Source organism: Sorex fumeus, unplaced genomic scaffold (assembly GCF_029834395.1).
Source record: "Sorex fumeus unplaced genomic scaffold, SorFum_2.1 ptg000061l, whole genome shotgun sequence".
NCBI lineage: Eukaryota > Metazoa > Chordata > Mammalia > Eulipotyphla > Soricidae > Sorex > Sorex fumeus.
This window is the reverse complement of record NW_026606118.1, coordinates 19,649,882-19,794,060: the sequence shown is the minus strand read 5'-3', so window position 1 is coordinate 19,794,060 and position 144,179 is coordinate 19,649,882. Positions and strand designations below refer to the sequence as shown.

Genomic DNA, 144,179 nt, shown 5'->3' with positions numbered 1-144,179 from the left:
TGCATCTCCCTGATGATTAATGATGTAGAGCATTTTCTCATGTGCTTTTTTGCCATTCGGATTTCTTCTTTGAGAAAGTTTCTGTTCATTTCATTGCCCCATTTTTGGATGGGGTTGGATGTTTTCTTCTTGTGGAGTTCAACCAGTACTTTGTATATCCTGGATATCAACCCCTTGTCAGATGTGTATTCGGTGAATATCCTTTCCCATTCTGTAGACTGTCTTTGTATTTTGGTCACTGTTTCTTTGGAGGTGCAGAAACTTCTTAGTTTAAGATAGTCCCATTTATCTATCTCTGTTTTCACTTGCTCGGCCAGTGGAGTGGCATCTTTGAAGATACCATTAGCTTCAATGTCATGGAGGGTTTTGCCAACTTTATCTTCACTGTACCTTATGGTTTCTGGTCTGATGTTGAGGTCTTTAATCCATTTTGATCTTACTTTTGTACATGGTGTTAGGAAGAGTTCTGAGCCTATTTTTTTGCATGTAGCCGTCCAGTGATGCCAACACAATTTATTAAAGAGGCTTTCCTTACTCCACTTCACATTACTTGCACCTTTATCAAAGATTAGATGATCATATTATTGAGGGGAGATGTCAGTGTATTCAACCCTGTTCCATTGGTCTGCAGTTCTGCCTTTGTTCCAGTACCATGCTGTTTTAATTATTACTGCTTTGTAGTACAGTTTGAAGTTTGGGAGGTTGATTCCTCCCATTTTCTTTTTCCCAAGAATTGCTTTAGCTATTCGTGGGGGTTTATTGTTCCATATAAATTTCAGGAGTGTTTGCTCCATTTCTTTGAAGAATGTCATGGGTAACCTTATAGGGATTGCATTGAATTTATACAATGCTTTCGGTAGTATTGCCATTTTGACGATGTTAAGTCTCCCGACCCATGAGCAGGGGATATCTCTCCATTTCCTCATGTCCTCTTTTATTTCCTGAAGTAGCGTTTTGTAGTTTTCTTTGTACAGGTCCTTTACTTCCTTAGTTAAGCTGATTCCTAGATACTTGATTTTTCTGGGGCACAATTGTGAACGGGATTGTTTTTCATGTTGCTTTCTTCTCTCTCACTGTTTGCGTATAGGAAAGCCATGGACTTTTGGGTATTGATTTTATAACCTGCAACTTTACTATACGAGTCCATTGTTTCTAGGAGTTTTTTGGTGGAGATTATTGGGTTCTCTAAGTAGAGTATCATATCATCTGCGAATAGTGAGAGCTTGATTTCTTCCTTTCCTACCTGAATGCCCTTAATATCTTTTTCTTGCCTAATCGCTATTGCAAGTACTTCCAGTACTATATTGAACAGCAGTGGAGATAGTGGGCATCCCTGTCTCGTCCCTGATCTTAGAGGGAAGGCTCTCAGATTTTCCCCATTGAGGATGATGCTTGCTGTAGGCTTGTGATAGATGGCTTTAATTATGTTGAGGAAGGTCCCCTCTATACCCATTTTGGCTAGGGTTTTCATCATAAAGGGGTGCTGGATCTTGTCAAATGCTTTCTCTGCATCTATTGATATAATCATATGCTTTTTATCTTTTCTTTTGTTGATATGATGGATTATGTTGATTGATTTTCGAATGTTAAACCATCCTTGCATCTCTGGGATGAATCCTACTTGGTCATGGTGTATGATCTTTTTGATGAGTAGTTGGATTCTATTTGCTAGTAGTTTGTTGAGGATCTTTGCATCTCTGTTCATCAGGGATATCGGTCTGTATTTCTCTTTCTTTGTGGTATCTCTGTCTGCTTTTGGTATCAGTGTGATATTTGCTTCGTAGAAACTGTCCGGGAGTGTTTTTGATATTTCAATTTCGTGGAAAAGCTTAAAGAGCATTGGGAGTAAGTCCTCTTTAAAGATTTGGTAGAATTCACTAGTGAATCCATCCGGGCCAGGACTTTTGTGCTTGGGGAGACTTTTTATTACCATTTCAATTTCCTTGATGGTGATAGGTCTGTTCAGGTATTCCAGGTCTTCTTGGTTCAGCCTTGGGAGTCTGTAGGAGTCTAGGAATTTATCCATTTCCTCGAGGTTTTGATGTTCCGTGGCATAAAGCTTCTCAAAGTACTCCCTGAGGATCCTCTGAGTTTCTGTAATTTCTGTTGTAATGACCCCCTTTTCATTTCTGATTCGGTTTATTAGGGTTTTCTCTCTCCCTTTCTTTGTGAGTTTTGCTAGAGGCTTATTGATCTTGTTAATTTTCTCAAAGAACCAGCTCTTGGTTTCATTAATCTTTCGGATTGTTTTTTGGGTTTCCATCTCGTTAATCTCTGCTCTGAGTTTTATTATTTCCTTTCTCCTGTTCGGGTTGTGTTCCTTTTTTTGGTCCTTCTCCAAGCTCTTAAGCTGTGAGGTTAGGTTACTTATGTGTGCTCGCTCCTCTTTCCTGAGGAATGCTTGTAGAGCTATAAACTTTCCTCTTAACACAGCTTTTGCTGTGTCCCATAAGTTTTGGTAACTCGTGTTCTCATTTTCATTCGTTTCTAGGAATCTTTTGATTTCCTCTTTGATTTCCTGTCTTCTTCATCAAGGTTTTCTTCCTGTACCTCTGGGACTCCAATAATTCTTATGTTACCCCTCTTGGCTTCATCACGATCTTCTCTTGCCATCTGTTCCCGAATTGTGAGTCTCTTTTCCATTTTCTGCTCCTTTTGACATCCCATGGAATCCAGTCGGTAACAGCTGTAGTCCAGCGGTCGTCTTTAAATCTCATTACGTGACCAGCCCATCTGATTTTTGACACCTTGGCAAACGAGACAGCGTCCCTGATTCTTGATCGTCAACGGATGTCAGAACTCCAGATTCTTTCTCTCATTTGAGTGAAACGTGATATTCCAAGCATAGCTCTTTCAATTCCTCTTTGGGAGACCCGAATAGCATTCTCATCCTGTTTACGTAGGGCCCAGGTCTCTGAGGCATATGTTAATGCAGGAAGAACAGTGGAATCAAAGAGATGTGCCCGGAGCTGGAGGTTCTTCGTCCTCTTAGCTATTTCTTCGACGTTCTTGAAGGCGTTCCAAGCCGCTCTCTTCTGTGGTTTCTGTTGTGATGTTCCCTCTTTCATTTCTCGTTCAGTTTCCTGAATGAGGTTATTTTTCTCACCCTTTGTGGATCTTGCTAGTGGTTTGTCAATCTTGTTTGCTTTTTCAAAGAACAAGCTCATAAATAATTTGGGTTGATTTTGGGGATTTGTACTCTAAATTTTATTATTTCCATCTTGGGCTCCTTTTATTGGTTATTTTCTAAGATCTTAAGTTGTGAACTCAAGTTATTTATGTGGGCCCTTTCTTCCTTCCTGGTGTATCTTGCAAAGCTATAAACTTTTCTCTTAACACTGAGTTTGCTGTATCCCACAAGTTTTTGTAGCTCGGGTCCTCACTCTTGTTTCTTTCCAGGAACCTTTGGGTTTCCTCTAACCCATGGTTGTTCAGTAGGGAGCTGTTCAATTTCCAGGTGTTTGATTAGATTCTCTGTTTATGTATGTAGTTAGCTTCCATTTTCAGTGCCTCATGGTCTGAAAAGATAGTTGATACAATTTCTATTCTCTTAGTTTTATGGAGATATTTTTTGTGGTCCAGAATGTGACCTATTTTGCAGGATATCTCATGTATCCTGGAGAATGCATGTCCACCTTTTTGGAGATGAAAAGCCCTGTATATATCTTCTAGTCCCCTCTCTTCCATTTCAGTATTTATTTGCCAAGTTTTAGTCTCATTGACCTATCAAGAGGTGAAAAACAGTGTTGAAGTTTCCAATTACTATTGTGTTGCTACTAATGTCTTCCTTAGCAGTTGTTTAAAGTATTTTACTGGTCTCTCATTGGGTACATACACATTCAGAAGTGCAATTTCCTCCTGATGCACATATCCCTTGACTATTAAGAAATGACCTTCTCTGTCTCTTTTAACCTTTTTCAGCCTAAAATCTATGTTACTGGACGCTAGTATGACCACTCTGGCAATTTTTGAGAGAGTTGTTTGCTTGAAGAACTATTTTCCAGACTTTCACTTTAAGTCTGTGCTCCAACTATTCAAACATGTTTCTTATAGGCAAAAAAATCTTAGATTGAATTTTTTAACCCATTTAATCCATTTTGCCACCCTGTGTTGAGACCATTGACACTGAGAGAGATTATTGTCATGGAGTTTTGTGCCAGCTTTCTTTTTAGAGGACTATTGTGTTTTTTGGGTTTGTCTTATTTTCTAGTAGACCCTTGAGTTTTTCTTTCAAAATTGGCTTTGAGTCTGTGAAGTTCCTGAGCTGTTGTTTATCTATGAATTTGTGTATTATTCTTTCAAATCTAAGAAAAACCATGCCCACCTATGGGAGTAGTCAAGCATTGGGGCCATGCGCCACCATTATGTTACATTCTGTGTTCTAAACTGCCTCTAGCTTGCCAGACCTCCACCTTTCCCTTTTTATGTCTTTTATTTTTTCTTTTGAAAATTAAGGAAATACATATTTTTCTCACAGTCACAAAGTTGTTCATGATTGGGTTTCAGTCACTTAATGTTCTGATACCTGTGCCTTCACTAGTTTATATTTCCCACAACAAATATCCCCAGTTTTCCTCCCACTCCCCACTTCTACCTCTGCTTCAATGGCAGACACTTTTCTCTCTCTCTTGCTCTCTCTCTCTCTCACTCTTTCTCTCTCCTCTTAGGTCTTATGGTTTGAAATACAGAAAGTAAAGTCATATAGATGACAACCTTTCAGTAACTGTTTTTAAATCTTTTTAACAAAGTGTGTGTGAAGGGTATGGTGGAAGAGCACTTTATTGTCTTCCAAGAGTATGTGCAATTGAGGCAAAGTAAGATTATCTTCTAATTGCTCTGTCATCCAGGGTATCAATACAGTCCAGGCCATCTAGGTTATCAGGTGCCACTTAGCCACTCCTTGTGACATTCTATGCTTGGAATTCTCTTTCTTGGGACATACTTTTATGACTAATCTTTCCTCTCAGTTTTAGAAGCAGGTTAAGAGAATAAAAGATAGCCATTTTGGTGTTGGAGAAGGACAGGGAAGTCAATAAATATGACCTGACAATTTTTTAAAAAACCAGAGATTGTAAAACACCTTTTTTTTGCTTTTATTTTTTCAGCGATGCACAGGGGTTCCTCCTGGCTCTGCACTCAGGAGTTACTCCTGGCGGTGCTCAGGGGACCATATGGGATGCTGGGAATCGAACCGGTTGGCCGCATGCAAGGCAAACACCCTACCCACTGTGCTATCATTCCAGCCCCAAAACACTTTCTTATTTCTAGAATATTTTTGTAGTTTGTTTGATCCATGAAAAAGTCCCTGAAAATGTAAAAGGTAGGAAACTGGCTTTCACCCTTTCTCTTTTCTCCTTCCCCAATCTTTTAGAGGAAAAGGAATGGGATATTTAGACGCATTAATTTTTTCCACTGGTTTCTCTTGGCAAGAAATCAAACTAGCATTGGCAGTAAGTGAAATAAAAATTTAATAAAATACATATAGAAAACTGATATGGTAGTAAATGCTAAGGAAATAAATAAGACATACCTGAGATATCTGTACTATGTTATGGGACCTGGAACATCAAGACAAGAGGAGGGAGAGATTTCTCATAACCAAGAAGAGATAATTTCATCTTTACTAGTAGAATAAAATGATGAGTTTTCCAGAGAGACAAGATTTTTTTAGTGACAAACTTTCTCCTGGCTGATGTCCCCACGTACAGGGCCTCACCCATGTAAGGTAATTTCTTTATGACTGAGGCACATCACCAGGTAGTGATTGGTTCTTAGAAGAGAAGGGCAAAGGACCAAGACAAGGATAAAAACTTCCCAGTATTTAGAATGTTCACTTCTCTTAATTTAAAACATTCTGCATTCCAAAATCATAATAGCTTATTATCCACAGTCCTTCACAGCCTCTATTGTCTTAAATTCTCCAGACTAAAATGACACTTATGGGAAAAGATCCAGGTTGGGGACAATAAGCAAAGCCTAAAGGTCCTCTTGTGGGAGACTGATTCTACAAAGTCATCAGTGAAGGCAAAGCAGTTCATTGATGGCCCCTTCAGGTTTGGATTTAATCTTCTCATTTGGGGGTCAGTGTTTCACCTAGTTATAAAGACAACACTATCCAAGGACCTGTAGCACTGTAGCACTGTCCTCCTGTTGTTCATCGATTTGCTCGAGCGGGCACCAGTAACGTCTCCATTGTAAACTTGTTACTGTTTTTGGCATATCGAATATACCACAGGGAGCTTGCCATGCTCTGCCGTGTGGGCGGGATACTCTCAGTAGCTTGCCCGGCTCTCCAAGAGGGATGGAAGAATCGAACCCAGGTCAGCTGTGTGCAAGGCAGACGCCCTACCCATTGTGCTATTGCTCCAGCCCCAACTACCTGCATGTTTTCTAAATTAAACTGCTGGTCATCGCCTGGATTTTCATCTGAAATTTACCAGACTGTGCAATTGATTTCTTCGACAGTGGAACAAAATGCACTCCAAAACAACAAGCAAAGAAAAAGATACCAAACTACACGATGAAAAATGCAAATGGCCACAGAAAAAATATCATAGGGGATGATTATAAAAATGCTTTTGGGCAAAATCCTCAGGATATATATGAAAAAAATGTTCTGTAAAACAGACCAGAAACACAAACCCACATCATCCTAGTGCAAAACCCTGGATGGTCATTCATTCACTGCTCTGTAATATGTGTAGATGATCTTCCTCACAGAGGAGATCAAGGCTTCTCTCTCTCTCTCTCTCTCTCTCTCTCTCTCTCTCTCTCTCTCTCTCTCTCTCTCTCTCTCTCTCTGCCCCTCTCCTTGAGGCACTTTCTGATCTCACAGTTGTGACAGACAGTGTTTCTTTCTTTATTCACTCACACATCACTTCCTCCCTCTCACATTTCTTGATTTCAATAAATTCTTAATAAGTACCTACTATGTCCAAGGTCCAGGATAAATAGGATGGAGTTTTATAAGCTTTTAGTCTCAGTGAAACTGGATATTGTGATTATGGTGAATACTGCATTCAATGTAGCAATACAAATTGCCAAAATAGAATATTTGTGGGATAGAGAATAGACAGGCTAAGTTAATTGCATTGTATATAGCTGACCCTAGTCCACCCCTAGCACCACTAGCCCTGAGCACAAGTCAGTAGTAAGCCTTGAGTACCACCAGATATGATCCCCAAATAAGAAATAAAATATTTTTCATAAACTTGAGTTTCAAACAAATTATGGATTAAACAATTTTTTTTTGTCATTATTCAACCCTACTCTGAGGTCTTACTTGCTCCTCTTTGCAGTATTTTTTTTTGAAGGGTAGTTCTCATTTCCTTTCTAATTATGAGACCAATTTGCTCCTGGAGATATTTTATCAAATCTAAATAGACTCTTTTCTATATACTCTTTCACTGGCTGCAAACAGAGGCTATCATTCAGGTAGACAAAGTTTCTGACATATATTTTACACTTTCCAGTGTTTTTTTTTTATTACAATTATTCTTTAGTATTCATTTTAGAAAAACAAATAATGACTTCACTTATATCTTTTCTCTGGTTTCCCAAGGCATTCAGACTAATTTTCTGATCTCATTGCTTGTGCTTATAAGTAAAAAATAGTATCTACTATTTGGAAATTCTTTAGGAAAAACAGCAGGAGGGGTGGGTAAAGTAAGAAGTGTTTTGATCTTAGACATTATGGTTAAAGAAGTAGGAGAGAAGATTTAAATAATGATATTCTACTGTTCTCCTCTAATTAGTGCCCACAACCTCACTTACTGAGTACTCTTTTATTTTAAAAGAATAGTGTTCTACTAGTCTGACATCTATGTTGGCTTTTAAGAAGCCATATAATTTTTTTTGCTTATTTGAATTAGCTCTGATCTATCCCCAGAAACACAACACAGGGTTTTATTCTTCCCACGTTTAGCTGGCAAATGAATAGGTATATGAGAGATTTTTTATTATTCTCTCTACCTAGATACATACAACCAGCACTTGGATGTTATCTAGATAATTTCAGAAAACAAAAAAATTCTCAAACTTCATATTTTAATAACTTTTCAAGGAAATGTTCTCCTCTTCCTTTTAAATTTATTTTTGATACAAAAATAAATTACCTTGAAATGGTCTCAGTTTTAACACAAACAAATACACAGTGCTGATGACTTCACCAAAATATTTAGCACTTATCATTAGGATAAAAATAAGCTATTTCACGTTTATAGCATGAACAGAAGCCGTGAAGTCAACTTAATTTTCTTTAATATTAGGGTATTTAATGAAAATATACTATTTAGTAAAAGTTTAATGTTGACTCAGTGGTCCCATTTTCCCATATTGCAACTGTACCAGGGACATGGCAGAATTCCATTTTCTGATATAGTTACTGACTGGGTCATGTGTTAGCTACCTATCCATTTAGCTTAATTAGATATGCACCGAATATTTAATAAGCCCTCATTTTCCCTTCTAATCCCTTCTACCATTGTTCTTTTCCTTTTCCCCAATAACCATATAATTGTTGCATTATAGGTCCACTTCAGTGGCTTAGTAGAAGTGTCCACTAAAAACCCTGGAGATTAAAATAAAAGAAACTGTGAACTAGGGTAGAGAAAGATTGGTTCTTCAAGGCAGCAAACTAAAATGCTTTCTATGTAGAAAAGCTAATTAGAACTTGAATTAAAAATAGGACTTAAATAGAGTGGCATCTAAATTTTGTTTTGTTTCTTCCTGTACCCAGAAAACAATAATTTAAAGATGTGTGTGTTTCAATTATTAGTGCAATAGTTAGGATATGGAAACAACCCAAATATTCAATGACAGATGAATAAATAAAGAAAGTTTGATATGTACACACAACAGAATACTGTGCAACCACAATAAAAGTCATGTAATTTGAAATTACATGGACAAACTTGCAGGCTATCGAATGTAGCCTGCCCACAGGGCAGAGTCTGGCAAACTCCCCGTGGCGTACCAAATATGCCAAATACCAGTAACAATGATGGGTCTCATTCTCCTAAAAGAGCCTTGAATATAATCTCAGGGCTAGGATGAAAGAGACGTTACTGGGGCCTGCTCGAGGCAATCGACGAATAACAGGATGATGAATGAATGAAAATGAATTTGAAATCATGTAGTTTACTACAACTTGGGTGGAACTTGAGAGTATCATATTAAGTGAGATAAGTCAGGAAGAAATACCAGATGATCTCACCCATCTGTGTTATATAAACAAAACAAGGGAATAGACAGCATCAAATGATAACAAACCTTTGTCCCTGGGTTCAAAAGCTGAAAATACCAAGAGGGGAGAGGTAGGAGAAGAATGAAGAGGAACTGAAAACAACACAACGACAGTGGTGGAGTCTTTGGGGATGGTGAGGCGCAGGAACTGTGTACATCAGAACATGCATGTTGACACCACACATATGACCTAAACTCTAATGTTAAAAGTTTTTAATTGCTTAACAGTGAAAATCTCAAGAAAAAATGGATAAGGTTTGAGTCACCGGGGCTGTCCCTCCAACAGTGTGATTTGCATCCAAGAGGCTAAATGCATTTCCCTTTTGCAAGTAGACACAAACATATGGAGGTTACTTTGAAGGATTTCAGGAAAACTGCCTTTCTTCCCTTTAGAACTGTATTCTTCAATATCCATAGTGAAAATCACAATATCTAAAACCCGAGTGGAATATCTGTCAACAGTCAGCAACTTATATTATGGTAACAGATGCAGCTCTATTTCCCTTGGTCTTTCTCTACTGTCATCGGTGAATGTGTCAGGTGTACAACATCCCATAGCACCAGATTTCTGAAAAGCAATAAGGGACGTGGTTGGAAACTCTGGATCTGGTTTTGTTTATCTTCTATGTTGTGTTGTATATGACACAAATTCCTCAAGAGATCATTTAAAACAGCTTCAATTATAATAAATGTTTATTTGAGAGATCTGGTTTTAATGTGTGCTTTGGGTAGACGCATGGGTAGTGTTTATATATTATTTATAAGGAGTATATAATTATTATGTATTATGCATGAATATGCACAAATATTTATATAATTTATAAATATTAATTATCAGTATCAAATATTAATTTGTAAATAATATTTGTTAATGTAAATATTTAATATAACATTTATTCTGTGTAGGAAATAACTGAAAAGTTTAGAGATGCAATTAGACCTGAGATAAAACTTGGTTAAAGTAGAATAAAATGTAATTGTAAGTGAATATCTATAAAAATTAGCCTATCAGATATTTATAACTTCTCAGTAAGAAAAGGTGGAGTTTTCTTTGTATTTTTTCTCCACCCCTTACTCAAATAATAGATGTTAAAATAAAAGCCTTAAATATCTATTTTTAAATAATTTTGCTCTGACAGTCTCATTTTGTAAAATGTCAAACCTACAGAAAATTTGCAAGAATAGCACAATCAACACCATATGTCATTACTTAGATTCTCCAATTGTTAACATCTTGGCAGATTTACTTTCTCTCTCTTGCTCTGATTATTTGATGATCTGTTTTACTGTTGGTTGAAGATAATCATGAACTTTCTGTCTGTGTATTCAGCAAGTATCTTCTAAGAACAAGTACTTAGTTCTACAAAACTAAGATGCAAATAACAACTCTATGAATATTACCATTTGTTTTACATGTCACCTAAGTTACCGTCCTTATGAACGTTTCCACGTTAATATGAGTAGTGTACTTTCAAATCTTTATTTAAATCTAGGATCCAATTACAGCTCATACATAGCACTTAGCCGTCATATTCAACACTGTATTTAAGGCATCAGAAGCAGGTCTGTCTCATAGTTCTTTTTCTATTCATAAGGTGACTACTATACTTTCAAATAAAAAAAGAACAATTGTGTTGCTTGCTCTCCATATAAGATTGCCTTCGCTTTGCTGTTTTGCTCTGTCTAGAGTTTTCTGGTTGCTCTCCATCTCAATGTAATTGATTCTGAAGTTTAAAATTAAAGTACCTTTTGGGCCACAGAGAAAGTATAGTTGACAGGGAGCTTGCCTTGAGTATGGCTGATCCAGGTTCCATACATGGCACAATTTATGGTCCTGGAATCTCCAGGAGTGATTCCTGAGGATAGAGCCAGGGGTATACTGGAACACAACTGGTGTGGCACAAAAACCAAAATAAATAAACAAATAAATAAATAAATAAATAAAATTTAAAGTACTCCTGATTGAGTGCTTGTTCCTCCAGCCATAATCCAAATTTCATAGTTTATATCTTAAATCTCATAGGATCAGTCTTTCTCCAGAGCTCACACATTTATATCTAGATCTTACATAGATCTGGATTATGGTTGGCAAATATGTTTCATATAGGATTGAATTTTAAATATTTTCGGCTCTGTGGGCTTAAAATGGTCTCTGTCTCAACTATTCAACTCTACCATTCTAGCTTTTCAGAACCACAGACAATAAGTAACAGATGATTATTTTCCAACAAAACTTTATTTATGAAAACAGATATTGGTCGGAATTTGGTGCTTAGACAGAATTTGCTGACCCCCCCCACCCTCCCACCCCTTCATCTAGGTTAACTTGAAAATGGAAATATTTAGAAAAAATGGAAATATAGAAAAATATTTAGAAAATGAAAATATTTAGAAAAAAAAGCCTTCTTAGGTATCTTGATTTTACATTTACCACAACACTTCTGAGACAATTCTTTTATCTGTATAAAAGATTACTTCTGGTCCTTGGGGATATGTAGCCTGATAAACACCATTTTAGGAAGCTATTAAGTTTAGTCTCAGAAAGTATTTTTCAATGGTGGATTATCAATGCAAAAGAGAAACTGGGCTTTGTAATGAGAGAGGATTAAAGATTTTCATGCAAACAAGAACAACCAGAACAAGAAAATTATTCTAGAAAATCAGAATTTTATTTATAACACAGTTTAGGGACCATAGCTGGTTATTGAGAGTTAGCTGCAGCAGTTGGGTGCAGGTTAGTAAAATCAATGACCCCCACCAAAATATTCCTCTGTCTACACTGGAGGCCCTTCTGGTTGGCCTGGCTAGCTGCTATGTTCCCGCTTGTTCAAATACACATTGACACAGACTGCAAAGATAGCCTGTGAGTGATAAAATCAGCCCCAGGCAACTTTCCATAATAAATAAATCTGTTGAGGGTTTTAGGCGCTTAATGCCAGTTTTGTTTCCTTACCTGAAACTTTGAGTTATTCTGTCATGTATGCTTTATGTGTGAACAATAAATCCCTATGTACAGAGACCTTAATATATTGGAGCTGTTTCCATATTACAACTTCTCTATCTTGATCAATAACACCCACCTTGATCCTCCAGAATTTTCCACTAAGCATTCTTCCCTATGCAAATACTCTGCAAAGAGTATTCTGTTAACGTCTGTTTTAATGACTATCGCATTTTAAACTAGTGAATTCTATTTCCATCACCTGTGACTTATTTAATTTGTGTGTCCCCCAAACTGAGTGTAGTTTCTGAAATATACATGCTCAATAAATATTTATTGAGACCTAAGGTCTAGCCCAGGCTCTATTGAGCAATTTGTTTAATAACTACATACTTTCAGCTTCTTGTGAAAATGTAGACGAGAATAGCCTGTCTGCCTCCTCCAGGTCAATGTGTTAATAAGGGTGAAAACACTCTGAAGACTAGAAAAAAAAAACAATAAATTTACCATTGTATGAGCAAAGGCTAGAACTAGTTGGGGAAAGTAGAACAAGAGTTTGTAAAAAAGATAGGAAGAAGGCTTTTGTGAACCCATAACTTACATGTATTCTCTAAAATTGTTCTTCCTTTTCTTTTGCTTTTTGGGTCACACCTGGCGATGCACAGGGGTTACTCCTGGCTCTGCACTCTGGAGTTACTCCTGGCGGTGCTCAGGGGACCATATGGGATGCTGGGAATCGAATCCGGGTCGGCTGCGTGCAAGGCAAACGCCCTACCCGCTGTGCTATCTCTCCAGCCTCTGTTCTTCCTTTTTTAAAAGACTTTATTAAATCATTGGGGAAGATGAAGAACAAGGAGGTGAGCAATTTCCCAGCACCTGTAATGCTTTGTTTTTTTTCCCTTTCCTTCCTACTCATTTCTTTTTTTCTTTTTCTTTTTCTTTTTTATTGCATCACTGTGAGATACAGTTACAAAAATTTCATGTTTGAGTTTCACTCACACAATGATTGAACACCCATCCCTCCACCAGTGCACATTCTCCACCACAAATGACCCCAGTATCTGCCCCCCAACCCCCATACCAACCCTCCCCTGCCTCTATAGCAGACAATTTCCTCATTCTCTCTACTTTGGGGCATTTTTGTTTGCAATATAGATAATGAGAGGCTATCATGTTTGGTCCTTTATCTACTTTCAGCACACATCTCCCATCCAAAACGATCCCTCCAACCATCATTGACTTAGTTATCCCTTCTTTATTCCAGCTGCCTTCTCCCCCAGCTCATGAGGCAGGCTTCCAACTATGAGGCAATCTTCCTGGCCCTTGTGTCTACTAACCTTTGGCGTCAGTCTCATATTATGTTATTTTATATTCCACAAATGAGTGAAGTCTTTTTATGTCTGTCCCTCTTTTTCTGGCTCATTTCACTTTAGCATGATACTCTCCATGACCATCCACTGATAAGGAAATTTCATGACTTCATCTTATTAACAGCTTCATAGTATTCCATTGTGTAGATATACATACCAAAGTTTCCTTAACCAGTCGTCTGTTCTTGGGTACTCAGTTACCTGTAACCCTTTGATCAAATTCTCATCCTTAATTCCTTGTATTGTCCCATTATTGTTCTTTTATAACACAGAAGTTGAAACTACCATCATGCCAGAAATGCTACTGATACCAGACCCATTTCTCCCCAGAAGTACTTCCAAGTACATCCACAAATTGTATGTGATTCTATAGTGTTGCTATTGCATAATCATTGCACCCAATTTCATTGATTTATCCCAAGTAATACTGTCACAATTTTAAAAAGCTGCTGATAATTGTCTCAGCCCTCTTTTTTGCAAAATAATTTGGCACCAAATTTCTGATATTTCTGCTATGAAATATAATAATTCCCTGCTGAGTGCTTCCTATGACTGCAGGAACTGGCTCATTATATGTATTACTCGGATCCCAACTCCCTTCTGCCCTGGCTGCAGCACTCATCAGTGATAAGCAAGGCTGGTGAATAAATTCCCTAGTTCTCACCTTGTGAAAGGGAAAATTCTGAAACATGGTTTAGAGTTGACTGAGAGGCTTCCTGGGGATCTGAGTTCTGCATGTCCATAGCTCTCCTTGCTTACGATACTTTGGTGGTTCTGGGGATTCAACTAGGGCCTTACACTTACCACTGAGCCACTTCCCTGTCTTATCTGCCCCCACCCTCTCTTTCTCACTCTCTGACTCTCTCTCACTCATATGCATGTGCCCCCCCCCTTTGGTTTATTTGTTGTGTATGGGGATGTAGTGGGGGCACACCTAGTGTTGCTTAGGGCTTACTCCTGCTTCTGTGCTTAGGAATCACTTATGGAGGGGATCTGGAGACCACATGTGATGAATCTCCCTACCCACTGCACAATCTCTCCGGGCCCCTCATTACTTACATTTCTGGGCCTTCTTCCCACCTCTTTCCTCTCTCCATCCCTTTGTCAGTGTTTCCTAGCATCCTTCTACAAACTACATCAAATCCTCATCACTGATTCCTGGCTCTGGAGGATCCCATATAAGACAACCCCAGCCACCAGTGTATGTTATGTTTAAAAGGTAAAGGCCCTCCCGTTGTTCATCGATTTGCTTGAGCGGGCCCAGTAACGTCTCCATTGGAGACTTTGTTGTTACTGTGTCTGGCATATCGAATACATCACGGGTGGCTTGCCAGGCTCTGCCGTGGGGGTAAGATACTCTCGGTAGCTTGCCGGGCTCTCCGAGAGGGGCGGAGGAATCGAACTCGGGTCGGCCATGTTGGCTGCGTGCAAGGCAAACGCCCTACCGCTGTGCTATCACTCCAGCCCATGTTATGTTTAATTATAAAATATATGAATAAAAACACAGATATTATACTCATAGAAATTGTCAAGATTATTCTGTTTCAATTATAGTTGAATGAAAATAACATATAAAAATTAACATGAGTTACTACTGACCCTAGCATGTATTATACTGATTCTTTAACACAATGATTTTTTTTTTTATCAAAAGACTTACTGTGTAAATACTTTATTATTGCATGTGCTGCTAATACGAGAAATTGTTTCCAAAGCTTCCTTCATTGACTTTCTGAAGTTCTTTGGGTGTTAAGTCTACCTGTTTTTGCCCAAGAGAGTGAAGGATGGTGGCAATCCAGGCTCTGATCTTCAGGAAAATGACAGGCCTTCTGACTTAAAGCAGAAGATTTATCACAAACGACACCAGTCTCTTCACCCTCAGCTCGGGAGCCTCAATCTGTCTCTTTTTTTGGCATTTCCTTACAGTCAGTGGGGAAACCAAGTACATGATTGGTCACTTCTCTTTCTGCCTTTCCCAACTTTGAAAGAGCTGATTAAAATGAAGAGAGACTGTCTTTCATCAGCCTTTTGACAGCCGTGGCAGAATTGCTCTTCAAATCTTATTACATTTTGATTTCTAGCTTCTCTTTTCATATTGTTTTCTAGATTTCAAAGAATAAATTAGATCCACTTTTCTCTGTGGCTTGAATAGACACTGTGGATGTCAGAGTTAAAACTCATCTCCTTAACAGTAGGGCAGACCCCAGAGAAAGACAAGATAGACACAGGAATCATTTAATTCTGGAACCACAACACAAGGAAAGAAAGAATGCCATTCAGGGTTACAGACACTTGAAAAAAATTGTGCTCATTTAAGCAAATGCAGCTAGTTCTCTTACTCACAAGAAATCTCTCAGGTTTATGATAAGGGCTAATTAATAACAAAGAAGATTGAGGAGCAGGTTGAAAGGGAAATGCATGCAAACTTCAGCTGAACCTCCATGAGTGTTCTCACCATTTTGGCTACTTTTCTAGTTAATTCTTATGGCAGAGAATAATCAGCAATGACTGTTAAGCAGCTGAAGGGATGTATGACCTGCTGGGTGACAGTTCAGGAACTTGGGGCGAGGGGTATGTAAAATGAACAATTACTATCTTTGAGAAACTCTTAGTTAAGTTTGAAAATGGACTTCTAAAGGATACCCACTTGTACCAAACCAACCCATCATTGACTCTAGTTGAGGAATCCAGAAGGGAGAGTGGGACTGGGCAAAGAACACTTTGAAATTTGTGGATTGATGTCTCATGTCATTTTCATAATGTTTTCATTTTTTTTTATTTCTGGATTATTTGTTTTATTGTATGACTGTTCAATTATTATAGTCATAGTAAATGACACTAGGCTTGAAACATTATATGTATTTATTTAATCATTCTGTAAATATTTATTGATGAGTTATTTTGCTTTGGTACTATTATTTACCTAAAGGGAGAATAAAATTATTGAGGATATAAACTGTGTCCTATAGGTCATGGTAACCAATGGGTTAAGTGAATACACTAGATAGATCTGGTAATCTGCCACTGACAAATATGTCTAAAAAACTAAAAAAAAGGGGTTTTTTTTATGGGAAGTTTTCTGAAGTAAAACAGGAGATTGTCTTTGAATGCGACTTTGACATGAAACCGTCAAATTGAAGATAGTCTCCCAGGAAATATTTTATCAATGGAAAGAATAGAACTTAAGTTGTTTTTCTATTCCTTCCATGGTAAGCTTTCTAAGGCACTTTTCTTTCCTTCTTTCCAATGTCCTCTATTAGTTAAGTTCTTTAAAGATATAGAACTGCATGCTGCATACATGCCTTCAAACTCAGCACCAGGATATCTCAAACCAGAGGGTCAAACCAAAGCAAGGCGGGTGAGATCCCCTCCCCACCCCAGCAGAGCCCCAGCAGCTGAAAATCTCCAGAACTCAGTCTTGGCCATGCTCACACAGCCTCTCTCACAGGCTCGGGTGAGCCTCACCCATGAGTAAATCTGCTGTATAACTGTATTTTAAATTTTAGAATTCCTGGAGTGAACAGCCACAAATGAAGCGTGTGACATCTCATATTCCACACCACTGTTGTGCCAAGTGCAGCACACCACATTTGAATGAGTCAAAGGTAACCCATTTTAGGGGAAATATATATAAGCACACAATGGTTAGCCTTTAGTAACATGTTATTAATCTCTTATAGGAGGGCTTACCAGGGTGAAATACACTCTTCACACACTTTCCTCTAAGGAAACTTCTTGGGATCATTTTAGTGGGTTATTCTTAATAAGCAATACAAAATAAATTATTTCGACCTGCTTTGGGGGCAGGATTTGGGGTGCAGGGTGGAAACATTCTAAATAATGTAGTGGGAAGGTGTACTGGTGGTGGGCTTGGTGTACAAATATTAAATGTAACCAATTCTTGTGAACATCTTTATAAAAAATACAATTTTAAATATTATAAAAGTAAAGATCACATCGAACACCACATCGAAATAACTGAGTTTTGACGCAAATCTACATGTCAAGAGCTATGCTTTTGTTATTAAGTTGCTTTCCCTACATTTTCCTCTTGTAAATCTTCCTTTAGATTTAGATTTAGACAGAGTCTCCTACCCTATGCCTGACTGTCTCCACCAGGGCCCAACAGCTGAAGACCACCGAGGCCCAGCCAAGGCCATGCTGGGAGCACTCTCCACACACTTGGATGAGCCTCACGCATAAAAGAACTGACAGAGGAACCCAGGTGTGTGGGACCCGGGGCTGAGATCTCCAAGCCTGTACAGTTTGGGACTGGACCTGCCAGTAACTAGACAGTTACACCCACCAACTGCCGTGTAACTCCAACAACGGCCAGGATCCAGAGATTATCACACTCAGCTCCTGGAAGCGCGCGGCCGCATTCGCGGCCTCGCAACATCTTATCATCTCATTCCTAATTTGGTCAAACTGGCAGGCTACCAAATGTAACATGCCCACACAGCAGAGTCTGGCAAACTCCCCGTGGTATACCCAATATGCCAAATACCAGTAACAATGATGGGTCTCATTCTCCTAACCCTGAAAAAGCCTTGAATATGGCACTTTAAAATAAAAAAAAATCTCAGGGCTAGGACGAAGAAGATGTTACTGGCACCTGCTCGAGGCAATCGACGAACAACAGGGTGGTCGTGATCGTGATCGTGAAATCTTCCTTGCTTGTTTCATTATTTCTCTATCCTCTGACAACCCAAAGGCTTAAGAGGTGATATCTTTTGCACCCCAATTCTGTGCATTCACCACATATGCTCTTGTGTTCTCTTCTCTTACCCTAACAACTCTTGCTCACATACACATTTTCAGAAGCCTGAGCAGTCAGTGTCAATATTTAAGTAGTAAAACATTAACCCCACAAGGTAAAAATTAACCTCACAAGGTAAAATTTTTGTTAGTTTTACTACTATATCTTTGCTCCTGGAACTGGATCACTCAATAAATTTCCCTTGAATAATTGGATAAAATTATTTGGTTTTAAATGGTTTGAGTACAGGCTAGGTCTTCGACAAACTGGATCTACTGACAAACCTTGATCTATAGCATTCACTAAATTCAAACTGAATTACCTCCTTGATATTTAAATAAAAAATCTAATCAGAGAATGAGAAATCAAGTCATTTTGATGTTGAGGATTGGGGAATACAAGGCAAAGAATGAATAGAAGAGATTTACCCCAACATCTTGAACAGATTGATCCAAGTCTTGGGTTTAAAAAAAATGGAGAGGGATAGATTTGTGGGGATGGTGATAGTGATGGAAGAACAAGTACAGATTTATGTCAGTTTAAGCTGTTAGTCAGTGTACTGTGAAAAAACAAAACAAGAAGCACTGAATAAAAAAAAATCTAGTGACATATTTTCTGATAACTTTGAAGAGCTAGGGTGTTAAGTTCTCTGTGATTACATTGAATTTTTATATTTCTCTTTAATTCCAATACTGCATATAGTTCCTTGTCAATTGTTCCTTCAACCACCTCATTTCTTTACATATTTCTTGCAAGTCATTGTATTGACAGGACTAAAATGCTAGCACAAAGATGATGTTTAATGATTATTTGTAAGAAGAATATAAATTTTCCTAGATATATCTATTCATACATGCCACATTATTACCTCCATATGCAGCAATTTAAACTTTTTAATGTAATATTTGAAACTTTTCTTTGCAGTCAGAGTTACAAAAACTCCATAGCATGCTAGAATAACGATAGTATAGTGATAGTATAGTGCTTGCCTTGCAAGCAGTTGACCTAGGTTCAATCCTTGGCACACCATATGGGCCCCAAAAGTACTACCAGGAGTGATCTCTGATTACAAAGCCAAAAGTAAGCCCTGAGCACTGCCATGAGTGGACCAAAAATCCAAAAACATCAACAAAACCCCAAAATCTTCACTTCAACTTACTTTGCAAAAATAATAAGAAAGTATGTTTCCTTAGATTCTTTCTCTGAGACATTTCTCCATTTTTCCCTCTTTCATAGAAATGATTAATCGTTTTTCCTCTACCTTCCAACAACTGGTTCTTTAGGTACTGGCAAAGGGCACATTATGACATTTTGGAGACCCAATATAAACTTACAACAGAGGTAAATGAAACACCATTTCTTCTATTGTGATAATACTGTGTTTGTAATAAATGAAATCAGCAGAAGGAAAGAAAACATTGTCTTCATTACAGAGATTGAGTCTCACACAGTCAGGTGCTGTTTATTAAATTGACTCCTCTGGGATTTGTCATTTCACAAAACTTATTGTAGGCAGGAAAACAAATCTGCAAAGCAATGTGACAATTGGCCATTTGCCATTTATCACAATACTAGCTTTTTTCATAGACATTAGCTTCATTGTAAAACAAGTTTTATTTAAATAAATTTTAATATAAAAATGGAATATAAGAGGGAATCCTTTTCCCAACAAGAACAACTTGTTTGTTGATTTATTTTCTGGTAGCAATGTTGCCACTAAATAATTGGTTCCAAAGTTGCAAGAGTTTAATGAGTTCAAAGTTTGACATCCCAGTCAAGATTTCTACTTTTTCAAGATTTCTACTATTGTACCGGGAGAGAAGGCAGAGATTGGGTTTCCTTGCCTAACTGCCTGGTTTGGTCCCATTTCTTAGCAATCCTTTAACATAAATTTCTACCATATTCTCTTCACTAGCTCAATAGGAAGCTGCTAATCTCTTCCATCTCCACTCCTAGGCATTGCCAAGAGTAACTCAGTGGATAGATTCATGTGAATGGACAGAAAATCCATTGCAGAAAGGTCCTAGAGTTTTAGACTTGAGTAAAAAAGTAATAAGCATGTTTTCTCTTGGGATGATCATTAATTTTAAGTGGAACATTTTAAGTAAAACATTTCATGCCTGCAATTTCATGCTTATACTGTTTTTTATGTGAGTGGAATTCATTGGTGTGATTTAAAAAGCCAAGTATTCTAACTCTTAGATTTTCGTTTCTTTGGGGGCCAAACCTAGTGGTTCTCAGGGACTAGTCCTTGCTGTGTACTTAAGAGTGGATCCTTGTTGTCCATTGTTGAAAGTTTGCCTCAAGGACTGTGGAAGAGAGCAATTGGGATAGAAAAGGGACCATTATGTCAATGATGTTTGGAAGGGATCACTCTAGGTGGAAGATATGTACTGAAAGTGGGTAAAGGAACTAACATAATGGCCCCTCAGTATCTGTATTGCAAGCCATAATGCCCAAAAGCGGGGTGGGGGGGGGAGAGAGAGAGAGAGAGAGAGAGAGAGAGCCTACCATAGAGGCAGGCAGGCTAGGGGAGGGTGTGTGATAGGAGGGATAAGGGTGATATTGTTTGTGGGAAATGTACACTGGTGAAGGAATGGGTATTGAAATGGTTCCGTCATACGTTGTATGACTAAAACCTATCATTAAAGTTTTGTAGCAGTATCTCATGATAATTCACTTAAAAAAAAAGAGTGATCCTTGATGGTGCCCTCAGGACCATTTGTGGTGCTAGATATCCAGGATAGGTAGTACACAAGATAAATACCTTAAACCCTTTTCTAGCTCTCCAGCCCAAACTCTTAGATTTAAAAAAAATCTGATAAAAGGCAGAGGAGTTCCATATTTATTGCAACATTTTTATTTGTAAAATTAGCAAATAAATATTAATTAAAATGTTGTAAAAGAATTCTGTGCATTTAATACATTTGTATTAAAAGTCTATAATGGAGCTAGACTATGTGCTAGGGTTTTTTAATGCAAAGACTATCCTCTAAAAGGAATAATAATCTATTGAAAGAGGTGTAAGCCAAAAAAATTATTAGTATTATAACCACGATAGAAGAGTAAATGTGGGAGCACTGAGAAAGGATCTTAACTCAATTTCACCTGAATTTCTATGCAGTATAATGCCTTGCTGGATATTTTGCATATATTATCTCACTACTAAAAGACCCTAAAATAATCAAGGAATCCTTGGGAATAGTAATAGTTATTTTTAAAATAGTTATATGGAATATACGTAAGTAATTTATTAATGGATGACTGAAATAAGAACTTATATTTGCTCTTTATCCAAGTCACAAAGGTGCATAGGAAAATATGGGGAGCTAAAGACAAAGAATTCAAGAAAGAAATTGCTGAGAACAGATTATATAAAAACTAGCATGTATTGAGAATGAATGCTAGATGATAACATTCATTTTAAGGAAGACCAAGTCCAGAATAGGTTGTTTAGAAAGAAATTTGGCTGACTAAATAACTGTTTCCCCCTATAGTGCCACAATTTACCATTGATTGGGTGCTTATTGTTTGTCCCTCTACAATGTACAAATGCCACATGTGTTGAGACTATCATCTCAATTATACAGCACTTCTACCAAGCAAACATCATTAAATCTTGGGCTTCTGAGTCTTCAATGATCTTCTAGCCTGATTCTTTAGTGGCAGGAACAGAATATGAACAAGGGCTGTTGGACTCCACCACCTCTATTATCCCTCCTTAATATGGCTGTAGATAATGACTACAATGACTCTTGGCCATGCAACTTCTTATTCTCTAGTCCTCACTCTTAGAGAACCCGGCAGGCTACTTTTGCATATATTATCTCACTACTAAAAGACCCTAAAATAATCAAGGAATCCTTGGGAATAGTAATAGTTGCTATAGAGTAATAGAGTATCATACCACCAAATATGCCTGAATAGGAACACCTGTAAAGTTTATTTGTGTTTTCAGGCTACCGAGAATATCCCACCCACACGGCAGAGCCTGATAAGCTATCCGTGGTGTATTAGATATGCCAAATCCAGTAAATACAATGGGTCTCATTCCCTGACCCTGAATACGGCAGCATTGAGAAGGATGTGGAAGGAGAGGCTGATAAAATCTCAAGGTCGAACTAGGCTGCCAAAACGAAGAAAGACAAAAATGACTGTACTTTCAATGCACGTATGCTGGCATCAGATGCATCCATCGAGGACCTGATGGTACAAGCGTGAAAGATCAAGTATGACATCATTGGTCTGACCGAGATGAGAAGGCATCAATCACATCACGCCATTTTCTACACTGGAGAAGAAATGTTCTTGGAAACATGCGACAAGAGGTGTCGGTGATATCTGTGTCCTTGTCAACACGAATTTAGCCATGAGCATTGATTCATTCGAATATCTAAAAACCCGAATCGGACAATTACACTTGAATAGATCTTCGTTGTCTATGCACCAACATTCAATTATGATGAAGGAGAAATTAAGAAGTTCTACATGGAGCTGAAAAAGTTCTATAAAGAAGACCACACATTCTACAACATCATTGTCAGTGATTTTAATGCCAAGAAAGGACTGAGAAGATCAGCTGAAGAACTCCACATCAGGACCCATGGCCTAGAATGGAACATATGGGGTGACAGACTGTCTGAATTCATCATGTTGACCAAGACCATCCATGGTAACTCACAGTTCCAGAAGGCCAAATCTAAACGTTGGACATGGGAGTCTCCCAGTGGACGGTTCCACAAGAAAATAGACCAAATTATATTCCATCAATGGTTTTGCCTGACTGATGTCGCTGTTATCCCAAAATTTTAAATGGGATTGGACCACCATCTCCTTCATGCAAAATTCTACCTCACAGAGCGGGGAGAAAGGGCTGCAAAGTTTAAGAAGATAACTCCCAGAACGACCACCAACTGGGAGCTCTTTGGCTTTGTTGCGGCAACATGGGAAGATGCCAACATTGACAACATTGACGAAAACAATCGACTGGTTCAACACCTCCATGATTGTGTGAAGAACACCAAGAGAGAGATAACCACAAAAAAGCCTGTCTTTGAAAACTCTTGAGCTTATTCGCCAATGTGGCTTGGCACATGCCTCAGGCAACTGCAAGTGAACATCCGAGCTTGCAAAGCAGTGCAGAGAAGCCATCAAGCAAGACCTCAAAGAGAGAAGAGCAGCAGTGCCGGTAAATGCGGCAGAAGCCGAAAAGCATTCTTAACACCTGCCTGTCCTTCACCAACTACAAGACCAAGATGACTGCCCTCTGATGTTCTGATGGATCTGTCACATCTTCCAGGAGGGCAATGGAGAAGATTATTCATGACTTCTACTCAGATCTCTTCGATAGTCATGTCCACTTGCCCACATACCAAATTCCGCAGGATGGATATGTTGTTCCCAATGTTCTCCCTTCTGAAATCCGACACGCCATCTTGTCGGTAAAGAAACAAAGAGCACCTGGCCCAGACAAGGTCAGACATGAACACCTGAAGAACCTACCATCAGTACTCATCAATACACTGGCTTGGCTTTTCACATGCTACCCATCTGAATGCAAGATTCCGTCCCATTGGAAAACCAGCAGGACTGTACTGCAATACAAGAAAGGAGACATCCACGACATTGGCAACTATCGCCCGATTCTGCTTATTGTCTGTCATCTACAAGCTATTTACTCGAGTCATCCTGAATAGGATTGGCAGAACTCTAGATGGAATGACAATCATGCTAGCGAGCTAGGTTTCAAAAAGGATTCAGCACCATCAACCATATCCACATGAAAACCAAGCTCATTGAGGTTTCTCGAGAGTTCAAGATTCTGCTCTGTCTAACGTTCATTGATTTAAAGAAGGCCTTTGATTCTGTTGAGACGGAAATGGTCATTGAAGCCCTAGCCAATCATGGCATTCAAATTCAATACATCAGGATCCTCCATGAGCTGTATTACAGATTCACTACCAGGATCTCACCATTCTACAAAGAAGTGATCATGGATGTCAAGAGAGGGTTTCGGCAAGGTGATACTATTTCACCGAAACTCTTCAGTGTCACCCTCGAGAACGTCATGCAAAGACTGGAATGGGAAGGAATGGGAGTGAAGATAGATGGTCGGCAACTACACCACCTCCGCTTTGCTGACGACATCGTTTTAGTAACACCAAACACCAGCCAAGTGGCACAAATGCTGACCGACTACGAGATGGTCAGACTTCTTCATCAAGATACTGAATGATCGGTTTGAGACTCTGTGTTCCTAGAACAAGCAGATGCCACTGGGCTATGCTAGCATGCAACAGGGATGAATGGAGACGTTACTGGCACTCGTTCAATCAAATTGAGTGACGGGATATCAAATGATCAATAACTGCATAAGAATTTGTTAATGTCATGTCCTCAGAATAATAGGGAAACACCTAGAGATGCCCTGGCAAGCAGGGAAAGTGTAAATCACAACAAATCATAATCACTTGTATCAGAGGTGATGGATAATATATTCCAAGCTATCATTTTCTTCTTTTTTGTTCTTGCTTGATCATTTATGGGTATATATGTGGTATCATAAAAACAATTGATGCTGTAATAGAGAATAAATGATAGTGCCAGGACAAAGGCTATAATCAATTAAAGAGAGGCATGTCTCATTGAACACTAATACATGGGTATGTATAAGAAAGAAAACAAAGTGACAGTTTTTTGAAGTAAGCTTCTGAAGTATGCAAAAGCAACTTATTTTATGTTCTACTCATAGCAGGAAATACATCCATTATAAGTAATCATGTAAATTAAAAACATACCCCCTCTTCTTTTCTTTCCCTGGAGCAATAGCACAGCGGTAGGGCGTTTGCCTTGTACGCAGCCAACATGGCCGACCCGAGTTCGATTCCTCTGCCCCTCTCGGAGAGCCCGGCAAGCTACCGAGAGTATCTTTCCGGCAGAGCCTGGAAAGCTCCCCGTGACATATTCGATATGCCAGACACAGTAACAACAAAGTCTCCAATGGAGACGTTACTGGGCCCGCTCGAGCAAATCAATGATCAACGGGAGGGCCTTTACCTTTTACCTTTACCTATGATCTTTTTCTAAATGAAAGTTTTCCTTAATTGACTAGTGAAATTATTAGAAAATTCAGTAATGCAGTGAAATTCTTTAAAATTAGGAGCTTTCTCTTTGGCAAAAATTCTGTGTCAGTTCAGGATTCTGAAATTTATAAGTGTTTATATTGTATTATATGTGCTTTGTAACCTTGTAAATAAGAAACTTCTTTAATTTAAAACAAACAATCTTTGATATCCTTAAAGCATCTCCAAAGTCCAACTATTTGCTTTCTTAGTTCTTTCTAAAATCCTTGCATGATATACTTTTTTTAAGAAATTTTGTTGTATATTATTTTTATTTTATCCTTTGAAATGCAATTTCTTCACAGTCAAACGGATCTTCAAAGTAATAATATCTTGAAGCTATGGTTGGAATAAAAGTGATATCTTATTATCCAAAGAGAAAAAGAAGGAAATAGTTATTGCTTTCCTGTTTCCTAGACCAATTTTTCCCTGTATCAAGGAAATATTTTACTTTTTTGTCAATTAAGGGGGAAACTTACTTTTAAAAATATCTATCCCTGCAGATAACATAAATCTCAAAAGAGCTTGTAGGAAAGTTTTCCCTACCCTCTTTTCCTTATTTTATCTTAGCATGAGTGATTTTCAGCAACTTTTCTAGTATTAACTCTTAAGAAGACTTAGTATGGATCTGTTTAAATTATTTCTTGATGATCGCTTTTGGTTTTAGTTGAGAAAAGCTATTGAGGATCTCTGAAAGACAGGTAAACAAATATAAATGGTTTTTTAGTACCCGTTCTAGGGAGATTAGCGAAGGACAGATATCACATCAACCTCCAAAAGAAGACGGAAGTCTTTGGGAAAGTTGTGGACTTGACTACTTTGGGAGAAAGACCATAGCTCTATGGGTGCAGTATAGATGTAATTCTTTTTTTTCATGGCAAACTACTTCATTGGTTGAGAGAATTAAAAGTACACAAGAAATATCTCTTGATACTATAACATGAGAAGCCATAATCTCTAACAACTATGTATTGTGTGTGATCATATTGGGTAAATACACTTTTTAAAAAAAATATTATTGAATCACTGTGAGATAGTTACAAGCTTTCATGTTTGGATTCCAATGACACAATGATCAAACACCCATCCCTCCAACAGTGCAAATTCCCCACCACCAATCTCCCCAGTATACCCCCCTTTCCCCACCCTCACCCTGCCTCCATGGCAGACAGTATTCCCTATACTCTCTCTTTACTTTTGGGCATTATGGTTTGCAATACAGACACTGAAAAGCCATAATGTATGATCCATTATCTACTTTCTGCACACATCTCCCATCCCAACCGATTCCTCCAGCTATCATTTTCTTAGTGATCCCTTCTCTATTCCATCTGCCTTCTCCCCTCTGCTCATGAGGCAGGCTTCCAGCTATGATGCAATCCTCCTGGCTCTTGTATCTACTATCCTTGGGTGTCAGCCTCATTTTATGTTATTCTATACTCCACAAATAAGTACAGATGTAATGCTTGACTGAAGTCACCTACAAATCAGAAAAACCCTAAGGTTTCAAAGGGAATGTGCTGGGAAGGGTAGCTGGTAAAATCCTGGTGAACTTGAAGGTGCACAGAGGTGATGAATTACTGACAATTTGTCCATCTTCCTTTAACCAGTATCTTAGCACCAGAATTTCAAAAGCCATCTTATTTTTTAGGGAGGTACTTTTTCCTTCAAAGACTCTGAGCTGGAGAGATCAGTCAAAGTCCTGGAATATATATATATATATATATATATATATATATATATTTTGCATGTAGAACCCTGAATTTGATCACTGGCATTACATAGTTTCCTGAGCATTCTCCAGAGTGACCCTTGAGCAATGCTCTGGGAATAGCCTCTGAATACTACCTGGTATGGGCTCAAAAACCAAAATGGTGAACGAGGGAAAAGAATTCCTTTAAGGGAATTTCAGAAGACTGCACTGTGTGATCAATTTCCCATGACTTTGGTAGAGATCAAAGTGGCAGTGATCTCAGAGAATGAGGCAGCACTCTGGAAAATAGATCTTCCTTCCAGAATAATGAATCAGGACTAGATAATTCAAGAAGGATCATGTGATTGTTGAGGAAATTTAGACCCTGAGAATCAGAAATTTCTGGGGACATGATTCACCCTTGAGATGCTGGATCCTTAAAATGTTTGATCACAAGTGATAAATTATACATGAACAGAGAACCTCATCCAAGGTCACTGTCAAGAATAGCAGCTAGTGGAAAGAACTTAGCTTTAATTTGTACAGGAATTAGGGGAAAAACATTCAGTGTGTTAGAACCAAACAAATGTTACAGCTCACCAAACAGGCTTTATTGTTTTTTACTTATTACTAATTTATTTATAATTGAAAATTGTAGGCTTTATTTAGAGATGTTCAGGAGCTATTCTTGTCTCTGTGCTTAAGGGTAACTCCTGGCAATGTTTGGGCCCCATTTGTATTGCCAGGGATCCAAGAGGGATCATTGCATGCAAGTAAAGCAAACATCTTAAGGCTATATACTATTTCTCTGACCCTGGTGCTTTTAAAACAACTTATTTTCCAAGTATATTTAAATATATAAGAGCTGAAGAGTTTTGACTGTAGTAAATTATGAGAAATAAACTACTTTTTGAGATAGATCTCCATTTGGTGTGAACAGAAGAATTAAGAACTAAATTACTGTTTCCTGAGGAGATAGTTGAATGAGGCAGAGTGCATGCTAGGCATGGAAAAGCATATTTGATCCCCAGTACTGATTGATTCTCAGAACACAGATCCCCCAAGTATTGCCAGAATCAACCACCAAGCACTAAGCCAGAAGTAGTCTATGAGTTGTCAGGTATGGCCCAAACCAGAAAAATAAGTCAACTTATTGTAAAGTGGGTGGTAAATTATATGGTCTTTATTTGATTTTTTTCACTTGCAATTTTAATCATTCGGATACTATCAATATCAGTACAACAGCATAATAATAATATGGATTGAATTCTGATTGAATAATGTGCCAATTATAACATAGTTTTGATAATTCAGAGCTCATGATTTTTATTTAAATATTTGTCAATAAACCATCCATAATATCACTAACCAAATTTTATGTATTTTTATGCTAGGTGTGTGTGCAAATGTGTGTGTATTTATCTGGTATGAATTTTAAAAGTTATATAAATGAATTTTTAGGAAGCAGGAAAAATATATTTTAAAAGATGATTGAATGGAATGGCACTGCCCAGAAGTCTAACTTCTAATGACAGTAAATAAAATGTATTTGAAATATCTGGGAACTCTGCCAGATGAAGAATATTGAATATATTTCCAAAGATTTTTTTTATTTTAAAAGTTAGATTGGGGCTTATAGGAAAACATACAGCTAGAATGAGAATATCAATCCATCTTGTGGATGTCATGTGTCCAGAATGCTGGGTATCCATTCATAACTAAATGACCAATTTTTAAATCCTTCTCACTCCAAGCATTTTATTCAAAATCTGGAATCATGCACATAGATCTGAACTGGTAAATGTCATAAGACCAAAACATAATCAAATGAAGAAGCACTAATGTCTATGAAAACACTGTGCAAAATGCAGATAGTCTCATAGATATAAGGCATTATTTCAAATTAATGATCAAATTAATGAGCATGAATTATTTAAGGACTAGAAAATGGATGGTGAATTGGAGATATTTTTTTCTTTTTGGGTCACACCCAGTAGTGCACAGGAGTTATTCCTGGCTTTGAACTCAGGAATTACTCCTGGTGTTGCTTGGGGAACCATATGGTATGTTAGTAACCGAGTACTGGTCAGCCACGTGCAAGGCAAACGCTCTACCTGCTGTACTATCATCACTCATGGTGAGTTTTCAGGAAACTTTCTAACAGAGTTCGTTTCCTAGTTCTTGCTTACCTGGTGGCTCTGTGAAAAAGGGATAAGAAAGTATGCTGAAGACAAGACAGACTGTTGCAACCTTAAAGGACTCATACATTTACTTACCAGCAACTTTGGGGATGTATTTCCCTTGTGCTACACTGATGAACAGTTTTGAGCATGTGGTTCAAAGTCAAGATGTGGAACCAAGCAGACAGAATTTGTTACTTATCAGAAGTGATACGGGGAAAACAATTTAATCTCTCGTGGACTTATCTCCTCACCTGTAAAAAGTGTGGAAGATTAGAAATTTTTTGCTCTCTGTAGGATGCTGTGCCGTGCTTTTGTACACTGGTGCTTCCTTACCACCTGGTACCACCCACAATTTCTTTCCACGCACAGTAATAACTGTATTGTTCCCTAAAATTGAGTGCAATACATTTTCTATTCCTTAAACTATTGCTGTGTTACTGTGTTTGGCATATCGAATACATCACAGGTAGCTTGCCAGGTTCTGCCATGCGGGCGAGATACTCTCCTTAGCTTGCTGGGCTCTCGGAGAGGGGCGGAGGAATCGAACTCGGGTCAGCCATGTTGGCTGCGTGCAAGGCAAACGCCCTACCGCTGTGCTATCGCTCCAGCCAGCCCACAGTAACAATAAAGTCTCCAATGGAGACATTACTGGGCCCGCTCGAGCAAATCGATGAACAACGGGAGGACAGTGACAGTGACCAATCTATTGCTGCTCAAGCAACATATAACTGTTATTCATGGAAAATATTCTTGTTCTACCTTCTGGTCCTCTTCTCCAACCTACCAGAACAAATATGCATAGCGCAATGAAAGGAATAGGAAGTAAAGTGAGTCAACATACATTTAATTCCATACAAGGCCTCCATACAAGACAGAAAGAACTGTGCGTGGGGAAGTCCCCAGATCTGTCATTTTTGCCTTGTATCCCACTACTAGGTATCTTTTCTGTTCCCTGGACATAGGTTCTTAACCTGTCATGTCCTGCTGTTGTCATTCAAATGGTATTCTTGGGGGCTGGAACCGACCCATGTTCAATTCCCAGCATGCTCCCATATGGTCCCTGAGCACTGCTAGGAGTAATTCCTGAGTGCATGAGTCAGGAGTAATCCTTGTGCATCGCAGGATGTGACCAAAAAAAAAAAAAAAAAGCTCTGTTCAAATGGGATTCTCACCTCATGTAGACTAATTGCAGTAAAAAAATCCACACTTCCCTTAACCAGGATGACTATTTTAGGGGTACCCTTAATATGTTCTTAATCCCTGTGTCATTCCTGAATTATGAATGGAAAGACCACCTCTTTCTCTCTATTTTCTAGAGTTATTTCCTTTTCCTTATATGTCATGAGAAATAATGATATGGTCTGCGGTATCTGAATTTGGATTATTTCACCGATAACTCGGCTTTGTGAATATTAGTAAATGGGTATTCTTTCTATAATTATATGGTCATGGGTGATAACTGTATGGTTGGGTTCCTTTTAAGAAAAGAAAGTATACACCAAAGTAATTTACAGTTTCTGAGGTTTAAAACTGAGTCTGACCATCAATTTTATTACATATGTTTTAGGAAAGATAATTGGTAGGTAACTTGGTAAATAGAGAATATCGCTATATACCTAGTTCTGCCAGTTGAACCCCTCGCGCTCTCCCAAACCCGGCTCACCATCTCGCTCCGGATGACGCATATCAGCGCACAGGGTGTAGAGTTCCGAGTATGATCCCTGCTGGAGCTCTGCCCGTGGTTCCTGCTGGACATCAGAGGCTGCTTTGCGGGATTGGCACAGAGTGGCATCGGCAGGGTGAGGAAAGACCACAGCAGTGACCCAAGCATCACCGACCCCCCCCAGCTGGGCCGAGTCACAGCACCATAGAGCGTGGAGCAGCGACAGTGACCCATGTGGTGAATTGTCCACTGCAGGACACTGTCCCCTAACCACTGAATGACTTGGGACTTCGTGCAGGCGTTTGACCTGGCACAGACCCTATGCGATGAGATCTTGCTCTGCCAGCTATTCAACAACCTCCGGCTCACTCCATCCACCTCTAGAAGATCAACCTGGGGCTGCAGATACCCCAGGGACCGCCTTGAGATGCAGGCAGGTGCCTGTTTGTCAGTGTACATATTGTTACAGCGGGTTCATCACCAGGAGCTTACATTTGGTAGACTTGGAACACCTGCAGGGACGATTAGAGATCACCCCAAAAGCCTCCATCTCCCCCCGGAGAGCCTGGCAAGCCTCCAAGGATATCCAGCCCCCACAGCAGAGCCTGGCAAGCTACCCGGGATGTACCCAATATGCCAACAACAGTTGCTAAAATGGGTCTCATTTCCCTAACCCTAAAGGAGTCTCCAGCTGAGTTGGGAAGAATGAGAAGGCTCGTACTAAGCAGACAGTGCAAATCAATGGCTGGGAAGGTGCCCCAAAAGCAACTGGCCACCACAGCCACCCCCAAGAGTGTGCCAGCCATGAGTTGCGTGAAGAAGCCACACCCCTACCGGCACCACACCGTGGCACTATGGAGGATCCACCAGCTGCCATTCCAGCTGCTGGTGCGTGAGATCAGGTAGAACTTCAAGACCAACCTGCGCTCCCAGAGCTCGGCAGTCGTGGCACTGCAGGAGGCATGCGAGGCCTACCTGGTGGAGCTCTTCCAGGACACCAACCTCTGTGCGTTCCCTGCTAAGCTCGTCACTATGCCCAAGGACATTCAGCTGGCGTGCTGCATCCCTGGAGAGAGAGCATAAAGTTTACAATGTTTAAATCTCAGGGCTGAGATGGAGACACTACTGGTGCCTGCTTGAGTAATCAATAGATGATTAATGGGATGACAGTGACAGTGGCAGTGACCTAGTTCTAGAATTGCACAGATGTGAATTTTTATCTGTAGATTCTAATGTGAATTGATAGCTTCCTACCTGTTCCCACCCCTGGGGTCACACTCTGATGGCATGTGCAGACATGAATACTTATGGCTAATGAAAGATTTGTAGAATCTCTCTTGTCCCAGTGTTAGGTAAGTTCTCTAAATATAAGCACAGAACTTTTTTTGGTTAGTTCTCTAGACCCTACGGCAACTCTATTTACTATTCTGACTGCTAATATCTTGCTCTAAATATAGATAAGCACGAATGATGATTGATGGACTATATAGACAATGAAAGAGCATAAAAAGATGCATAGCCAGAAAACCACCAAAAGAAAAAAATTTTCATAAATATATTTACATCAACCGAATCAACTTTGTTTGATTACCTTTGTGTTCTAAATTTTTGTCTCAGGCTTATTTTACCCAAGATGAACTAACTTTGATGGGTCATATTAGTTCTAGGATATCATGTTGCTCAGAGTAAGTCTATGATTGGATATCAGAGCTTTATATTTGTAGAATAGCAGTATAACACTTGTTCTGCATGGGTGACGACCTGGGTTTTACCCTAGCACTGCAGAGGTAAATATTTTTCTCTCTTCATCTGGTTCTTATGTCAACTAGAATTGGCTCTTGACTCTATTTTGCTTCCATGTACTATTTCCAGCTTCATTTTTTTTGGTCAGTATCTATTCTTTTCCTCCTCCTTTTCTTTGAAGTTTCAAACACATAATCACAAATCATCCTGTTATTCGTCGATTGCCTCGAGCAGGCCCCAGTAACGACTCCTTCATCCTAGCCCTGAGATTACATTCAAGGCTCTTTAGGAGAATGAGACCCATCATTGTTACTGGTATTTGGCATATTGGGCACACCACAGGGAGTTTGCCAGACTCTGCCGTGTGGGCAGGCTACATTTGGTAGCCTGCCAGTTTGTCCAAAGTCGGAATGAGATAATAAGATGTCATAATAAGGTTCCGGGAGCTGGTTTTTATAGTCTCTGGGTCTTGGCCGTTGATAGAATTACATTAGGGGGCCAGTTGTTGGGTGTGACCCCCGCCTACTGGAATTTGGAGGATCTGGGTGGAGGATGCTTGGCCCCTATCCAAGTAGGCTAGGAGATCTCGGCCCCAGAACCCACGTGACTTTGTCCCTCTGGCAGCACCTTCATGTGTGCGGAACTGGTGCTGCTTAAAAAATTTAGAGAACAACCAAATTTGTCATTGGAAATGTTGATCTTTCTACAGGTTACATTATCATAGGATTTAGAGAAAAAGAAGAAAATGAAGGGGGGAGGGATTTCAGATGGTTGCAAAATGTCAGTATTGAGACTCTCCAGGAAAGAAAAATTGTGCTCAACTTTCCTGATTTGCAAGACACAGTAGTCATGTGGGTCCCCCATACAAGGAGAGTGAGGAGATTCCCTTCTCCAGGACACCCCCCATTCTTGTCTTCTTCAATGAATGGACCTGGTAAACTACAGTAATTTCTGAGTTTAGCTCAGAGGGGGGAAAAATCCATCAGAACTAGGTTGGTGGGGAGAAAGATTATTGAAACATAGGCTACTCACAAGAAGTGTGAAAGAGTCTTTACTAAAAGTCAAACCCCATTTTAGGAGAATGTTATACACGTTATAATATGTGGGTATTCCTTACTTTCTTCCCTGTTCCCACCCCTGGGGTGAGGATCAATGACCCCCAAAATGGGAAGTCAGATGGACTGAATGGACTGTTCTATGAGAAAATGTAGTTCTTTCTTGCCTTTCTTTCTTTCTTTCTTTCTTTCTTTCTTTCTTTCTTTCTTTCTTTCTTCCTTCCTTTTATTTTTTTGCCTGTGGATTTTGGGCTTTCACACTGAAAGGCCAAGTGAAAGTTAGGAACATTCGATAGAGAACAGTCTCCTCTTTACCATTTGGTACTTTAAGTGAGCAGACTGTTCAAGTACAGTTATTGTATTCATAAGTCTTTGAGGCCGTCCACTCATAAATTTTTAGGGTCTTCTTGTTAAAATTCTTACCCACATATACCTAATTATGCTCAAGGCTCTTTGGGGCATAAATTTCTAGGGCCCTTTCATTAATATTCTTGCTTTTACCTCCTTATCATATTGCATGGAGTCCTGAAATCTTTGATGCTTTACAGTAAGATCCCTGCTCTCATAAACCTTCTTGTACTAGGGGTCCTAAACTTTTAATACTCTCTCATTTGATTTTTGCTTTAAAAAAACTTATTGTGTTCAAGGTCTTTTTGGTCGTGAAATCTTTTGGACTCTCTGCTAAGACTCTTCTTTATTTCCAAGTCTAACTTCAGTTCTTGGTGCTTCTGCAGATTGAGAGGAATAATTTATAGAGATAAGTTATTACTTACATGTAATGAGGGAAGTGAAATAGATAGGCCGTATCTAGTTGTAGATCTGAGGGTTGAATTCAGAACTGAAGCATAGGACAAACAGGTTGAAAGCACAGTGTTACTCTGGATTATGTAGAAGAGCATCACTTGGAACAAAGGAATATGGCTGTGAACTAGTTTGGATAAGCAGTTTATTTGAAAAAATGTGTGTTGGTTTGTGTATATGTAAAAGGAATTAAACTGGCTTGATACATTAATATGTAAGTATATGTGAGTATAGTGAATATATGTGATTTATATAGCTACATAGGGGTAGAAGGAAATTCGGCAGGGGAAGTTTATAAGCAATGACCCCAGAATAAAACTCCGGAGAATGTCCAAAGATGGGGTGTTTTATCATTGTACAACTGAAACCCAAGCACAAAAATTTGTAAATCTACAACTGTACCTCATGGTCTTTCACTAACAAAAATTTTTAAAAAAATGTAAATGATGGAGAATGGGCACTGGTGGAGGGATGGGTCCTGGATCATTGTATAACTGAAACCCAATCACAAAAATTTGTAAGTCTACAACTGTACCTCATGGTGTTTCACTAATAAAAATTTTTTAAAAAATGGGTCCAGGATAAGCCCTTCAAACCTCTTCTTCTTTCCCAGTATCTTTGTTTTATTATCTTGTAGCGATAGCACAGCGGGCAGGGCGTTCGCCTTACACGCGGCCAACATGGCCGACCCGAGTTCGATTCCTCCGCCCCTCTCGGAGAACCCGGCAAGCTACCGAGAGTATTCGATATGCCAGACACAGTAACAACAAAGTCTCCAATGGAGACGTTACTGGGCTTGCTCGAGCAAATCGACGATCAACGGGAGGGCCTTTACCTTTAAAATAAAACAATGCAGTATGATCACCCTAGTGCTACAATAAAGGGAATGCAAAGAGAGAAGGTTTAACACATTCCCTGGGCTATCTCATAAAAAGGGCAGTGCTATAGCACAGCATCCATCCCTCTTGGAGAGCCTGGCAAGCTACCAGTGTATTCTGCCTGCAGGGCGAGCCTGGTAAGCTCCCCATGGTGTATTTGATATGCCAAAAACAGTAACAAGTCTCACAATGGAGACATTACTGGTGCCTGCTCAAGTAAATTGATGAACAACAGGAGGACAGTGCTACAGTGCTACATACTCAAGAAGACTCCCCACTGCCCCACTTCCTCTCCTTTCCCATCCTTTTTGTCAAAGACTCTACTGAATTCTGCCATCTCAGCTTTCTATCTTGACTGCCTGAGGAAAAGCACCTGAGTGATCTTTAACATTATGACATTAACTAATGCAGGGTTACAAATGTGAACTCTGAAGAAGAGTGTTCCAGGCCTTTTTTTAAAAAAATATTATTTATTTATTTATTGAATCACTGTGGGAAAAGCTTTCAGGTTTAGGTCTCAGTCATGCAAATATCAAACACATTTCCCTTTACCAATACTTATTTTTTACCATGAAGAACCCCAATAAAACCCCACCTCCCACCCCTCCCAATGCCTGTGAGGCAGATGAATTCTAGTTAACACTCTATCTACTTTGACTAGATTCATTGTTTCGATAAAAGATGCACCATTATTATTTAGAGTTTACCTCCCCCCCCAAATCAGACATGCTGAAAAAGCGTTATGTGAAATGATTTGCTTCCTACAGGTGGGTTCAAGAATTAAATGATGTTGCGGCCGTGCGGTTTTGGATTTCTGCTATTTTACTTATTAACCCTGGAAGTATTTCTACTGAAAGTCAGATAATTAAGAGATTGGTTTCTGTGCTCTGGAGTCGTGGCCGTGCCGGAGAGCCGCTCGTGGGGGGCAACTGGTGACCTCGGTAGGGCGTGAAGGACGGGCCGGAACGACCCCCTTCCCATGTCCATTGTTTTTGATATTTAAGTTATTTAGCCATTTTTGACTTTGTAAGTAAAACTAATTCCTAGGAGGGAAAAGATCTTGTCTCAATTATGCTAAGGAAAATAGACAGAATTTTGATTTCCTGACCTTTATGCCACTGCTATGATTGCTTGATATTCATTTAACATATTATAGGGCCCCACAACTTTATTGTTTTGGTTTGGTTCTGGGGTCACACCTGGCAGTGCTCAGTGAACACCTGGCCATGCTTAGGGAAAATATGCTGGGATTTGAAAAGGGCCTCTGCATTCTAGGAAGTCCTTTAACTTTTGTACCATCTCCCCAGACTTTGGGCTTCCCAACTTAAAAAAAGATACAGCAATGTTGCATTGAAAATTTTAACCATCCTTGAGCTAAAATGTAGAATTTTGGAGGGCCACATATTCTTTCATATGAAATTTTGTATATTTTTTGTTTTGTTTGGGGGCCACAACCAGCTGCAATAAAGTTACTCCTGACTTTATGCTCAAGGATCACTCCTGGCTATGCTTGTGGGACCTATGGGGTGCCAGAGATTGAAACCAGGGGCGCTATTTGTAAGAAAAATGCCCTACCCACTGTACTGTCTCTCTAGACCCATCATATGAGATTTTATTATGACTTGTTCTTTGGATGGTTTTCTGCCTTTTCCTGAAAACCAGGCCAATCCATTTTGTAGAGATGATATATGGTTTTCATCAGTCTACTCCTACTCTGAATTCATAGAATGTCTATAAAAGATTTCTAGGGTATGGATCACTTTACCTCTGTAGAGTTCTTGAATCTACTACCTGCATCCTATTTGTCTTGACAATTGTTGAACAAGTCTAGTTCTGATGCCTCCAACTACAGGTATTCATGCAAAGTCCAGGGGCTTTTTTAAAATTCATTTTTGTGTCTCCTCTTTCTTCCTTTCATTGTGTTGTTGTATCTGTGAGGTTACACACACTCGTGGTTATGGTGTTCAAATGGTTTTTCAGTGTGATATTAAGTGGGCTTTGTATATCACGTTAAAATGCTCTCATGCATGGCCTTTTGCTCACTGTGAGTTGTGCTCCTTTGATTGTGGGGCTTGCACACATATTTGTCTGGTTTTGTTCTTTCAAAGTCCTTGTTCTAAGCTCATTTCTTCTCCCATTTTTTGCTCACAGAACCCTTCCTAGAATACCTGCTCTGGGTTTTCTTTTTGAGTGGACATCAGTCTCAGTTGATCAAACAGCTATTCCGTTTCTTGATTCTCTCTTATCATTTTTTAATCTTGCAATTTGTAAGGAAGAGAGGAATGTAAAAGCAGAGCTTCATGTATACTCCTGGTTTGAAAGTGCAGGTAAAAAAATCCAGTGAGAGATGGAACCAGCCCCAAAGAAATTAAGGATTGAATTCAAAGGCAAGATAATTTAGTTGCTTGCCTTGCATGTAACCAATACCAGTTTGATCTCTGGCATCACGTACAGCCAGGGGTCATCTCTGAGCACAGAGCCAGAAATAGGTCTTGATTATCAACCAAGTATGTATAAACCATGGCCCCTCTCCCAAAAGAGTTAAATGAAAATTAAAAATCAGCCAACTCTTCCAGAGATGGATAGTTGTCCTGTATGTGTCCTTGTCCTTTTCCTCAAAGTTTAAGATAAGGACAGATTGATGCCTCATTCAGAAACTTTTACTCAGTGTGCCTCCCGGGGACCTGGAGGAAAGAATTTATTAAGCACTCTGGAGTCCGCCCTTTCTAGGACTGTGCTCCTCTGTTCTTTTTCTATAAAAATTGTTTCTTATAACCTTGCTGACAAGCTGGTTACTTTGAGGACATGAATCTGCCATCTTCTAACCTCCTGGCTTATTGCCAATGAAGTTCTTTCTTAACCTGTCACCCTTTCTCAGGATTGATTAGCGCCCTTCACAAATACAAAAGCACCTAAGGATTCAGTTGGACCTTATCTCCCATCCAGAGACTTAAGTTCTCTAAACTCTTCTCTTACCTCTCTATCCTAATAAAAAAAATCTTTTGTTTATTTGTTTGCCTGCTTTAATGTGGAATTCTGCTCCCTCATAGAAGTCCATTTTATTGCAGTTAAGAAGAATGTTGAGACAAAAATATGTCTTAGTAGTAAAGTAGTAAAGAGTTGCAGGCAGGAAGCCTGGGTTTGACCCTAGTCCTGCAAACAAACAAACAGAGAAGTATTTTAAATAAAATAAAAATTGTTTCTTTGGTCTTTATATTCTCATTAACGTTTACTCAAGAGTCAGCTAGGTCAGGTGTGAAAATGGCCCTGAGACTCCTTTGTCATCCTCTCTTCTTGTCCTGGATAAACATCCCCCCAAAAAAACAGGGATGCAAATTTCAGGTGAAAGTTGGAGCTACAAAACAAATAAAGGCACTGACTGCCAAGAGGGGCTGGAGCAATAGCACAGCAGGTAGGGGTTTGCATTGCACTTGGCCGACCCAGGTTTGATTCCCAGCTTCTGATATAGTCCCCTGAGCACCACCAGGAGTAATTCCTGAGTGCAGAACCAGGAGTAATCCCTGTGCATTGCTGGGTGTGACCCAAAAACCAAAAATAAGTCACTGCCAAGAGAAGAAACTGAGAGGTAGGGAATGGGGGAGGTAGGGAATGCAGGTCACACAGAGAAGACCCCATTCTCAGAAAGTAAACTCTGACTCCCTTGGACCTCTGCCAGGAGAAACAGCCCCAACCCTGTGCATGCAACCCGGGTTTGATTAGAAGCTAATGTCATGATGTTGTTTGCGGGACCTGGAGGTAAGAGGTAGGGGAGATTTTGTACTAACAGGCCCATAGCTTGAAAAGTTTCTTGCAAGGTTTTTCTTTGGTCCAGATCTCCTTAGGCACTTAAAGATTCTACTGTTTCTCTCCACCCAGAGAAATTCATCACAGAGTTCATTTTAATTTCTTACCTTCTTCTACATCCTCTCTTCCAAGACTATTTACCTCCTTCTAGGCTGCCTCTTGACAGTACTTCTTGCTTTAATCCAATTTGACTTTTAATTTTGGTTAAGCTACAGCAGTTTCTGACTTTCAAAATCAGTCTTGAATCTCAAGCAGATGCTGATTATTTCTGTAAAAGACAATTCACTAAAAAGTCAATTTGCCAGAGGATACATTTGTTGGATGACAGTTCTTTGAATGCACACACACACACACACACACACACACACACAAATTTTTAAAGGTTTTTATAAAAAACATTTAAGAGGGGCCTGGAGAGATAGGATAGGAGTTAGGGCACCAACTTCGATCACTGGCACCACTTATGTCTCCCAAGGCAACCAGGAGTGATTCTGGACTACAGAACCAGGGGTCAGCTCAGAGCAACACTAGATGTGGCTCCCAAGCTACACAAACATACACACACATTCTTTGGGGGGGGCTGGAGAGATGATACAGTGAGTAGGGCTCTTGCCTTGCACTCAGCAGACCCAGGTTTGGTCTCTTATACTACATACAGCCTCCCAATACTGCCCAGAGTGATCCCTGAGCACAAAGCTAAGTCCTTTAGCATTGTCAAATGTGCACCCCCAGACAAAATATGTATATATAAAAGTATTATTTTGCATACTCTTAACTTTTGAGGGTTGAGGTCTTCCAATCAGAGTTCAGAGGTCTCAGAGGTGAATTTCACATGCACCCCTAATCCCTATGCTATCCTCTGAGACCTTTACACCCACCTCCTAGTCTCTTTCTGTCTTATTTTACTTAGTTTCCTCAAAGTTCATCCATGCCTTTGCAAATGCAATGATTTCCTCCTGTCTCATGCTACTAAGATTATAGCATGTACATATATATTTGTAGATATATCTATATCTATATCTATATCTATACCTATATCTATATCTATACTCCACATCTTCTTTATCCATTAATCAATGATAGACACTCAAGCTCCTTTGTCTGCTATTCTGAATAGTGAGACTATGCCACAATGAACACAAGAGGATGTAGATTTTGCTTTGATATTGCTTTGTAGATATTGATCTTTTCATTTCATCTGAATTCATACTGAAAATGGATTTGATAGATCATATTGTAGTTCTTTCTTGCGTGAGGCTCATTCAAACATGTGGAGAGTGGCCTTAAGCTTGGCTGTGGCTGTAACAGGAGGTCTTCAGCTGCCGGGTCTCTGCTTGGGATGGGGAGGGAAACTCAACCCTCCCTCCTCCAAGGGGCCCTGGTGAGGACAGCCAGGCATGGAGGCAAAGAGACTCTGCTGTTCTCTTCTGGGAACAGGGTTTTATAGTCTCTGGGTCTTGGCTGTTGATGGGATTACATGGCGCGGGGAGGGAGGGAGCAGTTGGTAGGGGTTAACGCCTACATACTGGAAGATGGGGATCTGGGTGGAGGAGGCCCCAGTCCCAATACGAGCATGCTTAGAGATCTACGCCCCGGGTCCCAAGCCTGCTCGTATTGGGACTGGGGCCTCCTCCACGCAGATCCCCATCTTCCAGTATGTAGGTGTTAACACCCGCCAACTGCCCCCGGCGCCTGTGTAATCCCATCAACGGCCAAGACCCAGAGATTATAAAACCCTGTTCCAGAAGTGCGCGGCCGCTAATGTGCTTATCATCTAGTTCTTACTCTGAAGAACCTGACAGGCTACCAAAAGTATTCTGCCCACATGGCAGAGTCTGACAAACTCCCTGTGGCGTATTCAATATGCCAAAAACTGGTAACAATTATGGGTCTCGTTCTCCTGTCCTTGAAAGAGCCTCGAATGTGGCACTTTTTAAAATCTCAGGGCTAAGACGAAGGAGACCTTACTGGGCCTGCTTGAGGCAATCGATAAACAACAGGAAGACAGTGATTGTAGTTCTGATTTTTTGAGATATGCCCTTACTGTTTTCCAATATATATTTAAATACATTAACTTACCTTATTTTTTCTGCTATGTCACAAATTTCAGTATTTTACTTTGAATTTCTAAGTTTCAAACATCTTTGTTTTGTGTTTACTATTTTTACAAAACCTATTGAAATTACTTTATATTTCATAAACTTCTTAATATTTTTGGTGTTTAAGTTTTTCATATAAATACTGTTGTAACTTAGAAAATTCTAGTTTTATCTTTAAATAGTCATAAGATTTTTAATAATTAGTATGGTGAGAATATTTGTAACAGTTTACATGAATTTTCGTATTTTTTCTTTACTGAGGTATAATATACAAGCAACAAAATATATAATTCTAAAAAATATAGCACAATAATTGTTTATAGATGGGTATAAAATATATAGAGATAAACATTCATATATATTATATTATAAATGTATATACACATTTGCCTGTGTAGTCAGGTCAAGATAAAGATTTCTAGCACTCAGAAAGATTTATCTCTGTATCCCCTTTCCATTCCATAATACTCTATACTTGTCACCTACTATTTTGACCTCTATTACCATAGAAAAATTTTTCTTTACATAACTGCTTCTAAAAGAATGTTCAATTTGTGTCTTCCCTTACTCTCTGCTGTGTCAGCTATTCGAAACCTGGCGAAGTGAGAGTGAGTTCTGCTAGGAGATTAAAGGAAAGGTTGCCCAAAGAAAGGTGCAGTGATGTGGAGAGGTCAAGAGAGACTGGGAAAGTTCCAGAACCCTTGGACTTCGGTTCTCATCTCTCTTTAACTTGCCAATTTATCTACTGTTAAATGCCATACACATTACAAACAATTTAAATAATCTTTTTGGTAAGTGGTAAATGTGAAAAACCAAGTTTTGATCTTTTAGTGATGGATCTTGGAATAGAATTAGTAGAATTTAGAATTGATCTTTTAGTAGAATTGATCTTTCAGTTTGCATTTCAGTAAATTTTTCACTGGTTGCAGGATTGGGAGGAGGTATTCTGAGATAACTGTAGCCTTATGTTCTCTAACAGCTATTAAAGCCATCTTTGGATGGCATCAGAAGGAAGGGATGGTGAGAAGTGCAGACTTGCAGAATTGTACATCAGTACTGGTCTTTCTTGAACTTCTTCATACACCCTGAGCTAATAGCAGAAACAGACTCAGTTTCGTGGAGATAGGAAGTAGTCATCTCCTGACCTATGAATGAGTTGAATCTGTCCTGACAGGTCTAACACTAAACAATAGCTCCTCAAAAGTGAAATGCTGATGGCCTTGAAAAATTCCAAGTAAAAAGATAGTCTGACATCAGAACCTAGCTTTCTCAATGATTCTGACTGTTATTTCAGACCCTCTATAGAATTGAGATTTATTTGACCATAAATTGCTCCTTTGAGTGGGAGAAATTTAGTGAAGTCCCAAGGTTTCAGGTTGATAAACAGATTTTAGGTTAGTGTCCTCAGAAAAACAAAGGTCTGTGGGAAAAATAAAGACCTCGGTTTTCATAAGATTGTATATGATTTTTATATAAGATGACACAGGGTGTACTTAAAAGCCTGAGAGTAAGAGAAAAAAATAAAATTGGTACTCTCCTTCAGGAGTGGAGAGATAGTATAGCAGGTAGTACACTTGCCTTGCATGCAGCCAACCTGGGTTCTATCCCTTGCACAACGCCAAGAGTGATTTCTAAATGCAGAGGCTGGACTAACCCCTGAGCATTGCCAGGTGTGCCCTAACCCCACACTCTCAAAAAAAAATAAGCACATAGATAAATTTTAAATTGTGGGAAAGAAGTGTTCTTAGAATCATGAATCACAATCCATTAGTGTAATTATATCAGTCTAGTGAGTTATGAACGAAATTTAAAAATAAGATAAAGGGGCTGGAGAGAAAACATAACTGGGTAATGATCTTTCCTTGTACATGGTCAAGCCAGGTTCGATCCTCAGCATCCCTTATGGTCCCCTGAACACACCAGAAGTGATTCCTGAGTGTAACTCCTAAGTTTCACCAGGTATGGACAAAAAATATTAAAATTAATCACTATCACTGTATCACTGTCATCGATTTGCTTGACTGGGCACCAGTAATGCCTCCATTTGTCCCAGCCCTGAGATTTTAGCAGCCTCTCCTTACTCGTCTTTCCCAACGCTGCCATATTGGAGGCTCTTTCAGGGTCAGGAAAATGAGGCCTGTTATTGTTACTGTTTTTGGCGTATCAAATACACTACGGGTAGCTTGTAGGCTTTGTTGTGTGGGCAGGATACCCTCAGTAGCTTGCTTGGCTCTCTGAGACGGACCTCCAATTGTCTTTACAGGTGTTCCCAGTCTTCTGAGAATGTAAACTTTTGGTCGACTGGCTTGTTATAATGATCTGCACACTGCGCAGATGAAATTTACATACAAGTGGTACTACATGGAAAGTATCATGTTAAGCGAAATGACTCAGAAAGAAAGGGGTAGACATAGAAAGATTGCATTCATCTGGGGAACATAAAGTACCAAAATAGGAGACTAACACCCAAGAATGGCCGAAATTAGTACCAGGAATTTTACTCCATGGCTTGGAGGCCAGCCACACATGCTAGGGAAAAAGGGAGCTCAGACAGAGAAGGTAACACCAAATAAAAGGTGTTGGGAGGATCCTCCCAGGATGGGAGAAGCATGCTGAAAGTAGACTATAGACCAAACATGATTGCCACTCAATGCCTCTCTTGCAAATCACAGAACCCAAAAGGACAGAGAGAGAGAGAGAGAGAGAACAAAAGGAAATGCCCTGCCACAGAGGGAGGGTGGGATGGGGGGTTGGGGGGTGGGAGGGATACTGGAATTCGTGGTGGTGGGAAATGGGCGCTGGTGGAGGGATGGGTATTTGGTCACTGTATAACTGAAACCCAAGCACAAAAATTTGTAAGTCTACAACTGTACCTCATGATGTCTCACTAATAAAAATAAAAAATAATAGAATGGGTTATAGTTTAATAGAATATAAAACATTGGAAGAATCATATATCCTCATTAGTTTTTATTTTATGAATTTGTGATTGGTGAGGTTGATTAAACTATGGGAAGCAAGCAACAATGGAATGTTTATGTATGTGATTTTTTTCAGGGAGTTTGACTATCGAAGGGCAGAAATTGAAGGCATGGTGTGTACAGGAAATTTAATTTTAAAGCAAGTAATCACGAAATTAAAATTAATTGTAAAGATAAAAGCGTGTAGAATGCATTAGCATCTCTACTTCATTTATTCCATCTCTGGTGTCATTTTCTTGACTTAAACCAAAAAATGGCATTGTGGATGGACTGGGAATGACTGCTTAAACACTATGCTGGGGAAGACTGAAAAGCTATGTATTTGGCAGTGCATTATTATCTTTTACTTCAATTGTAATGTCAAGTAGGCAAAAAAATAATTTATTTTTAAACATAGAAACTAGTCTTTAGTGGTTATAATTTATTCAGCTGCCTTACAAAATAGCAAGACAATATCTTTTCTTTTTAGCCTTTGGGGTCACACCCGGCAATGAACAAGGGTTACTCCTGGCTCTGCACTCAGGAATTACCCCTGGTGGTGCTCAGGGGACCATATGTGATGCTGGGAATCAAACCTGAGTCGTCCGTGGGCAAGGCAAATGCCCTACCCGCTGTGCCATCATTCCAGCCCCGCAGGGCAATATCTCTTAAAGAAAGAAAGAAAATGTTATTACAAATTCAAAGGGAAAGAAACTCCCCACTTGGGGAGGAACTTCATGTAGGAATATGTTTGTCAATATCATTTATTAAGCAAAAATATGTTATCTGATATTTATCTCAGAATGTACTACATAGTGTAAGAAATAAAATAGAAGAAAATACTGTCAAAGAATTCGTAGTAAATCTTTGGGTGGGGGACATGGCATATATATAATATTATCTAATTATAATAAATCAATATTATTAATTATCAATTTTCAAGGTAAACTACAATTTTATCAAAAAGACTGACAGAGAAAATAAATGCCACAAAATCACATGCTGATCAAAATACGCTCAACAGGTAAAATAAGCCTCAGAGCAAAGATCTATGAACTGTCAATCTCAAGCCATTAAAGGATTGCAGTAACTTTCTAGTGCTGGGGCCAGAGCAATAGTACAGCGGATAGGGCATTTGCCTTGCACTTGGCCAACCCCGGTTTGATCCGAAGGACCGCCAGGAGTAATTACTGAGTACAGAGCCAGGAGCAACCCCTGGGCATCACTGGATATGACCCAAAAAGCAAAAACAAACAAGATACATTCTAATGCTGCCTTAGCAAAGTACACAGACAGATAGTTTCAGGTATTTGTGTTCAACCATGGTGGTTCAGTCCAGGTCACCAGAGGGTCCCTGGAACACCCCTTGGGATGACCTCCAAGCACAGAACTGGGAGTAGCCAGAAAACACCTCTGTATATGGCCCCCAAACACAATCTTCCTTTCCAAAATTCCAAAAATTTCCACAGGTTTAGAGACATAAGCTATGGGGATTTGTTTCCTTATAATTCTGAAGTTAGGAAACCTAGATCAAGATTTCAATGGGTTGTTTTCTTTTGAAATTTTTCTTCTCAACTTACAGTTGGCCATCTTCCTTGGGAACCTCCATATACTCTTACTGTTAAGACTGTCTTATCCCTAATTTCCTCTACCTGTTGGATCCCCTTCACGGCAAAGCCTGGCAAGCTACCTGTGATGTATTCGATATGCCAAACACAGTAACAACAAGTCTCACGATGGAGACGTTACTGGGCCCACTCGAGCAAATATCGATGAACAATGGAAGGACAGTGCAGACGGTGTTGGATCCCAATCCTATGGTCTACCTATACGATTTTATTCGCCTTAATTATTTCATTAAAGCCAAAGTCTTAGATTTGGGTTAGTAGGACTTTCACTTACAAATTTTATGTGGTCACAATTCAGACTGTCATCAGGAATTATCATGAAAACAATTTAGTGGTTTATTACCAGGGTAAAAACATTGCAATAAATTGAAGGGATTTTTAAAGTATATAGCCTATAAAATTATTTTAAATTTATCTTGTATAGATAAATATAAAAATAATAGTTTAAAGGTCATCCTCACATAAAGACTCTTGAATATAATAATATGCAAGTAATTGGAATGACAGAACACTGATTATATGGGAACATAATGAACAGGAAATAAGATTCCAAACACAGAATTTTCTTGCAGGACTTACCTGATTGCCTTTTAATTCTCAAAATGGATTTAAACCTTGATTACATCTTACTATAGTTTTGGGTAACAAGCTAAAAAGCTTAGATTTTTATAAGTTCTGAAAGTAGGGACAAAGAAATAATGAATTTAGTAATTTATAAAGAAAAATTTTCTGGCAATATAATATGGAAAGTCTAAAATCCAATAGATTTTCTAGAAAGTATTAGGGCTCTCTGATACAGACTGAGAAGGGAATAAGAAAAGACGGTGATAATAATAGAAAGTATGGATATCAGATATCTGTCAGTAGAACTTGTATACATAAATAGAAAAGGTGACAGCTAGCAAAACTGGGAGAGATTCTGAATTCAAAGAAGATATATAGAAATATATTGTCCATTGTGGTTTGTCACCACCGTCAGCATTTATTTAAATTAAAATTTAAAAATATACTTTTTCAGTCATACTTCACCTATTTCAAGTGCTCAAAGATATGAGGTGGAGAGAGGTGAGAGTATTAGCTGGTGCAGAGAGGTTTGGGAATTTGTCACAGAAAATTCTATTGGACAGAGCTATGGAGGATTTTCTTTTAGAATGCTAGCTGGGCAGTGATGTTTTTTATTATTAAAAATCTCAGCTCTAACTTTGATAAATTTAATTTTGGTCACCAAAAAAGTCTGTTTGTTCCCAGATTAGTAACTCTTAGACTGTTAGATTCCCACTATTAATTTCTTTTTATAGGGCTAAAATCCCACATAGATATAGTTAAATTTCAAATACTCTAGAAGAGGTGTGAGGAAAACAACATGATGATACTTTTAAAATGATTTTTAAATACATAAAAGATAAAGAAATATTACAGATTTTTACATGAAAAAATTGTTTTAACTATCTGAAGCAGGTAAATAGAATATGAAATATAGTTTGAAATTATATCTAGTAATTTTGAGTTAACCTGATATTTTATATATAGAAATTGGCAAAATCTTAAAGGAAGAACAAGTGCTATTAAGACCTAATCGTCAAGTTAAGAACTGATTTATAATCCCAAAGAGAGATCATACAGGAAGTAAGAAACTTGCTTTACATGCCACCTCTTAAATCAACCTGATTTAATCATAAGTTCCCCCCTGAACACCACTAGGGGTCACTGCTGAGCATAAAGCCAAGAATAACCCCTGAGCACCAGAGTGTGACCCAATCTTCCCACACCCAATGCCCCCAAGAAGAGCTGGTTTGTAATAGAAAGACAGTTGTGTACATTCAGTAATTTAACCTTGTGATGTAGCTTTACATTTTATAAAAGGGGAAGAATATATAAAGAAGTTCATTAATATGCTCAAGATCATATAAGTAGTAATAGAGCAAGAGGTAGACTCAGTTTGTCTAATTTATAGTAATTTCAATCTTTTGGGCTGGAGCGATAGCACAGTGGTAGGGCATTTGCCTTGCACACAGCCAACATGGGCGACCCGAGTTCGATTCCTCCGCCCCTCTCGGAGAGCCCGGCAAACTACCGAGAGTATCTCGCCCGCATGGCAGAGCCTGGCAAGCTACCCATGATGTATTCAATATGCCAAACACAGTAACAACAAAGTCTCCAATGGAGACGTTACTGGGCCCGCTTGAGCAAATCGATGAACAACGGGAGGACCGTGACTCCATGACTCTGATTCAATCTTTTACAAGTACTTTTCTCCACCTGTCACTGGAGTGTAAACATCTCAGGTGCTTGTTGGTTGTTGCAGGCTAGATCAATCCAATTTGTCGTTGAGGAACTTAAAAGTTTAATTATACTCTTTTGTCTTGAAAGGGGGTGGCACCCTAGATTGTGTATGCAATCCACACTTTGGAAAACTGCTAACATTCAACCAGTTCAGACATTTCACTTAAGACACTATCTTGGTACTCTTTAATAATAAATGAAGTCACTATTTTTGAATTTATTATGGGTAGGGATTTTCTTCATGTTTACTTGGTTATAAATATCCTCAAACTTCATCAACTATCATCCCAAAAATGTAGGAAAATTGCTTCCCTGGGCCCCTCAGAAACCCTTGGAGCATATCAAAATATCTTCACACAGCACATCATCGCAGGAGAGCTGAAAAATCTGTGAACTAATAAAGTTGATCTATGCCAACTTTTTGAATTTTTTTCAGGTTTCAGGAAACATGATTTATGATTCTTAATGAGTTAGATTGCTGCCAGGAAAATGTTTGGTTTTATTTTATAGAGGCATACACTTCAGTGCACGTGTAGATGATGTCATCCCATATGAGAATTCTCTAATTATTAATACATATGTTCTCCCCATTGGCAGGCACTAATGATGTGGCAGTAAAACTCCTGCCAAAATTTCATTGAAGACTGAGTAACTAGCTTTCTCGAATGTATTTTACACAACATTTGGATATTAATTTTCTTATAGGGTGCAACGTAAGAAACCTGTATTTTATTATGAGGTTGGTTAAAGAATATTATCTGAGTGGAATGTGTTGGTGAAAATGCTCTGATAGAAATTGGATGAAGCAAAGATGAGAAAAAAAATTTTTAATTCATTCCACCTTTCCTATCTTTTGCATATATCTAGGAGTTACTCAAAGAAAGACATTGAATTTAAATGTGCTATAACTCAGAATTAGGGAGTATAGTGAGTAACAATTGCAGGCCTTATAGCAGAAAAAAAGCGTAAAATGATATTTTCTCAGTGCAAGATGTCATATTGTCTTTAGAATATTTTTAACCTGTCAACCAAAATCTCCTCTGGGGGATTTTTTTTAAAGTTTTGGGTATTATTATTAAAGATTAAAAACTTCTTTAGAGGACTTTCTATGCTAATGACATGTCAGGTCAAAAAAGAACAAATTTTACTTTCTTCTCAAAATTTCAAGCTGGGCATCAATATCTATGAAACTGCTTATTTATTGGGTTTGTTACAGTGAAAGGGGTGAGGAGAGGCATCTAGTAATCAATGCAATTGTTATTTAAAATATCACCAACTTGTAGGGTAGCCAGTCAGATCCTGGAAATGACCAAGAAGAGAAAATGGAAAATATTTCTAAGGAGGTGCAAGAGAGGTTTCCCTATGACCCCTCACCTGTGCCCCATTGACTGCAAGAAAGCAAAGGTTCTCGTCCATAGAGTCTGAGAATAAAGAAAAGTCAAAGGGACAAAGAGCAATGGGCATTCGTCTTGAGAGCTGGTTATGGAGCCTGAGTGATAAGCCACAGAATAGACCTAAGATGACAGCAAAGGACATGGGATATCTCAGGGCAGTGTGGGACGAGACAAGTGGTATGGTACACTGGAAAGGTCAGTTTGGGGAAAGGGCCAGTGACATCATCCATGTGAGACTTGTTACTGTGTTTGGCATATAGAATACATTATGGGTAGCTTGCCAGGCTCTCCAAGAGGGGTGGAGAAATCAAACCCGGGTTGGCCAGGCTGGCCACATGCAAGGCAAACACCCTACCACTGTGCTATCGCTCCAGCCAGCTATAGTTCCAGACCACTCCAGCCCACTTAACCTGTACAATAAAGAACCTTTAAAGTCAGAAGCATCTGAAGTTTACTATGCTATTTTCCATATGAAATTCAAGGACCTAGTCAGTTTCACAGTAACCATTTCAGAATAAAGGCAAATGATTTTTGTTGAATGAATTAGAACAATTGACCTTGGCAGCACCAATCTCCAGGCATCATCCTGGTCCTTACTGACTGGAGGTCTGAGTTCTTCTGACATGTGCTCTTTTCCCTTTCATTTTCACCTTTAATGGTTCACCTTGGACAGGAGCTTTATCCTTTATCCCCAGTCCTTCTCAAGTTTTAGCATTGTTTTCTTTGCTTTCACACCAGTTGATCAACACCAATTCTGCCTGCAGATCAAGAGTGGATTCTCCCGTTTCCTCCTGTACCCTATTGGCCTGGGTCTGTCTTGCAAAAGTCAGAAAACGGTTGATCCCTTTTCACCACACATTATATTATTTTGTCTGCACTTTTCCCCTGGTTGTCTTATTTCCCTTTTCTGCCCCTCATTTTCTGATCTCTTGTTTGTTTGTTTGTTTTTCAGAAACCATGCTTACCTTTTCCATTATCTTGCATCTATCGAGAGCCTGGCAAGCTACCGAGAGTATTCGATATGCCAGACACAGTAACAACAAAGTCTCCAATGGAGACGTTACTGGGCCCGCTCGAGCAAATCGATGATCAACGGGAGGGCCTTTACCTTTACCTTTACCTTTATCTATATTATAGACAGATGTGTTTCCAGGCTTAAGCTCTTATTATGTATATTTTAAAAATATTCTTATTGGAAAATGTAATGCATACAAAAAATAGACAGAATAATTAATGAATTATTATTCTGCCATTATTTTGCTAAAATTTATTGATATTTTGTTAGTCTTGTTTCATGGATATCCAAACCATCCTATAAATTACAGTTAAGTCTAATGACTTAATTAGACTTAGATTCAATGATTTTTAAGAAAGAATATACCATGCCCAGATGGTGCTGTGGATTTCTAATTAGTCATTTAATTAGGTACCTAATAACGTATCATGCTAGCATTGTTTACTGGATTATGTTTATGTCAATCTGATCTATTCATTGCAGTTCCCCATCATTTTAACAATTTTAGAACCTTAAATTAAATATTATTTTTCATGGTGGAAGGAATATGGACTCTACCTGGCAGTGCCCCGGGGTCTACAGAAGTGTCTCAGTGCTCAGAGACACTTTTGGCATTGCCATGTCAAAAATCAAACTAAACTAGGGTTGGTTGCAAGGCAAGCATCTTTTTAAATATTTTTTTAAATTTAATTTTATGATTTTAAAATTTTATTTTATTTTTATAAAGCCGTTCACAATAACTGATTACTTTAAATATTCCAAACACCAATCCCACCACTTTATACCTTACCACCATCATATTTCAAATTTTTCCACCCCGATTTCCCAAGCCTGTTCCCAAAGTAGAACATAAAAATTTATTTTGTATTGCTTGTTTAAATAATTTGCTAAAGATAATCCAAAAAGTTTCCTTAGAGGAAAGTGTGTGAAGATTGTTGTTTCACCCTGGAACCATTAAGTCTTTGTATAGAGCTGCAAATGTGGCCATGCACTCCAGGAATTCTAAGATATTATATAAAGTGAATCAACTAGAATTAAATTTTTAACTGGATGGTGACTTTGGGGTCCAGAGGCATCTCCACAGCATGTTGCTATCTTCCTCTTCAGAGGTTCATTGCTCAAGACAAGCATCTTAACCTTTATACTATCTCTCCCTTTGAAAAATCTTTGTCAAAATCTACAGTTTCACTGAAAACAGTGGTGCTTATAATTATGTAATTTAATTTTTTACTTGTAACTCTTATAAAAGATTTATCCTTATCATGGTTCAATTACTTCAGTATAATTTACACAAGAGAATTTTATGCATTTTGTTTTCTTTTCTATGAATTTTTAGAGTAAATTATTGATGTCTTAGAATTCTTCAATAATAAGAAGCGAGTTTTTTAAATGTTATTTTCTGAAGTGATCCATTTTATCCTAGTGATTACCTTTAGAGTGGTTCATGTTGGTGCAGATTAGGCTGTAGGAACCTCCTAAAAGTGGGATTCTGTGTCTCTTTGTCATGCCATCATTTTTTGGTTAGCTTTCTTGCTTTCCAGCATGATAGGATAGCACTGTAACACTGTTCATTGATTTGCTTGAGTTGGCCCAGTAACATCTCCATTGTGAGACTTGTTGTGACCATGTTTGGCATATCGAATATGTCACGGGGAGCTTGCCATGCTTTGCCGTGTGGGCGAGATACTTTCGGTAGCTGCTGGGTTCTCCAGGAGGTGTGGAGGAATCAAACTCGAGTTGGCCTACTTGACCATGTGCAAGGCAAACATCCTACCCGCTGTGCTCCAGCCATTGATAGGATATGCCAAAAAAATTCTGTACTTTCCTTCCCTAGATTTGGGAGCAACATTTTATTTTTTATTTATTTTTGGGGGGAGGAAGGTTACCTTTCTTTTTTTAAATTTTTTTTATAGTGAAACACTATGAGGTACAGTTGTAGACTTACAAATTTTTGTGCTTGGGTTTCAGTTATACAATGACTGAGTGCCCATCCCTCCACCAGTGCCCATTCTCCACCACCAATGATCCTAGTAGTCCTCCCACCCCCCACTCCATCCCACCCCATCCCTGTGGCATTCCCTTTTGTTCTCTCTCTCCTTTTGGGTGCTGTGGTTTGCAAAAGAGGCATTGAGTAGCAATCATGTTCGGTCTATATTCTACTTTCACATGCATCTCTCATCCTGGGAGGATCCTTCCAACACCCTTTACTTGATGCTCCCCTCTCTATCTGAATTGCCTTCTCCCCCAGCATGTGTGGCTGGCCTCCAGCCATGGAGTGAACCTCCTGGTACTTATCTCAGCTATTCTTGGGTGTTAGTCTCCCATTTTGCTACTTTATATTCCCCAGATGAATGCAATCTTTCTATGTCTGAGGGAGAAACATTTTTAAAAATGAGCTCTTAACTTTTATTTTAAGGAGAAAAATTGTATTTAAAATTAGTTATGTGGTCTCTAGGAACACTCATTTCCACAGGGGGTAATTTTTCTCGTCTTTTCAGTAGAAAGAACTAAGAATTACTTTTTCTTTAAATTAAAAATAATAAGCCATACTAATATTTCTAACTTAAATACATGATCATTATTTTACTCAACTTCTATAATTTTATACCTGTATCACATTTCTATTATCCTAAGCTAATTAATTCTTCTATAATTAATTAAAGAATTAATCATTTTCTTTCCTAATGTCACCATCATAATAACTTATTTGCTTCATTTTATAAAGTACCAATAAAAGTTTGAAAATAGCAATTTCAACATTTTTAGCAGCAATTCTATAAAATTGTCTCTAATGTTCTTATAGTTGTTATGGTTCTTTCAATATGTCCCACTAGGAACCTTCAGTTGAAATCCTATGTTTTCAAGATTCATGAAGAAATTTCTTTCATTTTGTGTTTATGCTATTGTATTGCTATTAGCACTGCACTGTAGCACTGTCCTCCCATTGTTCATCGATTTGCTCGAGCAGACACCAGTAACACTCACAACAAATTGTGAGACTTGTTGTTACTGTTTTTGGCATATCGAATACGTCACGGGTAGCTTGCCAGACTTTGCCATGTGGGCAAGATACTCTCAGTAGCTTGCCAGGATCTCTGAGAGGGGCGGAGGAATCGAACCTGGGTGGGCCATGTTGGCTGTGTACAAGGCAAACGCCCTACCCACTGTGCTATCGCTCCAGCCCATTGTATTGCTATACAGATAATTTATTTGCTTTGGTCTAGTTTTATTTGTAGGAGTTCTTCCTCTTGTGTGAAGTTAAGTTTAACTAATTTTTAATTATATTAAAAATTATGTGGTTCCAAGTGGAATTAATATAAAGATAAAAATTTAGGAAGGTCTGCTTCTGACACATTTCTGTCATATTGAACCAATATTTTTCATATTGACCATAATTATTCCACATTGACCCTTTTTAGTAGTGCTATTAGTGTTTTGTTTATCCTTGCGTTAAACCATTGCAAAGTATTAAGCAAATACTCATAGAAATCAATATCATTCCTTTTATTAGACAAGAATGAGAAAACCATCATTATACTGTTTCACTATTGTATGTTTCACTTACATGACCTGGAGATGACCAGCCTATAGAAGTATTATGAATTCGTTTTCACAGTTTCATGGTATTGCCTAAAAAAGATGTGAATATAAAACCAGCCTGTTAGTGCAGGATGACTGAGTCTTCTCTTTGCAAGAAAAGCTGTAAAAATCTCATCACCTCCCACAGCTGCTACTGTGTTGATTCACCTACGTGGCCTTGCTCTACCGATTCAAGACTAAATCTCAAATGAACTGCAAGCTGCTAAAATTCATGGTCCCACCTGTTCCCCCATTTGATAACTTGGGGATGCCCTTAGGAAGGGGTGGGTCAAGTTCCCACCCTGCAGAAGCCCATCAGTTGTACTCACAACCCACCAATGCCGCCACACCAAGGGTTCAACTCCACGTCTTCACAAATACTCTCTGCAGAGACACAAACCCATGAAAAATTTCAGGTACTCCTGATGTCCAAGTTGAGAACTCTGGAGTCTTTTCAACTCATTGGACCAGAACTTATATCCTAAAATGTCTAGATCATGAAGCCCTGTATGTGCCCACCTCTGAATTCAATACTGAAATTACTGTCGGAGCACACCAAATTACATGGGAAACTAGCATAGAAGCCAACAAACTCAGCAACGAAAACAGTTAACACCGTAGGCTCAATTAGCAACAAACAGCTCAGTAAATTCTTAGACAAGGATTTAACAACCCTGTGGAGAGTTATAGCGATTTTCACATACTTTACTTTCACTGAAGTATTTTTGATAATTCCTTTAGCCATTTAGTTGCAACCAGCAATACAAAACAAATTATTGTGTCCCTACTAAGGAAGCAGGCTTGGAGGGGGTTTGGTGAAAGATGACAGTGGTGGAAAGGTCACTTTGATGGTGGGATTGGTGTTCGAACATTGAAAGAAAAGTCTGTAACAACTGTATTATGAACAACTTTGTAAACCAAGGTGATTAAATAGTGTCTTTTTTACAAGACAAAAATTGAAAGCCTGAAAAATATTACAAAAAACCCTGAAATTACAACAAAGAAAGCCCCCAAACTATAGAAAATTGAAGAAGTAGTATAACAGCCATTAAACTTAATAGCAAAAGATAGGGGATCTGAGAGAAGTACAACAGGTGGGTGCTTAACTTGCACATAACCAACCTGGGTTAAATCACAGGCACCCCCATACAGTTTCCTGAGCCCCCCAGGAGTGATCGCAGAGCAGGAAATAATCCCTGAGCACATTCAGGTGTACCCCTAAAGCAAATATAGTAATAATGGTAATAAATTAACTAATAACAAAATATGAGAACTGTCCAAATAACCAATGGCCACGGTCTAGTTAAAAAAAGAAGTTTCTTTATATTGATCCAAGGGAGCAATATACATGTATAAAAAAATCAGAAAGACTTTTACATGTTGGTCACCTCCTAGTTCCTGTTTCAGCAGCACATACACCTTCTAGATATCTCCACACTATATTGTTAGGTTAAAAACACAGGAAATATGTAACAACTTATAAGAAAAGGAGATTGAAACTTTATATGTAGTGTTGCTTACTAGCATAGAAAAATTTTATTTATGTTTATCACTGTATCACTGTCATCCCGTTGATCATCGATTTGCTTGAGCAGGTGCCAGTAACGTCTCCAATTGTCACAGTCCTGAGATTTTAGTAGCCTCGTCTAACTCATCCTTCCTGACACTGCCATGTTGGAGGCTCTTTTTGGGTCAGGGCCATGAGACCCGTTATTGTTACTGTTTTTGGCATGTCGAATATTTAACATTTATGTTTGTACTAATACTTATACTAAAATAAAATATTAATATTCATATGTATTTTTCTAGGCTGGAGCGATGGCACAGCGAGTAGGGCATTTGCCTTGCATGTGGCAGACCTAAGTTCAATTCCTCCACCCCTTTCAGAAAGCCTGGCAAGCTACCAAGAGTATCCTGCCCGCACAGCAGAGCCTGGCTAGCTCCCCCTGGCATATTCAATATGCCAAAACCAGTAACAAGTTTCACAATGGAAACATTACTGGTGCCTGCTTAAGCAAATTGATGAACAACAGGAGGATAGTGCTACGACAGTGCAGTGCTATGTATTTTTCTATGTATGTCTTTTTATTCTTACAAAAATTTTGATTCTTAAAGAATTTTTCTGATCTATAGTCAGACGCATTATCCATTATGATAGCATAGCATGTAGGGCATTTGTCTTGCATGTGGCTGACCCATGTTCCATTTATCTACCCTCTTGGAGAGACCAGCAAGCTACTGAGAGTATTCCACCCACACGAAAAAGACTACCCATGCTACCCATGATGTGTTTGATATGCCAAAAATAGTAACAACAAGTCTCACAATGGGGACGTTACTGATGCCTGCTCGAGCAAATCGATGAACAACAGGAGGACAGTAATACAGTGATACAGTGAAAGAAATTTTATGGCAGAAGTGGATGGGGAAGTGGAGGATGTCATGTAATATAGCTAATACAATATGTCTTCTTTCTCAGGGGAGTGGTTCACCCAGTTGTGCTCAGGACTTACATTTAGCTCTGAGCTCAGGGATCACTCCTGTTGGACTCAGAACTATCTAAGTGCTGGATTAAACCCAGGTACACTGCATGAAGTTAAGCACTTTACTTCTTGTTCTATCTCTCAGGCCCACAGTTGGTCATTGTATTTATTTTATTTTTATTCTTTTAAAAATTGTAGTCACCATGATTTGCTATACTGTTAACAATAGATTTTTCATGAATAGAATGTTCCAACTAGGATACCTACTAGTGTCCACTTCCCTCACCATGCTATCAGGGACCCTCTTTTTATCCCTTTGCCCCCATTTCCCCAGTCATCCTGCAAGGGTAAACTTGGTTCTTTAGACCAGATTCAGGTTTTGTTGCCTTTGACCACTTGTTAGTCCCATACTCTGCTTCTTTTTATTGCACATATGAGAGAGATCATTCTGTATCTTCTCCTTCTGACTAACTTCACTCAGCATGATACATTCCAGTTCCATCTATATGGAAGCAAATATCATTATTCTATCTTTTCCTATAGTGTGGTAGTATTCCATTGTGTGTAAATAACAGTTTCTTTATCCAGTCATCAGTTCTTGCACCCTTAGGTTGTTTCCAACCTAAGACTTTGGCTATTATGAATAGTGCTGCAATGAAAATAGAAATGTAAACTTTTTATGAGTAGAATTTGGGGGCCAATGGGGTAGATCCCCAGAAGTGAAATCACTGGGTCATAAGTAAACTCAACCAGTAGTTTTTTTGAGGAATGTCCATATTGTTATCCAAAAAGGCTGGATCAGTTTACATTCCCATCAGGAGTGGATGAGGGCTCCTTCTTCCTCACATCCCCTCCAATACCGGTTATTTTTGTTCTTTTTGATGTGTGGCAGTCTCATTGGTGTGAGGTGATATATCATTGTTGTTTTGATTTGCATTCGCAGTAGGGTGTTTGTCTTGCGTGAAGCCAGCCCAGCTGAGCCTGGTTCGATTTCTCCGTCCCTCTCGGAGAGCCTGGCAAGCTACCGAGAGTATCTTGCCCGCACAGCAAAGCCTGGCAAGCTACCCGTGACGTATTCAATATGCCAAACACAGTAACAAGAAGTCTCACAGTGGAGATGTTACTGGGCCTGCTTGAGCAAATCAATGAACAATGGGATGACAGTGTTTGTTTGTTTTCCCTAATGAAAAATGGTGCAGAGGGGCTGGGGAGAGATTTCAAAGAGTAGGGTGTTTGCCTTGCACTCATCTGTTTCAGGTTCAATCTCTGGCATCCCATAAGGGCCTTCCAATCTCGCCAGTAGTGATTCTTGAGTGCAGAGCCAGGAGAAACCCCTAAACATTGCCGTGTGTGACCCACTCAAAAAAGACAAGTGATGCAGAGCATTATATTTATGTACCTATTTGCCATCTTTATGCTTTTTTCTTCTTTTTTGTCTTTGTTTTTGGTTAACACCCAGTGGTGCTTAGTGCTTACTCCTGCTCTGTTCTCAGAGATTCTTCCTGGAAGTACTCAGGGGGCCATTTGGAGATATATGAGAAATGCAAGACACGTGCCTTGCCTGCTATACTATCTCTTCAGCCCTTTATGTCCTCTTTTATGAATTCTTTGAGGAAGTTTCTGTTCAGAACTTCTCCCCAATTTTTTATTGGTTTTGCTTTTGTTTGTCTTGTTAAGTTTTGCACGTGCTTTATATATCTTGGATATTAACACTTTGTCAAATGAGCGGTAGAAAATATTCTATATTATATAGAATAATATCAAATATTGTATGTCATGTTTTCCATCTTTGTTTTTATATTCCTAAAAATACATTGCTAGATTAATTTTTTAAGATATGCTTATAATTTGATTATGTATTATAAAATTTTCCTTTATTCAGATTGTATAATTGTTCATTCATACTGATAATACACTATTGTTTTTAACCAATGGACAGATTCCTTAAATTTTTGTATGATTCCTAAGATAATAGAGAAATACAAAAATTCTTCTGATTTGGAATTATGGTATAGTTATTGATTTTAAGATTCAACTTATAAAAAAAGAAAATAAAGTAAAGTATTTACTACCCAGGATTACACAACTGGAAGAGTATTTAGATTTGTATTTAGTTTGTTAAATCACTTGAACCTACAATCAGTAGATACCAATTTCTCTAAATGGGTTCCAGGAAAAGTCAGTGATAAATTACTGGTTTTTGACAGCTAAATTAAAATGTTCAACTCATAATAATTCCTTTTTGATGAATAATTAATTTAGAGGTTGGGCAATTGATTGACATTACTTGTTTGCTCTAAGACCTAGGAAAAGTATATGTTAGTGGTTACATCCAATTTGAAGAACACCTTGACAGCACAGTAGAGAAAAATAGGTGACTAGGTATTTCAAGATTAGTGTTGCTTTCATTATTTTTACTTTTAAAGACAAGAATAATCATACTTTTTGGTGTTGTGGGAAAAAATAATACCCAATGAGTAGGTTGTTATTATTCTTTTTTTTTGTTTGATGTTTGTAAGTTCCATGTGGGAAAGCTGCTTTCTACTTACATAAGCTATTGCTGGTTCTCTCAGATATATCCAGATGACTTTTTTATTTGACAATTGATTTGAAGACAATTAGAGCATGAAGAAAACAGATAATAGTGGTTGATAGAATCTGTGGTCAATAAGAACAGATCTTTACTGCTATGACTATTCAATGGAGTTCACAGAGATCTGAGGTTAATGGTACACCCAAAAATGATGACAAGATTACTAGTGTGCTATCAAGAAAGTGTTCATTTTCTTTTATTTTCTTTTAAAAAAAATTTTTTTTTGTTTACTGTGAGGTACAGTAACAAAAATCTCATGTTTGAACTTTGATCATGTGGTCAAACACTCATCCCTTCCACCACCAAAATCCCCAGATTGCCACCCCCCCCCCACCCCATTCCACACATCCCCTTGCCTGTGTGGCAGAAAATTTGCAAAATGTACTTTCTCTACTTTAGTTACCTTTGATATTCCAAGACCAGTCCTCATGGTCACGGTCCTCCCGTTGTTCATCGATTTTCTCGAGCAGGCCCAGTAACGTCTCCATCGTGAGACTTGTTACTGTGTTTGTCATATCGAATACATCACGGGTAGCTTGCCAGGCTTTGCCATGCAGGCGTGATACTCTCAGTAGCTTGCCGGGCTCTCAGAGAGGGGCAGAGGAATCGAACTCAGGTCAGCCATGCTGGCTGCGTGCAAGGCAAACGCCGTACCCGCTGTGCTATCGCTCTAGCCCAGACCAGTCCTACCACTCCTCATATCTGCCAAAAATGCAACTCTAGACAATGTGTTTTGTATTGCTTATTATGGATATAATATAATGTTGCACGGCTGCTTTTGTGGCCGTGCACTATAGGAATTCTAAGTTTTTATTAATTAGGGTCTGAAGAAATCACTGCCACAAGTTGCTCCAGTCCGAGATTCATCCTTGTGTCTCTGGATTGTGGCCACGTGGGAGCCTAAGTAGACGGTGGGTGGATGTGACATCATCTCTCGGTCCCATGGGGTGGAGATAAGAATGACTCACTCCTCCCCTTGGGATTTGTCATCACTGTGAACTTGTCCCTGGTGCTTCTCACTGGCTTCTAGAAAATGGCGCCCGCTGGGGCTCTTAGAGAGCCAGCAGAGGGACAACACCGGCCCCCCATCTGGAGCAGCCCAGCAGAAAAGGCCTTTTGCAAAGTCCAGGGCCATCTCTGCCACAAGTTGCTCTGGTCTGAGATTTATCTGTGTGTCCATTCTTTTACTTTAATGGAGCAAGAATGCTCCTGATTTTAGTTTCCACTATTTGTATTTGAAAGAAAGCTCTGTGAACTTGTCAGCAGTTTAGTGAACTGAGATTAATTTTTAAAAATAAGATTTATGACAAGAAACAGCAGATTTGACTGATTGCATTTAGACTAGAGTTAGAAATTTCAGAGTTAAATTTGTAGTTCAAACTGACCAAATATATAAAATAAAAGATTCTTTTTATAAATACTGACCAACAATGTGTTTAAGACACCAACCTCCCATACCACTTTTATGTCAACTCATCCACCAGCCCTGCTTTTCAGATTCACTGACTAAATCTCCTGGGAGATGCAAGCCAAGCATCTCTGTAAGTGTGTCCAAATTCATGGACACACTGACCAATTTTCCAGGTGAAAACTCTGGAGCACTCTCAGGCGGTGTCGGGCCAAACTCTCTCCCAAAGCAGCCACACCCACACCCCACTGCTGCCACCATGCCAATGGCACAAATCCACAGCTTCACAGCATCTCTGCAGGCTCATCCACGTTATACAGATCCTGAAGTTTCTGGACCAAAGCACCTCCAAACTCCACAGTACTGAAATTCCAGTAGGAGAACATCAAGCTAGATGGGAAAGTAACATGGAAGCCAACAAAACTCAACAAACAGAATAACACAGAAAGCTCAACTAATGACAAACAATTTAGTAATCTACTCAGACAAAGACTTAACATCCCCAGGGTGAGATAAAACAATTATCACAAATTTTCTTTTACTAAAGTATTTTTATGATTTCTTTAGCTATTTCATTATAACAAGCGATATAAAACAAATTATTGTGTGCATGCTTGCCGAAAAGGTTTGAGCGTGGTTGGGAAAATGGAGACAATGGTGGAGGGAAGGTCACTCATGTGGTGGTAAGATGGGGGTTGGAATATCAGAAGCCCATAGCAACTGTAATATGAACAACTTTGTAAGCCATATGATTCAATAAAGTAAAACTATAATAAAGTAAAATAAACAAGGTGAATAGCCCTGAAAAAATGTTCTCAAAGGTCTGAGTAATCTAAATCAAGTAAATGGGAACTTGTTCTGAGCATTCTTCTCAGTATCACCTGACTTTCAATTTTCCTTCCATGAAATTCCATAAAAAAATTTTGGAAAAGCTATTTCAGATCATTTTGGGTTTTTTTTTATTTGGCTTTTAGGGTCACATACGGTGATGCACAGGAGTTACTCCTGGCGTTGCTCTCAGGAATTACTCCTGACACTGCTCGGTGGACCATGTGGGATTCTGGGAATCAAACCCTGGTCAGTTGTGTGCAAGGCAAATGCCCTACCTGCTGTACTATCACTCTAGTCCCCTATTTTAGATCATTTTGTGACTTTCATTAAAATAGCAATTTATTTCTGATTTTTGGGTGACAAACAAATTAGTCACACTTAGAATCAATTTTAGACTAATCTGACACTGATTGATGAAGAATCGGGGACACCATTCTTTACCGTTGTCTAAGCTAGATACTGGAATTCTAGATAAGTTTTCAACAGGTTGGCTATGTTTCACTTTATTTAGGTGCTTTTATTTATCAAGCATCAGTTTACATATTATACATACTCAAGAAAACCAGAGTAGGACACCCATGAATTATACTGCATCTTACATGACACAGTAAGGAGAACTTACTTATGGTGTGGGGGGGGAGGGGAGGGAAGAGTATTGAATCTATAAACAATTCTAAACCTTCTTGCTTGTGCCTTTAGATTTTTTCCCACAATTTCAGTAAATTCAATATCTCGAGTAACTCTTCTGGTGAAAATAAGTAAAATTGTGAATAAAATTCACTTCGGGGAAAAAAATTTAAACACACTTTGAAAGGAAGCACTCTACAGAAGGAAAACCAAAGTGAAACAGGACCCTTGGGATTAAGCATGTTTTGATGCTGGCTTTTCCTCTGAACTTACTTGTGCTGAAACATTAAATTTTTTTTGAAAGGTATACTTGCAAAGAAGATGGACTAAAGGCCACAGAACTATATAAAGTGGAACTAATGAGAAATATCAATAAGGCAGAAAAACCAGACAACTGAGGCACCAGGGAATTCTTTTATGCTGTTCAGAAAGTGATGATAAAAGGAGAGCCCTCTCTAAGATGTTCAGAATAGTCCATCCCAAACAGTAGCATATTATACTCAAACTGAAGTGTTTGAAATACTGCAGACTCATTAGAAGCCCGGATTGCTTCCTTAACTGCCTAGAACAATGAAATGTGTGGATATAATCTAGAATTAAGATTTTTTTTATCAGAAACTGCTTTTGTATAAGAGAAGCCTACTCCCATGGTAGGGCAAAGATCAAATTGCAGAATATCTTTGTTAAACAAGTCCCCGTTCTCTTGCCCATCACATAATCAGGAAGGATACTCAACAAGCTGAGCACCAGGCACCACATCATCCCCTGACCTCTGAAGAATTGGGCCCCCAAACACACACAACACACACACACACACACACACACACCAACTGCCCATCAGTCTGCCCCTCTTAGGTGACTCCTCTCGAAATTCCTGCCTCTTACTGCATCCTACCCCAGGATGCAAACCCTCATTTTTCCCTTCCTAATCTTGGAATCCATGCATCTATTATTGATTTCCTGTGTGCACATAATTACGTGAGTTTTTGTTTATCCTACAAATCTGTCTGATGTTTATATGATTAATTAGTCATTCTCTAGAGTTCTAGGAGGAAAAGTTCTTCTCTTCACTATGAGAGGGAAAAAAAATCACTGTGAAAGGGGGAAAGTACGAAAATTTAACTTTCCTTACCTTCTGTGGAGGGTGAAGGAAAAAATAACCCCACATATTCTAGAGCCTTCAAAATGATGACAGACCCCTCTTAAGGGTCAATACATGCCACTATATGCTAGACTATCTTTTAAAAATGTGTTTTTCATAATGTAAGCAGCAGCAACTAATAGTATGTCTTCCCAATATTTAGTGCTTGTGAGATCTCCAGATACTTTCTCCAGTAAAGTTTTCTTTTCCCAGGGATGTACCATTTCACAAAGAGTATGCACAATTTGTTAAACTCAAAGACCTACTAATGGGGACCCAGTAAAGCAGAATAATGCGATCCTATTGTAAAGCAGCAACTTCTGAGATTGCATTATCCCTCATTATGATCAGGATTGATGCAGTGAAATAGCAAATTTGGTAATGAGGAATAACTAAGGAGTGAAAGTGCTCTGCATTATATTTCCTCTTAGGACAATGAGCTACTAAATATCTTCCACTTAGGGGCCAGAGAGAGCATAATGCTTCTTGAATTATATTACTCAAGCTTGACCAGTATCTCAAAAATGAAGAAATGGTTTAAATGTAAAATTACTTTTAAGAGTTACTGGACAAAGAAAATAATTTTACATTTGCTATATATCTATGTTAAAACCTAAATTCTTTGTTAGGAACTCTATATGCAGATGTGTTTAACTGCTGATGGGAATACCATAGTGATAGAATATAAAACTTAGACCCACTATTACTGGTAGAAAATTCTCAATAAACTGACTTATCAAGAATCTTGTTAAAACTTGACTCTCGACAGAAACTAGCCTCACTCAGAAAAGTCCATCTTGAGATTGGTCAAGAGGAAGGTCTTTGTGTCAGTTCCAGTCACCTGCACTCATGAAAGAGAAGCAACCAAGAGTGTCCAGAACATAGACTGAATCAAACATTCAGGAGCAAAAGGCAGAGTGTGAAGACACTCATATTTAAAAAAAAACTGTCTCAAGAGTTAAAGTGTGAGCATTACCCCTCAAAACACAAAGAGGATGATGGTTTTCTAAAGAAACTAATATTTTGAAAAAGAGCAGAAATAATTGTCTAAAAACATCAGAAGTACTTGAAATATTCTCTCCTTTCCAAACTTCCATGAATCAAATTGCTATCTGAGGAAAATATTGCATAAAAATAATTTAGACATTCTGATAATGTAATAAACCTCTGGACAACCTGGTTTGGGAACAAATACTTTATTTCTTAAAACACATTGAATAATGGCCTCTGTTGCTTTGATTTGAAATCCCCTGAACTAATATTACTAAGTGGGTAACTGCATGCTTAAAAAATAGTTGTCTTAAAATTTTGTGCACATTGCTCACAGCACTGTTTTCCAAGTTATAAGGACAAACAGAAAAAAATGGTCTGGCTTTATCTTATTCACTTGACAACACTTCAAAACATAGAGCTTAGCCAATATTTTGCTCTGCTGGTCCTATTCAGTTACTGAAGAAAGAAAATATTGAGTTTTTCTTTACTCCAACCCCTATGTGAGGTTTCTCTAAAGACTCACATAGGGACAGGAGCTATAGCACAGCAGGTAGGGTGTTTGCCTTGCACGCGGCTGACCAGGGTTCGATTCCCAGCATCCCATATGGTCTCCTGAGCACCGCCAGGGGTAATTCCTGAGTACAGAGTCAGGAGTAACCCCTGTGCACCACCGGGTGTGACCAAAAAAGCAAAATAAATAAATAAAATTAAATAAAACCTCACGCACTGCCTGGTAAGCCACCTGTGACGTATTCAATATGCCAAAAACAGTAACAACAAGTTTCACAATTTGTTGTGAGATGTTGCTGGTGCCTGCTCAAGCAAATCGATGAACAACAGGAGGACAGTGCTACAATGCTATTGCTTAGAAACAAATTTTATGCTAGTTGGTTCATCATACCTTTTCCTTAAAGAGATCACAGGGATTAAAAGTTAATCAAGGTTCAAAGGAGGGGGAGGAGTGAATTAAGGCAAATTAAATTAGATAAAAACATTTTTATATTGTATTGTGTATTCTATTTTGAAAATCCAGGTTGTTCCAGAAATGAAGGAATATAAAAGGCAGTACTTATGGGTTAATTTTGATGGTAAAATGCAACCCAAATTTATTTCTTTTATAGAGGAAATGCAAACTAAACACCAAAGTTTCTGACCAATGCAACTAGTTGTTTTATTCAGTATGACAGAATAAAATCCATATATTCATAATAATTAATCCATATGGGTATTTAAAAGACATTTTTATGGGCCTTTTTTCCTAAACCATGAAATACTCTGGTGCCTCGGCTGCCTTAGCTAAACTGCTGAATTGACATCTCCAGCTGGCATTAATGTTAGTAAACAACTTTTAAGATATGACAAATTTATTTTACGTTTTCATGCTCTCTCATAAAAAGTTTATATTGTAAGAATGCTTCTGAAAATTTATAGACAGAAAACAGGTACAGAAAAAGATAGTGACCATTAATCCCATTAATAGTAGAAGTTGGGGAGTTATGGTGTCACCAGCAGGTCACCATGTACCTGCAGAGCAAGTGTATCAGCAGCCTGATGGTGCCTTCAGGCTTCCTGATAACCCAAAATTGCCGCTGTGAGAACGACCAGCACCCCAACAACGTGGGACCAAGTTTACCAAGAAATTGAATGGCCAAAAGTTATGTATGTGAGAGCCACACTCACAAACCGCTTCCAGCTCAGCTCTACAAGCTCAATTATTGACCTTATTTCACAGACCCATAGATAAATTTTGAAAGAAATCAAAAACCACAGTTAATCTAAGACCCACACATGGATGAACAGACTGGGGTAAATCTGAGCAGGGTGGGTTGGACTGGTGGCCTGCCCAAATAGAGCCCCCAGCAGCTTCCACAATCCAAAACTGCTGCCACATCCCAATCCTGACTTCCCTGTCTCAGGATGGACTTCATCAAAAATCTGCAGAAAATTTTGGTATCAGGTTTTGTGACTGAAATTTCCAGGATTTCTCAGAGTTGGGGCTACCTCCCCCCACTTCCCAGTACACATGGAGGCATTGGCAGTCAGCCCCCATGAACCAACTCCAGTGCCACCCTTTAAGCTCTACTGCCGGCCTTGCTTCAGAGACCCCTAAATAAATCTCGAAAGAGATCAAAAGCCACAGAAAACTTGGACCTGTGCATGGCTGAACAGACCAGAGTAAATTGGAGGGGGCGGGTTGGCCAGTGCCCTTCCAAGCAGGGTCCCCAGCAGCCACTTGCTTTCCACAATCCAAAATCACCATCATAACCCCCCAGGCTGACACCACTGTCTCAGGATGGACCTAACCAAGATATAATCTGCTGAAAAATTTGTAATGTGGATCTTAGCGCACCAGCAGCCCTGACCCAGAGACACAGCAGCAAGTCCCAGAAGATACTACAAGTGCCGGAGATCTCTCTGGGCCCCATACCAAGCCAATTTCACTGGGGTATCTCAAATGGAGCAGGTGTGTTCTCCCCACCTACTCCAGATGTAATCCTGGTGACCAAGAGCTTCCACAAGCAAGGCCCAGATATGCAGGTGCCAGGACTAAATCTCCAGGCTGCATGGCAGCAGAGGACCTAGGCTATTGCTCCCCAGATCCCCACCCACTCAGCAGACTGGCTGTCATTCCCACAATTTTCCTCTGGGTGCCATCTTAGCACACCAACAGTCCTGACCCAGAGACACAGCAGCGAGTCCTGGAAGACACCACAGTACCGGAGATCTCACAGGCCCCATATCAGGCCAATTTCTACTGGGGAACCCCAGATGGAACAGATGTGCTCTCCGTGCCTACTCCAGATCGAATCCCAGTGACCAAGAGCTTCCAGAAGAAACACCCCTTCCCTTCCCCCGCCCCCTGGGTATGAGAGTTACAGGACTGAATCTCCAGGCCACTGGTAGCAGAAGACCTGGGCTGCTCGTCACCCGGTTCCTGCTCACCCAGTAGACTGGCTGTCATGCCCACAATCTGCCTCTGGGTGCCATCTTAGCACACCAACAGCCCTGGCCCAGAGACTTCCAGTTGAATCCCAAAATGGATTAGTGTCATACAGAGATGTCTCTGGAACCCAGCCATTTACAATCTAGAAATTTACATTTACAATCACAGCATGTGAGCTCTCATGATATTCAAAATGAGCAATGGAAACTAAATTATCTAGTGCCTGCCCCTGGCAGGTAGGCTTGAATGGTGGTGGGGAATTTCGAGCAAAACATAATGCCAAAATTAAAGAGAGAATATCAGGGTAATTGTCTGCCATAGAGGCAGGGTGAGGACTGGGATGTAAGTGGTGGAAAACGTGCACTGGTGAGAGAGATGGGTCATTGTATGGCTGAATTTCAAACATGAAAGCTTTGTAACTCTATCTCACGGTGATAAATTAAAAAAAAAAGTGGAGTTCACACCCAATTCAATCAGCTTTATCAGTGGCTGAACAAATAGCAGTACTCCTACATTATTTAAAAAAAAATAGTAGAAGTTGGCAAGGAAATCTGCGAAAGGAACTGACCAACTCTTGGTGACTGCGAAAGTTCAGGTGTTTTTTGTTGTTGTTGTTTAACTTAATGTGGTTTAAAAAACAAGTTTAGCTTGTTTGTTATGGGTTAGATTTCAAAGTTTTAAGCTCGATTTTTCTACTTTGTAACCTAGTTAATTTGGAATAAATGAATTTACTCAAATATAAAGGTAAAGGCCCTCCCGTTGATCGTCGATTTGCTCGAGCGGGCCCAGTAACGTCTCCATTGGAGACTTTGTTGCTACTGTGTCTGGCATATCGAATACTCTCGGTAGCTTGCCAGGCTCTCCGAGAGGGGCGGAGGAATCGAACTCGGGTCGGCCATGTTGGCCGCTTGTAAGGCGAACGCCCTACCCGCTGTGCTATCGCTCCAGCCCACTCAAATATAAGAAGATTACAAATGATGTGGGGGGAGCACAGGAGAGATCCATGAAGTGGGCGGAACTATCCCTGGGCACATGTTTCTGAGGAGATTAATTGGATTCTCAGATCCATCCTATGTTGTCAACTAGTAGCAAGAGATAAGGGATTGCTGCTAGGAAACTTTTGCCCATGGTTAAACAAGGTGCTTTGTATTCTTGTGTGTGTGTGTGCACGCACACGCGCGCGCGCGCACGTGTGATAACTAATAAAATTAGTTTCTTGGGACCAGAGCAATAGTACAGCAAAATGGGTGTTTGCCTTACATGTAGCCAAGCAGGGTTCTATCCCCGGCATACCATATGGTTCCACAAGCACCACCAGAAGTAATTCCTGAGTACAGAGCCCGTAGTAACCCCTGAGCCTCACTAGGTGTGACCCAAAAAGTCAAAGAAATTAGTTTCTGAATCAGAGATGTTTAGAGGCATATAGAAATTAACTCCATACTCATTTCTGTCTTAATGAACTATATTTTGTATATATTTAGACCTTGTATGTAATTTTAATGCTTTCTCCTTAAACTTCAAACCATATCTTAGCTAAGACTAATTCCATTTATAACTCAGAATTCTAGTAAGTCCACCTCAGCCTTGATCACACTGTAGTGAAAAAAAAATGATTATCTTTTCTATCAATGTGGAATATGTAGCTAAAGATAAAAATGAAGAGCTGAAAGACATTTTGTTTTTATTTCTTGTAAATCCTTTTTATTTTCCCTCAGAGATACAACATGTTACTTGAATAAAAAAATTACAGTAGACTAGACATTTGTACAATTTGTACTAGACATAGTACAATTGACAGAGACATTCCTTGGTTTTTAGTACACTACCAGTTATTGATGTCACTGAATTTAGTCATATGTTTACTACTTCTGTGACTTCAAACAAAAGCATCTGGTCATTCCATTAACAAACAGGGGTTTTCTAGAACCAGCACAATAGAAGAGAAGACAGATTAGAGTGTGAATTCATAGTAAGATTCGCATGACCTTCTCCAAATCCAAGGCAAACAACCACCCCAAATTATCTTTGGAGAACCATCTGCTCAGTTCCTCTAGAGGGTGCAACACTATTTCTTATGGGAGAAACAAACATGTTGGCCCTTATGGTTTGCTGATGGATGTGACAGACACTTGATTCCTAGTTTTATGTAATTAAATTTCCAATTTTCCAGAGGCATCCATCCAAGTACCTCCGGGTCTATTGCAAATATTTGACAATTCTAGCACTCTGATAGAAACTTTTTTGTATAGCAAGTTGATGATCAAGTTGACACATAAGCATTGCATGATTATTCAGTGACATTTTAGTTCATGTTGCTGACCTAAACATTAATTTGACTGTGGAATTTGTGATATCTTGTTGTATTAAATATTCATTTAGGAAGGTTTCCCCTTTCATATTAGATTGTGACATGGGATCAAGAGCATTGTTCATTCATGGAAAGAAGTGAGGAAAACCTGAGGCAGAGAAATAACACTCAGGAAAACAATGGCCTGATTTAGTCATATTGAGAAAGCCTCATTCTCAGAGGTTGTTGTTTTGTTTACCTGAAAGTTTTAATTTTTAATTCTGCAAGTGTTATGCAAGACCAGTCAGAAACCAGTAATTTATTTTCTGCAGTTTGGCAGCACATGGTCTTATTAATAGTATCTCATAGGGCCTTTCCTAAGAGGTCCTTATTATAAGAGGATTTGTTTACAGGAGTCTTTTCCAATCACAAAATCTCCAGGTTCTACTGGGTGCAGATTAGGGTCTTACTCTCTCTGGAGTTTTTCTGAAAGAATTGCTCAAAGATCACATGCTTATTTCTTTCTCATCAAAACAACTAGGCTTTTACAATATTGAAATATTCACTCCTTTAATGGATTGGATTAAAACAGGCCATGGCTATTTGCTCTGAGTGTCCCATAACTATCTCATCTCAAAAAGCAAGCCTGAGTTCCAAAGATTGCATCTATAACTTAGAGGATTAAAGGCACTTTTGACCAAAGTATCTAAAGGATCTGTACAACTTGGGCAATCAAATTTTAATGTTACTGAATACGTGTTCAGGAAAATCAGGTAAACAAAAATAGCAAGCACAGTGAAAATTATTGTGTCACTGGTCTATAATTTGTAGGAGCATGTGAGTAGAAAAGTGTTTTCTATGATCATAAGTGATGGTTTCCTAAGTGGATATCATCTTTCCAGAAGGACTTTGGTCACAGAACATGTAGAAACTCATTACTATAAAGAAAAGTCTTACTCTACTACAAAAATATACAGATCATTAACAAAACATAACTGTATGTATGATACAGAGGTAACAGTGAAAAATCCAAATACCAGACCTCTAATGGATCAGAATCTCTGGAACAGATTTTTCTATACTGATTTTGAGTAGGTGGACAAGTTTGGTTAACAGTTGTGTAGTTGTTTTAATTTTCTCAAACCATATTGATTCATAAATCCTCTCATTTAATAGGCATGTCAGTAACTTATACAACAATATTACTCCAAAGAAGAAATTTTAGAGTTCCCTACAGCCTGGTTTGTTACTTGGTACAAATCAGACCATTTTCTTTATGTCATACTACCAGTTATATAACTTATAATCTTTTCTTAAAATAATTTTGTTAATTAAATTATTAGTTTTCAATTATTAATTAAAGAAAAACAGGGGACATGTCATGACAGATGTTGGTTTTTCCTGGTTCTTTTAAAAGTATTGTCACAAAATATTGGCAACATGTTGTAAACAGATAACTTCAGAATGTCTTATAATTTTAATAATACTTAAGACAGCCAGTAAATGTAGCATCCAACAATTTCTGAACATAAGGACCAATTAAAATTTTGTCTCTGCTGAGAGTAAGAATGCTGTTTCTTCTAAAAAATTCCAAAATCATGAACTACTTTGAAAGCATATCTACTAAATGTAAATGCAAATAATTTTGTCCTTAGCTAGGCTACAAGTCCAGGGAAGCCAATATATAATTTGACTTCTTGGGCTGACATAGCCAAAGATAAATTTGCTGTTTCTGTCTCATCAAAGTGTGTTGTTATTGCATATCCCTCACAGTACAAATCATTTTCACCTCTGTTATGAATCATCAGTGACGCATGAGACACTTGTACTAGTTCAACGAAGTTCTTGCATATCATCATGAAGGGTCAAGAAATAACCCTAAATGCCAGGCAGTGATGGTAAGTAGCAGAATATATGAGAATTGCTAGATAAGGTTATTATAGTGGAAAGAGTTACATGGGAAGTGGTCAGCAAAACTTTTTCATGGGAGACAGAAGTGTTTAGTGATAACTCTGGTATACATTTATAATTTACTGCATGAGGTATCAAAATTTATTGAGAGGTCTTCTGGGATTTTTTCAGTGGCCTGAACCACAAGAGTGTGATAGGAATCACTCCAAGGAAAAGAGGGTATCCTTGTACCATAGAGTCCAGTTTTCAACTCTAATACCTTATTGGTTTGATGTTTGGAGCTGGAACCCCAAAAATATTTCCTTCCTCTTTGCATACTAAGAGTGAGAGAATGAAATCTAATAACTGGGATGTCCAGAGGCAGTTTATTAAATACCCATGTAAAGTCATAAAGGGCTATTACTTATAGAGCACTGATTAATTCTGGGAAAAGTTTTCAGTTTTCAAATTTTTATCTTAATGTAAGGTGTACTGTGAAACTTTCTGATAACAGTAAGAGAATTTTCCCAGAAGGAGAATAATATTTACTCAAATAGGTAGCAAAAAAAAAAAGATTAGAATCTTCGAGTCAACTTTGGTATCAATGAAGACAGGATAATTAAGTTATATTCAACAGTTTTTTCATTCTCCAGGTTACCTGTGTTCATTTTTAATATTAATGTTTAAAATACCTTCTCTGAAGAATGCCAAGAGAGAGATAGCCACAAAAAAGAAGTCTGTCTTTGAAAACTCTTGAGCTTATTCATCAACGTGGCTTGGTACAAGCCTCAGGCAACTGCGAGCAAATGTACCAGCTCGCAAAACAGTGCAGAGAAGTGATAAAGGAAGACCTCAAAGAGAGAAGAGCATCAGTGCCGGCAGATATGGCAGAGGCTGGGAAAAGCATTCTCAACACCCGCCTGTCCTTCGCCATCTACAAGACCAAGATGACTGCGCTCCAACATCCTGATGGATCTATCACAATTCCAGAAGGGCAATGAGTAAGATTATTCATGGACTTCTACTTGGATCTCTTTGATAGCCACATCCACCTGCACACATACCAAATTCCGCAGGATGGATATGTTGTTCCTAACATTCTCCCTTCCAAAATTCAACACGTCATTTCATCCGTAAAGAAACGAACAGCACCTGGCCCAGACAAGGTCAGACCCAAACACTTGAAGAATCTGCCATTAGTACTCATCAATACACTAGCACTGCTCTTCACACGCTACCTGTCTGAATGCAAGGTTCTGTCCCAATGGAAAACCAGCAGCACTGTACCACTGTACAAGAAGGGAGACATCCACAATATTGGCAACTATTGCTGATGTGCCTATTGTCTGTCATCCACAAGCTGTTCACTCGAGTCATCCTGAATAGGATTGGCAGATAACTAGAGGAAGGACAATCATGCGAGCAAGTCGGGTTCCGCAAAGGATTCAGCACGATAGGCCATATCCACATTATAAGCAAGCTCATTGAGGTTTCTGGGGAGTTTTTTTGGAGTTCAAGATGCTGCTCTGTCTAAGGTTCATTGATTTAAAGAAGGTCTTTGATTCTGTTGAGACGAAGCAGTCATGGAAGCCCTAGCTAAACAGGGCATTCAAACTCAATACATCAGGATCCTCCGTGAGCTTTATTGTGGATTCACTACCAGGATCTCACCATTCTACAGGGAAGTGGTCATTGACGTTAAGAGAGGGGTTTGGCAGGGTGATACCATTTCACCAAAACTCTTCAGTGCCACCCTCGAGAACATCATGCGATGACTTTAATGGGAAGGAATGGGAGTGAAGATAGATGGTCGGCAACTACACCACCTCCGCTTTGCTGATGACATCGTTCTAATAACACCAAACATCAGCCAAGCAGCACAAATGCTGGCCGACTTCACCCATGAGTGTGGAAAGGTCAGACTACAGCTGAATCTCACGAAGACAATGTTTATGAGAAACAGCCTTGTTCCTGATGCTCCATTTGCTCTCAATGGAACAATCATCTCCGAATGAAACAGTTATGTGTACCTAGGTCACGAAGTCAATATGATGAATGACCTGGCACCTGAGTTGCACAGGAGGAAGAGAGTGGCTTGGAACACCTTTAAGAACATTGAAGAAATAGCTAAGAGAATGAAGAACCTCTGGCTCTTGGCACATTTCTTTGATTCCATTGTTCTTCCTGCATTAACATATGCTTCAGAGACCTGGGCCCTACAAAAACAGGATGAGAACGCTATTCAGGTCTCCCAAAGAGGAATCGAAAGAGCTATGCTTGGAGTAACCCGCTACACTCAAATGAGTGAAAGAATCTGGAGTTCCGACCTCCATTGAAGGTCAAGACTCAGGGATGCTGTCTTGTTTGCCAAGGTGTTAAAAATCTGATGGGCTGGGCGAATAATAAGATTTGGAGGCGACCACAGGGCTAGAGCCGTTACTGACTGGATTTCATAGGACATCAAAAGATCGCATGACTGCCTACCTACGAGATGGTCAGACTTCCTTGTCCAGACCCTGAACAATCGGTTTGAGGCTCTTCGTGTTCCTAGAACGAGCAGATGCCACTGGGCTACACTAGCACACAACAGGGACAAATGGAGACATTACTGGTGCCCACTAGAGCAAATTGATGAATAAAGGGATGTCAAGTGATCAAGTGAAGTAAGTGATCAGAAAAAAATGACATGCTGTTACCATATGCTATTCTGGTTGTTTACTGGCTTTTTTTTAAAGAATGGCCAAAACTAGATTTTGCATTTAATATGGGATCTTTATTTAGTATGCTTGAAGATCAGCATATTTGCAATCTTTTCTTTGGGTGGCTAATCTTAAAAGCAGAGGGAGTTGTTTCATAAAAAAAAACTGAATCGATAGACTTCCATTCTATTCCATTTTAAGATTTAAAATGTCAATTTAATTTAGTTATTGAGAGAAGCATGCTCCAGCTCGGCCACTGACAAACCTAGAATTGAAGACCATGTTTGTTGATTTAACATCAATAGATAAACCTAATTTTTTATAAAATAATTTAAAGCCATTTATAATGACCATGAACAAGCTCACAAATCTCTGTGTATGAGCTGAATTTCATTACAATCAATAACCCTAGGAAATTCTGTGGAAATGGCTTAATAAAGTCTATCAACCCACTTCTTAACTCTTGCCAAGTATTAGGGGTTTGATTCTCAGAATCTTTTTCCTGTCTGGCAAAGTTAAATTAATGTTTGGGTTGACTCTCAGTAATAAGCACATGAATTTATTGATACTGATGAGAATAGACAGATTGGTAAATTTTCATTTTGGTGTTGAAATTTTTAGCAAAATTAGGAGAACCCTCAGTTACTTTAAGAAAATCTTTAGTGATGACCTGAAATTTGGCTTTAATTCAAGGATGGTAAGAAACCTGAGTTTAATTGGTCCTCAGAAGATTTACTTTAAAAATTCAGAGGCAGAATGTTTGAAAGGTAACTCAACTTAATTTTTTTACTTCAGTACAAGAGGTACACTGTGTCAATTGAGCTTCTGGATGGAAGATACAAAGGCACAGAATGGAAAGACAAAGAAGGTGCTGACACTGAGGCCTGAGAATATCTGCTGCTTCTTTTTCTGAGCACAAAGAAAATGGGGTGGAAGGAAATAAAGATGATTCTATTTGTTTTTAGTTAATTATTTTTGGTGGCATTAGTCAATTTTAAGACTATTTTTTAAGGAGACAATTTTAAATTCTTGGTTAACTTTAGTAGGCTCTTAACAGCAATTAAACAGTCCATTGAACACCAGCAGAGCCTTGGCTATCCAATTACATCCTCCTTCCCTCTCCCCCCTCCCACACTTTTCTTAACTTTTTTTATTGTGATGGTAGGTTGTGGTGGGTGAGAGGGAGCAACAGTGCACCTGGGGCATATTTGACTGGGATGTACCTACACATGGTTGGAAAGCTGATGATGGCACCACCAGAAGAAGGAACCTACTAGGAGGAGATAAGGAGTGGTGACAGGGAAGGATGTGCTCTACCACATGTATGTGCTCTACCACCGAGACACACACAACCCTGATCCATGTTTGGGAAGTTCAAAAGTTCCTTGTAATAGTCATTAGAGTTCTACAAAGTACCTTCTCTGTGAACTCAATCTATTTAGTTCAAATGAACATTTGAAGGACCATATACTTAAGCTTTAACATGGCAGGGATTTCTTAAGAAGGAATATCCTAAGAATGCAGCCATAATCTCTTTCCTTCGATCATTAATACTAATACTGGGAATTCACCCAGATGATTTGCTCTTTTGACAATCCCTATTTCCTGGTGGAAATTGAGGTGAAGCCAAAGCATAAATACCTCAACATAAACCCCCTTTTTCCAACAGGATAGCCCATTTCCAGATTTATCAGAAAAAGGGCAAGCCTGCACAATTCAATAAGTATAGTTCCTATCCTTTTTCAGAACCATTGAGCTAAAGCCCATCTTATATTCACATTTGAAACTGGCATAATTCTGATTTGAAGAATTTATAGCTAATGACTAGGACTAGAATCACTACCACTCTATTAAGAGTCTTTGATCTTTTGTTTGTTTTAAATAAAGGTGAAGCTCAGGATGCTCTGTGGTGCCAGGAATTGAGTTTGGGATCTTACACTTGCGTGGTGTGTCTTCTGGCACTTGAGTTAATTTCCAGATCTGCTGCTAAGCACCTCTTTAACTGAAAATATCTCCCTAACATTGACATTGACACAGGTTCAATGGGATAGTCCAATACTTTAAAGAAACAGCTGTGTATAGTTTTGTTATCACCAGGGGAAAAAAATTCAACCATAAAATTTCCAAATAATCTCCTAAAGAGATCAACATCAAATTTGGGAGAATCTTTTATCTAGGGGGAAACTTATCCTAAAATTCCAAACTGGGCTAGAAAACAAGAAGTCAGTGGATTTTGTAGGGCTGTACCTTCTTTGAGTTCCAAAGTGGTCAAGAATTAAATCTCTGATTCCTGCATGGAATACCCAACATGCTAACTTTGAACAAAGCAATGATTTATTTCAATGGCAAATGAGTTATTTGGAAACAGCAATAGAAGAGAGGAAAGATTGGAAAGTATACTCATGAATGATCAACTGCCAGTGTCTCTTTTTGCCTCTCTCTGAGGTCAGCTGTGGAGCAGAGCCATTTTTCTGGCAGAGACTGGGTGTCAGTGGGTGTCAGTGGGTGGAGCTTTGGGCTTTTGACATGGTGGGTACTCAGTCTGCCCCATTCCAATTAGGGTCCAGAAATCTTTGCCCAGTGATGGCCAGGCTTTCAACTTAGTTGCTGGCATCTTTCTTGATCAGTCCTGAAGCTGGGTCATTTTTCCCTGCACCCTTTTAAAACCCAAGTCTAACTCCTCTAAAGGATTTCTGAAGGACCTTTCCTCAGATACCCCAGAGTGGTAAGAGTTATCAGTTATTTTAGGTGATACAAAGTATGTTGGATGCTGTAGTTTGCTGATACATGCATACATGCATAGGAGGGTATTCTCTGGCATTCCATTCTAATTTAAACTGGCATTGAGATTGGTTGGGATGCAAAGAGATAAGCAAGGGATGTGAAATGTTGAAGCACAGAGGGCTAAAGCTTACTCAGGCCATTTAGCACTGATCAGCTTTTAAAGCCTCCTTTTATTGGGTTAACAATCAAAACATCTAGCATGCCGTGAAGTACATAAGATCAAAATACATAAGATCAAAACACCTTAAAGTACATATTATTTTGTAGTTTCATGATGTGCAAAGTTCCTGATGAACTAAATCAGACCACCTTGTAAATCTTTACAACCCACTTCCCATATATTCTACATTAGAATCTATGCAAGCCTACACAATAACCCAATAAGGTATTTGTTTAACTTTCATTCAACCATAGCACAGTTAATCTATAACAGAAAGAGGCTGCATTGGGACATGCTGACTCCAACCGAGTTTACTCAGAGTTCCTAGCTGTGTGCAGCTACATGGCCTTGTGTGCAAGGCAGCATTCCTGGAACTTCCTCATGACTCTGGTCAGGCTCCAACAGTTAATGTTCACGGTATCTTGGTCTTCTAATAAAATCTCAATTCAAATTCTATGCTGTGTTTAGCATCAGTAAAATGTATTTAGATTTGATGTAGGCAGGATAGGAAAAGGCTCTGGACAATGAAACAGGTCAGCAAAAGTTCTGGGAGGAAAATTCCAAGACTGATCCAGTTTGTGGATATGGATGAGCAGCGGACCCTGAGGAGATTGGACCCCCTCCCCATGAAGAAGATTCCTTGGGTTCCCTTGAGCCTCTCCCTCAATCTGATTAACTTTAGTGATTCACCCCAAAGAAGATCATCACCACTCCCAATCTCCCTGGTAACCTCCTTAGCAACGAATTTTTACCTGGGAAGAAGCCCCACTTGGGGGCAGGTTGGAGAAACTCTATAAAGGTCACCTTGAACAAAGGAAGGGCGCAAATATGACACCAGAGCCCATGTGCTGCTTTTGCCCATGTGGCCAAACACATGTGGTGCCCGAGCACATGTGTCGCCCCACATCTCCCCTCTTGAGATGTGTATTTTCATGCTTTTGTGTCTAATGCTAGGCTATGTGTAGGGCTCTCTCCACCCATGGAGAAGACTGTGTTCTCTCTTGAGTACGTTACTCTCTCTTTTTCACTCTCTCCCCCTCCACTCCTTACAAACCCTCCAAATAAAATCTATTTATTTAACTGCTTGTCTACTCCTGAAATTTCTTTCTGTGAGGCAAGACAAAACCCAGTAACCCTGGGTCCTGAGTGACAGAGGCGGCAGGGGAGAAAGTGACCATCTTCTCCTCCCTGCTTCACCTAAGTCACCTGTGGGGCCCACCAACATCAGATGACACTCGTATGGTGGTCATGGTATGGTAACACTGTGTAACCCCCAAGCTTAAATATTTACCCTTTGATAAATTACAGTTGCCTCAATACGTTAAAAAATTATCTATTTCATCTGCAATATATTCTTTTTAAGATGTTATTTTCCCCACAAACTCTGAAAGTGATATAGTGGTTTGAAGCTATCAAAAAATTTTGCTGTTATATACACTTGGTTTCAAAAACTTCAAAAGATTTTCTTCTGAACTCACTGAGTTGTGGTGGTAAGGTGGCAGTCTGCTTTATACTTAGTCTCTTCTGAAAGGAGAGTGAAAATGGCCTTGAGTTGTGATAGATTAAAAAAAAAAAACTCACTGTCGTTTATACAAATACCAAACTATCAAGAGGATAGAGCTATGCACAGTCTGTAATTTGCCATAGGGATTTCTATAAACAATTGAAAAGGCTAAACTACAGGAGTTCTGAAAACAGCATGTACCTAATGATTCTGTTCAAAGGAATTGTCACTTTCCTATTGTCCTTTTCACTAGTCACTATTTCTTTTCTGTTTCACCAGTTGTCTCTGTCTTCTTGGCAAACTTCCAGGAAGTCATAAGAAAAGAGGGTGGGAGAATAATTAGCATGTCAAGGGGAACTAGAAGGTATAGAGAGAAGCCTGGAATCTCATTTTGCTCCCCTCTATTCCCTAGAATTGATCTTGCTGTCACCATTTTAAAAATAACAAATGGATGTGCCTTTATTATTTGATGGAGATAATGTACTTTCTTCTTCTCTACATGTAATTTGCTAGAAATTCTATTAACTAAAACATATTTTAGAATTATAATTATTAAACATTCTTAGTTTGATTAGTTATGCTTATGAAATAGATTGATTTGTATTTGTTTATAATTGTAATCATGGTTCATCCAAATAGAAATAAAGTAAAAGATATATAATCAAACTAGAGTGTTTATCAGATAAGTAATGGTTTTTTAAAAGCTATGCAAGGGGGGAGGGGACTGTGATTTTTTATTTAAAAACATTCTACATTTGGCGTTTATTCAGTTGCAGATGGAATCAGAGAGAAGATTTTATTGTTTTCATTTGTTTTTAATCCTTTTGCTAGTTTTATATCCTAGCTGAAAATCTTACAGTGTGCATAGTAAATGTTGATAGAAGATTTTCTTGAGTGAACTCTCATTTATTCTTTTCATTGCTTTCTTACTACGGAAAGAAATGGGCAAGCACCAGCTCTTTTTTGCAATCTACCTTTATTTAATACCAAGATGCACATGAAATCTCATTTCATTGTTATCTTGTTTTGATTGATATTCACATCTTTCCCAGTTGGGCTTTGCTAATATGGAGAAGGTAGACTCTTGTCAGGGTCTCATTAATCTGGGGTCTTAGATATTGATTAGGTGAATGTTAACCCTACATTTCCATTTCATTACTACAAATGTGCTAATACTATTCTTTCCTTGAAGGTTGTTTCATTATAACATTGATGCCAAAAAATCAATTCTTGGCCAAGATTATTTTGTGTGGAGCTTGCACATTTTCCCAAAGTCTGAATGGGTTTCTTCACCCATCCCGAAGCTGTGCATGTCAGGATATTTGGTGTCCCAATATCTCAGATTGAGTGAGTAAAGTAGGTGGCCCTCAAGGGATGACTTATATGAGGCAGAGAGGAAAGAGATGGTCACTTTTTCTTGTTCCGCCTGTGCTACCCCGAAGCCATCTGAGAAGGGTAGGGCTGATAAATTCTGCCATGAATCCCTGCTCAGCACAGACCAGAGTCCCGCCAGCCCCACAAGGTCGCCATCAAGCCACACCTGATGTCTGCTTGGTTTTCTTGGCACGGGAGTTAATCCCCACCAGCTGATTTCTCAGGGAACCACCGACTCAGGTTGGGATGAAGAATTGCTCTTTGCAGGAAAGGAAAGTCAGTCCTAGGGATTTTCCAGGATTACCCATCTCTTTCTCACAGAAAGGAGTAGAGCAGCAATAAAGTAAAAGCAGATTTTATGTGGAGGGCTTCAGGAAGGGGAAGGCTGGAGAGAAAGTGTGTATGAGAGAGATTAACACACTCAAGAGAGAATGTGGGTTTCTCCAAAGGGTAGACGGAGCCCCTTTACACAAATCAGGAGGAGAGATGTGGGTGACACATGTGCTCAGGCACCACATGTGCTCGGCCACATGGGCTCAAAGCAGCACATGGGCTGGGGCAGCATATGTGTGTCTTTCCTTTGTTCAAGGTGGATTTTATAAGGTTTCTCCAATCCACCTTCGCATGGGACTTTCTAGCTAGGTAAGAGTGTGTTGCTAGGGTTGTTGCCAGGGGGTTACAGTTGAGAGTGTTCTTTGAAACTCTTTTTCTTGACCTTTGTGCCTGCTGGATCTTCTCCCAGAAGGTGGGTCCAGCCTTCTCTGGTCAGGGATACCTGAAGGTTAATCAGATGAAAGGAAGGAACTGGGAATTCTTGAGTAATTTCCTTCAGGCCCTTTATGTAGGGTGGGGTCTAGTCTCCCCAGCCTCTATTGCTGGAGAAGGCCTGATCAGGTCTTGCTTTCTGTATCCAAAAGGTGGATCAGACTTAGGACTAGTGGCTTTATTACTTCCAAGAAATTTCATTGCCATGACATTGGAAGATGGAGGGACTTCCCTAATCTACCTGCCTACATCATGAGCATGGATACGAGGCATCCTGCAAGGGAAGGGCATCTGTCCAGGTGTTGCAGGTGAGGGTTGTGAAGTGGCGAGAGCAAAAGAAATAGACTCAAGAAAGAAGTCAACTGCCTTCCTCTTTTATCTACTTCAGGAGAAAAGGAAGTATCTGAAGGGTCAAGATTGATAAAGTTGGCCCTGAGCACATCCATAATGCATATACTTTTGTCTCCCACCCCCCCCACTTCTTTTTTTTTTCATGGAAATTAAAGTGTTTAAATTTTCTTTCTTTCTTTATTTTTTTTAATTAGTGAATCACTGTGAGGTACTGTTACATACTTAAAAACTTTTGTGTTTGCATTTCAGTCATACAGTGATCGGGTACCCATCCCTTCACCAGTGCCCATTCTCCACCACCAATGATCCCAGCATGCCTCCCATCCCCCATCCCCGCCTCTGTGATAGGGCATTCCCTTTTGTTCCCTCACTTCTTTTGGGTGTTGTGGTTTGCAATAGAGGTATTGAGTGGCCATCTTGTTCGATCTATAGTCTATTTTTGGCAGCAGCTCCCAACCTGAGTGGGTCCTCCAAGCACCCTTGGTGTTCCCTTCTCTGTCTGAGCTGCCTTTTCCCCCAGCATGTGAGGCTGGCTTCCAAGCCGTAGGACAAACCTCCTGGTCCTTATCTTTACTACCCTTGGGTGCTACTTTACTATTCTGTTACTACCCTATTCTGTTACTTTATATTTCACAGATGAGTGCAATCTTTCTATGTCTGTCCCTCTCTTTCTGATTCATTTCACTTAACATGATGCTTTCTATGTTGATCCACTTATATTCAAATTTCATGACTTAGTCTTTTTTTTTGATTTGTGGGTGACACCTGGCAAAGCACAGGGGTCACTCCTGGCTCTGCACTCAGGAATTATCCCTGGCAGTGCTCAGGGGACCATATGGGATGCTGGGAATCGAACCTGGGTTGGCTGCATGCAAAGCAAACGCCCTACCCATTGTACTATCACTCCAGCCCCCATGACTTCATCTTTTCTAACAGCTACATAGTATTCCATTGTGTAGATATACCAGCTTCTTTAACCAGTCATCTGTTCTTGGGCACTACATTTTTTTCCAGATTTTGGCTATTGTAAACAGTGCAGCAATGAACATACTAGTGCAGATGTCATTTCTACTATAACATTTTTGCCTCTCCGGAATATATTCCAAGAAGTGGTATTGCTGGGTCAAATGGGAGCTCAATTTCTAATTGTTTGAGGCATGTCCACACTGTTTTCCAAAGGCACTGAACCAGTTGGTATTCCCACCAACAGTGAAGGACAGTCCTATTGTCCCCACAACCACATCAACACCAGTTGCTTTTGTTCTTTTGGATGTGGGCCAGTCTCTGTGGTGTGAGATGGTATCTCTTTGTTGTTTTGCTCTGCATCTCCCTGATGATTATTGATGTAGAGAATTTTCTCATGTGCCTTTTAGCCATTCGGATTTCTTCTTTGAGAAAGTTTCTGTTCATTTCATTGCCCCATTTTCTGATGGGGTTTGTGTTTTCTTCTTGCGGAGTTCAACTAGTGCCTTGTATATCCTTGATATCAACCTTTATCAGATCCCTATAAGGATAACCATGAAAGTCTTTAAGGAAGTGGACCAAACACTCCTGAAATTCAAATGTAGCAACAAACCCTCACAAATAGCTAAAGCAATTCTTGGGAAAAAGAAGATGGGAGGTATCACCTTCTTCAACCTCAAACTCTACTACAAAGCAGTAATAATTAAAACAGCATGGTACTGGAACAAAGGCAGAGCAGTAGACCAGTGGAACAGGGTTGAATATCCTGACACATACCCTCAAATATCTGACTGTTTAATCTTTGATAAGGGAGCAAGAAATGTGAAGTAGAGCAAGAAAAGCCTCTTTAACAAATGGTGCTGGCAAAACTGGACAGCTACATTAAAAAATGGGCTCAGACCTCTACCTAATACCATGCACAAAAGTCAGCTCAAAATGGATTAAAGACCTCAATATCATACCAGAATCCATAAGGTACATTGAGTTCAAGGTTGGTAAAACCCTCCACGACATTGAAGCTACAGGTATCTTCAAAGATGACTTGCCACTGACTAAGCAAGTGGAAACAGAGATAAGCAAATGGGACTATATCAAAATAAGAAGCTTCTGTACCTCTAAAGAAACAGTGACCAGAATACAAAGACAAGTCACAGAATGGGAAAGGTATCACCCAATATCCCCCACTTCTATGATGAGGCAGTAGTCAGACTGTGCCTACACTCCACCATGATCTACATGGAGCAGGGGTAAGCTCTCACTAACTGAGCATAGAACTCAGGCTGGAGCAAAGAGCTTGTTCTCTCCTGGAAAGAATAGCGTCCTTGCCTCCACCCAGGTTACTGGATTCATTGCCTGCCCTGTAGGAAATAATTTCAAGAAGGAAATGAACAGTGAAGACAAATTTAAATGGGAAATAGGAGAAATTTATTTGGGAATTCTATTTATTGGGAAATAGAAAGGGAGGATTATGCTTAAAAGTATGTGGGTTTATTCAGAAAGAAGAGAGCCTTGAGTGACTTTAGGGAGAGGATATACATACATATATATATATATATACACACACACATACATGCATACACATATATATATACATACATATATGTGTGTGTGTGTGTGTGTGTGTGTTCTGTAAAGTTGCCTTGACCTGGAATTCTCTGCACACATGGGAGTTAATTGGGAATTTTCATGGGGAAAAGCTTTAAATTTCTGGTGGTCCTTTTTGTGTTCTTATCACTGTTTGCAGTAGAAGCTTCTCCTCTCAGGAGGTCTAACTGATGCTCTGGATCTGACATTTCTGCATCTCAAGGGGTCTCTGGCCTCAAACTATCCCTCCCCACCTTTGCCATGCTTTATTTTAGACAGAATGACTTTTTCTAATCCACATCACCAGGGCCTCATTTTTTGACCTAAAACATAGGGTTTGGTCCCCTGCATCACTGAACTGTAACAAGAAGGTTAGAAAATGAGTGAATTAATACAAGTAATTGCTGAATATTAACTTTTAGAATCTCTAATGAGAATTTTGGTGGTGCGATAGCACAGCGGTAGGGCGTTTGCCTTGCACGCAACCAACATGGCCGACCCGAGTTCGATTCCTCCGCCCCTCTCGGAGAGCCCGGCAAGCTACCGAGAGTATTCGATATGCCAGACACAGTAACAACAAAGTCTCCAATGGAGACGTTACTGGGCCCGCTCGAGCAAATCGACGATCAACGGGAGGGCCTTTATCTCTTTATCTTTTGTTGTTGTTGCTGTTGTTTTAGCTTCAGCTACTGCTGCAAATGGAACCCAAACCGTGTACTTGCCAAGCTTATACACTTTATTATGAGCTATATCCCTAATATGACAATGTTTGTGTGACCAAAATATACCATAGGGAGTTAACACTTGTTTTTATCAATTAGCATAGGATAAAATTAATTTTGCTGTGTTGATTCACTTAAATTTGCAGTTTCCAGGGAGCTATTATGCCATTAAGTGAGGAATTACTTTACTTCGTAAACTTTGCTGTTTTCTTTCCCTTTCTCTTGTCTTGTTTCACAAGTGATTTGTTTCTAATAGGACTGTTTTCCTATGCAATGCTTCAGAGAGATTGATCTCCCTCTCCTTCCTTTAAGTGGTATCTTGGTTGCATTTTACTATCTGTATATATTTAGTTACTTTGTTAGCTTAGTGGCAAAGAATTTAGAGTCTTCAGCATTTCCCTTCCCATCATAAGTTACTGCTCTTTGCTGTGTTTCTTGTTTTAACTTTCGGCCCACACCTTGCCATACTTCTAAGCTCTCCTTCTGCCGTGCTCAGAGAACCATGTTACGCTGGGGAACAGAACTGGACCTTCTGAAAACAAAGCACGTACTCTAGCCACTTGAGCTACTTCCCTGACCCAATAGCCTTGTTTTCTTGTAGACACTTATTATAATGATAATGTGCTGTGGTTGGTTAATGGAAAACAAAGAATAAGCAAATGACAGTATTCTGTCCTTCTTGGCTAAGGCAGGGAAGGTTCGAGTTCACAATTATGCTCAACATAGACCTTTGTAATATTTACCACTTTGGTATACGGATTCTGAGCTGAGCTAGTCAATGTCATTCAGACTTAAGATGAACTTTTATCATCCCCTTAACTACCAAAAAGAATGAAAATTGTAGAGTATTACTCCAAATTAGGATTTTTTACAGAAAGAATCCGTGAGAGAAGTCAGTCTTTATGGTAGAAAAAAATATATAATAACAGAGCATCTGGTCTTGATCAGATAAGTCACTCTTTTCTCCTCCAGATTCTCCTTTTTATTCTTAAAATTTAAGTATCCATCCCTTTCCTTTGCTAAGAATATGAAAAAAATTGCTTTATTATTTTTGGAATCCAATGTTGGATTTCAATCTTTGGGAGTCGATGTAGACTTCCCTTATTTGTGCAATTAAGTTTATTCTTGTCTTCTATTAATCTGTACTGTGGATTTTAACTTTACTATTGACAAAACATGAAGAACCCACAGGAATATGGGAAAATTTTTCTCCTCTCTCTGTGTCTGTCTTCTCGTGTTTTTCTGGTTGACTCTGTGCTAGTTCTGCTTCAGGAAAACATTTCAGTTCTTAATAGCAGGGTCATCAACGGTACAGGTGGCAAAAGGTATATTTGGAATCAGGGTCTAATTCTCAAAAAGTTTGTAAAGGGCAGAGAAAATTAGAAAGCACTCCTTTAAGAAACGAGAATGATGTCGTCTACTTTCTTTTGAAGTCTGGTTTTCATGTCTCTTGGAAGTCTGAATCAACACCAAGTCTTCTTGTTTCACAGGGATTTCAGTAACTGGTTTTACTGAAACTAATAGAGTTCTACAAACTAAAAACAATTGCCTCCTCTAAAGAGGAACAGAAGGGAAAGGACTAGGAGTTAAAATTAAAAGGTGATTGGGGGAGCATATTAGGAAGAAAAATGGCAAGGCAAGAATGTTGGGGCCCGAGTACTGAGGAGGCTGATGGGATAATCTTGCTTTATTCTCATGTGTACCTCATCTGCTGGTGTTCATTTGGGTGCATGCTCCAGCTTTTTCGACTTCTGATTACTCCATTTGTAAATGGGAAGATAATACCTGCCCCCAACTTTTGTGAGACTTAAAGGAGAAAAATTTAAACCCTGTATCTCCAAGAGAACAGGGAACTTGTCCTGTTCCATTTCTATGCCCCAGAATTTACAGCAGTGTGCGGCACAGGGTGAACTGTTCAGTAAACATCTGGTAGAAAGGGACATGGAACCTTCAAAGACAGGTTCCTAAAGAGCAGTTATCAGAAAGATATCAGAAAGATGAACAGGAAGACAACAGAAAAAGAAAAAGAAAAAGATGAACAGGAAGACAACAGAAAAAACTGGCAAGAATGTGAAAGGCAAAGTGGGATATGGAACACTTCTATTTCTGTAGTCAGAACCTCCTGCTAAAATTGCTGAGTGTCCCACAGTTACTATGTGTCATTCTCTTGTCCTTTAGATGCTGGTTTTTTTTCCCTCTTTTTATTTTTTGATTTTGGAGACCCTCAGGTGTACTCAGGACTTGCTCCTGGCTCTGCCTTCAGAGATCACTTCTGATTGGAGCCTGGGGATAGGAATGGAAATGGTTTATCTTGAAAGTGGCATATCTTAGAGCTAGGGACCCAATTAGGGTCAGCTGCATACAAGGCAAGTAAGTACTTATTTAGCAGACTATCTCTCCAGCACTGAAATGCTTATCTTTTTCTAATGCCTCTCAAAGCTAAATTGCAGGCAGGATAAAATTTATAGTGTCAGGACACTGACAGGAAGGCAGAATCTACTTTTCTATTCTGTCAAACATGGATGGTGGTTTGTTGCAATATTCCAGCTGTAACCTGTGGATTCTTTTGAATAACAGTTGGATGCCTCCTTTCACAATAAGGCAGTCACATGAAGCGCTAAAATTAACCACTCTGTCTCATTTAGGCAAAAGGGCTTCATTTCTTGTTTGTGCAGTGATTTTTATTAATCTGAATTTGACACCTGGATAAATTTTATGGATCAGAGACAGCCCACGGTGCATTACAAATGTGTTCTCACTGCTGTTCACTTGCATTTTTCAGTACTTTATTTATTTCAAGTCTAGAATAGTTTTCTCATATATCCCCTGCTGTCTCATTGTATTTGGGGGAATCTTCCTCCTCTGTTTACATTAAGATCAAAAACTTGATGTTATCATGAAAGTTTCTGTGAAGATCTACTTTTGATGTCTCTTAGTGTCTCAACTCAAAATAATAAATGGAATGTGCTAATAGAAAAGAAAGCAATAGTATAAATATGGAGGAACATTTCATCAAACACCTATCTAAGAGAATGTACTTGATTTAAAAATAGCTAAATATCAAAAAGCTCTAAATAAAATCAAGCTTTAGACTACATAAAAGGTCTGGGAATCTGTTGGGTAGAGGATCAATTACGGTGACATAGAGTTTTAACATCCATTCCAGTGATTCTCCCTCCTCTGTTTGAGGACAACACCAGAATTGAATTGGTCAGGGACTGTGACCTAAAAAGAATGACCAAGTAGCACTGCTTCTTGGTCATTCTTTTTTCTTTTGCTTTTGTTTGAGGGCCACAGCTAGAAGTGCTCAAGAGTCACTTCTATTTCTGTGCTCAAGGATCACTCCTGACCGGACTAGGCTGACCATATGAGGAGCTGTGGATTGAACTCAAGTAGAAGTATACAAAGCAAGTGCCCTGCCCATTCTACTATCTGTCTGGCTCCAATTCTCTTTGATTTTTTTTTAAGAAGAGTTCAATATCCTTGAGAGGTTAAAGCAAAGAAGTGATTAAATAATGTCTGTATTATTTGTAAAGTGATTAATAATCATGTCTGTATTCAGCTCATAAATTTCAAGTCCTTTGGCCATGAAATAGTAAATTCTCTTAAGATTTTCAGTACAAAAATTTTTTTAATGAACAACGAAAATTAACACAAAAAAAGAGTACCAATGGGGTGTGTGTGTGTGTGTGTGTGTGTGTGTGTGTGTGTGTGTGTGTGCATGTGACATTAGATTTGGTGTCAGTGAGTTTTAATTGGCCAATTACTACTCCCAGCACTGGGTGGGAATTTTCAACTAGAATAGGGAGCAATAAAGAGCTGACACATAACTCTGGATCCTGCTTATTGTCAAGGAGATGGTGAAACTAACTCCTACAATAAATCATGTTGACATAATACCTCACATGGCAGAATCTTACTCCATGCCCCCACCAACCCTCATCTTGTATATTTTGTAACCTCCTGGAAACATCAATGTGAAGTTCTATTTGGAGGAATACTCACTTACTCTATTAGAGTGATAAGTGGTGGGCTCTTGCAAAAGTAGGGCGAGCACATAGTGACATTAAAAAATAAAATATTCTTGGATCCTATCATTACTCATGACACTTGGTTTCCTTGCTTTATAAAATGACCTTTCCTCATGTTCATATAAGGGCTGAAAGGTCATATAGCTTTTGGTTTATTATTCATAGGTATCAGAGAAGAGTTTAGTATTTTTAACAACATTCCAAATTCATTAGAAATATGTCACATGAAGAGACTCAGGATAGTAAGACCTGAGGGTCCCCCTAGACCAGAGACAGACAGCATGCTGTTCAGTATAATTCGATCAAGGGCATAAAAATACCTGGAGCATTTACTCTGAAGCACACTGTGGTCTCAAAACTCCTCTTCATCTTCACAACAGCCTTGAGAGGTAAAAGTAGGAGGCCAATATTGCATTCCCATTCTTAAATATATGCAATTGAGTCTCATAGAAGGATAATTATCTTGCTCAAGGTCATTCATGCATTTATTTCTTGAAGCTATTCACATTCAATAAATGTCTGTCAAACAGTCATTGACAAAGCTGAAAATACAATGTGATTTTCTCGTACTCTGCTTTCCCACTGTTAGATTACTTCCTAACCAAACTCAAAGTGTTAATTTGTAAAAGCCTGATTGTATAAGATCTTCGAAGCAAAAGGAAAAAGAATAAAAAATAACCTCCCTTTCATCATAACTTATCTTTCCTAGACATTATGCCAACTCAGCCAAGAGAGAAGTATGGTCTTTTATTGAAAACATTTCAATACAATTTTGAAATGTTTGTTTCATTTAATCCTTTCCATGTGGAAATTGACATTGGCTATTCTGCATTATTTGTAAACAGTGCAAAAAATATTCAATTCTCCCCATTTTCTGTGCCTTTATCTCATAAATGTCAGTAAGATTCTCCTCTACCCACACGACCAGATTTTGGTAGCCATTAACTCATTTCTTGTGACAGTCATATGACTACCCAATTTCAACATTTGATTCATCAGTGAACAGAATATTCTTTGGAGGATGTCTCTCCTTAGAGAGAAGGATCTGGGTCAATGAGAGAAGGGAGGGTGCTTTGTGTTCAATTAACAGAATGGCACTGTTCCAAACAGATCTTTCTCTCCTCTCTGATGCAAGCACCTGTTCATCAAATCTGTTTATTTCTCCTCAATTTGGGAAGTTAACAGAAGGGACCATTCACCAAAGAATGACAATATATAATTTTGGAGAACACAGTTGTTAGCGACAATGATTTAAATTGCTGCTGTCTTCAAGGTTTCTCTTGCCCAGCTCTAGATTGAACATTATTTTACTAATTATACTCTGTTGAGTTTCCTGGAAGATGCCTCTTTGCCTGTGAAGAAGAATGAGCAAAGAGAACTGAAAAAGCAAGTGAAGAGAAATTCAAACACAAGAGAATTTATTCCTCAGTAAACACATTTGTCATCCTTCCTGATACGAAACTAATACATGTATAGTGCTGCTTTTTAACAAATGAGCATCTTGCTTAAGAAAGAAGCAATTGGCACTGCACTGCACTGTCCTCCCATTGTTCATCGATTTGTTCAAGCAGGCACCAGTAACATCTCCATTGTGAGACTTGTTGTTACTGTTTTTGGCATATCGAATACCTCGTGGGTAGCTTGCCAAACTCTGCCATGTGGCGTGGATGTGGCGAGAAAGGGACACTCCTTCACTGTTGGTGGGAATGTCCACTGGTTCAGCCCTTCTGGAAAACAGTATGGACAATTCTCAAAAAATTAGAAATTGAGCTCCCATTTGACCCAGCAATACCACTCCTGGGAATATATCCCAGAGAGGCAAAAATGTATAGTCGAAGTGACATCTGCACTTGTTTGTTCATTGCAGCACTCTTTACAATAGCCAGAAACTGGAAGAAACCTGAATGCCCAAGAACAGATGACTGGTTAAAGAAACTTTGGTACCTCTACACAATGGAGTACTATGTAGCTGTTAGAAAAGACGAAGTCATGAACTTTACATACAAGTGGTACAATATGGAAAGTATCATGCTAAGCGAAATGAGTCAGAAAGAGAGGGATAGACATAGAAAGATTGCATTCATCTGGGGGATATAAAGTAACAAAGTATGAGATTAATACCCAAGAATAGCTGAGATCAGCACCAGGAGGATTACTCCATAACTTAGAGGCCAGCCGGGTATCCTAGAGGATAGTTCAGATAGAGAAGGGAGCACCAAATAAAGGATATTTGGAGGATCCTCCCAGGAGGGGAGATGCATGTCGAAAGTAGACTATGGACTGAACATGTTTGCCACTCAATGCCTCTTTTGCAGACCACAACACTCAAAAGGAGAGAGAGAACACAGGGGATTGCCCTGCCACAGAGACAGGGGGGATGGGGGGATGGGGGTGGGAGGGATATTATCCATGGTGGTGGAAAATGGGCACTGGTGGAGGGATGGGTATTTGATCATTGTATAATTGAAACCAAAGCACAAAAAATTATAAATTTACAACTGTAAAAAAAATAAAATAAAATAAAGGGGGAAAAAAAAACTCTGCCATGTGGGCATGATACTCTCAGTAGCTTGCTGGGCACTCTGAGCAGGATGGAGGATTCTAACCCAAGTCGGCCATGTGAAAGGCAAACGCCCTACCTGCTGTGCTATCACTCCGCCCCTTTCGCTCCTATTAATTCAAATAATGTGAGTTTAAAATCTGATGCTGTTTCTCTGCTGAAATATTTGATAATTGTGGTTATAATATCATTTCAGAGAGATGAAGCATAGCATACAGTTCATTTAACATATGTTTTTGTCTTTGAGGGCTACAAAATTCTTTACTCACAAATTAAAAAATCTGATATACAATCTGTACCTGAGAGATAGCTAATTTTTCTCTAGTGATCCAAAATTGAGCCTGATTGCATTTTATGTTTGGATACCAGTAATGTCAAAAAACAACTCGATTAGTTTTCTCATGAGAATTGTATGTGCATGAGTTGACATCTTTCATGACATGATCTTCATTTTTAGGTGAGTAACAAAGTTTTGGGTGAATATGCTTAAATGTTGGCTTACTATATTGAACACAATTTTCTGATTAACTTCAGCATAAAGAAGAAATTCTCATGCAAGAAGAAACATTTCTCTATCATCTTGTACAAGACGGTCCCAAGGAGTCAGTTTATTTTTTAATATATCTATTTTATTATTTTATTTTATCTATTTTATTTTAATAATTGATTTATGAAGCAATTATTCTAATATTATTCCCGTTTTGCTGATTATCTTAATTCACCCAGCAGGCAGCTAGAATAGAAATTCTCTGTAATTCGCATGGTCATCCTCGCATCTGCTTTTTTTTTTTCTTTTGGTCCCTTTAATAACATAAGGGTCCTCTCACAGTCAGAGCTGGGTTTTCAGTAGTGTGGTCTCTTCTTCCAGAATATTTCTGTCTTTTCACAGAGTGACAAGCCAGTAGCTGCTGTCATCTTTCTGATGGGTGAGAGGATTTGACGCATGAGTGCCACAGTGCCTTTCTTCCTCTGTGTTGTGTGGTTGACTGGTTATAGCTGGTGAGGTACTGCTGTAATCGAGGCACTAGCCTTTGGCTGCAGGGCCCACTGTTTCTATTCAGAAAGCCTCCTTTGAGTCTCCCAGATACTTGTGGCTTTCAGTAGAGTTACTGATTTTCAAGCATTTTAGCAGAAGATGAAATCCCACATTCACGGAAACAAGACAGGCATGGTTCTGGCAAGCAGACGTGGTGATCTGGCTACGTTTATTCTCTACGATGAATCATCCAGAGACTGTTACTTGCTCTGTGTCATTAGCTGTTTTATTTTTAGAAAATCTGAATTTCAGTTAAATCCATTTGGCGGTACATAAACGGAGTGGATTCAATCGAAACTAGGTAATTATAGGTCAGCTGAAGCTGATTATTTCATCTATGAGCTCGCCTGGGAGGGGTGGGTAACTTTCTTCCTTGTGACCAATTGGGTATAAATGTAATTCTATAAGGGCTTCTCTTGAGTCATCTAAATTTGGTTCATAGTCGTTCTGCCACTTTTGGGGGAAAATAAAAACTTCTGCTTATAAACGGTGAGGAAAGGGGAGCCAGAAAGATAGTGCAGTAGGCAGGACATTGTCTTGCATGTGGCCAGCCACATTCAATCCCCAGTGCCTTATCTGATCCTCCAATCCTCCCAGGAGTGATTCCTGAGTGAAGAGCCAGGAGTCAGCCCTGAGCTCTGTTGGGTGTAGGCCAAAATCCCAAACCAAAACCAGTGAGGAAAGAGTGTGGTTTCTGCAGAGCTCATTTCAACATTCATGTCTGCAGCATTTTAGCTTCAATTCAGGTGTCCTTAAGGGAAGTATTTTACAAGGATTTTTAGAATTGCTTTAAATCATTCTGCATGATCAGAGACAATGTTTCAGAGGGAAACCTCTCCCCTTTAAATAGTCTAGCTCATAAAAGAAATGTTCCTAAGAAAGAGTGGCAGTTCATTTTTAAATAAAACCATTAACAGGATAAAGCAAATGCCACGTCATTAAATGGATAAGTCTGATGGTCTAGTTTTTGTTTCTAATGAGAAGGAAGAAGAGTGGGTGGTGATTATGCCGGTGTCACCCAGCTTGCTTTTTCCTTGTATATAAGTTGTTTTCCTTCTGTTGAGCTGTCACATCTCTCTGGTCTGGTTGACCCTGCATAAACTCTCTGATTCTTCTGCACCTTGCCTTACTGTGATGAAATCTGAAGTCTTAATGAATACATCATCAATATCACATTTAAAATGTTCTAATTTCTACTATCTCCTTAAGGAATCTTAGCAAGGAAAAGAAGCAATGGCATCATTTAGATTTTGGAAATCAGCTCATATTTTCTTAGTAGTAGTTGTATGCTATTATGCAAAACTTATTTTACAACCTCCTTTGAAAACCAACATTGTCCATTGGCACCCTTCCATGTTTATTGGGTGCAGTCAAATGTCTGGCCTCACATAATTTAGGAACAAATTTCATGGCTTTTTCTCACTTTCACTCTGGATTCCAAATTACAGTAAGTACAATAAGTTTGTGGTGATGCTAAAAAGAAAAAAAACCAAGCAGTATGGTGAAAGGAAATTAACTTAGAAGAAAGGAAATTAACTTAGATCATCTAATGGAACATTGATCCATTGGTTGACTTATCTTGGTATGCTTAGTCACTCTAAACTCTCAGGTTCTTCAGTTAGACAATAGTATAACAATATATAATCCACAGAATTATGGAACCTGAGATATGGTTTATAAGCCAACACATATTCCAAAACTAAGAAGTGTTAGCCTACTACCAACACAGTCATCTCTGTGGTCTAATTTTTGTATTAAGGTATTGGGATTTGCAATACTACTAATTATGCTCTATATGGTGTATCATTATAACACCAAACCTATAACCAGAGTTCCATTTTCCCTTCACCAGTGTCCAAGGACACTTCCCACCCATCCCTGCCCTGAATAGAAGGTCAGTTCTATAGAGGAAATCTTCAGTTCTGATGACTATGCTATTTTCTTACTGTCTCATTTTTATCTCATATTTGTAAAAGGTCTCTCTCTTTAAAAAAAAAAAGAATTTTATTGCTTAGGTGGTGATATGTACACATACAAGGTTAACAGAGCCAATCTGGAATTCCACAAAATTGTAAATCAATGATAAATTAAGTAAAAATTATTTTTCAAAAATTCTTTTAAAGAGGCATATAAATTAAAAATTAGTATTATGAATAATTTTATGTTAATACATATTAATATTTGCAGAATTGCAGAAATAAATACATTCTACAAATGTAAAATTTAGTAAAAGTGAAGAGCTAAGGAAAATATAGGGGAGAATCTTATTAGGTCTATAGAATAAAAATAAAAAGTGTTTTATCCTAAGAAGGGGAATATTGGTTTTATGTTAGGAAACTTTATATCATAAATGCTACTTAAATGTCTGAAATAATAAATAAAGCATTTATAATAGAAATCTCTATAGTTGTAAAACAACTCTTGATCAGTTATGTCATACAACTAGGCTTTTTATTTCCCTACCTCCCCTCAATAAAAAGGATTGTTTTTGCTTCTGTTGCCTCTCTGACCTCTGTGTCTGTCCTGTGATATTCTAGATACATTTGTGATTTTGCGATTTGGCAGAAATATTAGAATCTCTTTTTTTTCCATCTAGTGGGAAATATCCTGTGACATTCAGAATCAGATTACAAATATTCATCTTAAAGATCTTGAACCCTCATTCAAGAACAGTATCTAAGATTCAAACCAATCTCCAAAGCCTATTTTAGGTGAAAAATAGTTGTTGGCAATCACAATCTTATCTGGTCTCAATTTCTTCTGCAAAGGAGGAATGATGACTTATAACCAGTGCTGAGGGGAAGCACCAAGGAGGCACAAATTTAATTTAACACATTGCCTTCACATAGTAAGTTTTGAAAACAAATATTTTGTTCAATGCAAACGGAATTTGAAGACAAAAAATTGGCAGCATGTAATAAAGATAAAAAGGACTGATATTTGCAGGCTTTCTTGGATACGGTGGAGATGTGAGTTTGTTCTAAATTATCTATTTCAATTGCTGGACATGGAAATGAACAGGATTCAGATCATCTTACTTGTCCATCTATGACTGTGTAGGGTGTTAGTTTGAGATACTGAGCTAGTCCAGTAAGGAAAAGAGCTATGCCTCTTAATGTGGTCTATAGGTCTATAGAACTAAAAATGTTCCTTTTTAACAGTAAAAGTGACTATTAAAATGTTTTCTAGTCATTACATTTTTAGTGAGACTAGCTTAAGTAATTACTAAATGCAGGTCACATTATTTCCAAATGCTTCTAAATCCAGTCCCTAAAGTGCGCAAGTTTCTGGTCTAAATTATCATTAACTGCCTTCCAGAATGATCTGGCTCACTTTGACATTGACATTAAACAACGTTGAAATGAAAAGGTACATACATAGTCTAAAAAAAGGTTCTACTATACGTATTAACCGTTTGACCTATAAATAAAGTATATACATACAATATAAACACACTGCCTGAGATGTAGACTTTGTTACTATAGGGTACATTTTTCGATTCTGGGGAAATAAGTGTCCTGCACATCTGTGCTTGAGATATGCACTCTGCTTTTTTCCAATCTGGAGAAGACCATGTTCTCTCTTAAGCTGCTCTCTATATCTACCTCTGCCTTTCCCTTACTTTATTTATTGAATAAATTTGTTTTACTTTAAAAAGCCTTTCACTTATAAGTCTTAGCCAACTAATCACTGTGAGTGATGAATTGCAAAAATCTAAGATCAGACATAAATATTCAGATTTTTATAAAGAAGCTCTAGTTTTATTACCATAGGATGGCTTTTATTTTCCTTCAAATTGCTTCATCTGAAAAACCCAATCAATCAATAGATCATTTACAAATAATGTATAAAATATATCAATAACTCATATCCTCATTTTTACATTGATGGCTATTTATATAATTTATATATTTATAGCAAAGCACCTATCCACTTTGTCATATGTAGGAGTATGACTTGAGATTAAAGAAAAAAAATTTAATTCCTCCCTGCCATACGTTTCTAATCTACTAGCAAACACTTAACTTCATTTCTTTACATAAACAAGTTAAATACTTTAAACTTTTCTACACAGAAGCTTGCCCATGTGGGTCTCCTGTAATACCTTTCAATAAATTAGTCAAGTGACTAAACTATGGAAATTTGTAAACTCATTTCGTATGGGACATCTGTTTCAATGGGACATGTAATTTTGCCACCCTCAGGGGTCCTCAGTGACTCTACCTTTGAAACTAGAAACAATTTCGCTGGTCGTATCATTGCTTTAGTCCTTTGCTAGCCCACGCTAATGACATTAAAGCTGCTGGAGATGGGATTTCATCAATTTACCCGGAGTAAATGTTCTATGAAGAATGTGTAATCTCCTTTAAGACTAGACTTCTAGAATTGGGGATGACCTAACTCAATTTCTACACAAATGTCTTTCTTTCTTTCTTTCTTTCTTTCTTTCTTTCTTTCTTTCTTTCTTTCTTTCTTTCATTTATTTTTGCTGGGCTGGAGCGATAGCACAACAGTAGAACGTTTGCTTTGTGTGCAGCCAGCCTGGCCAAGCCAGGTTCGATTCCTCTGCCCCTCTTAGAGAACCCAGCAAGCTACCGAGAGTATCTCGCCCTCACGGCAAAGCCTGGCAAGTTTCTTGTGACGTATTTGATATGCCAAACACAGTAACAACAAGTCTCAAGATGGAGACGTTACTGGGCCTGCTCAAGCAAATCTATGAACAATGGAAGGACAGTGACAAACAGTGATTTTTTTTTTTGCTGGATTTGAGTCAAACACAAGGGTGCTGAGGACAATTCCCTACTCTTTCCTGAGTAGGGATAGGGTCCCTTCATATGGTGCTTAGAAAAAGGATTACCACATGCAAGGCAAGCACCTTACCTGTATATTTCTCTAACCACTGTATATGAATCTTTTTAAAGATACCTTTGAAACATTTTTCTCCCAGACACTGTTTGACTATGCCAAGGATGCTGTGAATTGTGGTTTAAGGGACATTTTTCCCCAAGATTGGGTAGTGCCTTCACAAATATACTACTTAGCCCTACCCCCCCCCAGCATCCCCCCCAAAAAAAATAGTACAAATTTTCCTCTTTCTACGCACTGTTTCTTATGATGATAAAATTAAGTTTCTGGACTATTACCTCCAATTAGACTTTTCCAATATTTTAACAGCTATTTAGAAATACTGACTTTAAAGAATTTCTTAAATATAGGAAAGAGTTAAACAGTTTTTATCCTAATTTACAATTAGTTTGGGGTGTAGTGGAAGGCAAGAATAGTGTGGGATGTTGGCGATAGAAGTGACAGTACAGCAGGTAGGGCATGTACCTTGCATACGTCAGCCTGGGTGTTATTCTTGGAACCCCACATCCTCCCCCTGAGCCCAGCTAGGAGTGGTCGCTGAGTGCACAGTCAGGAGCAAACACTGAGCACCACAGGGTATGCCCCAAAATACAAAATTGGCATGGTGTGGCCAAACTAATCGTCAACTGAGAATATCCTTCAGATATTGGACAGGGGCAAAAAAAGTGACAGCATAGAAGGGTATGAAAATGGAAATGGCAGAAGCCAGTAGAGCCTGAGAGTAGTTGTTAATGTGACTAAATATGTCAGCTTAAACCTTGCTTAAGAACCACCAAGGAACTATGTAAATTGTAGGTTTGGTATGTTTAAAAAACTTTTTTAAATAAAAGTGTCTTTTTTTGGGGGGGGGTCACACCTGGTGATGCTCAGGGGTTACTCCTGGTTCATGCACTCAGGAACTACTCCTGGCCATGCTCAGCGGACCATATCGGATGCTGGGGATCGAACCAGGGTCGGGCCGTGTGCAAGGCAAATGCCCTACCCACTGTGCTATCATTCAAGCTCCACAAATGTCTTTCTTTCTTCTTTCCTTTCTTTCTTTTTACTTTCTTTCCATGTCTTTCTTCACAGTTGAATCTACTGACTCATCTTGAACTTCCAGCTTCTCTGTGTTTAAGGGTCTTTACAGAGGTAAGGTGTTTGCCTTGCACACAGCCAACATGGCTGACCCGAGTTTGATTCCTCCGCCCCTCTTGGAGAGCCTGGCAAGCTACCGAGAGTATCTCGCCCACACGGCAGAGCCTGGCAAGCTACCCATGATGTATTCAATATGCCAAACACAGTAAGTACAAATTCTCCAATAGAGACGTTACTGGGTCCCCTCGAGCAAATCGATGAACGATGGGAGGACAGTGACAGTGACAATACTTTCTCAAATGATTTTTTAAAATGTCAGATTAAAAAAACACAACTATTCTACGCCAACCCCTTATAGAAAATACGAATTCCCCTTACTTATAGTAGTGTAAAAAATAGTGTAAAAAAAGTCGAGAGGGTTCGGCAGGGTGATAACATTTCACCAAAACTCTTCAGTGCCACCCTTGAGAATGTCATGCAACAACTGGAATGGGAAGGAATGGGAGTAAAGATAAATGGCAAGCAACTACTCCACCTCTGCTTCACTGATTACATCATTCTAATAACACCAACCATTTAGTCAAGCAGCACAAATGCTGGCTGACTTCGACTATGAGTGTGGAAAGGTCAGACTCCAGCTGAATCTCACTAAGACAATGTTTATGAGAAACAGTTTTGTTCCTGACATTCCATTCGCTCTCAACGGAACGAACATCTCTGAATGCAACAGTTATGTGTACCTAGGTCAAGAACTCAACATGATGAATGACCTGGAGCCTGAGCTGCACAGGAGGAAGAGAGTGGCTTGGAACACCTTTAAGAGTGTTGAAGAAATAGCTAAGAGGATGAGGAACCTCTGGCTCCGGGCACATCTCTTCAATTCCACTGTTCGTCATGAGTTAATATATGCCTCAGAGACCTGGGCCCTATGAAAACAGGATTAGAACGCTATTCAGGTCTCCCAAAGAGGAATCAAAAGTGCTATTCTTGGAGTATCATGCTTCACTCAAGTGAGAGAAAGTTCCGACCTCTGTCTATGATCGAGAATCAGGGACGCTGTCTCCTTTGCCAAGGTGTTGAAAATCAGATGGGCTGGACACGTAATGAGATTTGGAGACCACCGCTAGAGCTATTGTGATTGGTTTCCATGGACGTCAAAAGATTGAGTGGCAGCCCACCATTGTCAAGTGATCAAGTGATCAAAAATTAGCTATGTAGCAGAATCACGAAGAGCAGTAGTCACTAAAATACCTGGGCCTAGTTTAAAATTATAATCTAAATAGAGAAGGATTCTACATCTCACAAGTTTCTAGCTGTCTTTGTTCATTTTACTATTACTAGCAAGAAGTTCCCCTGACCAAAATATGCCAGGACCTTAATTCAATATGCAGTGAACCACTGAACAGGGGTAGAAGTCAGAGAATTGCAGCAAACCTAAGCCCTTTGTCACTTGTTAACTGCTATGTAGCCTTGTATACCTTTCAATGGTTGCTTTTGTATCTACCAAAAAATATAATCTTCTTCAGGGTGACTTCTTCATCCTGTTGTCTGAGAGCAAACTGAAACAAATCAGATATAAAGTACCTACTTTGTCTTTTGGGAGAGCAGGGAAAAATCCACCACTTTCTCTGGATTCTTGGGCTGGAGTGACTAATCAGAACAGCATCTGATAGATTAGCCAAGGGAAAATCAATTTAATAACACACGTATGGGGAATTGAAGTGAAAGTGAATTCAAAAGAAATCTGGCATCTGTTCTATGTTTAGAGAGCTGGGACACGAAGGAGAAAGACGGGGTCTTCGTGGGACAAGGAGGGGATGACTTTGTCTTTATTCAGAGTAAAGATAAAAGGGATGAGATTTTTAGATAGAGCAGATGTGCTCACGAAATAAACATGTACATGACATCACCCACCTGAAGCACAGTCTTCTAGTGATTAAAAAGAGAGAACAGTGGTTGTCTTTTTGATTAAGGGCAAAAGACGAAAAGATTTAAGGTGGTTCCCTCCCCCATTTCCCCCCATATTAGTACACTTAGGCCTTTGGCTTGAGGGCTCTGGGCCAAAAGCATGGTTTGGAAATAGGAATGAGTCCTTGGTTTAGGCAAAACTGTGGGACTTTGAATACTTACAGACAAGCTTAGGGTTGGCACAGAACCAGCTTTGTCCTTTGTCCTGTTTCCCTGTTAAGCAGAGTTCCCCAAGACTAGGGGGACGGGGTGGCACTTAGGAGAACAGGCATTTAGGGGTGCGGTTAGCTAAGAGGTGCTGCTGGCACTGCTAAGGGCTGCTTCCAGTCACAGAGCTTAAACCAGAAATCTGGGGAGGGTGGACAGGCCTCAGATCTGATATGAGAGAGAGAGAGAGAGAGAGAGAGAGAGAGAGAGAGAGAGAGAGAACAAACAGCATCATCATGGGGAGCTCCGAACGCCATAGACTCTCCCCACCCCATACTCCTGAGAGCAGGAGGGCAGTTCACTGCCAAGGTCACAGCTACCAGCTCAGAGAGAGATCACACAAAGTGGTTTGGGGGATTTGTGGTGGGGAGTTGTAGGGAACCTCAAAGGTCCTCAGGGCTTATCCTGTCCTGTCTCTGTACTCTGGTGTCACGTTTAGGGGCCTTGCTTGGGGGAATATAAGTGGTGCTAGGGAGAGAACTTGGGTCAGTTGACCCAGGAGCCAAGCACCTTACCTACTGTACAGTCATACCAGCCAGCACCTCTGAGGAGATTCTTACATGGAGTGTGCGGGGAGAAGAAAGTGTGCACAGTTCCAATAAAGAACGTCTGATTCCTTCTCCATGCTGGTTTCCTTTGAGTGGAGACCCAGAGATACCCAAGAAGACCAGGCGCTCCACAAGCATGAAATGGACTTCATGGCCAGCCTCACAACTGGCATTGACTTAGCTGGATCTGGTGAGATGAGCCCTGCAGAGCCAACACAAGGACATGGACTTCTCATTTTCTAGAATTTTCCATGCTCTGAGGAGTGACAAGATAGTACTGGGAGGATGGCACTTGCCTTCATGAAGCCAGCCCTGGTTCCATCCTCAGTACACCATAATGTGGTCAGGGATCACTCCTGAGCCCAGAACCTGAAACAACTCCTGAGCACTGCTGGGCATGGTCCAAGCTCTCCCCTCAATTCTCTAAGACCTCCTCATTCCCACCCACCCCACCAAAATACTACTGCATCCCAAATCACAGTAACCACTGCTCAATCTTCCAGAGCCTCCACTGACCTGAGTCTTGCAGATGGAGGTAACATTTATTGGATGTTTCCTCAGGGCACACCTAGAAAATCCTGTGCGACTCTTGTGAGGCACGAATGCCACAGTTTCTTGGCACACACGCAAAGTTTTTACAAACTACCTGGAGCCATTGTTATTCTCTTCAGTATGGCAAATTAATTAAAAATAACTGAAGAGAAGCCGTAGTTTAACATGGCTTCAGAGTGATGTTAGTTAAAAGCAGGAGGGCCTTCGAAGAGCCCCAGAGCTCCTCCCTAGCCCCAGCAACATCTGCAGCTCCAAACAGGAAACCATCCAAGGTGGCAGAGAACTGGCTCAAGGCTTGTTTCCGTTTCTTTACAAGTTAAGCTTTGAAACTGGCAGGGGCAAAGAGCCCACAGAATTGGAACAACTTCTGTACATCATGGGATGTTTTATTGAACAAAAACTCTAAAACGTGTATTTATGAAAGCATCTCAAGGATCCCACCCAAAGAGCCCTTTTGCCAGTTCCTTACTAAGGTAATCAGATGCTGCCAAAGTCAGTTTTGCTGATTTTTTCTGTTGTGAATGGTCTGGAGCTCAGCAGTTCCTGCAGAAGTAAACGGCTTTGTGGTCAGCTGTAGCAGCTGAGAGAGAAGTGTCTTTCCAAGGAAAATCGGGCAGCTGGGAAACCAGAAGTTTCCACGCACGAAGACAAGCTTCTTCCTGACTTATTCACAGTACAACTGTCCAAGTGTCAGTTTTATGTCCAGGAGTTTTTTCAATCTACCCGATTTTCTGGATGGAACCCAAGATCTTAAATTTCACCTTTGTCTCTGTGTTAGTCTCTGGCCCTTGAAAAAATTTCCTGGATTTGGAATAGTTCTCCTTCCAATCAAATCCACTTTAAGTTTATATTCTCCCCTTCATTTCTAACTCAGAAACTAGAATGTAGCACTGTCCTCCCATTGTTCATGGATTTGCTCAAGCAGGTACCAGTAATATCTCCGTTGTGAGACTTCTTGTTATTATTTTTGGCATATCGAATATGCCAAGGGGAGATTGCCAGGCTTTGCTGTGAGGGCGGGATACTCTCGGTAGCTTGCCGGGCTCTCTGAGAGGATGGAGGAATAGAACCCGGGTCAGCCTTATGCAAGGCAAACGCCCTGCCCGCTGTGCTATCACTCTAAGTAAATAACTATCATTTCTTTAATGATTTTTCATAACAGTTTTCTACTATTTGTTCTTTCACCTATAATCTGACTATACTAGAACTGTCTTACATCTTTTCAATGTAAACCTTCATATATTGCAGATGTTATGCCATTGTATTTTCTTAGAGTTGACATCCATCATGATTTGGTGTGCAGATCATGTTCTGTGTAATTCAGATTCTTAGTTTTCTAGCTCTCGTAAAGTCAGAGACTTAGCTCTTAATGTCTGGAGTGGGTTTTAACTACAGTGTCCATTTTCTGGTTTTGTTCTGATGCTCTTCTTTTGTTAAAGCTATCTATGATATAGTTCATTTTGACAATTCTGGAATCTCTTAACCTATGTGAACCTTAATCAAATGAAAACTCATCAATGTTCTGTTGCAACAGAGTAGATTGAAGTTTAATTCTACTTATGGATTTCAATCAATATAAGAAAACTAAAGACATTGGTTAATTGCACTTTTGGAGAATTCAATAATTCCTGTTATCTACTTGAAGGATTTTGTTTGGATATTGGAGAAAAAGAAATGAAAATAAAAATGAATCTTCACTTGTGTGAATATTTTTTCAAATGACACTGCAATTCAAAGACATTATAATTTAACAACTACAAAATAGTTTAAAATTCAGATGTGGCCATTTTTGCCTTTTCCCATTTAATAACTTAATTTAACAGATTAAAAGTCAGTGATTTGTATTTTCTATTTTAATTCTTTCCATTTTTTTGTCACTGTCTTGAGACTATGTTCTTAATTTAATATATAGTCAACCTTTTTTCCAGATTTTTTTCCTCCCATCAGTGACAATGTAAATCTACAGCTTCTTTGGAGATGAATTTGAATAAATTCATCAGGTTTCTATTTTAAAAGAATAAGTGGTGCTTTTACTGCCATCTGCTGGAGATATTAAAGGATGAGACATAACAACTAGGTAACTTAAAACATCAAAAACAGCAACAAAATGACATTTCTAGGTTGAATCAATGTGTTTATTTAACTGAAACTGTAAAAAATTAATTCAGTCTCACATGAAACTTAAATAAACCAAAGAAAAAGTTGATATTCTATCATATTTTCTCTCAATTGTTAATTTATTGGCCCAACATAGATGGTAATACTTAGTTGATTATAATTGAATTTTGTTTGCTTATACATGGAGACAAAAATCATAAAATATAAAACACTGCATTTATAACTTAGATTTTCTTAATATTTGATTCCATAATAAATACTCTTTGTATTCCTACTTCTTAGGAATTAGCCACATTCAAGCAATTATTTATTTATATTTTGGTTTCTTTAATTCATGTAAATTTTATACACTAGTCTTTTTAATATGCCAATAAAACAATTTTATTTTGGTATCTCCTCACTTCAGCCTTCTTTCATCTCAAATATTATTCATTATTCTTCTCTTTTGTTTGTAAGTAATAGTGAAGAATTTCCTCCTCTGAACTTGACCTCTTCCAGATAAATATTTTAGGCAAACAACCAGCTGCACTATTAATTCTTACATTAAAAATCTGTATAATGACAGGGATTGGCTTCTTTATAGTAACTATCTTTTAGACTTCGTGGACTCGTAAATCACTATTTATTATTTATTTTGAGAGCTGGAGCAATAGCATAGTGGGTAGTTGCGTTTGCCTTGCATGCAGCCAGCATGGTCGACTCGAGTTCGATTCCTACGCCCCTCTCAGAGAGCCTGGCAAGCTACCGAGAGTATCTCGACCACGCAGCAAAGCCTGGCAAGCTACCCGTGACGTATTTAATATGCCAAACACAGTAACAACAAAGTCTCCAATGGAGACGTTACTGGGCCCACTCAAGCAAATCGATGAACAACGGGAGGACAGTGACAGTGATTATTTGTTTTAGTTATCAATATTTATTGAATCAGTGTTAGCTTAGTGGCAGACATTCATGAATAAGCTTCTGTAAGTTTGAGGTGGATATAGACAAACCAGTAAATGATTACAATATATCTCAGAAGTTCATTACCTTTAATGTTCATAAAAATAGTCTGTGGTTCTTGGAAAAGTTGAAGATTCCTGGTTCTTACTGCAGGATATTCTAATTCAATAGGTTTTGGATCAAGCATTAAACCTTCGCTTTTTAAAACCATTTTTATAGCCTGTCAGTATCTGTAATGAAAGCCCAAAGGAGAGAGAGAGAGGAGAGAGGAGAAAGACAGACAGACAGAGAGAGAGACAGAGAGAGAGAGAGAGAGACAGAAAGAGAGAGAGAGAAGGAAAGAGAATATCACAGAGACAGTCTGGGGGGGTGCAGGAGGGAAATTGGGGCCATTGATGGAGGTAAATGTGCACTGGTAGAGGGATGGCCGTTGGAACATTGTATGACTGAACACTGTATGTATGATAGCTTTGTAGCTATTGACATTGATTCAATAAAAAATATAAATAAATAAATAAACAAATAAATAAATAAACTTCTGGTGGTCCTGATGGGAGTATAGGATACACTGGAAGAAATTTCATATGGGAGATGGATGTTATATTAAAAAAGACAAGTCCCAAATAAAAGGGAAGATATGCAAGAAAAGTTCTCAGATGAATCCAAAAGACAATAAGAACAATAAAGATCCAGTGACAACATAATGGGGAACTGCTCCATGGTATTGTGTTGGGCAAGGGTTGGGAATGAGAGGGAAGGGAGTTGGGATCCTTATGGGAGAAATATGGGTACACTGGTGATGGGTATGGTGGTTGCAATTGTGTCCATGAAAAACCATTATTAATAGTACTGCAAACAAACAAACAAAAACTTAGTTGCAAAAAGAAAACAAGAAAACGAACCTATCTAAGAGTAGGCTTAAAATCCAAGCAAAGAAAGTGGTGTTTTAGTTGGGAGAACTTAGCACTTTCAGAGAGTCTGGGAATTTCCTAAAGGTAATATTTGCTGATTAAATTGGCTACATATTCAGATGCAAAGTAAGTAGCAATACATTTCAAAGAATTAGTATAATTTGAATAAAGCTTTCTGATTAAAATGCAGTTCATCTGGAGATCAGTAATTTATTTTACAACTGCATATGTCTGAACAAATTCACGTTTAAATAATTCATAGGTAAAATAAAAATCATAATAAAGATATAAATTTTAAAACAAATATGCATATATCAGAACTAGTGAGAAATAGCTAAAAGAATATTTAGAGGAAAATTAGAGTCTTATCTCATAAATTTAAAAATTATGGAAGCTGGGGCCAGTGTGATAGTACAAGGGGTAGCACATTTGTCTTGCATGTGCCGAAACCAGGTTCAATCACCAGCACCCCATATGGTCCCCAAGCACCGACAAGACCAATCCCCAAGCACCAATCCAGGAGTAAGTCCTAGGCACAGCTGGATGTGGCCCCGAAATCTAAATAAATAAATGTTAGAAGTAGTGAAGTTGAAAATTAAAGTGGAAGGAAGAAAATAATTAAATGTATTAATTAATAATAAAAGACATGTTACTTAAAACAGCAAGAGAGAAATAAAATCTCAAATATGAGAAAAATAATAAAATTCACATTAGATCTCCCAATTAAACCCTAACAAGCAAGAAGGGAATGGAATGATATATTCAAAATACTGAACAGAAAAAACTTCAACTTAGAGTTTTCTATTCTGGATGGTTGTCATTCATATTTGAGACAGAGATAAAACATTATCAGACCAGCAACATCTAAGTACATTTGCTTCATCTAAACCAGCTCTCAAGGATTACAAAATGTCTCTCTAAAAAAGGTGGCAAATGACAAAATCCTCATGGAAAAATGGTGAGATATTCTTCTGTATCAAATTTTTTCAAACTCAATAGACTGTACTGTCAAAAGACAGAGGGGCTGAGTGAATAAATAAACAAAATCCACCTTCTTCTGCTTATAGGGAGCACATTTAAATCCATACAATAAGCACAGTCTCAGAGTGAAAGGATGGAAAACTAATCATACTATCTAATGGTCAACTGAAAAGAAGCAGAGGCAATTATATTTGTACCAGATTAAATAGCATTTAAGCTAAATAAAGTAATCAGAGATAGGTATGGACAGAACATTAAATACTAGTTAAAGGATAATTGATCAAAAGGAACTTATTTTTATCAATATATACGTGAGCGTATACCAAATGAAGGGCAACAAAGATTATGAAGATATTCCTAATGGCCTAAAATAGACATGGTAACACAATTGTCATGGGAGACTTCAGCACCTCACTTTCATCATTGGACAGATCATTCAGAATGATTATCAGTAAGGAAACAAGAACCCTAGAGAGAAATTAGGTTAATTGGTATTAATCAACACATACATAGCTACCCTCAGATAGCTGAATATACATTCTTCACTAGAGTATGTGGCACATTCTCCAGGATGACCTTGTGCTAGAGCAAGACTTAAATATCTATAAGGTTATAAAAATGGAAATCATATCAAGTATATTCTCCAAATATAATGTTATGAAGGTAGATATTAACGATAAACAAAAGTAGAAGAAATATGTCCTAGAGGGAGGTGGGTGAGACCCCTCCCAGCCCAAAGGGACGCAGCCCTGGCAGCCTAAAACCTCCAGAACTCAACCACTGCTACACTTGCAACCAAGCCTCATCCTTGATCACTTGATCACTTGATACCCTGTTATTCATCGATTTACTTGAGTAGGTGCCAGTAACGTCTCCATTCATCCCTGTTGCGTGCTAGCATAGCCCAATGGCATCTGTTCGTTCTAGGAACATGCAGAGCCTCAAACTGATCATTAAGGGTCTTGACGAAGAAGTCTGACCATCTTGTAAGTGGGCATCCACGCGACCTTTTGACATCCCATGGAATCCAGTCAGTAATGGCTCAAGTCCAGCAGTTGTCTGTAAACCTCATTACGTGTCCATCCCATCTGATTTTTGATGCCTTGGAAAATGAGACAGCGTCCCTGATTCTTGAGCGTTGACGGAGACCAAAACTCCGGATTCTATCTCTCACTTGAGTGAAGCGTGATACTCCAAGCATAGTTCTTTCGATTCCTCTTTGAGAGAACCGAATAGCGTTCTCATCCTGCTTTCCTAAGGCCCAGGTCTCTGAGGCATATGTTAATGCAAGAAAAACAATGGAATCAAAGAGATGTGCTGGGAGCTGGAGGTTCTTTGTCCTCTTAATTATTTTTTCAATGCTCTTGAAGGCATTCCAAGCTGCTCTCTTCCTCCTGCGTATCTCAGGTGCCAGGTCATTCATCATGTTAATTTCTTGACCTAGGTATATATAACTGTTGCATTTGGAGATGGTGGTTCCATTGAGAGTGAATGGAGCATCAGGAACAAGACTGTTTCTCATGAACATTGTCTTTTTGAGATTCAGTTGTAATCGAACTTTCCATACTCACGGTTGAAGTCGGTCAGCATTTGTGCCGCTTGGCTGATGTTTGGTGTTATTAGAACAATGTCACCAGCAAAGTGGAGGTGGTGTAGTTGCCGACCATCTATCTTCACTCCCATTCCTTCCCATCCCAGTCGTCACATGATGTTCTCGAGGGTGGCACTGAAAAGTTTTGGTGAAATGGTATTACCCTGCCAAACTCCTCTTTTGACATGGATGATTACTTCTTTGTAGAATGGTGAGATCCTCGTAGTGAATCCATAATAGAGCTCGCGGAGGATCCTGATGTTGACTTTGTACGCCCTGATTGGCTAGGGCTTCTATGACCGCTTCAGTCTCAACAGAATCAAAGTCCTTCTTTAAATCAATGAACATTAGACAGAGCAGCATCTTGAACTCCTGAGAAACCTCAATGAGCTTAGTTATCATGTGGATATGGTCGATGGAGCGGCATCCTTAAGTGAACCTATTCCTGGACCATGTGGCCACATTGGTGGCCACACAACATTCTACACCACACATACCTTACTCATACTCTAAGAGTATCACACCACATTTGAAGGGGTTCTAAGTAGGAGGCAACCAATCTTAGTGGGAAATATTTTTTTACAGATATATGTATATATATAAAAGCACAAAAGGCTCAACCTTTAACAACATGTTAGTGAACTCATACAAGGGCTTAATGGCCTCGGGTGAAATATAACACTCTTCACACTCTTTCCTCTAAGGAAAATTTCTTGGATCATTTTCAGCAGTTTTTCATAACAAACAATACAAAATATATTATTTCAGTTCCACTTTGGGGCAGGGATTGGGGTTCAGAATGTAAACATCTGAAATATGGTGATAGGAAGGTGTAATGGTTGTGGGATTGGTGTCTGAATATTAAATTAATAAAATATGGTGAAATAATTTATAAAATAAATTAATTAAAAATTGTGACTAGACAAAGAGGAATTCAAAGAAGGAATTTTTAATATGCCTTGAAAATGAATGACAATGTAGGAAAAACTTAGAATTCTTAGCATAGTACAAGTAATACTAAGATAAATTTATAGCAATACTGACTTAAATCAGGAAATAAAAAATAGCTCAAATTTAAACAAAACAAAATTCTAACCACACAGCTTGAGAGTCTAGAAAATGCACAAAAGGAAAACCTCAAATTCAGCAGAAAGAAGAAAATCAATTATATAGAAATCAAGAAAACAATACAAAAGATCAATGAAAACAGAAACTGGATTTTTAAAAGAATAAATGACATCAACAACATACACTTCACTATGCTCATAAAGAAAAATGGCAGTAAGCCAAACAAATTGGATTGAAGTCGTATAGGGATTAATTAATAGATACCTCAAAAAAATGGTAATGGAGGGGATAGAGCAATAGTACAGCAAGTAGGATACTTGCCTGGCATGAAGCCAATCTAGGTTTGATCCCCGAGATCACAAATGGTCTCCTGAGTACCAAAAGGAGTGATTCCTGACTTCAGAACCAGAAGTAACCCCTGAGAATAGCCAAGTGTGGTCCCCAAACCAAAATAAGAGAACAAAGAATATGGAGGTTATTACAATAATTTTATGGTGAACAACTTCTGGAGAACTTACAAGAAATGAGTAAATTCTTAGAATCATTTAGCCTCAATCAAGACTGAATGAGTAGTAGAAAACCTGAGCAACCCAATCCTGGGAAGAAAATTAAAACAGTAACTTAAAATCTCCCCAGGAATAAAATCCAAAGTCTATATGGGTTTGCTTGTTTGCAATCAAACCTTCAATTAAAGCTTGCTATCATACTTCCAAGCTCTTCCAAAATATCAATGAAAATAAAATCCTTCCTAAAATCTTTTATGAAGCTTATATTACCCTAATGCAAATGGAAAATAAAGGTATTACTAAAAAATAAAACTATAAACCAATATCTCTAATGAATATCAATTTGAAAATCCTCACCAAAATTCTGACAAACTAATACAATCACATAAAAAAAGAATCATAAACCAGTATTAGGTGAGATTTATTACAGTGATGCAAGGATGTTTCAATATATGCATATCAATTACTGCAAGGCATCATAGCAACAACAGGAAATATAAAAATGATAAGATTATTTCAATAGATGCAGAGAAAGCAATAGACAAGATTAAAGTACATGCACAATTAAAACCAACTCAACAAAACAGGGATAGAAGGAATGTTTGAAGGAATGTTTAAAATACTAATGACCATCTACAACAAATCCCAGTCAACACCTTACTGTGTTGAAAGCTTAATACTTCCCCTACTAGAAAAGCATGTCCACTTTCTCCACTATTTTTCAAATAAGCTTTGAAGCTATTGCTATAGCAAACAGACAAAAAAAAAATGAGACCAAATAAGAAAAGAAGTCAAATTATCTCTTGCTGCAGACAGCATGATTACATATAGAGAGGAACTTAAAGATTCCACTAAAAAAGCTTTTAGAAACAAAAAACCAGTACAACAAAATTACAGGTTATAAAATCGATAAACAAAATGTAGCAGTACTACATGCAAATAATGAACTAGAAGAAAAGCATTTTAAAATGACTACTCCATTTAACAGTGTCCTAAACATCAATAATTGAGAAACCGACTTAAAATATATGAAAGACCATCGAAAACTATATGTCACTTATGAAATAATCTAAAGACACAGGAAACGGAAAAATATTCCATGTTCATGGATTGGAAGAATTAACATTGTCAGAATGATCATTCTACACAAAAATACATACAGATTCAATGCAAATACCAATGAAAAGTCAATGCAAAATTCGAATAACATGTTTAAAGGACTTAGAACAAGCCCTAATAAAATTAGTATGGAATCATAAAGCCTTCTAAATAATCAAAACCATTGCAGCTTATGAGGTGGTCTGGGTCACGTGTAGTGGTATTTGAGACTTGCTTCTGGCTCTGCACTCAGGGATCAAACCTGGTGGGCTCAGGGGCGCATATGGGGTTCTAGGGATGGAACTTGGGTTGGCTATATGCAAGAAAAATACCCTTCCTGCTATGATATCACTCCAGCCCAATAGCCAAAAGCATTCTGAGAAAACAAAATTGGGAAGTATCACATTTCCTGACTTAAATTGTACTAAAATACTCGGGCTAGAGCGATAGCACAGCGGTCAGGCGTTTGCCTTGCACGCAGCCAACATGGCCCACCCGAGTTCGATTCCTCCGCCCCTCTCGGAGAGCCCAGCAAGCTACCGAGAGTATCTCGCCCGCATGGCAGAGCCTGGCAAGCTCCCCATGACGTATTCGATATGCCAAACACAGTAACAACAAAGTCTCCAATGGAGGCATTACTGGGGCCGCTCTAGCAAATCGATGATCAATGGGAGGGCCTTTACTTACTTTACTATAGCAATCAGACAATATGATACTGGAATAAGGATGGGTTCTCTTACTAAAGGATTATAATTGAGAACCCAGAGATAAACCCTCAGCTCTGTGAACTATTAGTCAATAATGAAAGAACTGAGTGCATGAGTAAAGATAATAAAACTTCTTCAACAAATGGTGCCGGAAAACTGTATAACTACATGCAAGAAGAAAACAAAAATGAAGTTGGATCTATATCTCACACGACGAACAAAATTTTATTCAAATTGGATGAAGACTTCAATATCGTGCCAGAACCCTTAAAATACACTGAGGAAGATATAGGTAGAATGTTTCAGTAGTTGGATCTCAAAGGTATTTTTATTGATGGGATTTTATTGTCAAACATAACAGAAACAAATACAACCAATGAAGCTGCATAAAATTTAAAAGTTTTTACATCACAAAATAAACATGGGCTAAGATAAAAAAAACAGCCTGCTGAATGGGAGGCAATATTAGTACACAAGGCATCAGATAAAGGACTAATATCCAGGCTACATAAAATAAATATTATCAGAGAAGAAATCAATAACCCATAAAATAAAGGTTATGAGGAGAGGAAAATTTAGTCCTATACCAAGTTCCTCCCTGACCAGGAATTTTTTTTCCTTTTCCTTTTTCTTTTCAATACACCTTTCTATTTTAAAAAATAAAAAACAGGGAGAGGAGATGAACAGACATTTCCACTAAGAAGACATATACATGACTGATGAGAGTGGCATATATAAAAGACATAGGAACTAAACAGTTTTGGTAAAAAAAAAATGAGAGCCATTTCCATTCACTCTGGTGGGAATGTTGCCTGATGTAGCACCTATAGAAAACACTATAGAGATTTATCAGAAAAGTAAGAATAGAGTTCACATTATGACTCATCAATTCCATGTCCTTGACATCTACCCTCTATACACACACACACCACACATACACACACACACACACACACACACACACACACATCAAATCCAAATGGATATCACTGTCACTGTCACTGTCCTCCCATTGTTCATCGATTTGCTCGAGCAGGCCCAGTAACGTCTCCATTTTGAGACTTGTTGTTACTGTGTTTGGCATATTGAATACGTCACGGGTAGCTTGCCAGGCTTTGCCATGCAGGCGAGATACTCTCTGAGAGGGGTGGAGGAATCGAACCTGGCTCAGGTGGGCTGCCTGTGTGCAAGGCAAACACCCTACCACTGTGCTATCGCTCCAGCCCCCAAATGGATTTATGCACAACGATATTCATTCAAGCACTTAAAACACTAACCCAGATATGGAAACAACCCAAATATCCAGCAACAGGAGAGCCCGGCAAGCTACCGAGAGTATTCGATATGCCAGACACAGTAACAACAAAGTCTCCAATGGAGACGTTACTGGGCCCGCTCGAGCAAAAAAGATCAAAATGCTGTGGTATATATCCATGATAGAGTATGGCACAACCACAGACACTGGAGGGTGTCATATTAAGTGAAAATATCACTGTTCTCTCATTCACTGTAGAATATAGAGTAATAAAGACAAATGAAAGGTATCAAATGATGATAACCCTTTGGCCCTGGATTATAGAATCAGAATGTCAAGTAAGGGGGTGAGTGGGACAGTGAGGGCAGGGGTGCATGATAAGGAGTGGTGAAGAACTTCCAAGGGCATTTTAAAGGGTTTACAATTATTTACCAAAATCAAGATCTGGAAACACACCAACATTGAAACAACAGAGGAATGGATAAAGAAATTGCAGTATATATGGCACAGGAGTGCTATTCTTCTTAAGAAAATGTAACATTAAAATAAAAAAAATGTATTTTGCTGCAACTTGGATGAGATTTTAGGGTGTCATGCAAAGTGAAGGTCAGAAAGTAAATGGCAAGTAGTGGATCTCTCTCATATATAAAGTATAAGAAAACAAAGAAAGAGACTTGCCAGTCCCCCATGGAAAAAAACCCTGTGACATGATCAACAGAACTGGGAAGTGAGGAAGCTAAGAGTGGGCGGTGTATAGGAAAGAGACCTACAGATAATAGTGCAGGGACATTGATACACTGGAGGAGGGATTGGTTGCAATAAATTTCATACTACTAGGGTCGAGAGCAATAGTAGAGCAGGTAGGGCCTTTGCCTTGCACATGGCTGACCCGGGTTCGATTCCCAGAATCCCATATGGTCCCTGAACACCGCCAGGAGTAATTCCTGAGTACAAAGCAAGGAGTAACCTCTATGAATTTCTGGCTATGACCCCAACAGCAAAGATAATAATTATAATAATAATTTTCATACTATTTTCAACTATAATACCTAAAACTAGAATAAGTTGCCTTTTCATTTTGTTTTGTTTTATTTTTGGATAACCAGCAATGCCTATGAGTTACTCCTAGCTCTGTGCTCAGGACTTAATTCTGCCAGGGCTCATGGGATCATATGGGATGCCAGGGATCAAACTTGGGTCAGCCAGGTGAAAAGCAGGCACCCTGCCTCATGTACTTTATCTCCGGACTCCCAAAATGCTTTCTTACAAAAATTTTGTAATTACTATTTATTTGGGAAATATTGCTTTAGCATTCTTAAATATTTTTACTCTTAGAATTTCAGGGTACTCTAGTGTTTCTTTGCATAACTAAAATTTGTAATGAGGAAAGTCACAGCGGTAGTACTAGTAATAATGCTAGCTACAGTAGTGAAGGTGGTGGAAGCAGTAGTTGTGGTTATAGTGGCGGTCATGATGGTAGCATCACTGGTAGTAATAAAATAATAGAAGTCAAAGCCATAACAGTACAACTAGTGAAAAAAGAACTCTGGGGGCTGGAGAGATAGCACAGCAGGTAGGGCATTTGCCTTTCACTCAGCCAACATGGCCAACACAGGTTCGATTCCCAGCATCCCATATGGTCCCCCGAGCACCGTCAGGAGTGATTCCTGTGTGCATGAACCAGGAATAACCCCTGAGCATTGCTGGGTGTGACCCAAAAAGCAAAAAATAAATAAATAAATAAAAGAGAGAGAGAGCTCTGGATACATATGAAATACATCCTCCCAAATTCCTTGCTACTTAAACCAGTTCTGTGACTGTAACTGACATCAGTGAAATAGTTTCAGTATAATTTAAGTTCTTGACATTTCCAGGGCACAATGATCAATACAGTGATCTGCTGCTGATAATATGTATATTCTTACCTGAAAATGAGAGCATAAAGATGAAGCAATGTTAATTTTCAGAATTCTTTTCAGAGGGAAAATGAGATTACCTTTGGGAAAAAAGTATGTTCTATTCACAAAACAAAGAGCTCAGGTTAGTATGATGTAACCCAATTAGAGGATTTTTTTTTGTTGTTTCTTTCGGTTCTTTTTGATTCCAAGAATCAGGGTAGAACACCAGAGGCTAGTGACTACATGATGTCACTACTTTTTTCCTTTTTTTCTTAATCTTTCTACTCAACTTGTGATTAGATTCTTTATATATGTCTCCAGGAGTTGAAAAATGACTTTTTCTCCTTTAACGTCTCATTGTTGTTTCAAGCAGGAAGAAAAGAAAGGGCCAAGGGCTAATAACCAGCTTTCAGAAAAGCCACACAGGATGACTCCTGCTTACATCTCAAGCAGCGAGAGAGCCACTGGCCACGCCCACCTCCAGGCATAGTGGGATTTCTTTCTTTTTAATCAGAAAACATTGGCATCACTGCTACAATTGGGATTCTGAAGGGAAGAATAAAAGGAAATGAATATGTAACAGGCATCATGGAGTCTGCCAAGGGCTCATTTCCTTGCAAGCAACAGAGAGCTGTTGCTGACGCGCAGTCTACTGTGAAGAGAGCATAACCATATATAAAGCTTTAACCTCGTTAGGTTCTGGATCTTTGAATACCGAGAGAATAATCCAACCATTTCCAGAGGACACTTTTCTCATTTTTGCTGTATCTGTTTCCTTGGATATGGAAAGGCCGGTGCTGTGTATCTGTGATGCTGTATTCTTTCAGAGTCTCCTAATCTTCACCTATAAAATTTTCGGAAGAATGGCTGGGATTTAATACAGAGGTTGAGACTTAGTATGTACTTAACCCTGATCAATTTCCTGCACCGCATGACCGCCCAAGAATGACCAAGTACACAGCCCTTTCTGTCACCTCACCACGTACCTCCACATCCTCAGGTATGGCCCTGTGGACCTTGGGCTCTTACTGCTGGTCCTAGAGGTCCGTGTCACTGCAGAGAACAAGCACCACCACATCCGTGGGCCTTAGCCCTGAACCATTACTCTGACTTGCCCAGTATTGCCACAAATGTCCTGAGCACTGCTTGACAGGCTCTCTTCAACACAACTATTCATGAAGAAAGGATTTTTTTGTTCCAAAAACTATATTGATTATCCTAATACCTTGAAATATACAAGATTTCCCCTACTAATGGCTTTTAAATATGTGTATTAGTTGTACCTACTCAGAATGCTAATACATTTCTTAAAAACTGCATCAACATCAATCATGTAATATTATATTTTTACAAACATATGGATATTTGGCAAATGGATTCTAGAATTTTTATCAGTAGAGAATTTTAGCCTAACATGCTTGCTAACCTTGTCTCTAAATGAAATAATTTCATTTATCTACCAATGGGCTGTGAAATAATTAATTTATTTTAGGGTGGTAAACATTTTCAAAGTTCACTGTGGTTTTGTAGATAAATATAGATACATTAAGGAATGATGGGTTTCAGGAACTTAGCTTTATTCGTCTATATGTGAGTAGGTTTCAGCATGTCCACAATAAAAAATAAATATAAAGATCCCTAATATGTAGAATATAAGGAAACATAGTGAGAAAGCAACAAATGCCCAAATGTATCAGTGTTGGAGGTTTTGTATATAGAAATGAGCTTTCCTTGGGTTTCTGGGGGCAGGTAAGAATGATCCGTAGAATACTGTGAGGGAAGCAAGCACTTTGGTGATGAGGATGGTAGTGGTAAGGTAAAATATATGCATAAAATGTGTAATTAATAAGACTGTGAGTCACAGTACCTCCATTTTTTAAAAAGGTGAAGAAATATGAGAAATGTAGAAATATAGAAGCATTATTGCCAAATAAGAGCTGGAGCAATAGCAGAGCAGGTAAGGCGTTTGCCTTGCAAGCGGCCAACAAGGCTGACCTGAGTTCGATTCCTCCGCCCCTCTCCGAGAGCCCGCAAGCTGCTGAGAGAATCTCGGCCACACGGCAAAGCTTGACAAGCTACCCGTGACGTAATTGATATGCCAAACACAGCAATAATTTTCACAATGGAGACGTTACTGGGCCCGCTCGAGCAAATCAATGAACAACGGGAGGACAGTGACAGTGACATTGTCAAATAAAATTGATGATATAAGAGAGAACTAGAAAATGTGGATTTTTTTCTGTGCTCTTCTACTCTGATGTTCTAAGATTTGCAGGAATTTACTTTGGTTGACTCTACAAAATGTCAAAAGCATTCAGATGCAAAATGAAAAAGGAGTTTAGATCACTCAGATGTAGTTTTCATCTGTCTGCACTGCAATCTTTACACTAAGAAAAGTACTGTGAAGAGGTTTGCTTTTGAAGTTGGAATTCTTTTGCCAAATGGATTCCACTGCACGAGCAAGATGCAACTTTACCATGAGAGAAGTTCACTGTCCACTGTCTTTTCTCCTGTTCAGAAACAAAAACAACTGTCTAAAGAAGCAAATTTGAGAGTTGAGATTTATAGAGTTGTTATCAAAAGAGTTGTGATTTATCTTGGAACAGATGAAATGAAAAAGGATTTATGCTTATTGCATACACTAGTGACGTGTTATGGTCTTTTGTGTAACTTATATATGAAAAACTGACTTAGAAATCAGGAGAAGTGGTTTTGGTTAACAAACCTGTTTCTGTTGGAATTTGGGTTAAAATGCTGGAAAAATCTGGTCCATGACTGCTATAACACAGGGTTAGAATGCAACTGGTACCTTAATTGAAAAAGAATTGTCTTATTTTTCAGTCTTCTTTCTCAGAGCAAAGCTGGTTTCCACACTGAGTCAAAATGATTTCCTTTGTGATTTTATTATATTTATGAAGCTGATCCATATACTTGAAAAAATATTACGGAGTTTCTTAAAATAAGGGATCACATGGGTCATATGACTACATAGTAGGATCAAAATTCCTTAATTGACATGTCTCACCTAGAAAACTCAATGAACCTGAGAGACTTAAGTATGACTTAAGATTTATTGACCCAATAATTTTGCCAGTTGACTAAATAATAGTTGGATTTTCCTTCTACTTCGCACATAATTTTTAAATTTTGTATTTTTTTTTGTTTGTTTTAGTAGTGCTTAGGGCTACCTCCTGTCTGTGTGCTCAAGGATCATTCCTGGCAGGCTCACCACGTGCTGTGCTGAACTTTGAAAGTTTGAACTTTGAAAGCCACATGTAAGGCAAGTTCCCTACCCACTGTATTAACTCTCTGGCTTTGTACACACAGTTTTTTGCTAGGTACTTGGATATTATTATAATATCACATATGTAATAATATAATATCATACCTGTGATAATTTATTATATATTATGTAGAGTTAGCAGGAGAAATAACCTCAAAAGTAGATGTTTTTAGTCCTACTAGAAGAACCCATTCTCTTGGAGGATCAGTAATTGTAACCGAATTGCCAGTAAGTCCTAGAGATACTTTTTCAAAAAAAATTTTTATTAGTGAAACACCATGAGGTACAGTTGTAGACTTACAAATTTTTGTGCTTGGGTTTCAATTATACAATGATCGAGTACTCATCCCTCCACCAGTGCCCATTTTCCACCACCACTTGTTTGTTCTTTGCAGCACTGTTTACAATAACCAGAATCTGGAAAAATCCTGAGTGCCCGAGAACAGTGACTGGCTAAAGAAACTTTGGTACATATACACAATGGAGTACTATGCAGCTGTTAGAAAAGATGAAGTCATGAAATTTACATATAAGTGGTACTACATGGAAAGTATCATGCTAAGTGAAATGCGTCAGAAAGAGAGGGACAGACATAGAAAGATTGCATTCATCTGGGGAACATAAAATAACAAAATAGGAGACTAACGCCCAAGAATAATCGAGATAAATACCAGGAGGTTCATTCCATGGCTTGGAGGCCAGCCGCACCTGCTAGGGGGAAAGGCAGCTCAGATAGAGAAGGGAGCACCAAATAACGGTGTTGGAAGGATCCTCCCAGGATGGGAGATGCATGCTGAAAGTAGACTATAGACCGAACATGATTGCCACTCAATGCAAACCACAGCACCCAAAAGGAGAGAGAGATACTTTTCAAATCTACATCTGCTGAATTTCCAAGCTGATGTACTTTCTATCATTTGTTCAAACCCCAGTCAGTTCCTAAGTTTTCAGGAGTGCTGTTTTCTTAATAGTATTTCCCCAGGTAACATATTGCCTTTGGCAGAGTTGGGATTCCTTAGCATCTGCATAATGGTATGAAACTTTTGAAGAGTATCAGGACAGGGTAATAAAATATCCATGTAGATGAATATATTTATAAAACCATACCCATTCCTCAAAAAAAGAAAACTAAGCAAAGAGATGAGTCAACATTTGAATTGTGCATGAAGGAAAATTCAGACTGACACACGGAATAAGTAGAGTCAGATGGAAGTTATTGTATGTTCAGGAGACAAGAAACAGTCCCTACTCACAGGATATAGAGTTGTAGATGGACTGGATGATAGTATTTAGAAAAGGAAGACAAATCAGGACTTAATGTGGCCCAGTTATGTCCCCAGATCTCTGTTAGAATCTTTGTAGTTAATGTTCTCAAGCCCTTCGAATTGGTGAGGAGGTGTCAATAGAAAGAGTGCATATCTGAATTATTTGACAATAAGCATAGAATGAAGTCATTTGAGCAGAAGGTAACCAGAATGTAGCCAGTTAGAGAGATTGCCCTATCCGTGCTCTGCTAAACAAATTAATCATGCCAGGGATATGTTGAAAGCAGGACACCTAAGAAAGTTCTAGAAAGTCTCAAGTCTAAAGTGACAAAATCCTCAAGTGACCAAGTTCTAGTCACAGAAGGACATTGGTGGAAAGCCTTGGACACTTTTATTATGGTGGTATAGTAACTTTTAACATCAAAACCATAAACATTATTACTATTGTAACCATGTTATCTAAACTACAATTAAAAAATAAGTAAATATGACACAGAGTTCTAACCATGAGTATATGGGAATACCTTGCTTGAGTCAGAGTCTTATTATAGGGTTAAGGTCTATGCCTTGCATGACGTTGATCACCCCCACCATCTGCCCCACCCCCCACTTGCTGCTTTGCCCCCAAGCATAGGCAGGGGCAATATTCAAGCACAAGAATCAGAACCAGGAGTAGGTTCCACATGGTACAGATTTGGCCTCAAAGATTTTTTTTTTAAACAAAGAAAAATAAAAACAAAACCTTGGATGCATGACACACAAATCCTTTCTTTTACTCCACCCTCTAAGTGATAATTTTTATTGTTCTCACTTTTAGGATTACCCAATATTATTTAATTAAGTCAATAATTTGAATGAAAATAAAATTGCTAAGATTTCTGAGCACGTATTAACCCTTTCTTAGTGTGGCATATATTTTTAAAAATAAATAAAGTTGGTATTAATTCATTGAAAGTAAAGCCTAGATTGATTAAAGAATATGCCCAAGTTTCACAGCCAGTAAGAATTGATGCTGAAATTTTTACTCAGCTCTGAATCCATATTGTATTTCTAATCGTTGTGGTCCTAAAATAGGATCAAGTAAAGACATGGCCTGTCATTTTGAGAAATTTTTATTTTATTAGTGAAATTGCTATATTGTCTTATGAAATATAATAGCATAAATGTAATAATTCTATGATAAACGCTTGTTACTTGCAACTTGAATAGATCTAGAAAATATTATACTAAGTGAAATAAATCAATCAGAATAATGAGAAATGGTACACTTTCACAGAGATTAAAAATAATCAAAGAGAAAACAAACCAAAACAACTAGTCAATAGACCATAGGCACAAAATATCATTTATTGAAAGTTAAGGGAGAAAGAGCTAGGCAAATTAGGCCAAAGGAATCAGTTCTGTGGTAAAAGATGGAGAACAGACTTTTACTAGTAAATATAAAGTTGTCTACACACATGTTGCCTTAAAGTGCTAGATTTAAAAACTATACAATGCTGTAGCCCACTGTTATTTTAATTAAAGCTTACAAAAAAGAGGCTCCCTGATACTGCTCAGACAGCTGGAGATAACTCTTTCGATTAGACAGCCAATTAAATGGGTCTAATAAGATGGAAGAAAGCATCAAGATTCTATTTAAGAGGCATCTAGTGAGAAGGACTCCAAAAATGGAGAGCGGGGCCAAATGTATCAGTGAAGCATATCGAATACCCACTGTGCCTCCAAAAGCAATATCCAGCTGAGAGAGCAAGGAAAATTACAGAGGGATCTTGGTGCCAGTCGCTGAGTGACACTGTTTGTAGTATGGCAACAAAAGGTGAGAAGGGAAAGATTAACTCATACAACTCCCCTGAGCAGCTATTCTGAGCTTAACGATAAGGTTTAATCATTAAACTCAATTTGCTTTTAAGGTGACTTGTTGAGAACTGAGGATAATTGCAACTGGACTTCAAGTCTCAGTGTTAAATAGTCTCTTATGTGGCATTAGCCACACAGTTTGTGGTTAGATGGAAACTTGTGGGGCTAAACTGACCTTTGTTGTTTCAGTAACTGCAAAAGATCCGAAGGGCATTTCCAGGTGACCTTGGCAAGTTTCAGAATTTTTGTGAATTAACTTTTGGTCAAGTTTTTGACTCTGTAACACCAAGAAGCAGCTTACCATAAAGATAAACTGCAGTCGACTTTATTCATTTACCCGAATGCACACAAGACTTGATTTATGAACCAGAATTTCAGTTATGAATTTTAAAGCCTCAAATCTTTTTGGAATGATTCAGAACATAAATAACGGGAGGTTGGGTTGCAATATGGAGCGAACATATGGTTCAGATTTAGACAAAACTGTTTCTGAGGACCTAGATTAGCTTGATGACCTTGAGCAATTTGCTAATAACAGCTTTGAATCACAATTGCCCCGAGAAATAGAGATTTTATGTCATAAGGTTACTTTGACTCTAGAATTCTCAGTCCAAGGGCAGAGACAATATTTGGAAGAGCCATCACAGTTCACTATGGTTGATCTCAACAATCATAGCAGAATGATCTAGTACCCCACGTTCCAAGAGAATTGGGAGATGGGTAGAGTTTAGATAAGGGCAAAGGCATTAGCAGGAGACTCAAATTAGAGTACCAGAAGGGCTCTCTATTGGAGAAAACTTTAGAATGCAGTATCCTTCACTTCCAAGAATATCAGTACCAAGCACCACTAAATAAAATATTTTTTATACCAATAGTAAGTAAAAATTCTGATTAAACAATTTAAAGTTCAGGGTCTAACCCCAGTGGACAGAAGAGTGACAACATTGGGTAGGGTATTCAAAGAAATTTCAGATAAAATTCTGTGCCAATAGTCATCTCTTTTTAAGGGTGGAGAGTCCTTGGTGCATCAGATGCAAACCTTGCTATTCAATTCTAATCCCCATTGTGTGCTGGAAACAAGCTTGTCACTCTTCTGACCCATCCATATGCTGTTTTTGGGTGAATGACAAAAAAGAAAATTGAGGAGGCAAGGCAGGGTCTCTCCACCTCATGGAAAAAGACATTGAATATTAATAAGACCCCTGGGGAATTTTGGAAAGTGCTCCAATCTCTAAGAGCATACCTTCTGGGTGCCAGAAAGGTATTAGCTGAGGTCATCTTTATGTTGAGATCTTAATTTCTCAATCTGTGGAAGTTATTGGGTAAGATTTTCAGAGGCATCTTTCTCTTTCCTCCTTCTTGAAAAGTAATTATTTTCAAATGGTATTAATATTACTGTTTAAGGGATATAGTGCCCTATCTTTCATTTTTTTTTAAATTTTTCATTTATTACCTCATGTATAATTATAATAATACAAAATTCAGTATTTTCTTTATAATTCAAATACATATACAGGGCTGAAGAGATAGTAGCAATGTTAGAGTGCTTATTCTGCATGCTACTAACCCAGGTCTGAGCCTAAGCCTCCCATGTGGTCCCTTGAAGACCACCAGGAGTGAGCCCTGAGCAGAGTTAGGAATAAGCCCTGATCACAGTCAAGTGTGGCCCCAAAGCTGAAAACTAAATCAATTAATTAAGTAAATAAGTAAAACACATACTCTCAAGCAAAGTAATCATAATTTCGATGAATTTTACAAATGATGTGGAAATGAGTAAAATAAAGTTCATACAGTATTAAGGAAAATAAGTCCCATGGATTCTAATATCCCTAAAGATTTCAATACTCATCCTTTCCTCTTCTGACCTTATGCCTCATTGTTTTTCCTGTTTCTGGGGTCATGGACACAAATCCTATAAATTACTTTTCTTTTCTTTCTTCAACATCAATTATAGTGTCCTTTGCTGAGGTACATTCATGCCCTCTGCTAAGATCACATCTTTCTTAAGGGAACAAAAGGCAATTTTCTGAGAAGCATTTATTCCCAAGGGAAATTTTTATGTGACCAGTAAAACAGAAAAACAAATTTGACTTATGTACAAGAGACTAAAATACTGTTATTTAAATCATTTGGAATCTTGTTTGAGTTATGTTAAGAAAATACCTATTAGGTGTTTTGTTTTTCCTAATCAATGTTATCCTGTATTAAAAAAAAAGATTTATTTGTAAATTGTTGCCTATAGGCCGTCAAGTTTTCTTTAAGTTTAACTTTCCTATATTCATTGAATTTTGTTCTTATTTTCAATTTTTTAAATTATTTTTTATTGGATCACCATGAGATAGTTACAAAGTTTTCATGATCAGGATTCATTGAATTTTAAATTAAATTCTTAGCATATAGATCTCAGAAAACAATGGTTTATATCAGAGTACGATAATGGATCTCTTCTATAAAGAATTCTACAGAAAACCTGCTTTTCACTTTTTTTCCTGTTGTTGCTGTTGGATTCAATTTCTAGGAATGACTTTTTAAACTTCTCCCTCGATTTGAGGGTGACCTTTATATAACATTATGATTCCCAGTGCTCTTGCTATTTTTTCCAAGCAATGTTTTCTTATTACTCTTAGTCAACTTCAGCTGTAAGTTTAAATGGAAGTGCAATCGACAGGATTAAGAAATGTCACTTTCAATTTTGTTGTGCAGTAAATGGTGATTAGTTTAACCAAAATTTCTGGGGTGGTTCTGCCAAAAGAATTCTGTCTCTGTCTAACAAAGAAACCTTTTTTTTTTATGATGCTTCATCTTTGTAGTAGGCAGGCATAATTTTATAGAACAAAAGTTGTATTATTTTGGGGGCAGGCAGAGCTACAGTACAATAGGTTGGGTGCTGCTTCCATTGCATGCAACGTACCTGGATTTGATTCCTGGAAGCCCATATGATCCTCCAAGCTTCAGAAGGAATGATCCCTGAGCTCACAGCCAAGAGTAAGCCCTGAGCACCACAGGGTATCGTAGAAAAATGGCTTATTTGACCACATTAGCACTAAAGTTATTTTATAATTGAATTAAATATGCACGTATTGAAAATTAGGAAAATGGAAAAGAAGGAAATGAGAAAAATGACTAGTAAACTAGGGGAGAAAAGGATACTATATGGTCCATTATCAAAGTTTAAGCATAAAACTAAATATTTTAAATTGTCTCCTGCCACACAACTAGAATCTTTTTGGTGGTTCTAAATATGTCAAATACTCTGCGTATAGATTTTGTAAAGAAAGTTGGTGCAACATCAGAAAGGGAATGATAAATTCAGAACTAAAATAAGTCAATAATTTCCCAATAATTTTCTGTTGCCGATGAACTAGTGCAATAGCAATCCTTCCTAGTCAGTCTTTTTCTTCAAATGACTTGCACTGAATAAAATATTTGTAGGTCTTTAAAATTTTTTAAAATTTATTTAAACACAATGGCTTACAAAATTTTGCATAAGACAGTTGTGTTAGGCATTCAATGTCCCAACACCAATCCCACCACCTATGTGACCTTCCCTTCACCATTGGCCCCTGTTTCCTACCCACCCTTCAAGCCTGCCCCATTAGGAGGTACAAAGTAATTTATTTTATATTGCTTATTACAACAAAATGACTAATGGAATTATCAAAAACAACTTCATGAAAAGAAAATTTGTAAAAATTATTATATCTCTCAATAGAGTTACTAGGGTCATTGTCTGAAGTAAGTTTACCAAATTGTTGCTAGTTGAGCTTTCTGTGTTCAATGTTTTGTTTATTGAATAAAATTGACTTTGATGCTACTTCCCCCTCACTCTGGGGTATGTCCCTACTGGACTGTACGTGTTGTGGAACTTGGAGTTGTCATTCTAGGAACTCCAGGGTCTGTAGAACTGGTCCCACATGTTCCAGAAGCTTAGCTTTGCTTGTATCTCTTCCAAGATTAGTAATGAAGCTGTAAAACTGGGCTGTTGCTTAGATGGTGGTGACTATAGGATGTGGGTATGGCTGTTGAAGTTCTATCAGTATGTGGGAAAAGTTGTCTGCCCCCATTCCAAGAAGATCCCAGAGTTCTCAGCCTGAAAACCAGTGTACCTGGAACTGTTGTTGGCTTGGCATCACTGCAGAGATAATGTTGGTTTGGCCTCTCTGTGGTAAAGCTGGGCAAGGTTTTTCAAGGCAATGGCTGCATGGTGTGACTAAGAAAGGACTTGGCCTGCACCTCTTCCAAAGGTGCCCCAGAATTTTCAGCTCCAAGACGGATGTACTCGTGACTTTTAGCTGATTGGCTTGCATCTCTCCAGAAATTAGTGGTGAGGGCCATTGCTTACATGGTCACAGCTGTGGTGTTTTGAGTCTTTTCTTCTTTTTTTAAAGATCCCAGTACCTTAGTAGAAGAAGCTATTAATTATTTGATGTTACATTTTCCATTGTGGATTAACGTATTTAACCGTGCATCACTTTTCCACTTCAATGCCTAAAACAGCAAAGGAATATTAACAGTAATGGAATAGCTTCAGTACACAGAGCTAAATTCACACAATAATCACTATATACAAAATTGGACCTCACTATTTATGCTAAAGGTGAGGCACTGCTGGGTGGTATTATGAGTGATATTACAGACAAGGGGAGAAATGAACAAGAAAGTGATATTACAGACAAGGGGAGAAATGAACACCATAAGATAGGGAAACACGGGTGTGGTTAGGGGCTGGGGAAGGGGGGTAAAGACAAAGAATGTGATCATGACCCAAAACGTGCTTGCTTCTTTCTTTCCTTGGAAGACAGCAGGAGACCAATCGTTGAGTTCACCAAAATCTTAAATCTGAGACCGGGTGTCAGGACCCTAAGAAATAAATGTTGTAACAGTCCTTGAACCTTTTTGGTGGAGTTATTCTCAGAATCCTGGGAACCCTTCTTGTTCTTAATAAGGTTAATGGTTCAAGGTGATACCATTAACTGTGAGGAGAGTTGTGGAAATGGAAAGAAAGAAGACCTAAGGCTTCCTATGTCTGCTAGTTGATCCTGAGAACTGATCTCTAGTTTTGCAGAGAGCTATATTGCCACTCCAGTGAGCCCGGCAAGCTACCGAGAGTATTCGATATGCCAGACACAGTAACAACAAAGTCTCCAATGGAGACGTTAATGGACCCGCTCGAGCAAATCGACGATCAACGGGAGGGCCTTTACCTTTACCTTTACCTTTATATTGCCACACACCTCTCTTGACATGGCCTGAGCCATGTGCTAAGCCACATTGGCAAATGAGCTCGAGAGTTTTCGAAGACAGGCTTCTTTTTGTGGTTATCTCTCTCTCGGTGTTCCTCGCACAATCATGGAGGTGCTGAACCAGTCGATCATATTCCTCGTCAATGTGGTCAATGACAGAATCTTCCCATGTTGCCACAATAGTGCCAAAGAGCTCCCAGTTGGTGGTTGTTCTGGGAGTTCTCTTCTTAAACTTTGGGCAGCTCTTTCTCCCCACTCCATGAAGTAGAATTTTGCACAAAGGAGACAGTGGTCCAATTCCATTTGGAATTTTGGGACAACAGCAACATTGGTCAGGCAAAACTGTCAATTGAATATGATGTGATCAATTTCCTTGTAGAACCATTCACTGGGAGACTCCCATGTCCAACATTTATATTTGGCCTTTTCGAACTGTGAGTTACCATGGATGATCTTGGTCGACATGATGAACTCAGACAGTCTCTCACCCTGTTGTTCCATTCTAGGCCATGGGTCCTGATGTGGATTTCTTCAGTTGATCTTCTCTGTCCTATCTTGGCATTAAAATCACCGACAATGACCTTGTAGAAGGTGTGGTCTTCTCTATAGAACTTCTCCAGCTCCATGTAGAACTTCTCAATTCCTCCTTCATCATAATTGGATGTTGGTGTGTAGACAATGAAGATAGAAACTGCTAGCAGTGAGCCACATCTATTCAAGTGTAATCATCCGATTCGGGTTGCTAGGCATTTGAATGAATCAATGCTTATGGCCAAGTTCGTGTTGACAAGGACGCCAACACCACCGACGCCTCTTTTGTTGCATGTTCCAAGCAACAGTTCTTCTCCAGTGTCGAAAACGACATGTTGTGATAGATGCCTTCTCATCTCGGTTAGACCAATGTTGTCGCTTGTACCATCAGGTCCTCGATGGATTCATCCGATGCCAGCGTACATGCATTAAAATTATAGACAGTCCATTTTGTCCTTCGTTTTGGCAGCCTAGTTCAGCCTTGAGTTTTTACCAGCTTCTCCTTCCTCATCCTTCTTAACGCTGCTGTATTGGTGGCTCTTTCAGGGTCAGGGAAATGAGACTCATTGTATTTACTGGTTTTGGCATATCAAATATTGAATACACCACAGATAGCTTGCCAGGCTCTGCCGTGCAGGCAGGATATTCTTGGTAGCTTGCCAGGCTCTCTGAGAGGGATAGAGGCTTTTTAGCAGCCTTTAATTGCCCTTGCAGGTGTTCCCATGGTTCAAACCATATTTGAACTCTATCAAATATGGTGTGGTAATCTTGCGGTAAACTGCCTCCACTACCTCCACTACCCAGCTGCCTCCATGCTCCAGGACACTCTCCAGACGCTCAGGCTAGGCCGAGACTCAGACACCAGTGAAGACCCACAGAACCAGGTAAGCAGAACTCTGTGACCTTGGACTCCAGGCTCAACGAACCTGGGAACAGAGATCCTCTGCCTGCTCCCACCAATCTCTGGTGACCAAGGGATTAAAAGCGGAAGCCCCACCCTACCCTGCCCTGTCTGCTTCTACCAACCTCTGGCGACCCAGGGATTCCACACAGAAGACCCACCCTACCAGTAAATATCTCATCCACAGACCTCTACTACCTCCACTACCTCTACTACCCAGCCACCGCCAAGATCCAGATCATAAGACACTTAATACAAGATTACCACACCATGTCTTTGCATATAAAAGTTTTAATTAAATGTAGCTGAATCTGAGAATTACATCATTTACTTTCTTATCTCATGGAATTATTCTATAGAAGATGTACATGAACCCTTAGTTCTCTTCCTGATATCTTTCTCAAGAACCAAGTGTTTTATTCAATGTGTTTTTTTTTAAATTTCTCTATATTTATAACTGCCTTTCCACTTATTTTGCCAAACAATTTTCCCTGGTATATGCTTATAAATAAGAGCATTACTTTTATAGTTAAGGAAATGCAAACTGTGGGTAATTAGATTTTTTTGAAGCAGAATCAGAATTTCTGTGTATCGATGTAGCAAAAGAGGCAAGGATTTCCTTTATTTCCCTCACTCACCCTTCCTTCCTATCTCCCTTCCTTTTCTCCTTTTCTTCTTGTCATAATGTTTTCTGGATGTGGATTAAAATTTAAATAGTATCTCTTGGGAAAACACAGTACTTTAGTATTTAGATTTCAAAGTATTTTGTGAAAGCTTCAGTCTCCAAGCCAGATTTACTTAGTAGTGTTGTATGATTTCCCCAAAAGGTTGGAACCAGCTGATTCTTAAATTCTCCTCCTTCTTTATGATCCACCCCTCTTTTGTTTTCATCTATTTTAAGGCCGGAATGCTTTTCTTTTCGTCCCCATCTTCGCCTTTTGTTTATCTTATTAGTTCCTTTATTTTTCGCAGAATTAAGAAAATATTTTAGTATTCATACTACTGTCTCTTGCTAGGCAACTGATTTCTCTTATGTGATCACTGCCACTGTCACTGTCATCCCGTTAATCATAGATTACTCACGCAGGCAACAGTAGCATCCCCTTTTGTCCCAGCCCTGATATTTTAGCCTCCTAAACTTTATGCTCTCTCCCCGGATGCGGCAGGCCAGCTGGATGTCCTTGCGCATAATGGTGATGCGCTTGGTGAGGAATGCGCAGAGGTTGGTGTCCTTGAAGAACCCCACCAGGTAGGCCTCCCATGCCTCCTGCAGCGCCATAACAGCCGAGCTCTGGGAGCGCAGGTCAGTCTTTAAGTCCTCCGCAATCTTGCGCACCAGCCGCTGGAACGGCAGCAGGCGGATCTCAAGTAGTGCCACCGTGTCAGGCCACTAGTGGTTCGAGCTCTTCACGCCACCTGTGGCTGGCATGCTCTTGCGGGCCGCCTTGGTGGCCAGCTGCTTGCTGGGCACCTTCCTGCCCATTGACTTATGCCATCTCCTTAGTAGAGCCCTCTCTTTCTTCCAAATTCAGCTGGGGACTCCTTCAGGGTTAGGAAAATGAGACCCATTTTTGCTACTATTGTTGGTATATTTGGTACCCAGGGGTGGCTGCTGCATGTTTTGGATCCCCTCGGTAGCTTATGGGGCTCTTCAGGGTGAAGATGGAGGGGTTTTTTTTTGGCTTTTTGGGTCACACCTGGCGATGCACAGGGGTTACTCTTGGCTCATGCATTCAGGAGTTACTCCTGGTGATGCTCAGGGGGTCATATGGGATGCTGGGAATTGAACCTGGGTCCGCCACATGCAAGGCAAATGCCCTACCTGCTGTGCTATCACTCCAGCCCCCTGAAGATGGAGGCTTTTGGGGCAATCTCTAATCGTCCCTGCAGGTGTTCCCAGTCTACCAAATGTAAGCTCCTAGTGACCTGCCTGCTGTAACAATTTGTACACTGACAACACGCACCTGCCTTCATCTCCGGGCAGCGCCTGGGGCATCTACAGCCTTAGGCTGATCACCTTGAGGTGGATGGAGTGAGATGGGAGGCTGTTGAACAGCTTGGCAGAGCGAGATCTCATCGCATAGGGCCTGTGCCAGGTCGAGCACCTGCTCCGAGTCCCAAGTCACTTGGTGGTTGGCGGACAGTGTCCCACAGTGGACAAGTCACCACGCGGGCCACTGTCACTGCTCCATGTTCGATGGTGCCGTGACTAGGCCCAGTTTGGGAAGGCAGTGATGCTGCGGTAGCTGCTGGGGTCTTTCCTCACCCCGCCAATGCTACTCTGTCCCAATCCTGCAAAGCAGCAGGCAATGTCCAACAAAAACCACGCATGCTCCAGCAGGAATCACACGAGGAACTCCACACCCAGTGTGCTGAACTGAGCATCACCCAGAGCGAGATGGTGAACAGGATCAGGAGAGCACAGAAGGGTTCAACTGGCATCAGTGCCATCTTGCCTCATTATGTGATAACTTGGGAAAACTCCCAGTAACTTGTGTTCACGACGTCCTCATTTGTGCTACCTAAACTAATATGATAAGTCTGTCTAACCACTCTAGGAAAGCCTTAAGGCCTACCATTTTGTGATCTTTTCTGTAAAATATAGATAGAAGGAAAATAGTATGTAAAAGGCAATAATATTACAATAAGATCAAATCAGATATTTTTAGGTAAAATGAAATTAGAAGGATTGCTAAGTGATGTTTTTGTTTCTAAACTCAAGTTATAATTCTTTAGAAATCAAAAAAGGAATTCTGAGTTGAAATTTGAGAACAATCACAATATTTCTCTCAATTGCAAATAAATGAGTGCTGCTGTTGAAAAATAAGTCAAAAGATATTTATTAATAATGAGGCACATTCAAATAAAGAAATCTGTACAAGCAGTCCATTTGGGAACTTACAATGATCAAAATCTTCCTTTTAGTACCTTTATTTCTCTTGTAAATTTTTCCATATACCCTATCTCAGATATATAGAAGGATAACATTTTCTGCTTAAAGATTTCATTCTTTCAATTAATGTCACAGTTTATAAAATATCCCTGTGAAATATAATGGGTTCAAATAGTTTCAGTCTCTGTTTATAAGTCCCATTCTCAGAACAAGCATTTTCCAAGTTTGAATATCTTTCCAGGCTTCCCTGCTATGCACTTTTATAGCCTTCTGCATTTCCCTTCCAAAGAACTTGGGACAATTGTGGTGTCGGTGATTATTTTGCAATTATTTATTTTATGGCTGCTCATCAAAAGACTGAGCTCTGTGCTGAGGATACTTCTTTGGTCTGGTTACCTTGAGCAGAATATAAGACCTGTATGATATATATGCATACTATATTTGCTCCCAAAATAATTGAGTTTTGCTTTTCACAGTTCTCCATAATGTATATAAGATATTTATTTTGCTTAAGAGTAAAGAGATTACTTTCACTGGAAAGACTTGCCCTCTTTCTGTGAACTCTTAAAAAAAAATCTGTGCTAACTACACTTTGTCTATTGTTTCTCTAGATTCATGCATGTTGTTGCAAATGACAAACTCTTTTTTACTCTAAGAAAACCCTGCACTGGTTCTACACATCACAACAATGGATCCTGTCCAGGACCCGGGTTAAGTGTTCCTTAGTATTTGCAATGCATTAGTCAGGAAATAAAAGCAGCGAATAACATTTTAACTGACGTGTTTGTGTGATGAGATCACAATTGGGTTACTCCATGACTAAGCTAATTGTTCTTCCGGCAAGAAGTTAGAAGCTGAGAAAAATAAAATTGCAAACTTCGAGATGGGAGCAGTCATTGACCAGGAGCTGAGAGACACAGAAAATAAAATCGCTAGCACAGAAATGGAAATAATCATTGACCAGAGGCTGAGTTGGCATGGAAGTTCAGAGTCATAACCCAACACAAAACAATTTCCTGACTTGGCAGGGAAGAACCAAATAAATTGAAACAAGGTAAGAGACTGTTTTAGGAAACAATCTTGGAAAACAGCTTTCTGGTTAAAAAAAAAAAAAACAAGAAATATGTGATTAATGAGTCTGATCTTTGTCATGTTACACCTTAGTTCTTTTTAAATACACTTAAAATACTTGTTCATCAGACAAATCTGAGTTTATTAATCACACGTTCAAGGAAAAGTGACAATAAAGTCTGTATTGTTAAGGTTTTGGAGTATAGTTTAACAGCTAAGATCAGGTGAGAATCATGTAATAGCTAAAAATTGATAGATACATCGTGAATAAAGTTATAGTTAGCATGTGATCCAAATACCCAAATTTTAAAAATAATCCCAAATTTTGGAAGTATCTGTCATGGAATGAGTGGATCAGTGAAATGTGAGATATATAAATATATACATATACTCACAAACACATTAATATAATACATATACATATCCTGTTCTGACTGTCCTGTCCTCCTATTGTTCATTGATTTGCTCACGTCTCCGTCTTGAGACTTGTTGTTACTGTGTTTGGCATATCAGTTACGTCATGGGGAGCTTGCCAGGCTTTGCCATGTGGGCGACATACTCTTGGTAGCTTGCCGGGATATGTGTATATACATATCATGTATGTATCCATCATATATCCATATCCAGTGACATTTATTTTAATGAGGGTTCATGTATACCATGATAATCTCAAAAGTCATATCATACAAGCACGAAAGATCAAGTACAACATCATTGGTCTGACCGAGACGAGAAAGCATCATGCCATTTTCAACACTGGAGAAAAATTGTTGAAACAGTTTTTGGAACATGTGACCAAAGAGGCATCAGTGGTGTTGGTTTCCTTGTCAACATGAACTTGGTTGTGAGCATTGATTCATTTGAATGCCTAACAACCCGAATTAGACTATTACAATTGAATAGATGTGGCTTACTGCCGACAGTTTCTATCTTCGCCACAAATGCTGGCTGACTTTGACCATGAGCGTGGAAAGATTGGACTACAGCTAAATCTCACAAAGACAATGTTTATGAGAAATGGTCTTGTTCCTGACGCTCCATTCACTCTCAACGGAATGAACATCTACAAATGCAACAGTTACGTGTACCTAAGTCGAGAAGTCAATATGACAAATGACCTGGCACCTGAGTTGCGCAGGAGGAAGAGAGCAGCTTGGAATGCTTTCAAGAGCATAGAAGAAATAGCTAAGAGGATGAAGAACCTCCAGCTCCAGGCACATCTCTTCGATTCCACTGTTCTTCCTGTATTAACATATGCCTCAGAGACCTGGGCCCTATGAAGGCAGGATGAGAACACTATTTGGGTCTCCCAAAGAGGAATTGAAAGAGCTATGCTTGGAGTAGCATGCTTCACTCAAATGAGAGAAAGAATGTGGAGTTTTGACCTCCGCTGACGGTCAAGAATCAGGGATTCTGTCTTGTTTGCCAAGGCATTGAAAATCAGTTGGGCTGGACACGTAATGAGATTTGGAGGTGACTGCTGAACTAGAGCCATTACCAACTGGATTCCATGGGATGTCAAAAGATCACGTGGCCACCCACCCACAAGATGGTCAGACTTCTTTGTCAAGACCCTGAACTATTGGTTTGAAGATCTTCGTGTTTCTAGAAGAAGCAGACACCATTGGGCTACACTAGCACGTGACAGGGACGAATGGAGACATTGCTGTTGTCTGCTCAAGCAAATCGATGAGTAACGGGATGTCAAGTGATCAAGTGATCAAGTGATCATATCATAATGTCTAGGTGTGTATGAACCATACAATTTGATACATAATAGAATCACTATGCTCTATGATGTTTATATGTTGATAAAATTGCCTAAGGAAACATTTTATTTTTCAAAACATATCCCCATTGACAATATTTCAAGATAGAATATATGATAGAATATTATTCATCCTTCACAAGGAAGTAGAGCCTGTCATTTGCTGGATGAAACTGGAGGGGCAATGTGGAAAATCACAGTTAGCATAGATTTGAAAGAGTTAACAAAAGAGGGCTATAACATCTTTAATGAGACTACTTGATTATGAGCTAAGACTCCTTAACCTCTACATCCAAGTGACTATCAGTCTGTAAGTACAAATATCGTCATTCTATTTTACTAATGCAATAACTATAAATCATGAAGCAGTATCAGAACAAAAAAAGAGAAGGAAATGTCAGAAATTACATTTTCTTTTAAATTCACACACTTATAAAGTTCCAAAATATCGAGGGAACTGATTTGTAGTACAAACAGATAAAATAAATGTATAAGTTAGATATTAATATATCATGCATATTACAGTAATGGAATAAGCAGTATAATATTTCTGATGGGTATGTGGGAGAAATTGTATTAGGTAGACCAGCTGTAATTTGTTTTGTCTCATTATATGTTGAGTTAAAAATGGCCATTCTTGTAATCAAATGAATACCAGATGAAGTGAACATTGTGATTCAATATTAAGATTTGAAAAATGTTTTTAATGAAATACTTATTTAATTAAAAATATAGCAACTTGACAAAATGCATTAAGTATATGAAACATATTTCAGAAGGAAGCAAATTCTGACCTAACAGAGGAGATAAGAAACATTAGAACTCCAATAGTTATAAAACTATACAGGAACGTACACTTCACTAACAAGACTTAGATAACAATAACAATGCCATTATTGTTATATGTGATTTTAGAGTGAACTAGACTGGGAGACGGATTCCATAGTTTTCTTCACCAGAATTGTCTCCTCTTTCCTCATTGTTTCCTTCTCAGGTGATGATAGGGAGTCCATAGAGAGTAGACAGAGGTAAAAAATGTAAGAACTCTAAAAAAATTGGAACTCATTATGATAGTGACAGGGGTTAGAGTAAGATCAAGGGTATCTCAGGGATTGGAGGTAAATGAAACTAGAAGTAGCAACAACTGGATTTAATCAATGATTGACTGTCATCTGATAAGGATAGGAACATCAAACAGTAAAGAAAAAAAGAATGAATGAAGATAAAGGGAAAAAAGGAAAGAAGGAAGGAAGGAAGGAAGGAAGGAAGGAAGGAAGGAAGGAAGGAAGGAAGGGAGAGAGGGAGGGAGGGAGGGAGGGAGGGAGGAAGGAAGGAAGGAAGGAAGGAAGGAAGGAAGGAAGGAAGGAGGAAGGGTTTAAACAGCACAGTGTAAAAAGTGAGCTACAAAGAGACGAAGTACACTTTGGTTTTATGGTGTGTAGATTTAGTTGTTACTGTGTCTGGCATATCGAATACTCTCGGTAGCTTGCTGGGCTCTCCGAGAGGAGCGGAGATTTAGTTGACATACCAGTCTACAAATATTTAATAGTTATTCATGTGTATTTATTAGGTGAGATAGTGGATAGAGGCAGTCGAGAAATATACCATGGATATAGATCATAGACTGCAAGGACAAAAAGGCTGATGAGGGCTCCTTTTATGCAATCTCAGCTGATAAGCTCTGTCTAGCCAGGGTCTCTGATCTTAATCAGCATAAATGTATTTGTTTTGTTCTGTTTTGGCCCAGTCAGACCCAAAAGAATATAATGTGGCGGTTTCTCACAGAGAGGGGTTACATATCCTCAAGCTACAAGTCTGGTTTTGTTTTAACCCCAGAGAGTCCTGTAAGTTTAGTGAAAAGATATGGGACACAAAGCAGTAGGTAGTTTTGGTTATTTGACATTAGTATGCAGGAATATATGTTCAATGTGCCAAAGAAGTCGACGTTTGAGAAATATCAGTAATTCCATTTTTGCATAATTGTTTTTTTACTTATACCATGCACTTTAGTGGTTAGAAAAATATGTGCACCTTAAAACTAAATATTTTCTATGGGTATTTTCTTTTTAATAGCTGAATTCTGAATTCATAATAGCCAATATATAATTTACTTTTTTTCTCATCATTTCATTGTGTCAAATTGAAGGCCCTGAAGGCCCTGAATGCCCTTTAATTTGAGAGGAAAAGTAACTCCAATCTAGAGCATCCTTTACAAACTATAGTTGATTATTAATTTCTATTACTGTATCATTAAAAGAATAATACATCATTCTTTTAGAATAGAGGCACTTTTTTGTTTCCTGTTAAACATTGAAATATCTCTGATTTACTTATTCACCTTTCTGAGGTAATAAAAATATATCTATTTCCATGCCCTGGAAAGTATTTCTGAAACTTACTAGTAGGTAGCACTGTAGAACTGCCCTCCCATTGTTCATCAATTTGCTCGAGTGGGCCCAGTAATGTCTCCATTTTGAGACTTTTTATTACTGTGTTTGGCATAACGAATACATTACGGGTAGCTTGTCAGGCTTTGCCGTGCATGCAAGATACTCTAGGTAGCTTGTTGGGCTCTCCAAGAGGGGCAGAGGAATTGAACCTGGCTTAGCTGGGCTGGATGCATGCAAGGCAAATGCCCTACCACTATGCTATTGCTCCAGTCCAACTGGTAGGTAATGGAAAGAAAGTAAAACTTCAAATGATTCTACCATTCACAAATTCAAAAGGCATATCTTTTGGTTCATCCGTGGAACTGGCAGAGGAACCCAGGCATGTGGGACCCAGGCCTGAGATCTCCAAGTCTGCACAGAACAGGACTAGGCCTCCTCCACCCAGATCCCCCATCTTCCAGTAGTTAGGCAGTTACACCCACCAACTGCCGCCAGAGCCATGTAATCCTACCAATGGCCAAAATCCAGAGAATATAAAACCAAGCTCCCAGAAGTGCACGGCCGCATTTGTGGCAGCGGATCTCTTATTGTCTTAGAGAACCCGGCAGGCTACTGAAAGTATCCTGCCCGCATGACAGAGTCTGGAAAGCTCCACGTGGCATATTTGTTATGCCAAAACCCAGTAACAATGAGGGTCTCATTCCCCTAAGCCTGAAAGAGCCTCCAATGTGGCACTTGCTAAAATCTCAGGGCTAGGACAAACGGAGACATTACTGGTGCCTGCTTGAGGAAATCAATGAACAACGAGATGATAGTGATACAGTGATATCTAAAGGAGAGCTTGAATATTCAGCAAATATAGATTGATTGTCCTATTTGCAGTGTTTTAGAAACATGCAAGCAAAATCACCAAGTTCGGTAGTTTGCAAACTTTCGTCTGTGTAAGAATTTACAGTAGGGCTCGTAATAACACAGATTTTTATACCTCACCCCCACTCCCATCCCTCCAAGAATTTCTGATTCTATTGGTCTGAGCAGAGGGTTAAAATGGAAATTTCTTTTTAATTTCTTTTGGTTTGGGGGCCACACCCGGTGATGCTCAGGGGTTGCTCCTAGCCTTGGTTCAGGAATTACTCCTGTTAGTGCTCAAGGGATCATATGGGATGCTAGGGATGAAACTCAGGTGGTCCTCTTGCAAGGGAAAAGCCATGATTGATGTACTATTATTCCAGTCCTGAAAATGGGAATTTCTAACATGTCCCCAGCTAATGATACTTTGGGTACCTCTGCCCTCAGGAAATAAGATGCAGTCAGGTGAACTGTGGTCACTGCAAGGGAGAACAAAGGAGCCTCATGGAGCAAGAAATGTGAAGTGGAACAAGGAAAGCCTCTTCAACAATTGTTGCTGGGAAAATTGGATAATTACCTGCAAAAAAATGAACTCTCACCTCTGTCCAATGCCGGGCACAAAAGTCAGATCAAAGTGGATTAAAGACCACAATATCAGACATGAATCTATAAGGTACATAGAGGAAAATGTTGGCAGAACTCTCCACAACATTGAAACTAAAAGCAACTTTAAAGATGAAACAATACTGACTATGCACGTAGAAGCAAACATAAACAAATGAGATTACATCAAACTAAGAAGTTTCTGCACTTCAAAAGAAATAGTGACCAAAATACAGAAAGAGCCCACAGAATGGGAAAGAATATTTACCCAATACTTATCTGATAAGGAATTAATATCCAGGATATACAAGACTCTAGTAAAATTGTACAATGAAAAAACCTCCAACCCCATCAAAAAATGGGGAGAAGAAATGAACAGAAGTTTCCTCAAAAAAGAAATACAAATAGCCAAAAGGCTCATGAAAAATTGCTCCACATGGCTAGCCATCAGGGAGATGCAAATCAAAACAACAATGAGATAGCATCTCAGACCACAGAGACTGGCACACATTCAAAAGAACAAAAGCAACCAGTGATGGCATGGATGTGGGGAAAAACGGACACTCTTTCACTGTTGGTGGGAATGCCCACTACTCCAGCCTTTCTGGAAAACAAAATGAAAAGTCCTTCAAAAACTAGAAATTGAGCTTCCATATGACGCGCAATGCCACTTCTAGGAATATATCTCAAGAAAGCAAAAAAGCACAGTAGAAATGACATCTGTACCTATATGTTCATTGCAGCACTGTTCACAATAGCCAAAACCTGAGAACAACCCAAGTGCCATAGAACAGAAAACTGGTTAAAGAAACATCTAAACAATGGAATATTACGCAGCTGTCAGGAGAGATGAAGTAATGAACTTTGCTTATAAATGGATTGACATGAAGAGTATCATGCTAAGTGAAATGAGTCAGAAAGAGAGGGACAGACATAGAAGGACTGCACTTATTTGTGGAGTACAAAACAACATAACATGAGACTGACACCTAAGGATAGTAGATACACGGGACAGGAAGATTTCTCCATAGCTGGAAGCCTGCCTCAAAAGCCAAGGGGAGAAGGCAGATGTAATATAGAAGGGGTCACTAAGAAAATGATGGCTTGAGGAACCAGTCGGGATGAGAGATGTGTGCTGAAAAGAGATAAAGGACCAAACATGATATTCTCTCAGTGTCTGTATTGCAGACCATAATGCCCAAAAGTAGAGAGAGAGAGAGTATGGGGAATATTGTCTGCCATGGAGGCAGGGTAGGGTGGGAAATGGGGGCTATACCGGGGATGTTGTTGGTGGGGAATGTGCACTGGTGGAGAGATGGGTGTTTGATCATTGTGTGATTGTAACTCAAACATGAAAGCTTATACCTATCTCATGTGATTCAATAAAATCAAAACAAAACAAAACAAAAAGGAGCCTCATAAGCCTTGGGAAGTTTCTTGGAATCTGGAATCTGGTCCTGGAGTCTGAACTGCTTTGTACATTCTGCCACTGGCTCACTCACTCATCAAATGTTTATTGACAGTTTACCAAGTGCCAGATGCCAATAGAAGCTTAGACCCATAAATCAGTTATCTAACTACAATCCTAATTAATTCATCCCACTGATATCTATTGGGCATTACCCATTTATTCTGGCCTACTGGCACCTTAGAGACAGGCATCAACTTCCAGTGAGTCAAGGAGCCCTTGACTTCTCTGCCGTCTCTTATGTTCAGAATGGATCAAAAGAAGGTAAGCTTTTAGGATAAGCACAACACAGCAGGAAGGAGCCGGCTGTGTGTGTGTGCGTGTGTGTGTGTGTTTGTGTGTGTGTGTTTGTGTGTGTGTGTGAGAGAGAGACAGACAGACAGACAGACAGACAGACAGACAGAGATCCTGGGGGAATTTTGACCATGTTGACCACTGAGTTGGGCAGGGGGAGGCCCTTGTGTCTGAACAGAGCTGACAGCTGTGGTCGGGCAGGACCGGGAGGAGGGGTGCAGTTTCCCATTTGAGGCAACCAGGCTGTCCATGGTCAACTCTGTACTTGGAAGTAGGATCCCAGACACCAATGTCTTAAAAGTAGAATCTTACCAGCAAAGACAAATGCATTTGAGGCAGGCTGTCAAAATCTGCACTCCTGTAGTCCTGACACACTATTTTATAGAAAGCATTCTCTGTGCCCCTCAGGAGGCCTGCCCTTTCTCTGTGTCTGCAGGCAGTAGAAATAGAGGCCACAAGGGTCAGAGTACAAATATTTCTACTTACAGAGGCTGCCCGTTACACCTGATGGCGAATAATTTATTATTTTTATAAAGTAAAAGCCAGGGCCGGGGGACAACTCGAAATGTCCTAGAAGGATTTTCACAAACGTGTACCATGATACTCCAACAAATACACTCTTGATCTAGTTGTGTTTGTTTTTCCTACTTTCTTTGTTTCCTGGGTTGATTTTTCACAAAGCCTTCAAGGTAAGTTATCATCCAAGGAACAAATATCAAAAGTTTGGAATATGTTTCAGTAGTTATTACTTGGATTTTAAAATACAGATCATTTCCTTGAGATGTCACTGCGTGCATGTTTTTAATATATTGACTATTTTAAAATCAGATTCTTTGGCTTGTGATACTTAAATGAAAACCTTTGCAAGAACTGCACTGGCTAACTAAACTCTACATTTCTTCAGGATGCAGAACAGAATGAGTTAATGGGTGTACATTATTGATAAAGCAAGCTTGGGGAATATTCTGTCTTCAAAGTTTTCTTACTACTGTAACAGATTAAAGTTTTCATCCTATCTTCACCCAAGATAGCACTCTGTTAGCACTCTTCTTTAATAGATAAGTATAGATGGTTGCTCTGTCACTTTTAATGTTGAGATTTGATGAATCCAAAGAAAAGTGAAACATTAATAATTGTAAGTCAAAAATAATTTATTTTAAAGGCAGACAAATATTTCTTTGACCCTTCTTGTGTAAGAGGGAAATTTGTAGAAAATGTACTCTTCTGGACTCAGGGAAGATTCCCTTAGAAACACTATGTCCCATTAAAGCAGTTTTAGAAAAATGTGTATATGTTTACCACTACAGTTTTTACAACTGATTTGAGAAATTAAGTTTATGAGTAGCATGTGACATCTCTGATGTACTGAGTGGAAATGTGTTATTTCCATATAGTCTCATAAAAATACTTTAGTGCAGCATATTTATCCTTAATCTTGATAATAAGAATTATTCGACACTAGTGAATATAAAATCACGAGAAATTTCAGTAATTTTTTTAACATTTACTGTAATATGTTTTATTTATTTATTTATTTATTTATTTTTATTTATTGAATCACTGTGGAAAAAGTTACAAAGCTTTCAGGTTTAAGTCTCAGTCATGCAATGATCAAACACATTTCCCTTCACCAGTACTTATTTTTCACCACCAAGAACCCCAATATACCCTCCTCTCACTCCTCCCAATTCCTGTGAGGCAGATGAATTCTAATTAACACTCTATCTACTTTGATTAGATTCATTGTTTCGACAAAAGATGCACTATTATTGTTTAGAGTTTATACCCCAAAATCAGACCTGCTGAAAAGGCATTGTGAAATAATTTGTTTACTACAGCTGGTTACAAGAACCAAAAGATGTCATGCAGCCGCAATAGTGGCCACATGATTTTGGATTTCTGATATTTTACTTATTAAGCCTGGAAGTATTTCTGCCAAGAGCCAGATAATTATGAGATTGGTTTCTGTGGCTCTGGAGCCATGGCTGTGCCAGAGAACCACTTGTGGGGGACAACTCGTGACCTCGGTAGGGCAAGAAGGATGAGCTGGGAATGCCCCTCTTCCCACGAGGTTTCAGTTGCCCTGTCACCACCAGCTCATACCTGGCTTTCCAAAAAGCTCTGTGGCAGCTGCCATCTTGCTGTCCAGGGGGAAAAAGGCGGAAGGGAATTTCAGTAATTTTTACTTCATCTCCAACACATTATATCTGTTATAGACCACTCATCTCTAGCCCCCATTGCAATTTAAAGTTTTGCCAGTTGTTTCAGAAATATGTGGCTGAAAAGAAAGTACCGCAGTTAGGGTGCTTACCTTGTACTAACCAATCAGGATTTCATCCATGGCACTCCATATGGTACCCTGACCACTGCCAGAAGTAATACCTGAGGGCAGAGCCAAGAGTAACCCCTGAGCATCGCTGTGTATGGACTAGAAAACAATAAGAGAGAGATGAAAAGAATGATCTCCTAAGCCTGATCCACCTTTCCATTTCCTTTGGTCAGATTAATATGCTCATTGTCTCCCCTTGCTCCTTCACATTTCTGTTTGCTACCCTTTCGAAGGGCTGGAGTGATATCACAGCAAGTAGGGTGTTTGCCTTGTATGTGGCTGACCCGGGTTCGATTCTTCCACCCCTCTCGGAGAGCCCAGCAAGCTACTGAGAGTATCTCACCTGCACAGCAAAGCCTGGCAAGCTACCCATGACATATTCGATATGCCACAAAGAGTAGCAACAAGTCTCACAATTTGTTGTGAGACGTTACTGATGCCCGCTCAGCAAATCAATGAACAATAGGAGTACAGTGCTACAGTGCTATCCTTTCAAAACTCAAGACAGATTATATCATTTCCTAAGACCCTTCAGTAGAACTCCATCATTAGAGCAGGTGTCCTTAGTAACCCTTGGAGTTTCACGCTAACTCCTCTTTCTAGAATCATCCTTCACCATCTCCCTCATACCAACCTGTAAAAGTACTCATGGTCCTTCTACGGATTATAAATGATAAAGAGAGTAGAGAGCAGTTATTAAGAACAGGAGTCTGGAGACACACTGGCTTCCAATACAGCTCTGCCAGAAATATGGTGATCTTGAGAAAACTCTTATCCGTTTTTCTCTGAGTCTTGACATCCTCATCTGTGAGTCAAGTCATAAACTCTTGTGAGTTTATAAAAAGTTTGGCTTGGGATGACATGCGTGACATTTTTAGAACAAAGTATGTCACTTACCACAGTTCCTTTTGACACTGTTGCTCATGATCTTGGTTGGTGTATGACACTCTACATGGAACTGTTTTACCACTTAGGAAAGCAACAAATTACTGTTTTGTTTTGATTCTTATAATACTTACTTTGTCCTTACTCTTTAGTGCCTTGAGTTGTAAAGAGATGTTTTGGTCTCTTTATATTCCACTCCAGATTATAAAATTTGTGAGAGGAGGAATTTTGTACAATGGCTTTTTCATCTTGTGTTCTGGCAAAGTGCTTAGCAATTGTATTTATGCATTTGATGAAACATAAGAATTGTAACTGTGGGACTGGAGTGATAGCATAGTGGGTAGGGCATTTACCTTGCGCGTGACTGACCCGGTTCAATTCCCAGCATCTCATATGGTCCCCTAAGCACCGCCAGGGGTAATTCCTGAGTACAGAGCCAGGAGTAACCCCTGTGGATCACTAGGTGTGACCCAAAAAGAAAAAAAAAAGAATTGTAACTGTGAAACACGAAAAGCACTGTATGCTTAAGTGCACTCACTCAGTTAAATGGTCTCGTTAGATCAAGGGTTAACAAATTTACCCTACTCCCCTGACCCTTTTCAGGAAAGAAAGAAATCACTCAGTGTCCCCCTAGATATCTCCCTTCTTGAAGTGAACAAAAAGCCAGCCCCCTCTGACACCCCCTTCTGGCCATCCACTCACCAATTGCATCCGCACTTCCTACCAGCTCCCCCCCAACCTCCCACTCCACCAATGATTCATGGACTACCAGAGGATTAAACTGTTAACTTATGTTAACTCATTTATTGTTAAATAAATGCTAATTTCATTCATTACACATTTACTCAGTGTCTACTATTTTCAGTGTTTCTTCTAGGCACTAATTTCTTTTCTTTTTTTTTTTTGTTTAAGTATAAGTTGGGAGGTCCTGAGAGATTGAAAAAGTCACTTGCATGTGGCCGACCTGGATCTGATCCCCAGAACTACATGTGGTTTCCTGAGGCTGCCCAGTGTAATTCCTGAACACAGAGTCAAGAATAAGCCCTTTTCAAACTGAGTCTACCTCCCTTCCCCCTCTCAAAAGGATAAATGTGGTACTCTTGAGAAGCCTTTTTTCTAGTGGATGGATGTAGTTAATCATTACACAAGATTTTTTAAAACATAAGTGCCAAAGGTAAAAAGAAAGCAAGGAAGAAATAGCTGCATATTTTTTTATATCTCATAATCAGCCTTTAGAGGATGACCTTGAGGAGATATCTGAATGAAACTTGAAGCATGCTGAAGAGCCTTCCAGAAAGAAAGGCAAGGGCCCAATCTTCAGAGCAGAGTTTGCTTGGAGAGTGTAAGGACCAGCAATGAGTCTTAAGGAAACTTGGGGTCTGTGATGATGGACTGCAAGACCCTCTCCCAATCCTAACTCCATCATGCACTTCTCTCAGCATCAGTTTCTTCCTCTCCATAACAACAACAAAAAGCAGCAACCTTGGGGTTCAGTTCTCAATTGACCTCTTCTCCCCATGTTTTGAACATCAGCTCTGGCTGTTTTCAACTTTCATGTAGACACAGCACCTAGTGACTCAGCAACATAAGTTTTGGTCCCCTGGCCTCTTCTTCAGTCACTAGCTCTTCATCTAGACCCTGTGTTCTCTTGGAAGCTGCTTGTTAGCCATTTTTATGGTTACACTATTTATCTTTTCAGACTCACCATCATTGGAGCTTTCTCAGTATCTTACTAGTCATGAATCCTGTTGCTTTTGCCATTTTCTTTTGCCTATTTTTCTGCAATATCTTCCCAATATCTTCAAGTCTGACCCAATTTTGACCATCTGGTTTGTTCTCACATTTTCACTTCATTTTACTGGCTCCTAATGCTTATGCTGATTCTCTTTTTGAAATTTTTAACTGTGCATTAAGTGATGAAAAATTTACTTTCTTCATTCTGATAATAGAATTCCTCAAAGCTGCTGGGAAATCTAGAAAAGCATGCTTAGTGATATTGTTCTAGATTTGTGGACCCTGATTTGAATGGGCCATTAAGCATATCCATTGGTAGTTACTTCTCCTCATCTTAGTTTCCTTCCCTTCTGTTGTCATTCAAACTACAGAGGAAGATCTTCAACAAAAACAGGTAGGGTATACTCATTTATAGACTTATTTTAAAATTTAAAGCTTAGCTTATTTTTGGTTAACACATGGACAAAATCTAAAGATGGCCAAGCCAGGATGGAAAACTGCATGACAATTTTTCCAAAAATTAGAAATATAAATGTCATAAAATCCAGTGATCTCACTTTGGAGTACTTACCCTTAAATA

At 39.0% G+C, this 144,179-nt stretch overlaps 1 pseudogene; it reads right to left on the bottom strand.

The window, feature by feature from the left end:
- Positions 1-31,825: 31,825 nt before the first annotated feature.
- LOC130034728 (histone H3-like) lies at positions 31,826-128,798 on the bottom strand (annotated as a pseudogene).
- Positions 128,799-144,179: the final 15,381 nt, after the last annotated feature.